The following is a 135,530-nucleotide window of genomic DNA, read 5'->3' on the forward strand; positions in this document are numbered from 1 at the left end:
AGTCCTTGCTCAGCTCTACAAGCAGACTACAAAGTGTCAGGAGGAATAACATATAGCTTGCAGTCCATCATCTGCATTCCCTTTGCATTAGGTGTAACACTGGCATGAAAATCAGAGCCCCTGCTCCAATTTTTCCAGCTGTCTCTGTCTCCCTGTGATCTTTTTGTACAAATTTTCTGGCAAGTCTATGAATATGCACGCTTATATCTCTTTCTTGGGCATACATACACATTTTGCTATCTCAAAACATGGCTAAAACTGAATAGAATCTTTTTTTTTTCAGTAATTTGAGTGTGTTTACTGATGTAGGCAAACATCAGCAAACAAAACATACATATAAAAAAGTTACAATATCTTCTTTCTTTGTCCCCTTGCTCTCAGATTTCTATGTAAGTTTGTTTTGTTTTCATTCAGAATGTATGAATAAAGAAATATCAGGATCTTTTCACTGCCATCTTCAGGTCTTATTTATACTTTTACAGCTTCAGAAATTGATAACTTTTAGGCAATAAATGTCATCTTACTTCTGAGGTTACATTTGTTTTATTTCCCTCAGTAATATCATTGCTCTAAAACTGTAACATGTTTTCTATTTTGGTATTTTTCTGTTGCCCCCAGGGACTCGAGCTATAACTAGGATTTGCATTGGCCACGGTGCTGTTCTTACTCTGCACATGGTTATGGGTAGACAGGCGAGAGTGCCAGGGCTAAACATGATATTCTATTGGAACAGCTTGTGCCAAGATTTTGGGCTTCAACAATTTGCAGGAGACATGATGTCACTGTCTCCGTAAAGTTAATTTGAACAGGAAAGTTGTACTGTATTTTGGGCATGTGTTTCAACAACAACAATTAAAATAATATCTTGTACGCTTCCTTAATTTCTGTGTTTGCTCTCTGGTTTCACAGCCTTTGCACTGCATTGCTTGTGTCCTAGTGGTATTTCTGTTTCATTACTTTTCAAGCAGAGTTTGATGACACTGATTTAGCAGTTTCTCACAGTTCACTGCTCCAGTTTTCATCAAATTATACTTGTAGTTATACTAGACACTTTCATCATCAATTTCCATATGCCTCAAAGACATGCAGGGGCCAGTTTGCCAACACTGAACTCAAATGCCAGACAATAACTGGAATACAGGATTTCTTTTCCTAGGGTGTCTGAAACAAAGAGTGTAGAATCCCTCAGTTCTTAGCAAGTGTTTTTAGCCTGGATGCATTCAAAATCTAGACAATAACTGCTATGGAATATTGATTTTAAAATGACAAATCAAGGGATAAAAATTAACATTGACCAGAGATGATACCATAGGACCTTTGCCATTTCTTTCCAGAAACCTATCTTACATTAGAGCACTGCCTGTGAATTTAAGGTTTGCTCTTTCCCCACAGAATGGGAGGATTCATAAGCAACACGAGCTGTATTTTCTGTAGCAGAGTGTGATAATGATGATAATTAACACATAGTAAAGATTTTGGCTTCAGGCTCTTAGGTTTATGTGTACCTTCAGATCAGCAGTGTTATTGGGGACATTTAAAGTGACAAGGCTCCTGAGGATGACTGTGAAAGTCTTTTCCTTCATTTAGGGAGTTTTGGTTGCTCAGACTGGAAAGATGTCCACATAGGAACACCTGACACCTTTAAAAGTTTTCTGTTACGCTCATCCTACAATTTTCTATAAAGGCACCACAGTTCTGACCCAAATGGAATCTGGATTCCATAAACTGGAACTAGATGTAGATTTGCTGGAGACCACAGTTCTTTATGTCTGTCAAAAGCATACAGTTGTGTAAGGCATGAAGTGAAGCTCTATTTGTTTAGATATAAAGAGGTTAACTCTGAGCAGTTGTTGACAATAGTCATCATCATCATCAGATGAATTTGCTGGTAAATCTGTAGTCTTCAAAAAAATATCTTCAGTATAGCACAGGAGTAATACTCTCTCTGCTGCACTACTATGTAAAATGCTTTACTTGCACTGAGAGATAAGATCTATTTCAGTTTTGCAATTTGCTTTCTGTGTGGAATTTTGACTGATTTTGAGAATTTCATACATAACTTTCCATTCAATACTGACCTTTTCTCAGGAATAGAGAGAAGAATTTTTCTGTCTGCAGGAATTTCAGTTTGTGGAGTTTGACATTTGAAAAATGCACTCAATGTGATAGAAAACCACTCCACTGAATCTTCTGCCTAAAGTCAGAAGGACATGGGTAGAGTTAGAGTGTAGACAGGAGGCCATCAGGTATCACTGTGACTCCTCAGACTCATGGGGACACAGTTCATGTTACATCAGGAGCAGGAACAGTGTGTGACCAGCGTCTGCCACAGGATGAGATAATCTATGTGATGAAGAGGGAAGGGAGTTAAGTAAGTTAAAGGTCAAGGAGAGGAGAGGTTTGTAATACACTCTACTGTAGTATGAATGCCTGCTTTCTGACAGACCATCAAGTTTTGGAATTATTTGGTACAATGGGCTTTGAGTTCTTGAACTGCAGGTGAATTAAACTGAAGCTTTTCTCATGAATTGGCTTTGACTCAGTGCATTATAAACTAATTAAATGATAAAATGATCACTTGGGGAAAAAGGCATCCACCTTCTTCTAAACAGGTAAATTATTATGCAATAAATAGGATGTTAAAACACCTCACAGTACTCCCACAGTTGTGTATTCCCTGCCACAGCTCATTGACCAGAGTGTGACCTCCCAAAACCTTTCCTCGTAGTGTGCCCTGAGCCCTCAGCATCTGGGAGTTCCTGCAGTGATGCCTCTGCAGTAACTGCTCTCCATCAAACAACACTTGGATCGTTATGTACGTACAAAACTGAAGTCACTGCCTGCTCTTGTATGAAGAAATAAATCACCCATGTATCCTTCTTAATTCTGAAAAAAGAATGTTCAGTGGAAAGTTCAGAAAAAAAAAAAAAAAGGAATGAATTCTTCTCCAGGTAAGTTGACTATCAGTTACATGGGGAGTTTTTAGAAGGACAAACAATCCACCTCAAGCTGGGTTTTTTGCATCACTTTATTTCTACAGAGGGCAAGTAGGAAAATTCCAATAAAATATTTAATTTAATTTAATTTAAAGGGGCAGGGCAGCAGACAAGCATTAACCTGTGACAAAATTCTGGTCCATCAAATATGAAAAGACTGCCCAGAGGGCCACTAGTGATATTTCCTTCAGTAATCTTACCTGATGGTCTATCAGCAGAAAAATGACGTGCTCTTCTATGTCTGCAGATTCTGACAGAAGGCTCAAATTTCATTTCCTTTCGGCAATTGTCATTTTCCTCCAAAAGCTGGCGTGTTTCTGTGGAAAGGCTGTGGATTCTTTCTGAAGATGTAGTGTTTGCTGGAGTGTTGAACAGGTTACTGTATGGGACCCTGTTTGTGAGGGAAGAAGTTAGATAAAAATTCATAATGGGACAGGTTATGAAAATCCAAAGCCATGAGGTTTGGGTTTTTTTCAGCTTTTAGGATTCAATTAGCTACTAGTTCCAGTCTGCAACTTTGTTAAGAAGCTCTAAGAGCTAAAAAACCCAATTTGCAAAATTGGAATCCTGTTGTTTTGGATTTTTTTCTGTTTCTTTGTTGTTTATAAGTAAACAACCTTTTTTCCCGTTTGTTCGTTGTTTATAAGTAAACAACCTTTTTTCCCGGTTTTCTGTTGTTTTCATGTTGTTGGCCAGCATGCCAATGTTCTGCGACTTATGGCCTACAAGTGAAAGAAGAGAGCAATGGAGAACTTCAAATCTATCCAACTACATTCAGCAAATTTGGAATGCTGAGGGGCATGAAGCCTAAACGAATGCAGTTTTCTTCTGTAGTCTTCTGTTCCACAGTTAGGGAAGAATTTCTGCTTTAATGAGGGGAACAAGCCTGTTAAGATACAGTTTTTGGCAGAACTGCACTGGTCTGTGCTGACATATGGTGAATCCAGTGACTTTTACTGTAGATTGCTACCAGTGGCCATCCACTGGATCAAACTCTACTTTTGTAAAATCTTAAGAAATTAAAATATGCATTGTCTAGTACTGTTCCAGAATGTCCCAGTCTCTGCAGGCTGAAAGTGCAGTGAAAATGAGAATCCTTGGTGCTCTTGTCTTAAAACAGCTAAAAAATCCAGGATATTTGAACAACCCAAGCCCCCCTGATACTGTGTCCAGCAGAAAGGATAGTGTGAAACAGTGGCCTAACTCTTTCAGGAGCTGTAGCACACCCTGTGCCAGCCTCGGTCCTGCACTGCAGACTGGGGCACTGTATTGTGCCAGCACAAGCATTCACAACAGTGCTAGACTGGGGAACTGGTCTGCCTCAAAACCCCTTCTGACCTTTTGGAAGGAGCCTTTTTAAAAGCTGAATTTGTTCTTCATGTGTGGTTTGCATGTGTTTGAAAGGGTTTGTTGTTTTGGTTTGGTTTTAATTCCTTTCTGTGTAAAAGATCTCTCAAAAATCCTATTATTTAAGGAATGAGTGCTCAGAGGTGGACTTTAAATTATACTTTCTTGTACTGCTTTACAGATACTTAAGAAAGATTTTTCCTGAAGAGCAAAATTAGGTAGGTGTCTGTGGTTCAATGTGTCTGAACTACCCTGTGTGTGTCTCATAAGCTGTTAGCTCTGTCCTGTGCTTGGCAGAAACTGGAGGCAGAGATACCTATGAAATGTATTAAAGATGACATAATAGATTGTGAGGAATGTGTGTGCTTTTCTTGATACTACAGTGTTTTATAATTTTTGACATGCATCTCCTGAATCTGTACATTTGATGATGCTCACTTTGGATTTGTAAAAATGAAAAAATAAAATCCAGTGCCAGCTCTGAACATGACTAAATTTTCATGTATAACATATGCTTTTAGTGTTATAATAGGAAGTATTAAGGTAAAGAAAAAGTATTTGTTCACTGTTTTGAATTTCATCCAGCTAGAAAAATCAGTCCTGTGACACTCAAAATAAACATCTCAATTACTTTTTAGGTTTCTGAATTTATCTCTGAAATTCGCTTGTCAAGTGTGTATTAATAAATACATGTTCCAGCCATAATATAGATATTTTATTTTTGTGTACTTGCATTTTGATGCTGCTCTTGTGAATTAGAGAAGAAAGTCAACAGAATTCAACTCCTTTCCTCAGAAAACCCTTTAATCAATTTCAGTAAAATATTTTTTCCTTCTTCTAGCAGCTCTGGGGCGCGCACATTTCTAAAGTGAGTACCTCTTCGGAAAACATACTGAAAACACGTAGTTTGTAAAAGGGAAAAGTTCTGTTGTGTGCCCTTAACAGAAAATGTTTCAAATTTGTCAAGTCATATATTAACAACTATGCTCCTGATGACTGTATTACAGCTTGGTGTTGTTGCTGAGCAGGTAGTATTGTGGAAAAGATGTGACCTTAGAAGCAGGTTCCACTCTGGATTCATATAAGCAAAACCCCAGTACCACTAACTTTCAGGCCCCACGGCTTGCTGTGTACAAGGACTGGTGAGGCAGGTAAATGCTCATTTCAGTACCAGGGCACTGAGACACCAGGGTAATGTCTGATCTCTCACCAGCTACCAGAGAGAAGGTCTGTGATCTTCCTAATTCCCCGGCCAATCCCTTACGCAGGCTTCTACCCTGTTTCTCCCTCTGTGCTAGAAGCTCCTTTTTGTAGTGCCAGGGGCTCCAGATGTATAAGGACACAACTACAGGACAAGTCCTTCTGCTGTGATTGTGGAGAAGGGATGCAGCAAGTTCAGGGTCCAGCCTGCTTCCCCTCACCTCCCCCTCCATGTTTCTGGACTGAGGCTGGCTCTGGTACCAGGGATGCTATCCTGTTCTCCTTCTGCCCTCAGCTGCTCATCTCCCTCCCTGTCTAGTGCCAGCAGGAGAATTTGTGCAGTTGTGAAGTGGATTGGATGAGGAGACTGACCCACACCAAACCAGAATGTGTTTCCGTGGTGCTGAATGGATCGGTTTCCCAGGTGGGGTTCCCTGTTCTCACAAGAAGGCGAGTGCAGGGACTCAAGAGGGGGGAGTAGGCTGGATGCTGGATTGCTTATTTTACAGCTGTGTCAGAGTAAGTCAGCTAAAAATATTTGTGAAACTACGGCCTCAGACTCCATTCCAGGAAAAGTTTCCCTGGAAATGTTGCTTTGATTTGGTCAGGAGGACGACTCATCTGTGGGCCATTTTGTCTGAAACAGGAATCTTCCCTTGGTGGTTCATAGTCTTACTTCTATCAAAAGGGATAATGACAATACTAAAAAATCAGACTGAAAGGGTGAATTTGGAAAAAAAAGTCTTATGCCATTTAGTCTTTTTCAGATTGATTTTTCTTATTTTGCCATGTTGCTAAACAGGACAATCCATCCCAGTGGATTTCTGCCTGGCAATACAGGGGACCCTTCTCTTGGCTTTCAGCAACAAAGAAAAAACTGCCTACTTGCCATGCATATCTGAAGGTTGGCTAGAGTCAAAAGTACTTACTTAAAATATATAGATCACTAACTTACTATTAGAAGCCTGCTATTTATTTTCTGTCTGCTCGATTATTCAAAAATATTTGGGTTTTTTTTTCCTTTTCTCCTTTATTCCTTATTTATTTATTTATTATTTTATTTTTCTCCTCATTGTAATATGTTTTTGGAAGCCTCCCCTTCCATTTGCTGTCTTGAAAGTGAAAGAACAAACACGTCTAATCTTTACTTTGTTACTGTTGTGGCTGTTGACACAATTGCTGTGGATTTGGGGGGAGGGGGGAAAAAAAAGGGGAGGAAAAAAAAGACAACAGCCACGTCCCTGATTCTATCTTTCCATGGAAAAGCCCCAGTTACCCTAAGAAAGTGTTCGGCCTCAAAGGCGAACCCTGGTGTTTCTGGTCGCTGAGGTGAGTTTACCTACAAAGGAGCAGGGCACCGCATTAACACCCAGTGACGAAAGGTGCGGCAGAAGATGCGAAAACCTGTTTCGAGGATTTGGGGTTTTTAATTGTTGCTGTTGTTACTTATTTATTTTGTTATCTCTGTGGGCAGTGGACGAGCCGATCGGGGATGCGTGGTGTCTGGGGGAGCGAGCCGGGCGCTGCCCCTCGGCGGGGAGGGGGTCCCGGTGGGCTCCGGCTCTGCCCTGCCGCTCCCCGGCCGTGGCCGCCGGCACCCGCCGTGACCCGGGCAGAGCCGCGCTCCTGCCGGCCGCTCCAGCCGCCTCGGCGTGGGGAGGCTGTGCCACACTTGGGAAATGCAGCAGCGATCGCTCCCTTCCCTCCCTCCCTGCCCGGGGGGGTGAAGTGCGAGGCAGCGGGAGGAGCCGTGCGTGTGTGTGTGTGTGTGTGTGTGTGTGTGTGCGTGTGCGAGCAGCGCGCCGTGGCCGCCGTGTTTCCTGGTGCCTGCTCCCTGACCCCAGTGGCAGCCCCGATCACTGCACCGCGCCCGCCCTCGCCGCCGCCCCGCTGCCGCTCCCGCACCCGGAGCCAGAGCCGGACCCGGAGCCGGACCCAGGGCCGCCGCCGCCGCCGGGCGCCGCCGCGGGGTCGGGCGCAGGCTCTGCCCCGGCCGCGCCCCCGCAGCCCCATGGAGCGGCCCCGCTGCCCGCGCTGAAGGCATCCCCGACCCGCCCGCAGCGGCAGCCGGCGGAGGGAAGGTGAGCGGCCCCGGGCCGGTGTCGGGAGCAGCGGGGCACGGCGGGGGCAGCCGCGCACAAAGCGGCGGGTTAGAGGTGCCGTGTCATGGGCGAGAGCGGGCGGGGGGGGGGGGGGGGGGGGGGCGGGCAGGAGCTCCGGCGGAGGCGCCGGGTCCAGCCTCCCGCAAACAATAATGAGGATAAACCCGGCGGCCCGCGCTCCCGCCGCGACCGCCCGAGCCCGCCGGGTCGGGTCGGGTCGTGCCGGTGCGGCGGCAGCGGCGCTTCCCCGCAGCCGAGGCGGCGATGTCGGCGGCGCGGAGCGAGGCTGCCCTGCCCTGCTCCCCAGGCCGTGCCCCCGCTGCCCTCCGCCGCTGCCCGGCCGGGCGCAGGGGCGGCGGGGGGCTGGCGGCGCCGGGGGCGGCCTGGGGGCGGGGGCGGTGTGCGGGGCCGGCGCGGGGTCGGGGCGGGGGGCGCGGCGGCGGGGCCGGGAGGGTAGGCCGGGGAGCATTGTGCTGGCTGGGGCCAGCGGGCGGGCGGCAGCCGGCGGGCGCAGCGCCGAGCAGCCCGGCGGGCGCGGGGACGGGGCTGCCGGCGCGGAGGGACCGGGGGGATGTGGGCGAGGGGGGGGACACGCTGCAAAAGTAGGGAGGGAAAGGCGGGTTGGTTTGGCGTTCCCCGGCAGAGTTGCCCCTCGCCCTTTCGCCGGCAGAGAAGCCGCTCTGAAACCCTGATCCCGGAGGCCTCAGACACTTGGAACATTTGGAGGGGTTGGGGGCGCGGTGCGGGGGTCGGCACCGCCGGAATAAAAAGCAGCGGGCATCACCCCCCCCCCCCTCCCCCCCGCCCGGCCTCGCCGCGCTCGCCCGCGGCTGCTGTGGAGTTCATCGCATCCCTCCCTCCAGCATCCTCCCCCCCACAGCCATTTCGGTCCGTGGCAACTACGGGGACGGGGGCGGTGTGAACTTTGTGCGGCGCGGCACGTACGGCGCAGACAGGGCAGAAATGCCCCCCGGTGCCGCGGGGCGGGGGCAGGGCAGGGCAGGGGGCGCGGGGCGGGGGCTGCGGCACACGCCGGGACGGGGCCGCGCCGGAGCCATTGGCCACCCGGAGCCATCAATCACCGGGGGGCGAGCCCGGCGCCCCGCGGGGCCGCGGCCGGGGCGGCCCGGGAGCCGGCGGCGGGCGGAGGTGGGGAGCGGCCGGGAGCCCAGGTACCGGGGGTCGGCGGCGGGGAAACGGGACGGGGGAGTGTCGGGGTCCGGCCCCCCGCTGCCTCCGCCGCACTCGATGGGTAGCTGGAGCCCGGAGTTGTCCGCAAACTGCAGCGCAGCATCTCGGGGACTGTGGGGCCGCTGCCGAATCCCCGCGGGGCGCGGGGAGTGCACCGTGAGTGCCGAGGGCTCCGGGGGCTGAGGAGCCGGGCGGGTGCAGCGTGCCGTGTCGCTGTAACAGCGCCGGGATAGTGGATGTATCAACAGAAGGTGTTGACACGGGGTTAACCCTTCCCAGCTCCTGCCTTTCAGCGTTTTCTGCTACAGCCGGAGCCCAGCCAGAGGCAAATTTTTGAAATTCAGATGAGGAAGGCGTAAATATTTTATTTGGGGAAATGGGTTTCTCGCGTGCCTGCGTGTGCATGTCCGTACGCAGAGCTCGTGTGAGTGCGATGTAACGTTACATTTAAAATTACTTACCTGTACAGATTCCGTGGCAGTTTTTTGTCAGGGCAGCAGTGTACAGATTTACAATTAGCTGCACCTAAGTTTGGGTCAGCCCTGTTCCGAAAAAGTGCCGGTTTATACCTGTAACACGAGCAGATGTGTACAATGGCACATCTCCTGGCTTGCTGCCGGTACAAATCCACGCTGGAAAAGGATAACAGCCTGTATCGGGGAAAACCCAACATGCTGAAAAATCATCAGTTAGGTTTTTAATATAGTCATTCTTACTTAAAACTGCCTCGAAAGGTGTGGAGGATATTACACGTTGTTTTACTTGATAGATGGGAAAAGAATGCAACTTTTATTTTTTTGTACCCATCTCCTGTGTGTAACCTTCAAGTAGTGCTCGTAGTTGGAGAAAGAAGAATGGTAGTGATTCGAAGAAGTCTTCTTTAATTTCTTTTTTTAATCTTGGGACTAAAATACATTTGTTTTAAAGTTTTGAAATGTTCAGCTTCTTCTATTTTCTTCAGAGACGTTCACAGTAAAGAAGGTAATAATTAGATACTTGTGATAGTTGAGCTGTAGTACTCTATGGAGTACTAAATGGAAAGTAAGAGAATTGTCACAGAAGCCGGCTTCAAATTCTACTTTTTTTTTTTTTACCCCCAGTCTGGCATTTGCTGTTGAATTTCATTTTAAAAGGATGGTTTGTTCAGCTTTGTCTTAATTTGAGATTTATTTTTAAGATTAAAGATTAGAACAATGGGAAGCAATTGCAGCTTACACACTTATAGTCTTACTGAGAGTCAACTTAAGAGTATTTAATACAGCTGTTTAAGTATTCTCTTGTCATTTGTTTTATGCCAGTTAGTTGTAATTTCTTTCTGTAACATGGACTGTTATAAACATTGTAAAAAATGCTTATTATCTTTATGTATAATTCATTCTTATGAACAAATTAGATTTTTCTTCCATGAGTGAACTATAATATGAAATTTAATGTTCTGACCTTTCTTATGCTGGGTCGCTGAAAACAGTGTCATTTAGTTTTCCTGAAATCCCAAGCATATTTTTGTTGTTTTCTTAATGCATTGTTTTATGTTGTTGCTGTTAATTGCAGAAAAAAATAACATTACACATATAATTTTCACACTACTTCTTAATAGATACAGGCTCTAAAGTTCTTGCAGTGTAAAAGAAAAACTCTTAGGTTTTTTTTTTTCAGGAGCTCTGATGGCCAGCATTTTCGTTAATGACAGTCATTTCTTTGGCAGGAAGATGTTTTCATTTGTATTTACTTTTCAGTACAGGGCAATTATGCTGCTCTGTGTTGGGCACTCTTCGTAGTTTCTATCTCAAAAGAATTGCAGTGCTTGGAACAGGACTGCAGTTTGAAGCAGGTGTTGTGTTTTACTGTTATGCAAAATAACACTAAAATATAATTGTAAAGGAAATTCAGGAAACAGCTGCAAACTTGGTGTGATAACCACTACATTATGTGAGCAGTTGTTGCAGCATCTTACATCGCATCTAACACAGCAAAGACTTGTTTCAGCAAAGCTCACCGTTGCTTTTTTTTGGTGCTGAAACCTTGTTCTCACAAGAGAGGTCTGCTAGGTCTTACAGGGGAAGATCAGACCATAACCACAGTTACAATGCTGTAACCAACTAGTGAGTTTTTAAATTGGTGCTTTACATTTCATCTTCTTCTTTTTTTTTTTTTTTTAAGTATACTTTTTTCCTTCCAATGCTACAGAAGATGAAGGATAGAATCCAGTTACTGGAATGCAGGTTGCAGAATGTCTTAACCCAACTAACATATGGAAGCCTACATAGGCCTGAGGTGGTAAAATAGTAAAATAAATGGCCTATAGCAGGCCATCTGCCATTTGCAGAGCATTTTCATCATGCTTCATGCCAAACTGGAAATTAGTCTTTGTATTAAAAATATATTTTGAATACAAATCAAAGATTTCGAATGTTTAATGTTACACATGGCAAGCACATTTCTATCTGGGAGCTAGAGAAGTCCAGGAAAATTGCGCTGGAAAAATACTGCTTAGTCTGATGCTCAGGGCTCAAGTCATTTTCTTCTCTTTCCCATCTCTTTGTCTTCCCAGTAAGCACTGATTTACTTTTGTAAAACCTACTCCAGATATGAAAAGTCCACTCTTATATGTGGCAACTAAAGGGAGGAATATCGATGGATTCCGAGTGTCATGATTTCATGTAAGTCCTTGCAGCTAGCATAGCGTGTCCCAGCTGAGGAGGTGCCTCATAAATGGGGCTTTTAAAAAGTTGCTCATCTTGAAAGTATTCTTCGAACATCAGCTGATCAATTTTCACAGAGTCCCTCTGAAAGGAAGGCAGCTGAGGTATCCTCAGTTTATTGACTGAAGAAATCGAAGCTCAGATTTTGTGCAAGAAACTCAATGGAGCGTGTTTGGGAGATTTCTGGCTATTGGGTTATGCTAATATTACAGTACGCATCCAGTCCTAAAGCAAAATATGTTTAAGAGCACTCTGAAGAAGTGAAAGATAGGGAAGCATAGAGAGGGAAGAGCCTATTTCTTTCATCTTATGCAGAAGTATTTATGCGTAAAATCATGCTTAAGTCTGTCAGATAAATCATTACTGTCTGGTAACAGTGAATCCAAGCCAGTTTCAATGCTAGTGAGCTATAATATGGATATTTTGTTAACATTGCCTAGATACTTGCCTTTCTTTGGACAAATAAATACTTTGATTCAGAGGTATTTGGGTGTACCTTTTGCTATGCAATTGTAACATGTTCTTTACATCAGTTTCTTGTAAATCTCTCCGTTGTTACTCGGTGTTCTAAAGCTACAACAGCACCTTGAAAACAAGTGTGCATATTTGTGGAAAGTCATTTGTCCTTCAGGAAACTGGGTCCACTTGTGAATTTTTGTGGTTGCAATTAATATAAGATTTTTTAAAAATAAAGGATATGAAATGGGGAGTATTTAACTGGAGCATTCAACAGAGATATTTTATTCCCCCTTCCCCCATCCCCTGAAGATAAAGTGTTACTTTAAGCATTCATCTTTGGATGTGTCTAATGATGATGGAGTTGGATGATGAGGTCATTAAAAAAAAAAAAAGTGAATTGTAATGCTTAGAGAAGGTGATGGGTACATCAAGAATACAGAAAAGATCTCAGATCTGAATGGAAATCAGGACAGCGTAGAGTAATAGGTCTGTGTATGTTTACATCTCATGGCTTATAGCAGCATGTGCTGTCTTTCTCTCCTGGCAGAGGTCACAGAGTTGATGCGGAGCTGCTGGGAATCAGGAGCGGCCCGGACCACAATGCCCTACCCTGCTCCTGGCCTTGGGAAGTTGTGAGCTGCTCATGTCCATAAGGAGGAAGGATGGCTCATGGAATTCCTTCACAAGGCAAAGTTACCATAACGGTGGATGAATACAGCTCCAACCCAACGCAGGCGTTTACACACTACAACATCAATCAGAGCCGGTTCCAGCCTCCACATGTGCATATGTGAGTATTCCCGACCTGTGTGCCTGCCTGCGTGCCTGCTGTGTGCCTGCCTGTGCTGAGACAGAGGACTGCTGCTCAAGGAGTGGGTTGAAAGCTGAGACATTTGGTTAGTTAGTCATTGAAGCTAAAAGGCAAAATGGTTATCGGGTCTCTTACTCGGTGTGTCTGAGGACTGAGAAGCTGCTTCATCCTCTCCTGGAGGTGGCCGTGGCTGGGGCTCGGTGCCACCACCTCGGTGGAACTCGCCCCATGTTCTCAAGCTTGTCACTTTACTGATCTCCCTTTAACTCGCCTGAGGGACCCATTGCTTTAAAATTTAAGCTCCCTTCCCCCAGCGCTTACACTCAGCTGCGAAATAGGCCTAATTGGGACTAATTGTCCCCCCTGATCAGTGAATCCTTTGTCCTCCTGGTTGCGAGTGGAACGTGTGCCGCATTCCACATTCCATTCGCAACCTGCCGCACAAAGGAGTCGGGGGCTGCCCTCTAGTTTCTCCGAAGAACTACAAATACTCTCTTTAAACAACAGCCCTGGTCCGAACCAACAAAACCATGGGAAGTGGGGAGCTGGAGGTTCCTTCCCTCACCTTGTTATTCCTGGTATTGTGGCACCCAGGGTCGCTGTGCCCGCAGCACCTAGGCACAATGGGCTGCTTGCTTAGCAAAGAGCTAACTACCAGTTTCAACTCTGAATTTCCTTCCCATTGTATAGTTGGGTTTGATCTTTATCGGTTATTTATGTGAAGGTTCTTTTTCTTTTAGCATTAATAGACTGAAAAGCACGTGAAGCTAAAACAAAGCCGACATCTCTTGACATCCTGAGAGCCATTGTTAGGCAGGATTTTGAACCATGTCACACTATTGAATTTAATAAGGATTTTGCATAATAAGGGGGGAAAGTTGTATGGTACTTCATTGCATTTTTGTTATGTAGAAGCCTGCCGGAAGAGTCACAATGTAGGAGTTCAGCACCTTCTAATAGGATTTCATGTGGTTACAATGTTCCTAAAGGCAACTTCAGGAAGGATGCTGAAGAGTGTCTGTCGTGCATGTGACTGACTTTTCAAGGTGAAAAACTTTCCATTAATTACATTTGATTTGATTTATTACTACCACGATGATGTAACTTTGATTTTAGAAACATTTCCATGTCTTGATGCACTTTTCAGACCTTCCGTCAGCAAATTTCTGTTGCATGTTTTGCACTCCAGGCTGTGCTTCTGACTGACATTAAGTACAAATCTTATTTAGAGAATGAATTCAAAGCAAACAAAAGAAAATCAGAAAGCAGTTTTAAATAACCCCTTCCTATTGACACTGACTTCAATGGGAGCTGAATTTAGGACTAAGTATGGTGTTCAATGCTGTAAAAATTGTTCATGTTTTGTTTAAAAATCTCACAAACATTTATATAGGCACTCCTCTAAGGGACAGTGTATCTCTTAAATGATACTAACTTGATGGATGTCTTGAAAGACACTTTTCTTCTTTCAAAAAATTGTGTAGTTGAGATAAAAACTGAAACATCAAAGTACAGTACAGTGACAGTATTTTAAATAATTTTTAACTTAAATTCTGCAACTTTCTTAAAATTAGAAATTTTGTTTTAGCAGAGGCTGTGGCACATGAAAGGGAGATCAACATTTAGAAAAATTGGAAATTAATTAGTCTCAGATTCACAGAGGAAGCAGAGACAGCAATGCTCAAGTGCAGGAGGCGAGTTCAGGTATAGTCTGGATAGCAAATGATGGGTTTTAGAAAACCTGTTGAGAAAGAAAAGACAGGATCCTACCAGGTGGGTAGAGGAAAGCAAGGAAGTGAAGATATGGGTATGCTGAGGGTTTGTGTGATGTAAGAACAGTGACATTGTTTCTGGAAAGGGGAGACTGGATTATGTGGTAGCTTCAGATGGAGTCTGTATTTGTCTTTTCAATGTATTGTAATGGAAGTTTTGTGTGTTTTTCTGAAAGAGGTTGTCATCAAGTGAGAAATCTGAACAGAAAATTGGTAAAAGCAGTATTAACAAAGAAACCATGATCTCTTTACCTTGTTATATCTCTGTTAGTGCCACGTTGCTGCTGCCGCCAGGATTGATTTGATTTGGTTTTACAGTCTGCTTTTCTTTGTTGCTGTCTTCTAAAGTAATGCATGTGTCTGGTTTGCTGGTTTCTTTTTCTGTTTTGTGGTTTGCCTGTTTTTTTTTTTTTTCCTAAGAGGGAATTTGAAGAGGCTTTATTCCCTAGTGAAAAATTTATTTTAAAAATCATGGGATGAAGAGAAATGAGTAAAGCAACATGGGAACTGAATTTTGTGACATGTGTGTGAATAGCAGGGCAATTATTGCTGCAGGACCCTGCTGCATGCCATAAATCAGTAGCTGGGTGCAGCTTAAGGACAGTGTTCTTTGCTAAAGAAAATACTGGTTTTAGAAGTAATTTCTTTATGGTTATGCATCTTCATGTGCAAAGGTGAGAACTGGGTTCTTGGCCTACACTGACCCATTTACAAGTTCTCATATCCTTTGGGCCTAACTCTGATTTCACACAGAGTAAAGGAGAGTCCATGCAATATCACCAGCATAAATCTGGTGAGTAAGGCACTACTGCCAGTACTCTGCTTGTTCATGGGCTTTTTCTCCCACTTTCATTTTGTGCCTTTCATGTGACAGTGTCGTGTAGTTCAATCAGCTGCGATACAGTTATCTTTATACATATTTTTATACCAGCACTCCTTAGTCAATTTGTTTAAGTGTACTGTCAGGTAAACAGCAGTTTATTTATTACAGCTCCTTTTGCTTGGGCTGGCAGCAACAGCAGTTTTGCCAGTATAACTTTTGAATCAGTTTGTCCAGCCTTTTTATTTTATTTCTTGACTAATTAATGTCTGAACAGGTATTCTAAAGACAATTTTTGCTGCACAGTTGTTTTGCATAAAGGGATGTAATTTTAAATATTATTTTGTCATCTTGAAGCAATGTTCCCACCCACAGGTTTCACTTGCTTTCTGAATGTTATAAAGCGTTTGTATTTGAGTGCTTTGTCCAATTAATGTTTACTTTCACTTAGTTTTAATTAACTGCATCACCTTAGTTCCCTGCTTTCAAGGACAGCTGCAAAATAATAAATAACAACTATAATATGCTCCCCTGTGCTTCATGTTGATTATTATTCTTCTGAAAGTTTTCATACTTTCAATTTTTTTTTTTTTCAAGAATTGTGACTTAAAGAAGTCACAATTCTTGAAGTGCTTCTTGCTCCTTAGGTGTATAAGCGTGTGTTTCAGGGGCTTTTTTTTGCGGGGGGGGGGGGGTGGGGGGGGTGGGGTGTGTTTGTTTGTTTGTTTTTTAAAACCAAACCAGCTTTTAAACCTGTTTAGACTTTTGAGATATTCTGTATGAGGCTGCTAGCAGTGGTACCAACAATACCAGTGAGCAGCAGTAGGATGCAGCCTGGGGACAAATTCAAACGAAAAACTACTTACTTACGTTTCAACCAGACAGAAGAATCTTCCTGTTTAGGAACAACACCCCATTTACTTGCAGAGGGAAAAAAAAGGGAAGAGTGTAATAAACCTTGTGTATCTGTTAGGCCTGTCCAAAGGGGCATTTTCCATATCTGGTGAGGATGAGGGAGTTTTGTGAAGATAAAACAGCTGTAGCCTGAGCTGCTGCAGGCTGAGCCTGTTAGAGGAGTTCATTAGGTTTCCTCTGGTCTCACCAACATGGCTTGGTGGCTTGTTTTTAGGGTAGTTTGAATGCATGTTAAAACTCTGTTGTGGTTTAAATTCAGTAGTAGGGGAGTAGAAAGATAGAGGCTTCTGTGCCAGAGCAAAAGTCTTCTAAATAAGTTTATTCATACCTGGAGATACATTTTTCAATCTGTAACTATATAATTTTACTGCCTTTTCTGTACTAGAGCAATCCCCCATGTGAATATTCTTATTTTAAAACACAGAGTATAAGCAGAGCTTTATATTGGTAGAAATATATGTATGGTTGAACAAAGTACGTAAATGTCTGTGTGTAAATGTGTATATATAATAATAGTAGTAAAATAAAAACACAGCTATTTGATCATAGAAGAAAAAACTTTCAACTGTGATGAAGCCTTACCTTGTTAAAACCCAGAGATCTTATTAGACTACTAACCTTGAGAGGGAGGAGGATCTTGCTTTCTTTTTTTTCTTGGGGAAACCATCCTGCATTTAATGGGCTTTATAAACTCCCACTGAGATTAGTGGGAAATCATGCATTTGATTTGCAATATTCTCGATTTTTGTTTCATGTAAGGTGTGTAATATTTAGGGGGAGGGGAAAAGAGTTGTCATTAGCAGTATATGAACTCATTTGACATTTACAGAAAAGTGGAGTTGGTATATGTAATATTACTGGTTGAGATAATAAGAGATTCAGTCTTACACCAGTCAGCTGTGCCTCGTGTGACTGGGCAGGATGTTTCAGCTGATGCTGATGTGACAGAGTTGTGGTTTTGCTGGAAATTGTTGCTCTGGCCATTAATAACACTTTTTTTTTTTTTTTTTTTTTTTTTTTTTTTTTTTTTTTACAAAAGCATACACAGTCCATGACCACCCAGGTTTCTTTTCACTACTTATTTTTCCAAATAAATAAATAAACCAGTACTCTCTGAAACAATCAAGTGACATTAATGCTCCGGCTGTGAAAACAGGAATACTTTGAATGAGTGTGCTTAAAACTCGAGCGTTACTTTCTGACACAGGGATTTTTTTCCTGGGGTCACAGCTCACAATCAGCTTACCTTGGTGCAGGTTTAGTCTCCTTTCCCTGGCTGGTCCCTCACTGACTGCAGCAGTTCCCAGCCCGGTGTGTGAAGGAAAACAAACCTGTTTTTCTTTAGCCAAGAGCAGGAGCCTTTCAGCAGCTGCCCCGAGGCAGCTGAGCTCTCCCTGCAGTGCCTGGTGGGGATTCCAGCTGAATACGGGCAGGGAGACAGTGGAGGTGAAAACCCTTACAACTGTCCCGAAATAAACAGTCCCCCACTCCAGAAGAGGGCCAGGAACTGGTGGTGTTTTGTGGTCTTTCTGCCACAGAACAACGGAAGCCGTGTGGCAAGGATGCCAATTTTAATTGTCATTAAGAAAACTCTCTTACTGGTGCCTGTGCATGTCTGTGTGAGTGAGGATCTCTACCACCTCACTGATTTTACATTGTTCAAAGTTATTTGTGCAAAAATCTAAGCATCACATAAGTTCTTAACTTAAATTTTACATGTAAAATGAAAATAACTTTTTAAAGAAGCTACGCTTAGAGCCTTTTGGGATGCTGGAGGGTGGAGCATACTCAAAGTGTCCATACAGTGGTGATGTAAGGCTCAGGAACTACAGTTTTGTAATTAAAATTCAAATTTAGGCCCCTTGTATTGTGTTTATACAGTGCAGTCATAATATGCTAAGCACTCTTGAAAAATTGATTAAATTTCTGACCTTTCTTTTTGTCATTGTAAAAAGGAATAATACCAAGCTACCTTTAAAAAAATGGTCCGACGTCCCTGGAAGGCTAATGCTGTAAAAGTGCCAATATTATTATTGTTATAAATGTAGGATAGGTTTAAAATAATTTTTTGCCACCATTGCCCTATTATTACTGTCTTTCCACATTGCCCTGCCCTGAGATGGAAGCCAGGTCTGGTTTCAATTGGTGATAAACCCTTTACCTCTTGTGTTGGTGGGATCAGGCTGCCAGAGCAGTCTCTGCCTATCAAAATCAATCCATCAGTCCCTCAGTGTGAGGTATCAGCCTTCTGCAGCTCCCACGTGTTGTCTGAATGAGAAAAGCTGTGCCTGGAGGTTGCTCACAGGGCTGGAAGGGGGGAAGATCCCTGAGATAAAGAAAGGCTTCAGCGCTGAACCTGCTGCTCCCCAGCTGCTCCTTCCTGCCCCTGTGCCACACGCTCTGCCACCTCCCCAGGAGCGCTGGCAGAGCCTTTTGGAGGCTGCTGTATGGACTGTGACGCTGGAACAGTCCAGGTTAGAAATGTCCATGTAGTCGTGTGGGGTTTTTGGTTGGTTGTGGGGGGTTTTTTTGGTTTGTTGGGTTTTTTTTTTTCTAATGAGCTACTTGCAGTGATCTGTCTTGGTGTAGCCTCACCAGTAGAGGGTCACAGAGGTGGCCAGCACAGGGAGCTGGCACTATGCTTACTGGTCCACCAGTGGGCAAGGATAGAAGGAGGGGGATATTTGTTCACCTTTCTTGCAGAAATAAGACTACATGAAGATTTTCATTGTGAAAATGTGCTGTTAAAACATCTTGTAGAGTCAGTCTGGCTGCTGTTGGTAAACCCTGAGAGGGAGAAAAAGAAAAAGGTTTTTGTGTTCATGTGTGTTGGTGTTCTTTTGAGCTGTATTAATCATGCAGAGGAGTCTTTGGGTGACAAACACTCTATCTGTAAGGCCCCATCTCAGTAGCTGAGGACTATAAAAGAAAATTTTCATTACACGGTCTGATTCTACACCATAGTGTTACCTGTATGGTTCATTTAGTGGTCAGCCATACTGAGACACAGTTGATCTGCATTTTCATGTTTATGTGCAACACACGGTGTATTCTTACCTTGTGGGAGATGTGTGATGGGATCTGACCAGGAATGCTTTTTGCAGCAGTGGCTCCTGCCACAGTACCTTGTGCTGGAGGGAGGCTGCTCACCAAGGAAGCTCTTTGCTGTGAAGTAGTTAGACAAAAAAGATGGATATATGTTGCAATCAGGATGTTGTACTGTCACTGGAAACTTGTTAATTTCTTTTTTTAAAATATCAGGGCGGTAGGGATATTGTTGTGGAAGCAGCAGATTCTTGCTTTTATTTAGTGCTTGAAGGGTGAGAATACAATCTGTCCTGTGAAACAACTTCTAGAGCATAGATTTCCAAACAGAGAGTTAATAACTAAATTTGCAGGTCCCACGCTGCTATCCATTGGAGAATTTTTGGCTCATGGTTTTCTCCTAGTGGCAGGATGAGGCCGGTCTCCCCTGACAGCAGTGATGAGGGAGCCTGTTCCTTTTCCCTGTAACACATGGCTATTCCAAGGAAAGTGCTGCAGCTACCTATCACACATCTTATTCTTTTCTTTTACAAACCCTTGCTAGAATTTTTTGTTAGACAAATAAGCAAAAGAAAAGCCCTATAAACAATGTGAGTTTAGATGTCTATGTTATGTGTTAAATTATTATATGCAGCTAGCTTATGTTTGATGCAAGACTATTTCAGAAGTGATCAAGTGTTGGTCATGGACATTGATTTTTGTACTCAATGTTGGCATGTTAATTTCTTGAGTTTACATTTCTGATCTTGAGCTCCCAGAGGTGGAAGTCAGTAATTTCAGAGTCAGTGGCCTAACATGTATCCATGGAAAAATTCAGAAATGGAGGGCTAGTGTGTCTCCTCCCTAAAGGAACACTGGAACAGTTTCGTTTTGAATTCTGTACAATGCCATGATGTAACTTGAGAAAATAAATGCTTCTAGGCATAGCAGAAGTACAGTAAGGCAGGGAGATGCCTTTAAAAGTTGCATCTCTGAACAGTGGCCTTGTAAAGTTACTGCTGGGAAGGCACAGCCCAGTCTGCTGCTGGGGTTACCTGCATCCCCTCCAGTGATATGTGCCGGCAGGGAGAGGGGAGTGCCAGTGCTGGGTAGGAAGTGCCCTCGGTCTTGCATGGGAAAATCATTCACTTCATAACTCACACCAGGTTTTCCCGAGTCCCTAGAGTGGATTTTCCAGCAAGTTGTGAGTTTTGGTCCTTGGAGCAATGACTTCTTGTTTCCAGTGGTTTGAATCATACTTGGCACATGCAGCTGTAGTTTTATGGACTTCATCGAGGTTGTTTCTGCTTGCAGAGGGCCTGATACGGCTCTCAGGTCTTCTCTGCACCGTGAATGTGCAGAGCAGCACAAAAGAGAGGAAGGAGCTAAGGCTGTGTGTGTATATACACACACATACTTCACAGCAGATATTTCAGAAGATGCAAACAGCTTGTTTGATGGGATTTGGAAGTTCAAGTCTTACCCATTTACTTTCGGTTTTGATGTGGGCCATTAAGGTTGCAATTTTTAGATTGTGTATTGTAGAGGGCAAGTTTTGTGTTACTGTGTGGTTGTTTTTAATTATGAGGAAGCTGTGGCTGAATTATGGACTTGTTTAAGTTGAATTATCAACTCCAGCTATTAATCTAGCACTGCCAAATCCACCACAATATAAGCCAATATATTAACTGCTAAAGAAATTTTTAAAAAACCCAGCAAATTAAGATCACATAAAATAAAACAGCAAACGTGTGCATTTAAAACACTGAAGTCAAACCAATTCTGTCCTGTAGTAAATGTGACTAGACTTCATTTAATGGTTTTGATTTTGCTGCCTTTTTCAAAGAAAAAGTTAGGGTAGGATAATCTTGCACCCAGTAACATTCCGGGAGTAGTACCAAGTGGTTGGAGCAGAAAACGGGCAAGTCTGGATTCCAAACAATAAAGTTTAGATACCTGGCATTGCAGTCATTTTATTTATCTCCTGAAGAGTTGACCATAAAGCTTGGTCATAACCTCGATAAACCTGGAGATTTCTCCCAGCACACGAGCTGTATGTATCCTGCAGGATCTGCTGCTCTTGGCTGTCACTAAGTGCTGGTGGATGAGCAGTGCTGCTGCTGCTGCTGAAGCCTTTGGAGTGGGGCAGAGAGGATGGCTGGAGAGCAGGTCAGCTCATAATCCCCAAATACACGTGTCCACTTCATAACTGATGGATAAGACCCATTTTATTTCTGCTATCAACAGAGTTCACCTGTGTACTCTCCACTGATAGGGAGATGCTTGCCCCTATTTTTATATGTCCTATTTTATAATGGGCCTATTTTCTAAATTTAAATTGTTATGTTGAGGGGAGTAACAAAATCTAACTGTCTCCTGTTTTTACCAAAAGTTTATTTAAATTACTGGGCTTTGTCTTGCAGGACTTGTTTTTGTCACAGGTTGTGGATTTCATATTCCCAGCCCCTCTGTTCCTTTCATCCTGCCTGACATTAGGGCTGCAGAGATTCTGCTGGACAGGGAAAAAACAGCACCAGAGGCTTCCTTGCAGCAAAGTCTCCACTTACTGTACTGGGCATTAGCTTATATCCAGCACATTAGACTTAAAAGCACAGAGCCATTAAGTGTAGCGCTCCCTTCCCAGGAGGGCAGCAGATGGAGAGAGGATGGGGGAGGGAAGGAGAAAGGAGCGTGATAGAGGGACTTGATCTGATGTATTTGTAAGCTAGGAAACTTGCTATTTACCACGTTTACAATTTCTCTGGTAAAAGGAATTGAGTGTAGTGACTGTGAACAGGAAGGTCAGCACATTACTCCTAAATGTTTAGCTATTGCATCAGTTTATGGGAAGGAAAAGGTGCTAGTCCAGTATATCTTCCCTCCTGTTCCTTTTATATAGGGAGCACAAAGAAAAAAGTCATTACTTTTTAATTACTCTAGGCTTCTTTGTTTCTTAAGGCACATTCGCTTCTGGCCAGCAGTGAGCATTAACAATGGGTTATTTGCTTTCCTGTGAAGGGTGAAGTAGTAGTTTTGGGGAAAATTATGTTCAGAATTAGAATTTCATGTAGTCCAGCATATTTAATACATAGGAGCCTTGTCCTATACTTATAAAATGCAGGGATTAGTGACATCATTGTTGCTTCCAATGGGACAGGACCTGTCACTTAAAAATGCCAGGTTAAGTGGCTCCCTCGGTTTTAAGCAATGATCCTTTCAAAGACTTCCTTTCTCTGGTTGTTAGCAATGTACATATAAGATTATGATAATTGACAGATATTAAGGAAGAGGGAAATTTCTTCTGTGTGATGTGTTTATTTTGTAAGTTTAAAGTCATCCAGGCATTCACTTTTCCTCTTGGAAGGGAGTGAATAAATTAAAACTAAATAAATACATGATTATACATGAAAAAAATTATATATAGCCCAGGTGTAATCTTTCAATTACTTGAAAGTTTTTATATATAATTGTTTCATTTTGATTATATCTCTCTTGACATTAGTTTGATTTTCCATCATCTTGTTTGTTAAACAGGGATGTTTGCAGCTTTGACAGGAAGGCATGTTTGCAAGAAGAATTAATTTTGTTCTGCTCTCATTGCTATTCTCTACCTTGAAAGTTTCCACTTACGTACCCTCTTTGGGTTTTTGAGAGAGTTATGATTCATATTGTAACTTCTTTTGGAGGTTATTTTAATTGTTTGCATAAAGTTCTTAAGACAGTTTTTCTCCTAGAAATATATAATGAGACTGCACAGATCAAATGCTGTAATAGGAGTTTCAAACACCCTCTGAGAATTAAAATGCTGATGGTAATCCTTGGGGTGGTATATGATTTTTTTCCCCTCCTTATTTTATCTCCACTGTGACCTTTGGTGGTGTTCTGCTCAGCTACTCTGCATGGCTGCTTTCTGAGGGCGCTGCTGTGTTAATGGAAGGATCACACACACTACTCCTCTCAGAACCTGATACATCATCTTGGCAGCAAAACAGAGACCTTTAATGTGTGGGGTTTTCATTTGTTGTTAGTTATCTATCACCATGAGTTCTATGCCTGCAAGAAGACAGGTTGGTTTAAAAATGTATAAATGTAGAATGGAGACTTCATTTTCTTTGAGTGAGAATAGAAAGGAAATCCCTGGTCTCAAGGAATTAAAATGGTCTGTATTTAGGGGGATTTTGTTTTGTGTTCTGGCTCATTCATTTTAGATATCATTATTACAGAGCATATTTTCCTGAAAAGAATCCTTGCATCCAGTCTAGATTGTCAAGAGAAATATCAATTGAAGTTGAAACTTAATTTTGGATCACCTGGCTTCCTTGATAGTCAGTTCATGCCATCATTTCATACTGTCACTATTTTCAGTCAGTGTTCCTCTCAGAAGCTTTTTAAGATGCTATTCTACAGAATGAGAAAGACCTCTTGTGAATCATCTCATTCAGTGAAGAGTTAAAACACTGTTTTATGAAACACATAGAGCCAGGAGGTTGGTAGAGTTTTTTTATTAATTAGTTCCAATTAAATGGGGTCCTATAGAAGATTTGGAATAAGATGTGGCAATTTTCTGTATATCTGTCTGTAAAGAGACAGCGCCAGGTCCAGACAATTATACAATAAAATGCAGGAGGAATGTACTGGAGATGACCAACACAGAATAAATGGAAGCTGAGAAATGTATAAATGATCTCAAATCCCCAGAAATAACCGGACTGAAGATGTTGGCTTGAGGTGTGCTGGGACACAGCACGCCTTGCACCCGCAGCCGTATTTACTTTGTTACGGTTTTACTGCTGCATATGTGTTTAAAGACGTTCCTGCCCTAGCGTGAAGCGCAGCAGTGTGATACATATCGCAGTATTGCTGTGGTGGCAGTGTTGGAATCTGTCTTTTGTGTTTGCATGTGTCTTACTATTTACCTAACAAAAAGGTTTTTTAGATTTTGAACTTCCAGACTTGTGCCTTGTAGTTGTTTGCACGGAAGCGTGGCCATGCTTGTTGTTTATAGGAATTAAAGCACAATTCTTTCTGGTATTTTGTTGTTTTATGGGGGTGTTTTGTTTTGTTTTGTTTTTTTAAGGCACCAAACAGCTGTCAGTGGGGTAGAATTTCTATTTGTTTAGTGTGTTATTAGATAATGAGCTCTAAATGAAAAATCAGGCATCCTGCTATTTGTCCTCTGAGTCATCTAATCTTAAACAACATGCTCTGCAGTCATACAGCATGGACAGTGCTGACAGGTATGTTCAAAGAATTTATGGGGTTTTTTTTCCCCCCCTCTCTATCTTCCAAACAGGAAAAGACAGAAAATTAAGAGTTAAAATGTTCATTCTTTGATGGTATAACTAAAGTAATATGTTTCAGCTACATGGGGAGCTGCTGGAGTGGCCAACCTTCTGATTTTAGCACCCTCCCAAAAGTTGTTCTCCTGCAGAAGAAACAGTTGAATGGAGCATGAAAAAGTTTCTTGAACTGCCTCAGTTTGTCCTTAGTTTACTTGAATACTTTGACCTGCAGCAGTGATAATCAAGAACCATGGTATATGGATGGCTATATCTGGGAGAAGTATAGAAGAGAGAGTAAAATCTAGGCTGTCCTTATTTGATTTGTTGCCAAGTGTGTGTCAGTGCCCTGGCCCAAAGTGGGCAATGACACTTGCTAGCAGCACTGCTCCGGGGACTCACCTACCAAAGGTACGTCAGGCAGCATTTAAACAAATGTTCTTAAATGTTTATCCAGCTTTTGCAGTCATTTTTGGTCCAGTACTGTAGAAGGGTTGTGTCATTACGGATGTGGTGCCTCGTGTTCTGTGAGCGTGACAGGGTTAAGGTCTGTTCCCTGTGAACATTGTGTTTCCCCCACTGCCAGGTTTTGATAGCTGTACCACAGCATGTTGTAGTTGTAGGAGGTGTTGTGGCTACTGCATTAGTTACAACTTGAGATTTTAGTGATGTTGGTTCAATGGTTCTTGCAGATCTCTTAACTGAAAGGGCTTTTGAGAACAGGTGGGTGTAGTCTTAAAGCTACACAGGGCACAGCAAAAATCTTTTCCTATTTGCCTTACTTATGCTGCTGCCTGTATTTTTGAAATCCATTGCAGAGCTACACTTGTATTTTCTCTGGGGAGCCTTATGACTGTGGTTTGGATGTGTCTTCCTCAGTGTGTGATACGGCTGCCAATTGACCTGGCAGCTCTAATCAAGTTAGGAGGTCAACTGTACAAAGGAAAAAGGAACCACATTCATTAACCCCCATGTATCTTTTGGTATTTAGTAAAGGTGGAATGGGTAATTACAGAAAATACTTGAAACTAAATTGAGGCGTTTTGGTAGGTACTTCCCCCACTGTGAGAATCTGACTTTGCGATGGCACGGGAGGACACCAGTCCACATGTGCAATTTAAATAGGTCTGGATTTTGCATCATAAATATGCACCGGATGCAGGGGAGAAAACCAGCACGTTCTCTCAGGATGCTGTTAGGGCCAAGCAGAATCTCATTAGGGACAACTTCAAAGATCAGTTCCTCATGTCCATAAAAACAAGCGTAAATTATCTTCTCTGAGCCTGCTGTTAGCAGTTGCACTGTTACATTATGCATGTAGCCTAGACTGCACATGGTATCAACAAACTGCTCTAGGTTTCCTTAGGGTTTCATTTTTATGCAGGGCATGGCAACTTTGCTGTTTATTGTTGTAGTTTTGGCTAATACAGTATTTGACTTAAAATTTCCTGTTATATTAGCTGTTAGTAGTGACACGGTGTCTGAAAAGGACTTTTAATGTTCCACAGTGCCCGTGTTTTTATAGAGGAATGGCATACAGACAATTCCCTGTATTGACAGCTTTACTTGCTTTCTCATTCTTCTGCTTCCTGCACTTAGTGAGAAGGTGGCTGATCCCGACTCTCTTGGAATGAAACTTGAAGGAGCTTTCAGTGAGGCTGCTCTGCAGCATGTGACTTAAATGTTTATGAAAATGATAAAGAGGGTAGAACTTCAATAATGTGTGCTTTCACTGGGCCACACGCCCCATCATATGCATTTGAAAGGCCAGTTTGTAATTGTTCCTGGGGAAATGTTTTGACGTGGTGAAATGCAGCATCTGTGCATGGAAGTTTTGTGACAAGTTTCTGTGGGATCAAGATTTTTGAGATTGCCTTCACTGTCCTTGCAGAAACAGTGAGATGCCATGAAATATTCTCCTGAACTGAACTATATTGCTAAAAAGGGTAAAATATTTAATATTTCTTTTCCTGTGGTATTTTTGTCTGTTTTGTATGGCTTAATCATTGATGAAAGAAAGCTTTCACTTGCACACCTAGTCAAGGCTTGCCACTGCCTTCAGATGTGGTGTTAAACTCCTGACTGGGCCAGCAATCTGATTTGCACAGTGGTGTCGCAAAGACCTGCAACTTGGGGCTGCTTTAGGCTGCTCAAACTAACTTCTGTTGTAACATCCCATGTGGCTGGTTCAATCCGCTGTTGTTGAATTCATAATGCCAAGGAGCGTGTGAAGCAATGGTTTTACGAGAGCTCTTTGGCCCTGCTTGTTTGGGGTGGTGGTGCTGCTAACTGGAGCAGCCCTCGCTCCTTTGCAGTGCTGCTCTGTTTGCCCAAGTGTCTTTGTCATATGTGTAGCATAATTGGGAATTCAGAGTAATCCCTGGAGTATGATGCCCAGTTCAGCTCTCCAGTCCTGTTCACTGTCTGTCCCTGTACAGTTGTACTGGCACAACAGCCTGAAGCAGGAACCAGGCACAGCAAGAGGGGACTGGGAGCTGCAGAGGTTGGCACTTGCTGAAAGGTGAGGTTATCGATCTGTATCCCTGCACAGATTAGTAATGGCCCTGTGTTTAACGTGTGGCTGAGAGCAGTTTGTTTGCAAAGGTACTTCATGAGACACAGCTATGAAATGGCTGGTTTATGTGTCTTGTGGTGTCAGATGGCTTAGAGTTCACTGTGTAGGTGAAGTGCAAGTGTAGAATGAACCCACCTGAGACTTTTGTGTAATTTCCAAACAAAACATAAACAATTTCCCAACATTGTTCAAGGTTACAAGAATAATATGAGATAATTTCTACATCCTGAAGGGCCTGAGTGCACCTGTGGGGATCAGTGGGAATTTGACTTTCTGCAGGGCCAGAGTAGTGCTTTGAAGTGTGAAGAGTGCTGAGCTGCCAGCTGTCGACTGGTGTTGTCACAGTGGTGATGATGCAAGGCACTGGCTGGTGCAGGAATGCAAAAGTACCGCCCCATTTTGCACTGTAGGACAGGGTCTATAGAAGCCCAGAAGGGGCTGATGTGCATCTCAAATACCCATAGTCAGATGGCTGTGGAGCAAACTAAGGGTTTCTGGTAATAACAGCCAAGGATGGCTGGTAATAACATATTGTGAGAAGGAACAGGATGTGGCTGGAGAAGGGGGCTGTGTGGTGGTAGGCAGCACTTTCCTGGGACAAACGTCCTTGTCCTAGTTCCTGGAGATAAGCACAACAGAAATGCAGGAATGAGACTGAGAATGGGCGTGGGCTGTAGGGTGGGAACAAGACCACCAAGCACCCCCAAAGTCCTCCAGCCAGAAAGGTCTGGAAGAACAGACTGTGCATGATAACTAATTTGCATAGAAAGTGAAAAACTTATCTCCAGGCTGGAGAAATCAATATAAATCTATAATCTATATAATCTATAAGAATAAACCCAGAGTGTGTGCTTGTTCTGCTCATGTGTTGCAGGGCCCTGGACACTGCAGGATCAATGACGGGGCCAGGACTGAGTGATTCCCTTCCTCCTTCTCCCTCCCTCCTTGCTTCTCCCTCTCCCACCTTCCTCGCTCCACTCTACCCCTTTATTCAAAACCCACTGCCATGTGCTTCTACAAGGAGGTCAGGGACTAACATACCAACTTCCATGCCTAGTGTTTAATTACTAATAAATCTTTCTATGACCTTTGTTGTTCCTTTCAACCACGAGCTACAAATCTTGCGTGCTCCCTTCTCTTCAAGGGTGGGACCCCGCAGTGACTGTGGAGCTTCCCCAGGCTGCAGCCTTGGTGGAGCTGTGGGCATGGTCCCACTGCAGATGGAATGAGGGGGGCCTTGGACAGGACAGGATGTCTTCCATCCTTGAAAACCCTAAATCCCCATTTAGAACTTCTACCTGCGGCTCCCTGGAAGAAAGGGCAGTTAATCTGAATAGAGGCCAAATGTGCACTTCAGTGCAGCTAGTGTGCTTCTAATGTTAATCATGTTAACAGATCTGCCGAAGAATGACACAGATTGTGATGGTAAAGCTTATCTTCTTGATAGGAAGTATCCTGATAAAGAAAAAGTATGGAGCCAAAAGTCTTGCTACTTCCTAGGTTTAAGTTTTTTGTTTTGTTTCATATGTATTGGATTTTTACTCTTATAAAACCATTGAAAAACTTACTCTCTCTTAACAAGCATCAAATTCTAGTGCAGAGTTGTCTGAATTTTAATGGAATTAGAAAATACTGAGTTCTTTGCTCTGGAAAAGTTGCTGCCACTTCAGATGTGTTTTAAAATCTAATGAGATAAAAAGCCTCCTCTAATTTTATTTTTTTTTAACAGAAAAGAATTTGACTGAGCTTCCCCCCCCCCCCCCCCCCCCGTGTTTAAAAAACAAAGGAATCAAAACATCCCGATGGTGTATATTTGTTATTTGTTTTTACATGTGTCTGTGTATGTACGTGTACATATAGCTGGTGGTTACCTGATGCCCAGAGAGAATTTTGCATGCAGTGAGAGCTTTGCTGTTTCTTGGGAGCCTGCTTCCTATTTACATTCTCTTGACTTGGATTTTAAAGCTTTTAAACCCCCAACACGGTTTGTTATCTTGCTGAGGAGTGATCAGTTTCATCAGAAGTTCAAGACTGTGTTGGGAGGAAGTCTTCATTTAACATCATTGTTTAGGTCTGGCTCGTTGTCTGCCCCTCGCAGACAATGTTTGAACAGGCGATAAGATAAAAAGTGGCAGTGATAGCCATGCTGCAGGGTTACTGGAAGGGCATGAAACAGCCTGGCCAGGGGACTTTAGAGGTCTGATTCTTAGTTATAATGGGTGATTGAAATGTTCTTCTCATGGGGTTGGCAGTTAATGTGGCATTCATGTCAGCCTGTCCCTCAGGAAAAAATGAAATGGTTGTAGGAAAACAAAGAAAAAGCAGTCTGTAAAACCGGGTAGAGCATAGTTTGGTTTTTTGTGTATAGTGTGGTCACTTGGTGTTTTTACTGTTTAAGTACCTACATGAGACCATGTGAGGATACAGTTTTGTTCAAGAAAGATAAAAAAAAAAAAGTAGTAACAAAGAAGTGTGGATGGTTAGGCCTGAGATGCTGTCACCGGAAGGTGCAAAGGTTGTCAAATACACCCTGTAGCACAATTAAGAAACTGCAGCCAGGGCTCTTATTATCTAAATATATTAAAGATATTTGCTTTCCCTTTTTTCTTTCTTCATTCATTTTGTTTGCCTTTAATTTGCCTGTTTAGAAGTCTGTTTCCCATCCAAGCCTAATACCACCTCTAACAGAAGGAGTCATCTGGAAGTCGAACATGCAATGCAAGATCAAACTGTGTCTGCAAATAGAGAAAACTCTCATTAGACCAAAGGGGTTCTTATTTTTGCCTTAATAGGAAAAAACCCACCCTACTTAACACTTGAAAAAATGGCTGTGTTGATCCGGTGTGTAGCTTCTGCAGGAAGGAGGCAGCCATGCCCCAGTGCTCCTGTTGCTTCACTTGTGCTCATACTCAGTGCCCATCTGGTGAGCTGAATCCACTCGTGGAGGGGCCTTGCAGCTTCCAGGACTAGTCCAAGTCAGCAGCCACACCATGAGAAGGGGCAGGAGGAACACAGGAGAACAGAGATCTAGGCCTAGGTCTGCATGGCTGTTGTGTGAGTCCTCCTTTCTAGGCTGTGATGTCTGAAGTCTTGACTCGCAGTGCTGGCTCAAGGCAGTTGTTAGAGCAGCTGCTCTGTGAATGGGGCTGGGAGGAGGTTTGGCTGAGCACATGGCTGCTAATGGATGGTTGGGAGGGTGTGAGCAGCCACCTGTTTATAGGCTCCAGATACAGGTTCTGGGTTAGTGGGAGAGGAAATAATAGTGGCCTTTACCAGATCTGTGAATGGACTGGATGGTAAAGACAATGGCCTTGATAGGCTTCCTGATATGTTATCTCCCGTGAGTCAGGGTTTGGTGGGACACTCATAAAAGAGAGAATCACATGCTGAGAATGATCAGGGAAAATCCAGGACACAACAGGTCTTCATGGTTAATATTTTTGTCTGTTTTGCTTAGCAGTGTGAAAAATGACAGCATAGTTTGTGAGTCAGCAGCACTTTCCATACTTACTTTGAACTGTAAAAGTGGCTGTATGCTGTAGTAGCCTCAGAGTGCAGCTCTGACATCTGTTAAACTGGTGGCAGGCCAGATGTAACATCCCAGGGCTGAATTCCCTTTGTACCACACTGTACTTGTCCCTCCATATATAAGCGTGTTCCCATCACGCTTGGACTGGAATTCCATTTTTGCCATCCGGCTGGGAGCTGAAAGAGTGAGTGACACATGCCACAGGTCAGAGACCTTGTTAAATTCCTGTGAGGTTAGATTCCCTTCAGACAGTTGGCTTGTCTGGGTTGAGCACAGCAAGGCAAACCGCTGCTTACTGATGTCTTGGGGCTGTTGGTGCATACACCTGGCAAGTTGCCTCAAACTGAGACATAGTTCAAATGCAAGTCTGTAATTCAGGCTAGTCTCTAGGCCTGGTTACTTAGCAAAGGTCAAGGGCAGAGCAGCTTACTGGATCATGTTTTGGGGGAGGGTGTATGTGCACAGAGTGGCTTATAAGGACAGGTATTGTGACACAGTGAATGTCAGCGATCTAAGTAAAGTGATTTTGCTGTTTTGCAAAAAATACGCACCTGTGCTTGTTAAGCTAAGTTGTATTTGCTGCTCTCTTGATGACACACTGTGAAGGGTATGCAGCTATCAAGTCATAGTAACAGCAAAGTATTACTTTGGTGAGAAATGGTCTTTGGGGAGATCGTGATGTTTCAGACAAGAAAATGTCATTTGTGTGGGCGAGATGAGCATCGCTTTTGGAACTGCATGGTATTCTGTTCATCAGTTGAAGGTGATCATTATTTAAAAAATCTATCATGTTATTTGACAAGGAGAGGAATAGATGTGGTTCTTGTTACTGTAGGTAATACCAGTGGAAAAAAGCAAGTGCTAGAGATGGTTTCTTAGGCAAAAGTCGTCGCTACTGGAAAGCCTCTGAGCATGTCACCATTCAGTTTCTACAGCATCATGCAGACAAAGCCCTTTGAGAGGAAAGATTTAGAGCAGTTGATTTTCCAGAAGATAGATAGACCAGAGCTTTTTAATTCTAGAAAGAGATGATTTTGCCCTTTAGGAGTATAGTTAGTCTCAAGTCTTCACAGTCTGCAGAAGATAAAGGAGCTTAAGATTTTATAGGCTGGAGTAAACCAGTAGAGCAGAGCTAGATGGAATAATGAATTGCAGAGGGGATTTCTGGAGCAGACTGGAGTATCTTGCCAGTTTCGCCCTTAAGGGCTGTATTCGTTATGAAACAGTCTGTAAGTCTGTTCTTGATTGCCAAAATGTTTGGAGGGAGGAAGGAGGAGAAAGGTTGCAGGAAATTAGTCACTTCAGTCAAAGAACTGAGAATCTTAACTGCTAATTTCATATAATATAGGTGACTGTAACAGTATTGATGTGAACAAAGTAGTTTCACTTAGCTCACATTCCTGTCCTATTATGGTCACTGTGAACTTTGACTTTATTGACTTCAGTAAGCACCAGCACAAGCAGCCCTGGTGCTGTGCAACTGGAAATTTCACTGGCAACGCCAGAATGCAGAAATGTAAAGAAAAATAACAGCCCAATGGATCCAGATGTAAAGAAAGAAATGGCTAAGACAGCTGTTCCCAGGCTTTAACAGTTGCACACTTTTTTCTTTTTTGTCTCTTTAAGCAACCTAGTGAATTAGCCTGCTTCCTTACAAACTACCCTAATCCTTATATCTTTTACAGAATGTTTAGTAATGATTTTTTTTGCTGCAAACTCATAGAAACATTTTTTTCTTTTTTCCTTTGCACTTCCCCATAGCCTTGCAGAGCTGTGGAATTCTGTTGTAGTTTGTCCCTGGAAGGTATCTTTTCCTGCTCCATAATGGGTAAAGGGAGAAGAGCTTGCATTTCATTTACATGCTGAGAAATATTACTGTGGGTGGGTAGGTGGGTGCAATTTTGCATGTATTCTTAGTCAAAGCAAAAGTGGTTTTGATTGTTAAACAAAAAGCAACACACCCAAGTTAGTATAGCTGAGTGCCCTGATATTCCATCTATATGTGTATTTTGGTTTCATCAGTTTCAGTTTTATTGCTAATTTTCAAGAAGCTGAAGCTTTTCTGAAGTTTTTATTATGGGAATACCTATTAAAAACATTTATTTTTTTTCTCCTTTTAAGTACTAAGAGGAGTATGAAGATGAAAATCAGTACTGTGTATCCATTTAGGGGAACTGATTCAAGATAGTTCCTACAGAAAAAGGCTGTTCTGCAGCTGTTACTCGAAAATTCCTCTTGGTGTGGACAGTCATATTCTCTAGGAAAAGTGCTTAAGCTAAATCAGAAAACAGGCCTGTGCCTAATAAATAGACTCCCCAGGGAGCCATATAGGGAAAGCAATGGTACTCTTAATTCACACAGCCTGACTTACTTCAGAGTAACCTCCTATTCTCAAGCTTCAAGGAACCAGAAGATAAATAAAAGCTGAAACAGACTCTTGTATTAAAAATCGGTGTGCAGTTTTGGGGTGTTTTTTTGGTGGTGTTCTGTTTTGTTGGGGGGGACAACTGGTTTTTTTTTTGGTTAGTTTTATTGTTGTTTGGGGGTTATTTTACCTCATGTCGTGGTGCTTCTGAGGTACCTTCTCACTCATTTATGACAAATTTGGTGGAATTAATCTCTGAGCATGAGTCGGTATGTACCACAGACTGTGTGAGCTTAAATGCTGCACAATTCAGTTTATGCCTCCCCAACACCCACCACAACAGAATGCATTTCACCCACCTTGGTTATTCCCATCTAAATGTGAAATGATGGTTTCTATTTGTTCTGCTGCAGATAGGAGTTTTGTGATTTTTGCATGTCTAATTGCACTGGCTGAAGCAATGAAATTCCCTCTTTAGTTTTGGAGCGTAATCAGTGAGATTGCATTTGCATTGCTTATAAAATGAATCACGTAAGTGAAATTACATTGCCCACATCTCATTTTGTATCGTAAAATGTTATGTGGTGCAGCTTGCAGCTTGTTTTCCTCCTTCCTGGGGCTTCTGGTTGTGATGTTCTTTCTCTAAATTTCAAACAGCAACTATTTGCCTTTTGTATTTGACATAGAAATTACTTTCTGCAGTGTGCTCCTACATCTGTCATGCCAACTAAAATTTTGGTAGTGCGCAACATACGGATTTGGAAGCAGCGAGTTTTCAAAGCTTTCAAGGGCAACATTGAAAACAATATTCTGTTGCATATTAAGTATTATTCAGTAGGTCTGTACAATTAGCAACAACCTCCAGGTCATAGGTGACAATGCCTTACTACCATTCACATATAGAAGCTGTATATTGAGAGGTTTCAGCTTGTTTGGCTTTGGAATTGTCTTGTAGATAACACTGAAAGCAAAATGATTCTGTTGTTCTTCCCTCTTTTCCCCCGCCTTTGTTACTGGCACAAAGGCAAAAGTAAATGCATTTTTAAATTGAGTTTTCTAAAAGTATCCCTGAGGTAAATTTCTGTCTTGACTATAATTCATTTTTGGATTTATTTGATTTTTGGGGATACATCTTTGGAAATAAATGGTTTAATGCAATAAGAATAATTGCTTACTGCAGAAGCCACTAACGATTCTGATAAATATGAATGTCCTAGATATTCCCACTGAAGACTTTGAAGTCATTAATTTTTATTATAGAAGTATAAGCAAAACACAAATGTTCTTAGGTAACCTGTAGCACTGTGGCTGCCCACAAACACGCTGCCTATTAACTACATTTTTGATAAAACCTCCTGATCGTATTTGCAGCACTGCTTCTCGTAATATTGTATAAATGTGATGTGTGTCAAATAAATGCCACAGTCAAGTTAAAGTGATGGTGCAACTGAAATAGTCAGTGCTGGTTTTTATCTGTGAGATATTTTGTATTTTCTAGAAGAAGATGGTGGTCCTGAGTTCAGCAGCCTCTGTCATATATAAGTACTCATGGAAAATGAATGAGAATGCTGAATGATAAGAGAGATTTGAAAAAAAATAGAAAGGAGGAGAAAGCAAATCAGAATGAATTGTGCATTTCCAAGGAGTATCTCCAGCTGGAGTTGCCTTCATGCAGCTTTCTGCTAGTGCAGACAGGAGATTTTTTTTCTGCCCCACCTGCTACAGCTTTATCTACCAAGATTTTTCTCACTTGAACTAATGTTTGAAATATTGTGGAATGTGTACTATTTGACCTGAGGTTTCCTTGTCATAAGTTATTTAATACTGGAGAGGGAGAAAAGATGGAGAGAGCTATCTGGTAGAATCTTCTTAGCTGGGAATGCATTTGGCACAGTGTTTTACAAATAAAAGAACCTGCTTTCAGTATCTACGGTACAGCGCACTGCAGCCCTCTCCAATCCAGTCACCAAGGAATTGTGGCGTTCTGTTCATTGAATCCAGTTCTGTCTGGGACTGGATTTCATGGTAGATGTGTGTCAGGGAGACGCTCTTAGCTGTAATGAAGACAATTGCACTGGAAAGATAAAGGATAGAAAGATTAAAGTGCTAAATTCTCTCCAGCAGAATTTTAAGCCCAAAGTTGTCTTCTACGTTTCTGTGTCTCCAGCAAAGTTTCTGTGAAAGGTTGGGAGTGTATCTTAAGAGCAGAAATTGTTTTTTGGCAGTTAGGTGGGGTTTTTTTTCTGTTTTTGTTTGGTTTGGTTGGGGTTTTTGTCTTTCCTCCTGTGCAACAAAGAAAATTATATGAGATAAATGTATATTTTTCTATACACCCTGGGACTGATTCATATCTCTCACTAGTCTAGATCTAGAGTTCAAGTTGAGCTTTAGACAACTGGTGTCAAAATTTGTTGTGATGGAATTTCTAGGAATACGCAGTTATTAGGCCAGCTGTGTGACTACAGAACATGAAAGCTTACCTAATTCCAATTAACCATTTTAATGTGGTGCTGAGTTTTTTGTTAACCTGGATGCTGAGTAGAGACCTGTATTTTGGTGTTGGCAGAAGGCAGTCAATAATCTCCTCTCTGTTCCTAGTAGACTCTAGGCCTTAACTTTAGAAGGAGAGCTAAATGGTGTCTGTATATTATCATCTTCCCTGTACAAAGCTTCTTAAACCTTAGGAGGTAACAAATGAAAAGAAACCTTTGACAAGGGCTGAAGTAGTTCGTATACATGAGGCCGAGTGGTAGAGGGCCTTTTAAGACAGCATGGCTATTGTGAAGGGTTTTATTTAGCAGGAACACAGCGTTAGATGCTTGGATTTTGATGGGAAGCATTTTATGAGTAATACCTTCGAGAAGTTTGTTAGAACTCAGATGCAGGAGAGACTGTACATCCTAACAGAGACAGGTTTTTGTACTGGTTCACATACTCAAATTCATTTTGCAGTTAACATACGATGTCTGCCAATTTACTTCTTTAAAATAGTATGTCATGCTGCATGACTGCTAGAAATTTCTTTTTGAGTTATATGTTCCAGTCTGTTTGTTCGCCGATCTCCTACTAACATCAGTGGCAATTCCACAGGCATGCTGATGGCATTCTATGCCTTTAGTAACTCAAAAATGGGAACTGGTGGTGTTTGCCCAGCGTGAATTGTTTCTCCTGTGAAGAGGCTTTTTTTGACTTGGTTCCATCACCTCTGTGGAAGTCAAACCATAAGGGAGAGCAGCATAGAGGCTCGTGATTAGCAGTCTGTTTAGGAGAGGGCTAGCCCTTTGCTTGCATGGAGATTGAATTGTGTCTCCTCCCTTGGAGAGGGTGATACCTGCAGGTCAGAAAGCAAAATGACTGAGAAGACTAAAGGCAGAGTTTCTGACTTGCACTGTATACTTAAGCTGGGGCTTAAAGAAGAGCACTTGTATTTCTTGATCTGAAAGTCAGCGAAATTTCAAGTAGCCACTATACCTTAGACCAAATACGTGTTGGGGGGAAAAGAAACAGGACCAGCCTCAAGTGAGTCTTTGCAAACACTCTGGGCTTAATCTAGTGGGTATCTAAACATTGAGTATTTGTTTCTGAAACATGAAGATAGATTTTAGATTTAATAGCAAATTCTAAAGAGAATGAGTTCTCAAAATTTTATGCACCTTCAGGTCCAGTTGCCCAGCTTCCATATTATGTAAGAGTTATTGTCTATTTGATGAATTTATCATCTCTAATAAAAAAATTACAAATTATGCTTATGAATTCTGTACATGTTATGACATTCCAGATTTGATTCTTAATATAAATGGGCATCATAAATGGAATACATGCTGCAGTACATGCTTGTACAATTCTGTTTTGACAGAACCTTGTGACTTTGATCCCTCTGATCAGAATTGTCCTAATTTCTGAGGAAGATGGCACGTCAAGTTAGAGCAAAACCACTTAAATGTAATCTATCCTGGAGAACTGCTTCTGCTTGTTTTGGGGTGCATTTTTTTCCATTACATTTTGGAAAAACTGTTTTACTGGTGAAACAAGGGCTAAAGCCTTCTCTGTGGTTTCTGTCCTAGAAGTAAATCCAGCCCATTTTATGATTCCTGCAGTGGAAATGATTGGAGGGATACCACGCTTTAATTTAGCCTCACTCTTGCTAAAGATATCAAAATGTGTGTTTTTCAAACCTCATTGTCCTTAAATTAAAATTGGATCTAAACTTGGGATGCCAGATTGTACTTTCTGAGTATATTTCATGAGTTGGTGTTTGTATAGCTTCTATTTTACTGTCGTTTATTTAACTTGTATATTATTTGTAGGGAAATAAAAATCGTTGAGTGTAGAGAGCTTAACTTTCCCTCCTAGGATGTGCAGGGGTGGGAGGAAGACATAATTTATAGCAGTCCCCCAACAACAGCAGCAAAGAATGGGGGAAAAGCACTTCTTAATGAATTTTAATTGGAACCATATCAGCATAAGAATGGTAGTTTACTATTTTATTTAAAGGAAACTTTTGTCTGGGCATTAGAGTGATGCTGATACTGGTATTGATACTTTTTTTCAGTTCTGTTTTGCTTCTCTAAGCTTTGGAAAGCCACTGATAGCTAAATTTTAGAAGGTATTTTTTTTGACTAAGAAGAATTTTTTTCTGCAAAGTGATGATTAATAGGATTTTCAAAAGTGCTCAAGCAATTTCATTTCTGAATTCCCATTAATATCAAAGGCAGAGGTTAGGTACTTCAGAAAAGACCAGTTGACTATTTGCCCCTCAAAGAACACCATGGAAAATCTGGATTTTAGCTCTTTCTGGTTTTATTACTGACCAGAATCTGGGATTAGCAGAGTTTGGACTCTTAATTAGTTGAGGTTTAAATCAGGCTGAGAAGATGTATTATTATAAATTCCTTATAAAGGAGAGTTTTCTTAAATTTGCCCAAATGATGACACTGGGTAATATAGGTCCTTTCTGTTTAATCTCATAAATCTCACTGGAAGTAAAACAGCTCCAGAACCTGTAATAAAAAGATCCATCATTTCCCTGCAGCTATAATTGTTGGAAGCGTTAGCAGTAAGCTGCTGAGCAGTGCATTGAATCCTCCTGTGAGGTTGTAAATGTAATTTATTTTTTTTCCACATTGCACCAAGACACAATTAATGCCATTTCTGTAATAAATATCAGACCTCTGTTTTACAGTTTCCAGAACCCTCTAAGGCTTTGGTGGGTGACACATGTACAGGGAGGTTTCCAGAAGAGGTGGGACTTTCTAGCCGATTTGGGGTAGTCTGTTCTTACGTATGTGTGCTTGTACAAATAAAATCTGCCAGTGAGAGTGTTGAAAGGTATTTGCATCCCTTTGTTTTTAGTCAGAGAAGAAACCAGATGTTGGCTTGGTGTTTGACTATACTGGAAGACAGAGTCAAGTTAACAAAAGCATTAATATGTATAATTTAAACAATTTAAACAATAGCTGACAGTGGCCAACTAAAGTAATACTATATTTTGGCATTAATTTTGTTTATTGAGAGGAAATTAGTATTTGGCTTTGTGTCTTCAGCATGTGTTGTATCACAAAATCAGCTCTGTGTGTATGGGCATGTAAATGTTTTTCTGACAGGGGAACTTAAATGACACTGCATTTATGTTCATGTTTTGAAGATTAGTAAATTAAGATACTAAACTTTTGGTTCAAAATGTAGACACATTTACAGTCTGATATAGTCCTTCTAGTCTGTGGCATTAAAAACTCAGTCAAGACTTACGAAGTTGGCCTAATAGTCCTGAGGTTTGGTTTGTTTGTTTGTTTTATTAAATAAGAACAATTACACTTCTTTTACTTTCATTACATTTCTTGGGTGCTGCCGGGCATGCAGGTGCATTTCATGCTTTTTTTCTTCAGCTGAGAGACATATTGATAAATTTTGACAAAATTAATTAAGCCTCAGGTTTCACATGATTGCCCTATTCCAGGACTTGGGACTGGCTCTAAGAGCAGTAACAAATATCATAACGTAACAAAGCTGTGAGACTTGGATACAGAAACAAATACATTAAGCACTGTAGCAAGCAGTTTTCACAGGAAATCCCATTCTTTTCTCCTGAATTTTCCATGCCAGAGGGAGCGTGTAAAGAGACAGAGGTATGAATTCAAAGAAAGAAAAACCTGAAGATATAGAAAATATATTGCTTTTGTTTTCCCATTTCAAAAAAATTGTCTTTCATTGCCTTAGCTGAGGACAGGGAACTAACAGCCCTAAGAAACAAGCTTTTAAAAGTGTTTTTGCAGAAAATATTTGTATTTTAATCCTAAAATAAATGTACCAAGCTAATTGACTCTTTGAAGAAGTATTTGGTTTGCAAATTTTGAAAATAGGAGTAACAAGAAGAGTATGAAATTTTACAAGAGGAAGCTAAACTGTAAATAAATACGATGACTATTCACAGGAAGTATGAGAAGGATGCTTTTTAAAAGCTAGTTCTATAGATATGTTTTAAATATGGAGTAGTTACTAGATAGGATGTCTCCAAGTGACTCCCAAAGCAGAGTAAGTGCAACAACACACATGGATTTTATGTGGCACACAGACTTGAAGTCTGTGCTTAAATGGATGTATAATGAATACTAATTTAGATGTCATAAAAAATAAACCCACAAATTCAGTCATGGATATACCCAGTGGAGTAATTATTGAGATGAAAAGCCAGCATATGATGTGACACAGTCTAGGGAGGACATGGGCCCGTATGTCATGGGACTATTCATGCATCTGGAGAGCCTGGGAAGAGTAAAATTATGTGGTTTTCTGTGCTGCCTGCTGACTTGTTCACCTGTAGCAATGCCAGCAGAACCAGCTTGCAGAGTGGTGGGTTGTAAGCAGGAATAATGCTGATTTGAGTTGTGGGGAGTGGGGCTGGAGGAGGGATTTTCAGCATCTGTTAATGTTTTGTCCAGCATAGGTGCTGCATTCATCTGAGTGATTTAGGATGTTAGGAACTGGAAATTTTTCCTGGCTTAATGTTTAAGATTTTTATTCCATCTTCATGGATGAATTGGTTTCTTGGGAATCCCTCTCTAAGAGGGGATTTGGAGTCTACATATCTCAAAACCCGAGAGAGCAGGGCAGTGAACACGCTGTGGGGTTTGGCTCTCCAACCACCGGCGTTCCCAGGGACCATCTAACCCAACTCAAGACCTTTGTTTTCAGGCTTTGAACTCACCCATGCAGAATTATCCTTTACAACCAAAACTTACTCCTCTCAGAAAAATGGTGCTTTAATATTTTCTGAATTTTTTTGAAGCAGGGTCCCAGTGTGGCTGTGCCTGCAGCTGTGTCTGTAGGAGGGCTGCACTGCCCTGCCTGTCTCAGAGGAGCTTTCTAACGCTGCTGATTTATAAGACATCGTTATGAGTAACTGGTGTAGGCTTGGGCTGAAATACACAGTTAACATGTCTGTTCCATAGCATGACATCCTAAATCAAGTCCTTTGCCTCTGTGCATGTGAAAGGCCCAAGCTGCTCCTTTTCTGTGAGTTCCTGAATTCAACTACCCCACTACCTTGCTGTTCAAACCCCCTCAGTATCATCTGTGTTGCTCATTCTTGCTTATGTAATCTCCTGCTTTTAAAGCCATGGTGAAATTTGCTGTCTGATGGGTGAGGACAGAGTACAACCCCAAGACGGAGCAGTCCCTGGGAGCAGCACTGGGCTGCTGTGTGCACAGCTGGCAGGGCAAGGGGCAGCTCTCACCCCCTGAGTTACCCACTGTCTTGGAAGTGCCGTGGTAACTGTGGGTTTGGAGGAAGGGACTGCTGAGTGATACCTGAGCGAGCCAAATCAGAGCCTGGATAATGCTGTTGTTTCATGCAGCTGCAGCAGTGTGTGAGGAACTGTAAATTTGAGGTTTGTACCTGAAGGACTCTTACTCTAAATGAGAACCACTGGTGGTAAGGGCAGTTTAGTAAAGCCAAGTATTTATCTGATAAACAAGGTTCTTATAGAAGTGTATGAAGGTTACATTGTCCCTTCTGATTCCTGAACCCTTGTCATAAATGCATTAAATGTGACAGATCTTACATTACTGTCATGATCTCACAAAGCAGTCATTGCTCAAACGCCTTACAGGATTTTGTTCTGAGTCTTACATAAACTTTTGAAAAAACAGCCAAGTGCCTGATTTTCTAAGATGTAACATATCTTATGTTGTTTTCTATTTCCTGCTTACTGTATTAATCCTAATATATGAACATTTAAATTATTCTGAAATACTGCATCTTTCCATGAGCACGCTGTTCCAAATGCAGTATTCAAATAATTTGTGAAGCATTTCAGTCTGCCAGATCAAGAAGACTGAAAAAAATAAAGTGTTGGTGGTGATGGAGAGTGTCAAGGTTAGCTGGATGCACTATGTTTGGAGCAAAGGTAAAGAATGAGTTGCATTTCTTAGGTACATGCTTTGATTCAGCAGAATGGTGGTGGACAGGGCTGAAATAATTATTTTATCTGCTCTTGAACTGCAGTAAGGCTCAGATGCGTCACTATCACAGAGGTTTTAGAAATGCCAGGGTGTAATGCCCAGCTGCTGGTTTGTGAGGTGATCAGAGCACAGGAAGAATGGGTGATGTTCACAGCCCAGAACCTGCTGGTGGGCAGTGTGTCACCAGAAGCTGAGAAAGGGCAGTGCCTCACCTTCAGAGCCCAATCCTCTGGGGATGCAGTGGAAAAGGAAACTCTCCTATTACTGTTTGCCATGCTGTAGCTGTGGATGAAAAGAAAACTTGAGCCTTTAGGACTGGCAATAACACCACTTTTATTAAGTTTCTATTGAAGCACTATTTTGAGTAAGATAAATTGATGGACTGAACACAATAACCTTCAGTATCTCACTTTCAAATACTTAGTAAGCAAGCACTACTGAATAAGAGAAGGAAGCTAAGATGTAAAAAAAATGTTACTTGGCAACATCATAGTGTTTGTAAAGAAGAGAAAGAAGAGTCAGGGACTTAATGAATTTTGATTATAGAATTTCCTAAGTAAGTCATTGCATGAATAGAAAAATCCTGAACCAGATTTCGGTGTCATACACTAATAGGGGTTGCCTCAAGCAGAACAGGGTTTGTTTGGCTGCGAACTGCAGAGAACAGCAAAAGCATAGCTGCTGTCTACAAACAAAACTGGACTCCCCAAGGCTGGCAGTGCTGGTCATAGCTCAAGCAGAGAGCATCTGAACAAGTTACGTGGTGGTGGTGAAAGCTGGTGTTCATTTTTGTGTTGACTGGAGTAAACACGCTTCAAAGTAGGGCAATGTTGATTTGGAGAGTTCCATATTTTGGAAGGAAGACACCATGTAGGAAAGCACTACAGCCTCTGATTGCAGTTCTGCCCAGCTTGCCAGTGCAATTTCAATGGGTAGATTATTTTTTCTCTGGAATAATAACCTTACGAATTTCAGACCCTTGCTGAGAAGAGAAATCCATTGATTGTTGGAGTTAGACTTTTGTCATGGGTTTCTGAAGTGGCAACCAGTTGCATGGCTCAGGTCATTGTACGTGGTGCTTTGGGTGGAATAGGAGGTACAACAGCAACTATCTACCAAACTGTCTCTTCCCTCCAGTCCAGCTGGCAATAGAAGCTGTTTTCAAAGTGAACATCATGTTGGAGAGCCTTTTGCAAATTAATGCAGTGGCCCACGTCAATGAGGTATGGTACTTTTATGGTACACACGGCTTGATTGGAAGGACCTAGTTATGGTACCTCAGAAAATGCAGTCTAATAAATATCTCCCCCTACTGCTTCCCCCACTAATATTTTAGCTGTTAATATTCTAACAAATATAATAAATAATTAATATAATATAATTATCAAATTCCAACAAAGTTAAATTCTAACTCAGTAAAATCTTATTAGTAAGTACATTCACAGGGACATTTTTCCACCAGAGACCAGGACATATCCATACGGAGTTTGATTTCTGGAACCACTCTAAAACTCCCCAGAGCAGAGAACTCATTTGCACCCTGGGGCATGCTTCTGGTCTTTCTCCCCTATATAGGGAGCTGAAGTTCAAGGCACTGGTAGAAGTTTTCACACAGTTCAGTGTATATTAAAAACGAAATGCTAATTTAGTTTACAGTTCAGTAAACTTACATAATACTTCAAAAGTTAGTATTTTCTTAAGGTTTGTGCTTTATTTTCTGTTACTGATCATGCATCTCATTAGAAATGTGGGGATTTAGGGCAAACAAATTCACAGTGATGTGTACTGGTTTTTCTTTTTAGTGTGGAGAGCAAAACTAAGAAGACCTGTTTAATTTTATTTTTACTTTCAGGCACTGATTTTTGAATGCCTGTTGTGCCGGTTTGTCCAAATAAGTCTTAGAACAGCATTATTTTGGATGCTTTAAAGTAGTTAGAGCTTGGTTTCACTAGTCTGATAATTTGAGACATTAAGTGGACTATTATTCTGACATAACTCCTAAATACCTCAAAATTTCTAGCTGAAGCTAAGCTCTAGCCATGATCAAAGTGGCACATCAATGGAATGAGTTGAAGTTTTGTGGAATTGGGATGGGATTTTCTGTGGCACTAATCCAGATGCTGTGCTATTCAAATGTTGAGCAAATCAAATTATGGTAACTCTGCAGAGAAATAATTGCTATTCCAAAGTAGGCAATAGGTTGCCTTTTGTATTTAAGATATTCTGTTGCAAATTAAAGCTTCTAACCACTAAGTATGCATAAAGCATTTATCTTACCTATTATTTTTCTCTATTCTGCTTAAATAATAAAAAAAATCTCCAAAAGCAAATGACCAAACTTCCGTGATGAGTCACATGTAGTTGATAAGATCAAATTACCAAATATAGCTTGCAAATAACCAATTGAACTAAAATATTAACATTGTTGGCTAGAGAAAAAAATGCTTTATATGTGGTTGCTTAGTGTGATAGCACATTAGTTCCTGACTTGACAGATTTTGGGAAGATGAGCTCAGGACTTTGTATGAGTTTAGGAAGCTGTCACTAGGCTCAGTTCTGCGGTTTCTAGCCTTCATCAAAGCACTCCTGAATGTATTGTGTGCAAACAAATACTCTGTGCTGGAATCTGTGGGAGTACCTATGCCCTTGAACAAAATCAGCTGCTAAGCTGCTCAGCTCAGGTGAGAGCCAGTTCCTGGCCCACCTGTGGGACCTGTTATTTCATGGCCCCTGTACCTGTTCATGTATATGGCGCACAATGTAAAACATCTGAATTCAAAGTCTCCTAAATCCATTTTTCCAATGTTTAACTAAATTTTAGTATCAGAAAATGGCCATATCTTGTGTACATTTTAATCTTCCTTTCTTACCAGGTAAGTTTTTAAGCAGCACTGTGGTCCCTCCTGGATTTTTGGCAGTGTTGTGGCAGAGCATGGAGTGTGTCAATGGATGCGTGTGTGTCTGTGTGTGTGTGCATGCTTTTCTGGAGAGAGATGTGTGTTGATATCTGAAATAATAGATGTGAGGGTTTTAACCTTGTAACTGTTACGAGATCTTTGTGTCTGCTTTAGGGTCGACCCTATCCCATATGACACTCCAAAACCAGCGGGCCACACGCGATTTGTCTGCGTCTCAGACACACACTCCAGAACAGATGGCATCCAGATGCCTTATGGGGACATCCTTCTTCACACGGGCGATTTCACCGAGCTGGGACTGCCCTCAGAGGTTAAGAAGTTTAATGACTGGTTAGGTAAGGAATTACTGCGTTTTGGTGACCCCAATTAACCTCTCCTGTCCAAGTGTCAGTCACTGCCTCCTAATTGAATTAGGGCACTTGAAAATCTCCCCCACCCTTACTTCACTTGTCCTCATGTGATGTGCTGTTTCGAGCCTCAGTATAATTCTGTTAATTAAGACAAATTTAGAGACTTTGCTGTATTTCTGCATTACCTTCTGTCATTGCACAACAAGAACGGTGTAGCCCTATGGGAGTGCAGAGGAGGTGGTGGCACCTCATACAAAGGATACAGTGTCCCATTAGTTGAGGATGAGGGGTTTTATATCCACAGCCAAAACTGCTGCTCACTGTATTTTGGGTTTACTATAACTTAAGGCAGTGCTAGCAGTTACAACATACTTGGAAATGATGAAAGTCCTCCTTCCCACAATACAGCATGGCAGAATCAATAATACTGTTTGGAAGAGGAGAATTTTTTTGGGGGTGATATTCACGTGCTTGCCCCTTTGAGTTGGAGTACTGGCATTTTGACTTTGATCACGGGCAGCCAGCATCTCTTTGGTAGAATACCTTTCATATTTTGCTGTATTTTACAGCAGTGCCCTGACAGCATAGTGCTAGAATTGAGGGCAATTAAATAGCAACAGCAGAAAACCAAAATGAAGGAGGGGAACTTGTGCGGGATGCTCCTGTTAAAATGCCACTGGTAGGCTGGTTGGGCACTGTCATGTCACCTCTTGGTCTAGAAATACCCAGAGCTGAAGGTGACTTGAGCAGCTGATTTTCAAAAAGCATTAGAATGAATTTACAGCATTATATAAAAAATATTTCAAAGCATAGCTTTGTCATCAGGATTTACTGCTCTCTCTCTTGTGTGCTGTGTGATGGCAGCATCTCTGTGTGCCTTTAACAGAATCATTTTATTGCATTGGAGTTCCTTGGCTGACCCTTCAAGAGATATGTAAGGAACATTTGGATTTACAAAAGGAATTTTAAATAGAAGAACTTCTACATTGTCTCTCTTGTCATCCTTCTTTGCATTTTCTTCATACTCTTCTTTTTACCTGACCTCCTTTGATTTCCACAACCCTATTTTAATTAGTGTTTTTCATTCTTTTTATTGCTGTGCATGTGGGAGGGGGGCTTTCTAATCATATCACTGTAACTTAGTTTTATTGTTCTTATTTCTAGAAAGTGATACTAGATTTGATAAGGTCAAAACTATCCTTTTTCTGGGCATGTAATTGCAGGAATGGGAAGCTAGAAGAAGTAGGAGAAGTAGGTAGATATGTTATGGGGTGAGGGAAGAGACACAGTAGGAATCATCTTCCTCAGCTTTTGAGTGTTCTGTGGGATCCCGTGCAAATGTTGGTGTTGTACAGGAGGAGGACAAGCAGGTGAGGAGTAGCCAAGGGGAAGGCTCTGGGAATCTCAGCTTCCCTGCAGTGAGGGGTGGGTCGCACTGAGCTTCGTTCCTCACAGAAGCTGGGGAGCACTGCTGCTCAGCGGGGTTCAGTTGTTGCAGATGCCAGGCAGCCCCAGAAGAGGAATTGCCTTTTGGAGAGCACAGACCTCCACAGGCTACCCTGAGTGCATTGCTAAGAGCAGTGTCTGGCCACCTGAATTCCTCTTTGGCCCTTGAGTAATTTCACAAATGCTGTTTTGATTCAGCCAGAGCCTGTGTCCAGTGCTTGGCATTTGAAAACACTCAGTGCTGCAGAAAGCCAAACCAAATAATCTGCCAGGATGCTTTCACCCTTCTGTGGGGGATCTTGTTGGCAGCCACTTGACATTCCTTGTATCTAACAGGTGTTTCATGATGATGTTATTTTAACACATAGGTCCTTGGCTTAACATTCCCAACAGAAGAATTACAATCCTTTGAGTAGGTTGTGTTCCAGTCTCAGTAGTTTACCAGGGGGCTTTCTTAGCATGTATGCATAGTTCTTGTAGAAGACAGTATAGTATTTATCTGAGAAAGCAGATTTTGCAGCCATTTTCACTGAAACTGGAATCTTTGACTGTGTAAGGGCCTACTGGCTTTGGCCTCAGGCTTTCATATTTCAGATACAGAGAAAAATTTTTTTACATGCACAGAGTCCACTTGCATTTTCTCATATATATATATATATATATATGATAATACCAGTTATTAGCTTCCTGGCACAGGGCAAGACAGAAAATTGATTCATCTGTGGGAATGTTGGTGAATACTTGCTTCAGTGCATCCTCACCAGGAATCACAACACTGAAGTCAGGCATGTCCTTTTGCCACTTTTTTCAGACTCCTGTCTGCAAAATGTGTTGTGTTTTACCATTTACTCTTTTATTATTTACTGTGTGTGTTGTGAAGATTTTATACATTCAAAGATGTGAGGTGATGATGTGCAATAGTTAAAAAAATACATACCAGTGGCAGGCAGGATCAAGCAGGATTCCTTTTGCTGCCTCAGTGTGGTGGGAGGCATCTTTTTTCACCATAGTTGGTAGGAACCTTATTCCAAAGCTATACACTGAGAACTGCCATCAAATACAAGGTTGTCCGTATAGAAAAATGTTTTCCTGCCTTTCTTGGGTGTGGTTTTCTCCACTGGCAATTGTGTTGTGAAGCTGTAATGAAGACAAGGCATCTGTATCATTTATGCCATGAGGGAGAGAAGCCAGATCAAAGCTGGGTTTCATTCTGCAGCTTATCTTACCTACTCTGTGGTAAAAAACAGGGTCTTGCCTCCATTAGAATTATATCATGGGGTAACTAAGACACAATAACTGTCCATAATTTTTTTCTGGCAGTAAAACTAAGGGGAAGGTTAAAAGATTATTATTCTGAGCTCCTGCCTTGCTTGTACTTCACAGGGCATTACATATGCCACAGTTATACAGGGATGAGAGCACTGCTGTCAGCTCTGCAGTTTTATATTTTTTGAGCCTTGAATTGCTTTGCAACAATTTGGGTCTTTCACCTGGGAAAAATGTTTGGCATCTTGTCTGTCCATTTAATTTACACTCATCCTTCTTCCTTGTCTCGACAGCCAAGTCATGGAACTTGCTTTCTGCACACTCTTTCCCATTCTTCCAAGTTCTCAGCCCTTCCTGCAACTTTTGCTAGTTAAATGCTTTTTCTCTTTGGCTGTTACATTTTCATTATTGGTTTTGCATGGAAGTCATCTGGGCTTATACACTGAATAACCTCTGTGGTCACTTAGTGATTACATACACTGGCTGAGGTAATTTATTCACTTTGTTTTGGTGTGAACATGTCCCTTGGGTCTTGTAACTGCTGTAATCACTTGACCTTAGGGACTGTTAAATGCTTTAAACACAGTTATTTTAAATTTATAATAGTTTTCATTAAAAGTCTCTTATAGTAACTTAAATAATTTTGCAGTAAACACAGCATTATGTGCTGAGGAAGAATTGAGATGTTATTCTGTGCCCAATGTATTTTCTACTGGATGTTTCAACTTACTATTATTATCTCTGTTCATATTTTTTCCATCCATTCTCATTCAGTCATATATGTGAAATGAAATAGAAGAATATCTAATTATAGCTCTGTCTTCATAGTGCAATATTTCCTTTTCTGGGTGATGGAAAGAGATTGAATAACTCATAAGAATTGAAGAGAAAGCAAAGATAAATTCAGGCAGATAGATCTTTAATGAGTTGATTTGTTTGTTTTGCTCAGTTACTATGGGCCTGACTGTGCATATCCTTACTTGTGTGAATAATTTGAATTCAGATAAAAATTTTCCTCAGATAGCCTATTTTGTACTTTTTTGTTCAGTGGTTATATCGTACTGTGTTCATTTTTTGGTTCTGGTTTGTTTGTTTTTCCCCCCATGCAAGGTTTCTATTATAAAGAATATTACTGCATCGGCAAGGCAAAATCTTGCAGTGGTAGACTTGGATAAATTCAGTAAGTGAACTTACTGCTGGTTGTTGTCTGTGGAGCTGAAAGTTGAATTTAGCTAGGTTTTTCCTGAGTTCTAGGATTTAGCAACTTGACTGTTTCATGTTTTTTAAGTCACGCTTTTGTTTTGAAAGTTTATTTCCTTTTATTTTTTTTGGGGTAATGACTGTAGAAACTTTGTGAATGGTTTAGTGGCAAAATATGTATGCATTTGTACTGGAACAAATATTTCTTTACCTGTAACATATGTTTGCCTTTAGTATAAACATTGTTGCTAGAGCTAAAAAAAAACAGCTTTTTTTTTTTTTTTTTCTGTGCTGTAGTTCCTGATCATGTTACTTAAAAAGAATGATTGTATAATTTTAATGCAGAGGTTTTCTTGTTACACTCTGCATATGCAGATGTGGTCCTCAGCAAAGTATTGTCAATTATTTTAAAGTTTATTTTTGTGTGAATATTAGTTATTGGAAATAGCAGCATCACCTTGGAATTGCTGCTGGAATTGTTACATGGAATAGATGACAAAATGGAAATGTGGTGTTGCTCTCAGAACTATGGACAGACACTTGGTTCCAGTCTACACTTAAATTTATGCATTAGTGCTGTGGAAATTTGAAATCTTATTCAAAACTGTTAAGCCAGGCACCTGCCAGAATGTGTTTCATATTGAAGATAGCATAATTCAATTTGAAAAAAAATGAACTGTTCCAGAATAGTATAATAGTAAGATCAAGCTCTTTTCTTATCACTGTTTAAAAATGCAGGGTCACATTCCACTTTTATCCTTTCTCAATCTCTCTGGTCTGGCTTAGTTATCTGGCTTCATCTCCTCTCCAGGCATGGCTCATTTAGGGTTTAGAGTAAGTGTGTTCCTTTTACTAATGTACATTGAGAACAGTTTCAGTGTGATGAAGTGTTTATTCTTGAGGGCTTTTGCTCTGTAAAAGTATATTTCTGATGTGAATTATTTTGGCATCTGACATCACACTATTTTTATAAAAAAAACCAAACTAGTAAGTTCTAAATTTCTTCAGATTCAGAGGGATATTAGCTCAAAGTATGCTGGGGTAATTTAGAACCAGAAGGAAGCTTGTGAATATTTTAAAGTAAAATTATGGTAATAAAAACAAATCTCTTCCTTTTTTATAAATTGATTTATTTCTGATTTGTGTTTTTACCATCTGGAGCATATTTTGAACTCTATATTGCTCTACTTGTTATAGCTAGAATGAATAATTGACTAAACATAAAATACCATTTTGATAAACAAAACTCTTAGCACTTGAAAAAAAATTGCATTCATTGCAAGTGAAAGAAAATGCTGAGGTAGCTTTAATCCTGTAAGTATGTGTGAGTTTTGCACAGCTGTTCTGGGAGAGGGGGAAGCAACTCCCAGGAAAATCCTTTAGTCTAATTTGGAAACAACTCTGTCTTCTGTGATGGCTCTGGTGAGAGCCTTCCTGAGGCTTCAGACGGTGGGATGGGATGGAGATATCTTGATAAGAGGTTGAGCTGGTGCTGAGGACAGGTGACTCTTCTGCTGGAGATGGCATGCTCTGTCCCTTTGATACCATCAAGGGTTTGTGTAGATAGGCTGCCTTGTCTGAGCTGGAGAGTGCCAGAGACCTGAAGGTGCATGGCACACCCAGATTTGGTGTGTCTGCATGCTCAGTAGTTCTAGATGCTGAATATTATGAATTTAGAGCACGTTGATGCAGTTTCATTCAAAAAAAACCCAGATTTAATAACATGAAATCTAGAATCTTCAGAGTTCTGTGGGTTTTTTATTTATTTAGTAGTTCTCTGGGTTATGTATCTCACTCTGTCTTTACCATAAAGTTTTAAAAAACTTCTTCCTAGATTATTTAGGTTTTATTGCCGTATTACTACTTAAAAATATTTCCTTTGCTTTTGTTCTGACTCAAACTGTGTTTAACGTCATGGTTAAATTCCCATTTGTACTTAGTTTTCAATTCCTATATGGTTTGACTGAATTAATCATCAGTGCTCAGCTTTTATTTGCATATACCTTTTTATGATATACTATTACTAATTTTATCTTTGATTTTTCTTCTCAGAGGAATACAAAAATAGTTTGAATGTTTCATTTTATTATATTTATAAGATAGTGGGAAAATACAACCATGTTAATTTTTGGTAATAGGCTGAATAATTTTTATTGATGTAGCAACCTATAGTGCAACGTGAAAACAAAATTAGGAAAAAGTACAAGATTCTCCTTTTGTGCCATGGTTATAATAGCTGCTTTTTCTTATTTATCCTCTGCTCTGGGCCAGATATTAGTTGCTTTGTGGGAAACAGAACCCCAGAAGTATAACTTAGTAGGTAAAATAGAAACAATTGGATAAAATGAATGTTGAGGCAGTAAAATTTCCACTGACTAGAATGGAATTCATGCCTGAGGAGCTGTGTAAGTTCATTCATATCTGATCAGTTCTTTCTTGTTCTGCTCTTGTTATTCCTGGCAATTCTTCATAAAGAGACTTCACAAAAATCTATTTTTGCTATCTCCTAATGGTCTATAGAAAAATGGAGGGTTTTTAAGCTGTGTTTGCTTCTAAAGTGTAAAATTCTCTTTACAAATGGCCATGCTCAGTCAAACCAAATATAAAGGTGTTATTTGACAGCCATTAGAAAAGTTGGCTCAGGTAAAATGGGCTTTCAGAGAGAATAATGTTGTGGAGTGAGTGGCTCTTTGTAAGTTTAAACTAATATATTCATTTGGTAATTTTCAATGAAAGAAAGGAGCCAGTGAGCACTGCAAAGTATTGCACAATTCTTGAATGGATTTTCAATCACAATAATTGCTTGGTCATTTCTTGGATCTGCTTCCCTGGGCTGCTAATGTTGTTTCTGAAGGGGGAGGGGATGATCAGGTTTCTTATAACAAGCTATAGCGAACCCAAATTTATAAAAAACCCCAAATCCTTCCTTTCAATTCCTCCTTTCCCGCGAATCCACTTTGAAAGAGAAAAGAGATTTATGGTTGTTGTATTGACCAGGCATGAAACAACGAACGCCACTCAAGTAGAAACTTTTATAGATGTTTTCATCAGATTCTTCCTCCAGTATTGCTGCCACAGCCACATATCATAATGAGAATGATTTCAGTGGAGAGCAGTCGAAGGATGGATTCTTTGTACACCATCAGTTTATTTCTTCACTTGCAAATTTAATGTTGCATCAAAAATACAAAATGCAAAAATACTTCTCTCCTAAATTTTCACACCGTGCACACCATATTAACAATAGCTAATTAAAGTCAGTCTTTCTGTTAGTAGAGCATCACATTCCAGGCTAGAAAGAACAATGGTTTCAGGGTGGAGGAGTTGCTTTGAGCGGAGAGGGGTTGGGGCTGGGGAGAAAGCACTGTGGATTTTAGTATAATGTGTAGTGTTCAAAGAAATTTTATTTCATCATAAAGATTAGCAGGCTGTGTAATTCAATTTAAAGCTGGTTGGCAGTGTTCTGTCTATTACAAAGCCTCTTTCTTTTTTTTTATTGCCACCATTTTTTTATGTTGTATGTGACTACAAAACCTAGTAGACAGCAGGAATGATCTTTGGGTTTTGTACTTCCCACCCGCCTTCCTCTTTTCAGTTCTGCATATTAGGAAATATGTGAGATTAAACTGAGCTACAAAACACTGTGAAATACCATCCTGGATTTTTTGGGCTTGTATAAAATGATTATTTTTCTTGTGGCCAAACAGCCACTGAGAGTGAAGATCTGCTAAAGTGTTTGATCGAGGGGGTTGAATCAAGCTTAAAACTCAAATGTTAGCATTTATTCACACTGGTTGTGGACATTACTGTGCTATAGAAAAGCAACGTGCAGCAATTTATGGTAATGCAAGACTGGCAGACCTTTATCTTACAGTAATTGCCTATACTAGGGGGTTAATAAATGTTCCAAGAATTACTGACTTCTTTTTTTCTTAAAGAAAAATAGAGAGCTGCTTATTGCTGGCTATAACCAGCCTGCATAGCTTGTTAATTAACCTTCTTGTTGCACCGAGCTGAAGCTGAGTATTTGAGCTTGGGCAAATCCTGCATTGGAAGGATGTGTCTGGGCACAAAAGGGCTGTGAAAGAAAGACCTGTGCAGCTCCACCTGTCCCATCCACCCCTGTCACGCCTGCTAGGAGAGCTTGAAATCTTAATTGCCTGTATTTAGGGAGTATATTGGTTTGGAGGACCTAAATTCAGGAGGGTGTTGTATTTGTGGGCACTCTGGTAGTGGGGAGAAAAAGAAGAAGAGAACCCCTTTTCCCAGAGCTAAAGGAGCTTTTGTTTTGTTCGTCCTTCTCTGTCATCCTGGGCATGACAGTGAATAATGGCACCTGCTCTGTGAGGTGGCTACAAGACCCACGGGCAGCCCCTTCTCCTGGTCAGCCGTGGTACAAGGGTGGGAGGACCCATGCTGCTGCCTTGCCCCGTGACACCAGGCTGGGCTCAGCGTTGGGCTCACAGGAGGGCTGGATTGCGGTGGCCCTTCCACAGCTCTGGGAACGGAGTTTCTCGGGACTTGTGATGGCTTTGAGGCTCAGGTCACTTCAGTGCCTCACTTCACTGAGCTGCTCTGCTCTCTTTTCTCCTCCTGCACCCCAGCTGAGAGGTGACAGTCACCAAACCCTCACTGGCTCCTGATGGTACCTTTAGTGGAGAAGGAACAAAGCAGCACACCAGGGGACAGCAGTGTGGAGAGAGGCAAGATGGAAAACCAACACAGGGGAGAGCAAAATAACATCAAACCGGGGGCAGGATGGAGACTACAAAGAAGAGGGAGACAAATGAGAGGACAGGGATATAAAGTACTGGACCTGCTTTTTTTCACCTGCTTTTTCCAGAGCCACATCTCTTCTCAAGTTAATATAATTAAGAAATGAGAGCTCAGTAACACTCTGTACTTTGGATTTCTGTAATTTTTGGTGAGTGAACCATAAAGACCTCAGAATTATGTGCATCTTTTCTAATGAACCAGAAGCTTTCACATTACAGGACAGGCTGGGTATCAGAGTGCAGTAGCTCCTTTTCTCTTGAATGTTGCCATTACCATTTTTTTGGTGTAACCAGCCAACACAAAGGGTTCTAGTTTAAAACAGAGCTGCAAATGATAAAAAATTACCCACATGTCCTTACTTTCCCCTGAGCTGCTCTCCCCCATATGTTGCTCTGAAGGCTCCCTGCTCCCTCAGCAGCACTTGGCATTTGCCTTCATTCAAGAGATGAACAGAAAAGCTGCAAGGCAGACACGAAGTTTGCTGCGGTTTTGTGCAGATGTCTCCTGAGCATGGTGGGGAAGGAATTTGTTCCTTCTGCTCTCCTCTGTCCCTGCTGCAAGTTTCAGTGGTCGCTGGGAATAAGATAATGTAGCTGCAGCCATACTTGTGGTCCTGAGAGTAAAGGTCCTGGACTGATATCCCCTTATAAAACTCCGTGCGAAGTAATCCACACTGTATGGAAAGCCACTCATCATTTGCTATCTCCTTGCTGTAAATTGCAATCCTGTGCCATTAGCTGTAGTGGGAAAGGCAGGAGGGGATGCCCTGCAGTGCTGGCCATCCAGGCTGCACAGGGACAGGGGAGGGAAAAGCCTCTGCTCTGGTGTTAGAAGGGGTCTGGCATTGGAGTGAGTTACCAGAGTGTGTACAGTTTGAGTGGAAGCAATACAGCAATTCATAAACAACTGCTTCCGTGAAGCCAGCTGTGAAAACAATGATGCTTGCCTGTGAGGTGAGAGGGCAAAACCTTAGCAGAAAGGAGTATAAATAAGGAATAAATTGTTACCTTTGTCTAAGGGACTGAAATAGCTGCTCTCTGAGTGCTTTGTCTTAATGACTGGCTTTGACTAACTGTAGTTGTTGCTCTATTCAGCAAAACTTTGTCTGCATATCATGCCTTATTATAGCAGGTTTCTCATCCCATTTTTTTGTTTAAAAGGCTAGAAAAGATGGCTAAAATGGATAAGTCAAGAGAGGCCCTACTCTGCAGAAAGCACACTAGATGAAAAATCGCATGCTCCAACAATTAACCATAACATTTAATTACAGAGAAATAATTATTAGTGGACCAGAATTCTCACTGTCCTTCTCTGCACTAAAGTACAGATGCTGCATCACACAGATTTTCAAGCACCTTGTGAAAAAGTTACTGTAAGTTCAAATGCACAACGATAAGTACCATAAGTCTCACACATTCATTTAACTTGATTTTAAAATATTTCACTCCTAGGTTAGTGGCTTACAATTATCCTTATTGAAGAGCAAGAGATAGCAGCAGCAGAGGGCCTTGTAACACGAGCAGGAAAGATCAAGAGTTTTGCCTGAATTTTGTCACAAATAAAAGCATGCAAACTCTATTGCAGAATGGAGTTTACATTACATGCACTGTTCTTCATTCTTCTGTTTTGTCCTGCCTTTGGAAGGACAGTTAGGAAGTATTCCAGCACATAGTTTTCTCCACTGAAATTCAAAGACTTGGATTCTTAACACTTCAGTCTGAACTTGAACTATCTGTTGTGAGGTCCTAGGATGCTGTAACGCAAATGACAACCAGCAATAAGCTGGTAATTGAAATTCTGCAAAGCCAGCAGAAACAGAGGTGGCAAGAACCACTAGCAGGGATGAGACAGGGAACTCAGGTAATAGCACTGGCACCAATGTCCATAGTTACCGCTCTAAACCTTTATCAGGCTTCAAGCTTCCTTCTCTCTTTCCTTTTGGTGTTCAGTGTTTGTCCCTGTGCTTAAACTCACAAGGAAGGTATCTGGGGCTGTGTGCCCTTCTGCTCAGGGAATTCTAGATGGCCAGGAAAGAAACCTGCATAAGAGGAATTTGGTTCCTTGTAATAACATGATACAGCTGGAGTGATTTGGTTGTCTCTCTTAGTAGCTAAGAAACCTCTCTGTGAGTTGGGTTATTAAAAGGAATTTCCTTACGGGGCTCAGGAGATTCCTGGTATCCAAGTTCATCTTGAAAGACTGTAATGGAATGTTTAACTTTATTTAGAATAATAAATTTAAACATGGGGTTCAGAAAATAATACTGGAGGTTCCTAAAGACCTGCCTGAATATTTTAGTTGACTGTAATTTGTGTTTGCATTCTCTGTGAGGTTTCTCTCTGTGTTTTACCCTCCATAAACATTTCAGAAAAGGACTATGGAGGTGGTTCTGGAACACAGTGCTATCCATGTTGTCACATGGATATTGGACTCCAGAAGTGGAGTTTAGCTTAAGCTTTAGATTTCTGCTCTTCCAACTTAGAAAAGGAAGAAATAATTCCCAACAAGCACCAGCATTACCACGTGAAAATATGTTTAGAACTACCTTTGAATATCAAACTTGCTCTTATGCTTTAATGTTTACAAATAAAAGCACAAGCCTTGATCACAGGGTAAAATCTCAAAAGTAGCTAATTGCTTTAGCACACTGGAGAATGTTACATTCTCAGAGTTATTAAAAAGCTGTTGCCCTGCTTTTAGGCAGTAGTTCATGCTTTTAAAGCCTTTGGGATATTTAATAAACATTTTATCTTATTTCTTCTCTTTGAGTTTATTTGCCTTGTGATTATTCTTGCTATCCCTGCTTTTTGTCTTTCTCCTTATCATTACAGGTATTTATCCACATTACACTAGTACTGATAGTTGGTAAATTATGAACCTCAGTATGTTTTGTAGCTTACCAACAATGTACTCAAAAATCATAATTTGAAAGGAAGGATTTCAGTTCCATGTATAAAATCAAGAAGTGATGTAGAAGATAATGTATCATAGAAGGAACATAACTTTTAGAAGTTTCTTGTATATTTTGAGATTTTTCTCTTCATAAGAAATGCTCTAAATACCTTCCTGGAATACAGAAAAAATAGATGTTTGGAGGGGTTTTTTTCAGAAATACTGTCTGGGCTCTACCAGGCTGTGAGACAGAGGAAGGTGATTTCCTACTGCTTTGTGCATTTGTAAGTCTCAGAGACTTTCTTCTGAAAATGAGAAAACAAATAATGGGAACAAGCTCAAAGACTTGGGAAACAGGAAGATGTTTTGGTGGTCATATGTTTCCCTGGCTGGTGTATTTATTTGTTCATATTAAGATAGGTGGGTAGATACTGGAAGGATCCTGATAGGGGTGTATGGGCAGAAAAGGAAGTTCTGCTGCTTGTTTAAATGTCCCTGTCAACAAGGAAGAAGAATTTGGGGCAGAATCTATATCTGGGTCCTGCATTCATAATTCTCATTTCCTTCACTAAGAATTGATATCAAGCATTGTTTATCTTTTAAATAAAGATTTCACTTTTTCTGGAAAATCTTGTCCTTAGCTTTCCCTGGCCTTTTGCAGTGTGAAAATACATGTACATTAAAATACGAAGACATTGTCTGTGATAATTATGATTAGCTTAATTACTTTCCGTATAATTGGTTCTCAATATGACCTCCTTTTTGGTGGCTTTTATTAATTTATTTTAGGGGGGAAAAAAGGCTTAATTGGAATTGTAGGTTACAGAGACAAAGGGTATGTTATGGGAAATAGGTCCAGATCTGTTTGTGTCAGGCAGTGGAAGTTGCTTTTTATATTCTTAAGATTCATGGAGAAAAATAATTTAAATTGATACAGTATGTGTGTGCACAAGGTAATATCAACAACCAATATATTATTTCAAAATCTGGTGAATTTCTTTATGGAGGATTAGTTTATATAGTGTGGGGGACTCAGAAAAGAAAATAGAATTGTGTATTGATGCCTTTAGAAATATTATTTGAGGGCAATAAAATGTTCTCCGAAATTCCCACCTGAGTGGAGAAAATGGAGTTTGTTTGCAGTAATTGCATTTTCTAGCATTTGCTTTCGCACTTTCCAATATGAGTTAAGCCAATTGGAACCTGTGATTTTGTTTTGCTTATTGACAAAAGTACCATGTAAATTGATCTGTGATGCATTTATAGAAAATGCTTTGAAAATTTTGAAAGAGAGATGGCTTTCTCTTATTAGATTTAGATAGTATTAGGGTTCATTTTTATATTTTGGCCTAATGTAATAGTAACCAAAAATGTCCCTTTTCAATTAAGTCTAAATTAAGTCCAAGAAGGACATTTCTACTTAGCCCTACTGGTACTATGAAGGCAAAGCTTAGGTTCCTGTTCTCAGCATTAGTATTTGTAGTTCAAGGTCGCAGCCATTTGAAACCACAAAATGTGCTGACATTGGTCTAAAATATGTCAGCCCTGGTACATTAAAATCTTGATTGCAAGAGAAAATCTAGAGTTCTGTTGGACAAAACAGAATGCATTTCTCTATATTTACAGTACACACGCACCATAGACCCTGAACTGCTGGGGGTTGATGCAAGCGTCGCTGTAGCTGTAAATATGGGGTAATTCTGTTTGGGGAAACACCCTTCAGCTCTGCCAGACAAAAAATGTTCTCGCCTCAAAAACTCTTGTAATTTTCAAAGTGAGCACCATTTCTGTTAAAGGATCCCTTAGAGGGGGCACATGGCACCAGCACAGCCATGGGATTGTTTTGCCCTGGGAAAGAGGACAGGAGCAGGAACTACCACTAACGCAAGAAGCACTTGAAAAAAGGAAAGGGACAAACAAGGCTGTTGCAATTTCCAGGTAGGGTGTTGTGTCAGAATTTGCTAAATTTAACAGCTGCCAGCTCCTTTGAATTTGAGTTACGTGATTTTTTTTTTTTTTCCCTCTTGAAAGCTCTATCTTTTAGGTTGCATAATTAAAAGCCTGAGAAGAAAGCCTTTCCAGGGACTAGCAAGCAATCTGTGCTGCTTGTGTTTCAGATTTCATAATTTTAAAGTCAATTTGGGGGGACTTTTTACACCTAAAGTTGGCAGTGCTGTGAGCTGCAAAATCTGGAGGCTTTTTTTTTTTGCTTTTGAGGTTAGACTGAACAAAAACTTCAGATTCTGTTTCAAAACAGAGAAATATCATATATTAATTGTTAAAAGTTTAATGAAGCTTTCCAGTTTCAAAAAAAAATAAAGGTATTTCAATAACAGTAGCCCAGTGAAGTTCAAAACAAGCTGGAGATCAAAGCCCAGGACAAGTTATGTCAGAATAATGCTAAGGAAGCTGTGGAACACTGAAGGAAAACAAAAGCTTGTTGCTTATGTAGTGCTACATTTTTCATTTTAACAGACGGGAGGAAGATATTAATCACAAACAGTTACATTAGAATAATGTTATGGTTGAGACATAAAAACATAAAAGCAAGGAATTGTCACCAATGTTGGAGTGTGGTTAAATCAGACCTGTAGTTGAGTAGGTTCTGCAGTGCACCTGGCCCTGTCACAGGGTTCATGCTGCACGTGGGAATGTTTTGGCCCAGTGTTGTGCAAAAGTCACTACATTTACTTGTGGAAGAGAGAATGAGTGGAAACACTTGGTATTAGGCACCACCAATGCTGCAGCATCAGACTGCTCTGCAGTGCCTGTCCAGGTGGAGCAGCACCTGTACCTGTGGTCCTGGGACAGGGCCCTGTGTCCTGGAGCACCTTGGCACTGCTCATCTCAGTTACAGGTGCTCAGGCGAGATTTGCTCAGTGCTTCCTTGCTTTCATGGGTTTATGACTCACCCTTGGCATTATTGTAACGTAGTTTTTTGTGTTTAATGTTTCTTAGACTTGGTTTTCCATTGCCAGCATGGAAGAAATCCTAATGCATGAGTTTCAGAGGAGAAGGTAGCAGACTCTGAACCTGCTGTGTGGCTCGATCCGCAAGTGTGAGTATTAACGCTAGAGCTGTCAGGTCTTGTGAAAATTAATGAAGCCTGACGGTTACAGAGGGAAAGGTCAGAGGCAGAGCTTGCACTTACCTAACATTTCTGTTTTGTTGTGTCTAACAGTGTTTTCAACAAAGGGGAGCTTTAATGTACAAGCTTTGGATTTATCACAGGAATTCAAGGGTCTCAGCCTTTGCTTCTCCCTGTGCTGCGATCTGATGTTTTCTTTGCATAAAGGCAAAACAGTTAAGTTTTCATTCATCCTCTCCTCTTGCTGTGTTGCCCATGTGAGTTTTGCCTTTATTTTTTCTTCTCCAAAACTGGAGGGAAAGGAAAAAAAAAAAGAGGCATCTGAACTGATGGTGGAATACTTTTCACTGGGAAGATTTTGAGAGATCTTGTACTTCAGTTCTTTGTACCGTTTTAGAAGCATGTTCTGTCTTTGTGCATGTTCTGTTTCTTATTTGCTGCTTTTTTTTTTGGTTTTTAATTGTTTCATTGTGTAGGTTTCTACAGACACAGGGAGCTAAACTGCACAGAAATTCATGGGCTATGTTTTCAGCCAGTGTGTTGCTTGATACCAGTTTGAGCTGTTCCATTGAGGACTTTTGTGAAGGCTGATTTGATTAAAACAGCCAAAATATTTTCATAGTCAGTTGGTCAGTCTCGTCTTAGAAAAGATGTTTTTCTTACCCAGTTTTGGATCTCAGTACCTGAAGTGGGTTGTTGGTGGGATAGGTCCAGCTTATCCTGTGGAAGCTCGAGTCTGTATAACTGTATTTATGCAGCCTAACTTACTTGTTGCTGCTGAAGGAGAAATTGGAGTCTGTGAGATATTCCGTCTTTGTTTTAAAAAGCTGAAAGGAGCCTCTGTGTGTTACGATTGTGCTGTAAATGCTGGGAATAGAGAGTACCATGGCCCTGCAGTGCCAAGGGCTTTCCATGAGAAACCAGTCTAGGAAGAGCTGCATGACTGCTGAGCAGTGGTGGGCTGTGCTGGTTGCCCTCAGCAGCTGCAGCTGTGGGGACTGGAAGTCTGTAGGAGCAACACAAAATCTTCTCGTTCCATGTTTATCCCTGGACGTGTATGGGGTTGGTTATAGGTAAATGCTCCATGATCAGTTTTGCACTTTTGAGGCATATACAGTATACCATAAATTTGAGATGATTCACTTGCACACACATCTCTCTCTTGTACAGTTTTCCCTTTTTTTGAGGGGGCTAAAATTTATACTTCAAGGTTTCTCAGCCTATTTCTCAGGATATGGCCAAAGGGTTTATGAGGCTATGAAACAGGCATGAAAAAAGCTTAATGTTTCATGGAAGTGTTGTGTGGTTTGAATAGTTAATACATGCATATATGCATATTCAGAGCTTTACATCAAAAGCACTTTCATATAATTTGTGTGTAAATACAGGTTTCTACCACTATATAGACAGCTAGTATCACATTATTTCTTATTCCCATACTTCCCTGTGAGGTTTACAGGTAACAGTAGTTGAAAAATAGTGTGATTTTCTGTTTTTATAGGGACTCAGCAGTTAACATTCACTGCCAGGCAGACTCCTTTTCATGTCTGGCAGCTCTACAGAACTTGGGTTGTGTGACTAAACTGTACTCATATGAAGCATGCTATTAAAATGGGAGTGGTTGTTCAACAGATTAAGGCTTTCTAAGGTCCAAGCGCTTAAGGTGAACTTAAAGAAACCCACTGAAATGACTACTTACATAGATTAAAAAAACCCACACAACCCCCTGTCCCCCAAGCTTCCCCCCTTGTCCCATGTAATAGGTATATTTAAAGTCAGTCTGTTGTTCAGCTGACACTTGGAGTGGTGTAAGAGTGGTTGCAGCCAGTGATAGAAGTTCTGCCTTAGCAGCATTCACAGACCCCCACTCCTTTTTGCTACATCAGTTTTCATCTGGATCAGTTTCCTGATCCACTCTGCTCTGTGCCCACCAAGTCTTTGTGTTGGCAGGAAGGTGTCATGGCACAGGAGTAAAGATGAGCCATTGGGAGGGGACAAAGATACTTGGGACTGTAGCTTGAGGTTGATTTGTTACACCAGAAGTCACAGAAATTTTCTGAGACTCCCTGATTAATGTATTTACTGTAAACAGTTCCATTTTTACAAGTCATTCAGAGTTAACCATTGTTGCCTTTAGTTGAGCAAGAGCGATATTGACCTTTTGGTCTCCAGAAAAGAACAACTTGTCTAATTGCAGTATTTTCTTGATCAGTGGTTACGTTGGGCCCTTGTTTGTACTGTTGAGAGCAGATGTTTAAAAACGTCTTAACCAAAATAATAGATATATTTTGAAGATGCACATATGCACACCCTGTTGTGTGTGTGTATATACACATAAATATGGGTTTCAAATACTCCAGTATAAGTGCCTCTATTTCACAGACTTAGTGGCCTGGTCATTTTTGGTCGTGTCAGTTTTAGCCTTTTGATCTCACCTGTTATGCATTTAAGTGTTTTAAATAAACTCAGTTATTATGCTGGAAGTTAATAATTGGGGTTTCTGAAGTGCTTGGCTCAGTAAACAGATCACACTTTTTCTAGTTTGGAAAAGGATTCTTCTAATTGTCTTCCACAGTCACAGTATGAATTAGAATGAATAATATTACTAATGCATGATGGAAGATTTGATAGTTAGGAAATCAGACTTATAAAGACCAAATGTAGCTCACAAAGATTTAGTGAAGGAAAATGAGGAGAAATCAGACTTATAAAGACCAAATGTAGCTCACAAAGATTTAGTGAAGGAAAATGAGGAAATGCCTTTCAACCTGTGTGTTGTGCTGTACAGGCAGCACTGATGCAGATACACAGAGATTAATCTGGTCAAGATAAAACTAAATTACCATGGAGTAGGAGGTTTTTGAAGATGACTATTTATGCTTCCATATTAAACACAAGGTCAACAGATTATAGACAAAGGGCAGGTCTGCCAAAAGAAAACATGCCAAAATATTTCAGAAATATTATCAGAGAGAGTGGATGTTGTGCAATGCCACAGGGCCTTTCAAGAAGGAAAAACTGGAATGTGATGAACAAATAGCTAATCTGATTGCAGGTAATTTATTACTGTGATTAGTGCTATATAGTCTTTCCTCAGGGAAGAGACAAGAATTGAATGAGACTTCCTCTTGCTGCTGCCCTGCCTTTGCATGGTCCTGGCTTTTGATGTGTTTGCCTTTTGAGGGGTGGTGTTGCTCATTGGGAGCTCCTGGGCCAACACCAGAGAAAGAGAAGCAAATGTGACTGGTGGTGGCCTGGGGACGTGGGTGGGGAGCAAGGCCAGGCCTCGGTGCCCTTCCTGTGGCAAACATTGCAGTAGGCACAAATCCAGAGCGCAGCACATCTGGTCTGGCTGCTGCAGGATGGGGAGCCTGGGTTGGTGGCCGTCACACCTGCAGCCAGCACTGGTTTCTCCCCAGCTCCCGGGCAGTGGGATGCAGCACCACTGAGCCAGAGCTCAAGGGTGGGTGCTGATGAAATTGGGTGCCTGTGGGGGCTCTCCTTCAGGGCCTGTTTTGCCTCATTCCTTGGTCCTGGTGTCGGTCCTTAGTTTTTGTTGGTGGAGCCATGTCCTGGGTTCCCTGGCAGAAGTGGAGAGAGGCTGTTCCCTGCCAGTGCCCCCCAGCTCCCCAGTGCCTCCTCTCAAGAAATGACCAAGTGGACCATCTCCTTAGTCCAAAAAATATCAACAGCTGTCTTCACATAATTGCAAGAAACACTGTCTGTGTTTCCCCTACTGATTTCAGGTGCTTATATAATATGTATAATGTTACATTTATATGTTTTAAATTACTGATGTCACCATTAGTTTGCCTTTGCATGTCCTGTGTGTCTTCAAAGTAAGCCCTTATTTTTAAAATGTCAAGATAAAAAAATGTTTACTTTGAGCAAAAATGCTGCAGGCTTAATTGGGCGTAATATCAGCAAAATGTGCTGGTTTTCAAGTCTACCAAAATAAATGAAAGTGTAAAAGCTTGGACGTCTATCCAGTAAGATGAAGAGTTTTCTCTGTTAAAACAGGCAGATGTTGACAACTTCATAGAAACCTGAGTTTAACTTCTCCATCCTACTTCTCTGAAAATATTATCATACCTAGCTTGTTTTGGGGGATTGATGGTTACGACAAGTGTCTCAAATTTCATGCTGGTGGTATCTTTTATGTTTCCTGGGAGAAGAGAAAATAGCAATTTTATCTTGTGCCCAGGAGTCACAGAGAGCAGGAATTGTAGGTACCTGCCACACAGAGTTTTTAAATAAAAATGAATTGCAGAGCAGCATGTAGCAGAGATGGGGAAGGGGAGGAAAGTGGGAAAGGAGTGAGTCAAAACCTGTAGAGGAGCATTTATTGCATCTCCCCAGCTTTTATTCTAATGCAGCACCACAGAGAGTTATGAATATGTACAAGCTGTATTTTGTTCAGACGTGAGGTGTCTATGAAAAACATAGTCTGCTTGGTTTTTCCGGGGATTTGTAGCTTTTTGGTTTTCTATCCAGAATTAACTAATTTTGCAAAGATGATGTTTGCACACATAGCTTGTGTAATTCCTGTTTCTGTGCTGTAAATACTGAAAAGCAGAGGATCTTGACTGGTTCCCCTGTAATTCTTACTTGGGGGAAAGTTAATCTTGTATATACTTACGGCTTTACTTTGAAACTTACTTTAAAAAAGAACACAAACCCAAACAGTTTCAGAAGTTGAAAGACAAGTTTTAAACTAGCAAAGCCACTTCTGTTTAGGAGAGCTGTTCTCACAAGGAATGTGTAACATCTGATTCTGTCTTCCCTGGGACAGATGTTGTCAGTTCCAGAACTGGAAGATGAACCCATAGATTTCTACATATATTTTGCTGCGTTTATGAAAAAAAACAAACAAATACAAACTGCATAAACACCCCCATAACAAACCCAGCCATTTCTAAATGATTATTCGTAATAAACACCAAAATGAAGGATAAGGTATGAGACTAAGAAATCAGTCTTATTGTGAAGGCAGTAGCAGTTAGCTTTGATGCAATCTTACGTGTGATTTTTGGCAAGTCACAGTGGGACAGATTTTGTAAAAGAGCCTAACTTCTGTGAAGACACGACAGTGTGGAACTGTATTTTTAAGGGAGCTCAGCACCCAGTATGTTTATTTGGAAAATCTGGCACTGATTGCTGGTACCAAGTGCTTGAAAATCTGTTCTGAACTCCAAAAATCTGGCTCAGTGAGCATGATCCATGCCTCCTTCCAAACAATGGTATTAGCTCCCCTGAATTGAGGGGAGCAAACATGTAATTCTTTACCTCTGACTCTGATGGTAAATGAATTAACCACATTTCCTTTTTCCTAGTTTGTCTTACTTGGCTGAGTTTCATGGTTGCTTCTACTTGTGTACTTTTTACAGAGATGAGATACTGCCATAAACATAATGACAAAAAAAAAATAATATAAAAGGACATTGCAAATGAATTGAAGCTTTCGAGAATAGACTAAGTCTTGATAAATGTCACTGGAATACAAATTAATCCAAATAATGCCGTAATTTAAAAACCAACAGCACCAGGACACAGTTGGGAGGCATCCTGCAGTCTCTGGTCACCTACCTGCTCGGACACCCAGGTACCTCAGTGCAGGTCACTCTGACCTGGCTAAGGCCTCATGGTCACATTCAGGTGAATAGTTCAGCAGTGGTGGCTTATGCCACCTTTGGAGCTGGTTTGTTTCCTGCCAGCTTGTTTTGTTGAACTCTGCAGTACAGGCCCTTTGTTATGGCATTGCTTTGTGTGCTGTTCCTGTACATTTTGACACCGTTCACTGAGTGCAGGAGATGCAGCATCAGTACCTTGTGCCCAGCATGGAGATGCACACGGGCCTCGGGTGCTTCACTCTGTCACTGCTAGCTGTCTGCTTATTGTGCCGGCGTCGCTGGTGTGGGAGGAAATGTGCTAATTAAGTCCTCTTTTTTGTTATTTCAGGAAACCTACCATATGAATATAAAATAGTGATTGCTGGGAATCATGAACTGACATTTGATAAGGAATTCATGGCAGACCTTGTTAAACAAGATTACTACCGCTTTCCCTCTGTGTCCAAATTGAAACCAGAGGACTTTGACAATGTTCAGTCACTCCTGACAAATAGTATTTACTTACAAGATTCAGAGGTAACAGTTAAAGGATTCCGAATATATGGTGCCCCGTGGTAAGTCTCAATTTAAACTTTTTTTGCTGTTTATTACTTGAACCACAGCAGGAATCATTCCTGTTGAACGTGCATGAAGCTGCTTTGTTGCATTGCCCTGCAGAACAGTATCAGCTTAGCTGTAAACCATCCTGAAACAGTTCCTTTTCTTTTTTCCTTTTTTTTTTTTTTGTTTTGGATACTCTCTATTTAGCCATGTGTGTGAAATGAAACAAAAGGAATTGTAACTATTTCTATTCTGCCTGGTGAATGCACTTGAACTGTGGAGTCAGTGCCGACTCTGTGCTTGTGGATTAACTGTGGTGGCATTTTAGGATGTATTAGGGAAATTCTGTTACGTTGTATACTGGCGAGGTATTTGTATCTGCTGTGCTAATAGATTAGTGTGGTGGCATTTAACACCCACACAGCATAAGGGTACAAGGCAGCAGGTGCTTTAAGCCTTATTTTTTATCAGTTCTAGGCATTGTTTTCTTTTGCTTGTAAAGTTGTGATAACAAAATTTCAAACCAGCTTTGGTCTCATTCCACCCATGTGTCAAGTATGTCATGCAGGAAAGATTGCTGCCCAGTTTTGTGCTAAGGAGGTTCTTCCTTGTTTTTTCTACATGTCATTTAATTGTGATGCCTGACATCTTTCTGTGGAGTCTTGAGTAGTGCTCGTGCTAAATTCTCATGCTAAGAGCAGCCACAGTCCTTTCAGGCTTTAGCAGAGACCTGAACTTGAGTGATGGTGATAATCATTCTGCTGCTTGGCATTCTCAATTGTCAGCAGAGGCACCGAGATGCTAATTTATGCACACCTAGAAGAAGGGTTTATTACAAGCTTATAACTTATTTTTGATGTCAGATTTGCTTTAAAGGTGAAAGTAGGAGAGGAAGGAGGAATGACAGGAGTTGAAACAAGAAATGGGACAAACCCATACATGTATTAGAAATTTTCCCCTTCATCTCATCTTTGTTGACTTGGCCTGCAGACCTTGGTGATAAGTGTGATACCACACACATTGATGCTTCTGACAATGCTTTTTCCTGCTCATATTGTATGCATTAGTGCTGGCTAGAAACTGTGATCTAGCTCTGTATCTCACATTCTTGACTTGAACTACTAATCTTTTAATTTAAGTCATAGCCTTTAGCTACTAGTTTAAATCAGCCTGACATTGCTTAGCTAAAAAAAAAGTAATGCTCTAAATCCTGCAATATCAGCAAATTGGGAAAGATGATCTTAATTCAGGTTAGGAATCATCTCCTCGAGACATTTCAAAGTAATTTTTTTGTAATGGCAGCAGAGAAGGCAGGGCACATAAGGCCTTGGGTAGTGAGGTGGGCTGCAGGGTGAGGAGCTGAGGTTTGCTGCTAAGGTTGTGTTCAGCTGCTTTTGTGTGTATGTCTCAGACTTGGAGGGCCTCTGCAGGTACCCAGTGATTAGAAAGCGTAGGCATCTTTCCAAATTTATTTGGATCAGATTTACCTGAACTCAGCTTCCTTACAGCACTGCTGCAGAGACCTGGAGAACACAGAATCCAAGTCTGGAGGCGAGAGAGTTTGGTATTCTGAAATGGAGAACTGTGTCAATACACCGTTACATTTACATTTATATGTACTGGCAATATATTGTGTTCTTTTTTCTCCTCTTTTGCTTCCCAAATCTATAATGGAAATCTGTCATCCTTTTGTCTTCAGCTGCATTTATAAGTTCTTTCAATTTGCAGGTGTACACATGGATTTAGAATGTTTGTTCTGGAATATTAAGGGACACCACATCAAGGCACTGAGTTGTCTTAGCCATAAAAAGTGAATGGCACATGTATTCTGACCTAGTCATGGAAGGCAAACCTGAATTAATCTTTCCCATAATCCATTGATAACTGGATTTTTCTGTTTAGTGGTGCATGATAAATGAAGCTAGATTGTTAGAAATTGACACTGAGCTCCAGCCAAGTGTGGACTTCTCTCTCTTGAGCGATGCTTCATTTGTGTTTAGCTGCGAAAAACTGTTGTCAAATCATGTTTTGAGCAACTGTTGATGTGGAGTTGAGGCTACCATTTTCAATGCAGCTTTTTAGATCAATCTGCCAGTCTGTGTTGAGGTCAGAAATGTGGTATTGTCTATGCATTTTCTCTCTTCCCCGCCCTCTTTTTTTTTTTTTTTTTTTTTTTTTTTAATAATGACGGTTTCTAGAAAATGTGAAAATTAACAAGTTTTTTGTCTTTTAGCTGGTCTTTCAGAGGAAGGAAAAGTCCCATCAGATATTAAAAAAATCTGCTCTAAATCTATTCTGTGCCTGGAAACTGACACAGAATGGTCAGACAAGCATTTTAGCACTTCTTAAATTTTTTTACTCTCTCCCCTCCAATCACACCTTGTTCTATTACTATAAATCTTCAGATTACCCCAAAGGAAGAGAACTGTGGGGTTTTGTATGTATTTATGTCCTCCTTACCCCAATTAGTTCTGTCACAGAAATGGAACACTGGTCATTAACCCAGAATATATGCCAACCCTAACATGAGATGAGTTGGCATGTTCAATTTATGTGCAGTTTTTTAAGTATTTCCAGAGGGGAAAAAAAATTCTCATTTGCTGATAAAGCTACTGGTTTTAATTTAAAAAAGAGGGATCAAACCAAGAATAACAGATGTGATTCTGGAGGTTTCAGCCTGTCAGGAGTTTCTAAGAAATAATTGCCAGAGTACTGGGAAGGCTGGCTATAAGTCATCTATCTAGAAAATGTAAATTGCCAACTCAGGGTAAATACAGAAAAGAAACACCAGTTCATATTCATTACATGTTATTACTCATGGTAGATCTAAAAGCTTTCTAAAGACCTAAGAGAATTCAAGTAGTGCCTCCTAACTTACAATTTAGCAGAATTTGTGAGTAAAAAATAACTTACAATACATGGGAGCATTCATGTGTATTTGCAATTGGAATGTGCGGTGGTGCATAACAACAGCCTCTAAGGAGCAGAAAATTTGAATTTAGCCTGATGGTTCTGAGAGTATTAAATGGCATTAGCTGGAGGGAAGTTGAAGAGTATCAGCCCCTAAAAGAGAAAAGTGCAAGGGTGGGACATAAATCACATTCAGAGCTCTGCTCATTTTCTGAGGTGAAGAATGTAACTGACATTTTCACACCTTAAATAGGAGATTCTTTGATGTATCTTGAAGGAACAAAATGGCTGAAGATTTTCCATTTGGTCTATAGATAACAATCCACAAAAACATTCCCCTCCTTTCTCTTTCTTCTGACTTTGCCCTATGAACCTGGCTTGTTTGGTGGGAAAATAATTGATAGTTTATGCAGTAAAAAATTCTGTAAGATTCCAGTGGAAACATTTTCTCCTTGGGAAATTTGAGATTGAGGCTACTTATTAAACAGGACAGAAAATAAAACCAGTGATGGATTTATGAATTTTTAAATCTTAAAACTCCCTCTGTGAAGTAAACATAAGCATAACTCATACTGATGTATGTGTGAAAGGGTAAGGCAAGACAGTCTGTTTTTACTGCAGCTTTGGGTGCTGAATATGCATAAGTGAATTAGTGTAAGTTTTACTTAAATTCAAATGTTATTTTAAAATATGTGTTGTTTTTTAAATTATATCTGAAATTGTTCATCCATGCTAAGGGATGAATTTACTATAGTATGCTGTAGACATTTGGATACAAATATTCTCACTATGTGTGTTTTCTAATGAAGCTTTAAAAGCATTCAAACCACCAGAGAACTGCAGCTGACTGGAACCAGAATTTGTTTAAACCACATTTTGACAGAAACAATTGTTCAGGGAGAATATTTTTTGCTGTTTTATTTTGTTCTGCTGATCAGCTCTATAGGTAACTGGTTTTTTTGCTTGTTTGAAAGAGAAAAATAGTTGAAATGAAAAAGTATTCTGATGTACTTTATTTTGTGTGCATTGAAATTTGTGGTCCTTAGTTTTATGAATAATGAGGCAATAGGCTTATTTATGGATTTAAAGTTCTGTTCTGCATAAAAATTTCACAAAAAATGTCGAAAGCTATAAGTATAAAATAATCTAACAAAGCAATTCTTTACATCATTTTTAGCTATGAAAGTATGTGAGCAAATTCCACTCATATCTAACAGAATGAGAAGTAAAGCTGAAGATCTGGAACTTTCAGCCTATATATTTGTTTAGATAACTGGAGATATATGCATCTTTTTGAAGGAAAAAGTGTGTAGTGTAAAAGCTAATTCAGTATAAATCAATTAATGTTTAACAGAATCAACTTTTTGGGGATAACTGAAAAGAACCACAAACGTAAAAGATGACAATCAATTATTTAAATAATGACTGAAATCTGTGATTTGCATCATTGTGATGAAAATTAATTCATCCTGAATGAAGCTGGGAATAAAGCTCTTCCCTCCTGACAGGAACAGCAGCATTGTTCAGCGATATCCTGCGCGTTTGTCAAGCTGTAGCTTGTTCGGGTCTCAAGAACAGAAGCACAAAGCTGGCCTCCCAGTTGCTTTTAATGAATACTAGTGGGTTTTTCCTATGTCCAAGAATTTGATCTGTAGGGTGATCCAGAGGTCAAGAACAAACGGCTCACTATCACTCACGTCTGCGGAGCCAAGGCTTTCATTTGCTTTTTTTAGTAACTCTAGAGGAAGTGCCTTAACTCTTTTTCAGAAGCAAATTTTAATTGGCATAGATAATGCAACCTTAAGAAGCAGAGAGAGGTTCAGCCATCTCCTTTAAAAATAATGTTTTGTGCAATCTTTTCCTTTTCTTTTTAGCCCAGTGCAAAATTTGGGGTTTCATCAAATGATTTTACATCAGTTTAAAATTATTTCTCTAACTCAGTTTCTTTCTCTGCTTCATTTGCAATGATATTTTAGTACAAGCAGCTCTAAGTTAGTACTTCTGCCTTGTTCTGATCAGTGTTTTCAGACTCTCTGTTTATCCTGTCAGAAAAGTGTCAGAGGGTTTTTTTTTTCTTTCCAATTATAAGTTTTGTAATGCATCATGGATTTTGCTGACAGTCTTCAAGTTCTTGAAATAGCAAGCAAATTAACAGCAGATATTGAGCGTGAGGACTGGAAAACCAATTGGCAACTCACATGATGGGATTCACATACACTGATGGGTTGGAATGGATCTCATTTCTTTTATTTTCATAGTCTTAGTTGGCAATTAGCTTGTGTCTAAAAAAAGGAGGGATAGAAATTGGACTATTCAGCAATAAAGTTCTTCTTTGCTATTTAGTGGTGAGGAAACCAGGGGAGACTGGACAAAACTGTGTGTGTTGCACCAGTTTTTCAGGAATTCTGGTGTTTATGCAGTAGAAGTCAGCAACTGAGAAAATTATTGGCAAAGACTGAAGTCTCCTGTCTGTATGTTAAACAAACACACCACCACTGCAGCATGGCTGTGTTTAAAGGTGCAGGCTTCTGTTTCATTTTTCTTGGCATTTGTCCACCAGGTCTCTCCGTTTAGAATCAAAGAATGAATTCCCCCTGGTCTAGAATTGCGGCGGTTTGTTTACATTTTTTGCCTTGTTGGGAATGTAGCTGATTTTTTCTTTGGTCTCCTTGATACCAGATTCACTTTCAAGTAAAAAATTGTCCCATTTACTTTTAAAAGCTTTCTTTCTTTTTTTCTTCCTCTTTTTTTGTTTAAATAAAGAGTGGGATGTTTGTCATTTTAAATACACTCTCTCATAAGTAATTTTTAATACTGTGCTGCAAACCTGTCCTATTTAATTCTTTGGACAGCTCTACATCCTGGCACTGGGGCAGGTCATGAAGTCTTGATTTTTTCTTCAGGTTTGACTTCAGCAGGAATAAGCACATTAGAGTATTCATTACTAGTGTTAACACTAAACTGTGCCTATTTGTGGCTGGAATTCTAGCCTATTAAACCAGACATAAAATAGTAGCTCTCCTAGCTCTTTTGAGTCTTTCCTGTTGTGGAAACAGGAATTTGAATTCCTCCACAGCAGTACAAGCAAATGGTTGTGGAAATCTGCTCTGAGTCTCTAATTCTTGCTCCATTTTCCTGGAGTTCAGTTTTTTGCCATGCAAAAAAGCAGCCAGAATGAGCGTGAGCTGTGTTGTTGGGGGCCTGATTATTTATGGTGGCCTCCTTATTTGTAGGTTGAAGTATGATTTGCTCAACAAGAAGGACATTCTGATAGACAAGTTGTGCTTATACTTGTAGTTTGGCTGGTGTGTTTTTACTTGCCAGGGACAAGCAGTTTGCTTTCCTTTAGCTGAAGACTGAAATAACCCAGTGATCACTGTGGCATTTGTGTGCAAGGAGCAGGCTGAAAGCATTCACACCCAGTGAGGACTTACCAATAGTTGGAAGCAGAATGCTACAAAACTCCTGACATTTTTAGCTGTGTAGCATTAGACTTGGTCTTGGAAGAAGGGGGTCTGAAGCCCCTTAAAGAATGGGAGCTGGGAAAGAGGAGGGAAGGCAAAAGTTATGCCAAATCTGGAGATAGGCTGTTCTGTTCAGGGCTGGACTCCTTGCAGTGTGTTGGTGCTTGCTTGAATAAATTCTCCCATGCAGCTTCTGCACTTCAGGACTCCTACTTTTCCATTTCCTTTCACCTGCACATGCGCCACACCTCTTTGTGGTGGTCCAGTGCAGAAGGGAAGAAGGACAAAGCTGAAAATATCATGCTGTTAAGGTTAACTGAAAAATTACTTCACTCTAGGACAGCCACCTTCACGGCAGGAGAGTGGAGAAGTAAGAGAGGGGCTTCAGCTTTGACAGGCTGATATCAGAATGGATTTTACATTGCGTGGTGCTCTTCAAGCCTCATTACTTTCATTGCTTCATTTCCCCTATGCCCTAAGCAAGAAGAATTAGGGAGCAGGTGGATGCATTGAGTGACAGGCAGAGAAGCCTGTTGGAGGGTGTGTGGGTGAGTGCAATCAGGGCCTGGATGCTTGGAGCACAGGGCAGGAGGGTTCAGGGCTCTCTGATGGAGCTGGTGAGCCAGAGGAGCCAGGACTCCACTGAGGAACTGGGTGGGATACCAAGACTTTGCTGTAGGGTTGACACATTAGGCTAGGGCTGTATCCTGGAAGGGCAAGGCCCATCCAGTTTGTGTTGGGTCTGGCTGAGCTGGAGCTTGTTTCCTCACAGCACCCTCCCAGTGCTGTGCTTGGCCTTGGAAGTTGGAAAGGTGTTGATAATACACCCGTGTTTTGGCTACTGTCGGGCAGGGCTGGCACAGCATCAGCACTGTTTCCTCCAGCATCCCTCCCATCCATCAGTAGGTTGGGCAAGATTTTGGAAGGGGACAGAGCTGGGATAGCTGACCCAAACTGACCAAAGGAATATGCCATACCATATGACATCAGCTCAGATATAAAAGCTAAGAAAAGTGGGGGGATGACATTTGATATTTACAATGTTTTCCTTCTGGAGCAACCACTCCATTTGATGAAACCCTGCTTCCTGGGAAGTGGCTGGACATCACTTGCTGAAGGGAAGTTGGGAATAAATTTTTTTCCTCTGTGCTTGTGTGTGCACATGCTTTTGCTTTAGTAAACTGCCTTATCTCAACCTACATGTCATTTTCCATCTTATTTTCTCTCCACTCTCCAGCTGGGAAGGGGAGTGATAGAGCATCTTGGTGGGTACCTGGCCTCCAGCCAAGGCCCACCCTCCACACAGGACCATGTGTATGAATGTGTGTGTGTGTTTCCAGAGGGATATTGAGAGCACACGACACATCAGTGCATTTTTCAGGGAGTTACCAGCAGTGCTGCCAGTTTAAAAGCTCTGTATGCATGGATCATTTCTAAGTCAGGAGTTGTGACCCTGAGTGAGAACAGACTACACAGGCTGAGACCTTCACAGTGCCAGAATATCAACTCACACTGGGAAAATGTAGTGAAACTTCCCCACTTTGGCACCTAAATGTGCCACCTTTATTACTTAAGTATTTCACTGGCTCAATAAGCTTTAATTAAATACATAATTATCAGTTACATACAGATATACATATTATCAGCTTTGCTGAGTTACTTGGAAAAATAAGGATGCTTTCAAGTGCCTTTACAAGGTGCAGTGAAATGAATGAAATTAGGCTGGAGGAGGTGACAGGGAGGAAGGTGGTTGGGTATGTGAAACAGATGTAATCTACAAGTGGTTTGTTTCACAGTTCATCTATTGAGGACAGACAGGAAAAAATGTGGAAGAATTTACATTGCAGGTAGGGTTGACAATAAAGCTCACATGATGATAAAATGTGGTGATAAAATGCAATAGAAATGGAGAAACAATTATTTTTTATTTTATTTAAATCCAGAAGTAAGTCAGACAGTAAGTGACTAGATTTTGTTAGCTCCCAGTGAAGAGTAAGATTTCTCATGACTGTCTTCCAGGTGATTTGGGTCATATTTATCTAAAACGAATTGATCAGAATGCTATCTTTACCCTGATGTGTATAAAATGCTTAAAGTAATTCTATGAAATAAAGCAAAAATTGCACGTGCACTTTAAATAAGAGACCACTGATGGTGAATCTGAGCATAGACATAAAGGTCAAGAGTGACAACTACATTCATCAGATTTTCATGAGAATCTGTTCAGTAGAATAGATCTGGCACCTTATTTCAGAAGTGGTCAACACTCGTGGATTCATTTGAAAATCAATGAGACGTGTGGGTATTTATAACCACCTCTAAAACATTTAGGTGCTGGTCTATGTTATGGTTTGTGTACATGTAAAATCTGAGGACTGCTGACATTTCGGGTAGCTAAATATCAAAATCTCAGTGTGGCTGAGAGCCATGTTTGTGATGTGCACACAGAGAAGGCTTAGGCAGTGGTTTACAAGCAGGAAGATTCCAACAGCTTATCCTTGTTCCTTCCCAGATGTGCCTGAGTTGCACAGGCCCTTACTGAGTTCAGGAGGTCTCACAAGCCACACCCCCTTTGCTGCTTCCCCAGTTAATATTGCATGGACAAGGACATCATTTTGCAGTCTGTGTGCACAGTGTGGCTGGGAGAAAGCACTGGGAGTTACTCCGTTCTGTGTTCCTCTTTAGCATTTCAGATAAGCACTAAACAGAATATTCCTTAACAGACGTGCTTAGCTGTTTGCCTTCAATACTGACCCGTGGGGCTGCTTTGGCAAAGGAAATAATGCTTCCTGGGAAGTGATCTCGCGATGATTTGAAATCATCTGACAACTGTGCCATCGTATTTACTTTGCAAGTAGTGCTAGTACTTGAGTTTTGTATCTGCAGATCTGCCGGCCTGTTTGTCCTTTGCTTCTGAAGAACTCTCACCTTCAGTTTTGCTGCTTTGGCAGCATTTGCAGGATGGGTAGAGCTGACAAGAAGGTTGTGGGGCCTGGTTCTTGAGAAAGCCTGTTTATTTCTGTTCATATGTGAATCAGTGTGTCTTACTGAAAAAAGCTGGTATTTGCAGCTGCTAACTGTATTAATCTCTTGAGTCAGGTTTATTGGTTTATACCTTGGGAATATACATATGATTGTGTATCGCCTCCAATTTTATATAAGTAAGCTTTATGTAAGAAGGAAGGCTGTCTTTCAGTCTCCTTTTCCTGCCACAGATTTTAATGCATCTTGTTTTCAAAACTGGGAACGTAACAAATTTCAAGAAAGGTGTTCTCTTTAACACTTCTCTTGGTGTTCCATCTGGGCTGCTTGGGACACTTCCATGGCCTGCACTGCAAGAAGACGGAGGAGAAAGGTAACCTGAGTTGCTAGTCTGAAAGCTGTAGTCCTGAAGTGTTCCCATTTTTAATATGGGATGCCCTAAACCACTGTAATCTTGAGTTATGGGTACCTGCATTTGGTTTTTCAGTTTTTAGTAAGTTTGGTTCTTCTGTTTATGAATATAACATAAGTTTTGTGTTTCTTGAGAAACCTGCAAAGTGCCATTTTAAGGAAGATTGTCTTCCACTGCCTAACCTGCAGATCTTTTTTTATAAACTCCTGGATTTATTTGGTTCAAGAGCTTATATTGCTGCACGTATAGAGGTGGTACATTGGGAGAGGTGGAAGGTTTGGGAAATCTTAGAAAATGACGGAGTAAAGCAAGTACAGATCACTCTGCACAGCTCCTTGCAGGGTCAGATGGGGCACATGGCATCTCTGCTGAGTTGCAGCATCTGGTCCCATATTACAGGGTTTGAGTAGCAGTCAATTCCTTACATGCTGGTACACATGTGTGTAGTTGAAAAGAATAGTTGCTGCAAACTTCAGAATCACCTAATATCAACCTAGAAATTCAAGTGACAAAGAGTGAGATGAAGGTGTGATTTGTTTCAGAGAAGTATTTTGTTGTTGTTTTGTGGGTTTTAGAGATGGAATATTCAGAGATACATAGACTGATGGGTCCATCTGGAAATTAGCTGTTCCAGCACACAACAGTGAGACCTCACTGTAAGGATGTGCCTTTAGCTGATAATTACTAGCAGTCAATCTGCCTAGAATGTACACCTTTTCTTATTTATATTCCAGTCCTGTACCTTCCCTATTCTCTTGTGCCTTTGTTCTATTAATCTACAAAACAGGGCTTGACTTGTGATTAGTCCTTAGAGGTTGTTTCTATTAATCAGGCTGCAAAACAGGTCTACTTGGATGTTCTGTTGCAAGTGCTTAATGTGCTTTCCTCATCAGCCCACAGCACAGAGCTCCTGGGGCTGTCTTAAATGGCAGTGAAATCAGTGAGGTGTCTGCTGCACTTTTTGTGTTTACATCTTGATTTTGTTGCTGTAGGATGGGGAAAAGAGAGGAAAATAATTGCAGTCCTATAGAAAAATGCATAAGTAAGTGACGCTTGTGGCTACATGTTGCAGGACAGGTCCTGTCACAGCAGAACTACTAGTTACCTGTGTTTTAAAGGTGGAGAACCTGCCCAGTTAGAAGTGTGAGGATTAAAATTCAAGCTTTGCTCACAGATGGAACTAAGTTCTATACTCTACATAGAATTTTAGGGATAAGTTTATCCCCATAACATTCAGAGGGTCATTTAAGAGAGTGCGTATTTCTCTGCAATAGGTAGAAAGCCAGAGAGATTTTTGGTGGAAAAAAAAAAAAAGTATATATATATATAACACAAAAGAATAGTCTGAGAATTGGTTTAATAGAAAACAAAAAAACCCCAAACTGAACTGTTTGTAACAGTTCAATTATTAGAACTTACCATAAAATTTGAGCAATAAACAGCATGTGTAGTGAGAAACTAATCTAGTTTCATTGTAGAAGAAACTACTAAGTATAAAAATGTAATGATTTATTCTTCTAATTAAATGCAGTATTTCTTGCCTGTAGGAGGAAAGTACATATTTTAAAATGTATCAAAAGAAACAAACCAGACCCCTAGTTATTTTTTCCTATATTGTTCCTTTGGCTTTATTTTTTTTTTTTTTTTTTTTAAGTTTTTGTTGTGTTGATGACGTATCCCTTTGCCAGCTCAATAAAGTCTGTCACTGAACTAAAGAACTGCTGTCTGTCTGGAGAAAACACTGGCCCCAAGGCAGCAGGGTTTGTCTCAGCTGCTTTGCTTGCCTCTCACTGTGCTTGTGCCCATTTTTTCTCTATTCCCATGGCACATGCATCAATTTCTCCAGTGCACAAGCTGAAATTACCAGCCTTTGCAAAATTGGCCCAGTCTTGATGTCCAGTGACATCTGCACGTGAATTCTTGTGGGCTTCGCTGAGAAGTGGTCCCTTACGGCTTCGTGCCATCATCTAGCTGCTAATGTGAAAGGCTTTGTGCTGCCTGCCCCCAGCTACAAGCTGCTTGCTTAGGCTGTGGTTTGTCCACGCTGACCTTTTGTGGCCTAAGGAGCGGATTTAAGTGCTGGGGTGACACCTCCCTCCCTGGGTGATGCAGCGGTGTGGGGACACACTGGTGATCAAGTGGCCAAGCGAGCACCTTGTGCACACCCGAGTGTCCCATTTCACAGCAGGGCAGGACAGCGGGTTCCCAAACGAGTTGTGCCGTAAGTTCATCGTGCCCAGTCTTCACTGTGTGGGTGGAGCTGGGATTTTGGTGTGCCACCACCTTCTCCCTGTGGCAAACCCGAGGTGTTGCAGAGGGCTGACCACCAGAAGGGGACAGAGAGTAAAGCCGTTTTTCGGATGTTTTAGTCACCTAAACTAGTAACAGTTTGTACTGTCCAAGGTGACTTATCCCAATTCTAGCCATAGTTAGAAAGCACTTTTTTCAAAGCCACCACTGTGAAATTTTACATGTATTGTTCTTACTGAGAATAGAGAAGAAATAGGTGCTCTAACATGGTTTTCTCTAGTCAAATTTCTTTTGGTAATTTCATTTTCACCAGCAATTTCTATTTCCTCCTTACTTCTTTTTTCCTCTGTCCGTACCATTTTCCCAATTATCAGAGAAATCAGTCTTCCTGCATTGATTCATTTTGACCAGAGTCTGGAAGGCACGGGGAATCAAATTAACTAATATTTTACTTTTGCATGTGATTAATGCTAATGCTTACAGAGAAGAAAATACTTTGCTGTGATTTAATTTCATTCTCCAGTTGAATCCCAGTGATTTAATTTTGCAGAGGGCTGTCTCTCTGCTTATTGTCTCTTAAGGAATCATAGAAGTTTGAGATGGAAAAGACCTATTAAATCATTCTGCTATTGCAGGATTGTCTCCTACACTATATTTTTGAATATTATGCCCAGCTTTAATGAATGAAGAAAAGCAGTTTCAGTTAATTCTTTTTGAGACTGTACCTAAGCGTAGTGTAGATGTTACTAGCGGGAACTAATACTCTGCTTATATGCTTCCAGTGTTTATTTTATTTAAAAAAAAATCTAAATTGTGCCCTGTTTGATGAGATGAGCCTAAAGATTTCTTGTACCCTGCATGATGTTTGTTGTCGTACTTTTCTGGCCGTGTGTTGGTTATTTTATACTCTCAGTCTTTGTAATCCTCTCAGATTGTTCTCTTTTCCTCTTTGCTACTTCTTCTGATTTGTTTTATAATCTTGAGTATTGGTTTTTGGTTGGTTGATTGTCCGGGTTGTTTTTCTTTTTTCAATTTTCACAAGTGGCTTAGAACCAAACTGCAGAATTCTGTCATGCTGTGTGTTGAGGGGAGATCCTTGGCTGCTTGAAACACTGATACAGGATGGTGACTCTGTTTCACTGTTTCTGCAGGAAGTCCAGGCTTGCGTCACGCTGTAATGTCGTGATATAACCATGTGTGTAGCCCAGATCATTCTATTCATGTTGCAAATTCATGCATAATTTGCTGTCAGCTGCTGCCCCTGGGTCTTTTATTTTAGCTTAGCAGGGTTGGGTTTCTTCCTCTCACTGATTATTTGTGGTTTTCAATTCTCTTCAGATGTATTAGCCTGCATTTTTTTTTAGAGGGAATCCCCTTTTCTTACTTATTTCAGTGTTTCTAAGCTCCTTTGGCATAATTTCTTTCCCCACTGTCATGTTTATAACACTTCTCACTATATTGAAATCTGTGAATTTAATTAATGCACTGTTTACCCATTCTTCCAGATCATTAATAAAGATGTTAAATAAAACTGATCCTAATACCAATCCCTGTGGCAATCTGCTAGCACCTCTCTTGTGCTGCTGCAATCTATTTATTTATAGCCCTTTAGCCACTCTTCAGCCGTGTGATAGTCCTCATAAGCAAGCCAATTTTAGGGTTTTGAAAAGGGATTGTGTCACATTTTGCCGAAGTCTGGGTTGATACAATCTACTATATTATTTTAATGTACTGACTTGGCTGAATTTAATATATGTACAAAAATTAAATGTGATGAAATAGAGCTGTGGTTTTGGAGCACTTTGAGATCTTGGCAGCTGAGTAGCTATAATTCTCCTTTCTTAGAGCAATTACACCTCCTCCACCCCCACCCACCCCCCACCCCAGTTACACCATAATTTTATTCTGTGCTGCATTTAGACTTACTAGGAGAGGATTCTCAGTATTGCTCCATAATTCACAGTGTACTGATCAGTGCCATGTTCCTCATTGCTTCTCCAGGATTTGATTTTAAATGCAAAACTACTATAGATGGAATTGGTCTGTTAGTATTTCAGCTTTTGAATTGTCTACTGATTGTTTCTCTGTTGTCATTTTGTTATATTGTAATATTTATTTTTATATATAATGTAAGTATACGTACACCTATTTGAAATTTTATTTACCTGTTTGCAAAAGCAATCGTAAACTCTTGCATTAAAATTAAGTGCACACTTTCATCCTTGTGAAATTTGTAAGATTTATCTGTTTGCATAAGCTCAATGTGGGTTAAGTGTTTTCTTGCTGTGCAGCTGGGGGGTATGTATGATTTGGTTAATAGTACACTGAATTTGTATTTCATTCCAATTCAAGCTATTTTAAAGTGGAACATGAAAAATTTTGTGCTTCACAATTTTTCCGTTTACATCATGTGCATCAATATGAACTTGAATAACAAGCTGCACCATCAGCAATTGAAATGAAACCAATCTTGGGAGATTTCACTTTCTCTTACTATGTTTGGCTTGATTTTACAAGCTCTGTGCAAAACCCCATTTTTACTCTATAAATTGTAGTGTGGAGAATTTGTTTATTCCACCTTGGTTGGAATGGCATGCTCTGCAAATCACCACTGAAGCATCATATCTGGGATAAGAAAAGGTGTTAAAATATGGCTCACAGGTCTGATTTAGGTCTGTGCTAATCCAGAGCTCCATAGTAAAACAGAACCAGAGCACTTGTTACTGCCTCTTGGCTGGTTAGGGCTGGGCAGCTCTGCAGTCTGAACAAAATCACTGTGGTGCTGTGCTCAGACATCACTGGCCACTTGGAGCCAGGATTTCTTCCTTTTCCCTAAGCAGTGAGATGCTGCATTAAATGTCTTTAAACACAGTGGTTTTGATGTCACCCTGCAAACATTTAAACACCACCGGAAGTGGGGAGAGGAAGGTAGTTTGGAACACAGCTTAATCTCAGTTCCACAACCAGTCATGCTGAGTCTGAGCTCTGCCATATTACCTCTTAACACAGACTGCCTCCAAGTCAGCTGGGTTTCTATTTCATTCCCCAGAGTACAATTAGGAAGTGTGTGCTCCAAATTTTGAACTGGGCAAGTTTGTACTGGGTAAATGCTTTGCATCCTGTTGCTGCGGTGCTTTGGTTCGGGGTGCAGGGGCTTGATAGAGTTCTGATCTAGTGTTAGGTACACCAAAATAGGATTTACTGTCTTGTTGAATGATGACTTCAGAACAGAATTAGTACGTCAGTTAGAAATGCTAATGATGAATAGTGAGTGATGGCCTTTGGAGTGTAGTGCAACATTGGCACAGGTTACCCAGAGAGGTGGCAGATGCCCTAGCTCTGCAAATATTCAAAGCCAGGTTGGATGGGGCCCTGAGCAACCTGTTGAAGGTGTCCCTGCTCATTGCAGGGGGGTTGGACTAGTTTTAGTATATGATGTACATTACTTGGTGCAGAGTGTAGCAAGAGGTGGAACTGAATTTTTAAAGTTTGTTTGCAGACTGCTAGGCAGCTGCTGTGCATGCTGACTGTGCCTTCAGTTAGGAGAAACATGTGGGTGCCAGAAGGGTGGAGCATGTGGGTGAGGGAACCGGGCAGGGGAGTCCCAGCTCTGACACTGTCTCACTGTACAAGGTGCAGGAAATAACTGGCTTCTTTCCTTTAGTTTCTCCATCTACAAACTATATCTAGTAACAGTTATAGGATTGCCATTTAGAGAGTCGTTTCAGCACATGAAACACTTTGAAAGTGCCAAGTATTATTCTTAACTTATTTTTACCGAGGTGATCCAGCAAAGTCCTGAGCAAATGCAAGCCTTTCTTCCTTGAATGATTTCAAAGGAGCCAGAGGGAGTGTTTGCCCCCTTGAAGTTTGTGTACTTGCTGGGGTACTTGGCTGGATCATTGCTCTGGAAAGCTAAGTAGGTGTCTATTTTTTGCAGGATAAGAAGGGGCGTATTTGAGATACTGTTGAAGTGGAATAGATAGCTGTGTTACTTGAAGTGGGAGCTGATAACGTGTGATTTCAGGACACTTGAAGCCCTCTTCTCCAAAAGAGGAAGGTTAATAAAAACTGTGCTCTGAGTTTACTTCCTGAAATTTCTGTTTTGAGGTGGTAAATACATCACTCATTAAGAATTATTTTATTAAGAAAGATTGAAAGAATGCAGGCTTCAGAAAGATACAGCCTTTGGTCTGTACTGCAGTAGAGTCAGAGAAAACTGTCTGGGACTGTTTGCTAGAAATACTGAGCTCTCCTTTTGCTGTCCAACCCCAGCAATGGTGGGCTCGTGTGCCCTTCCTGCAGAAACTGTTCCCCAGGCTAAGCCCGTGCCTGATTGACTGCTGAAAACTTCTCCCAAGGCAGAGAAGAGTTGACAACGACATGGACAATCCCAGCCTTCCTCTCCCCACCCCAAGCTCCAAGTCCAGCCCATTTGTTTTCCACGCAGCTGTTATGATGCTGTGTATTTTTAAAATACACCCACCTTGGCACTGATTATCTGTGGGGAAGATATTGAGACTTCAGAGGAATTTAGGGTGGGCCACACGTGAGCACCTGTGGGAAGAAATGCACCTTTGTACCTCACAAAATAAAACAAATATTCATTCCTACCTACTAATAACCACCTCCTGCTCTTTATTTAAAGTCAGACTAAGAGTAGAAGATTCAATCTTCAATGAAAGGCGCTTCCCAGGTATTTGAGCAAGGAGTCCTGCAGCCCGGGCGGTGAAAACCGACACTGCTTCTTACCTTCTATCAAAAGCCGTGTTGAAATGTAGGGACTGTTATTGTATATTTATTCAGGCATCAATCACAATCAAGCCTCCTGCCAGTTCATCTGTAAGGGCATTGTAATCCTATTTTTATCAGCTCCTTCCTGTACAGCAGACAGTTAAAATAGCATGAGTAGGGGTCACAAATATCTTAATGGGTTTGGTTCCCAGAGATATCGGTGACCAGAGGAAGAGTTTTGCCGAAATTTCTTCCTGAGCTGATAAGGTGGATAAACAGGGCTGAGGTGCAGAGCGAGGGCACGCTGTGGGAAGTGCAGCCTTGGATGGCACCTCAGAGGAGCTGCACAAAGACTAGGCAGACAGCATTACTTAGAGAAAAACCTCAGGAGCAGATGGAAATTAACGTTACTGTTTGGAAAAGAGGTTTTTTCTTTTTTACTGGGTGGGCTGGGTCAAGTCTAAGTGATTTTTGTAATTAATTTTACTCCTATTTTTGCTATTTTACTTGTTAAAATCTACAAGCGATTATTTATTTGAAGAAAATTGAGTGTCAATAACTGGCAACATTTCATGTTTTTAAACTTGGGACAGTATGCTGCTGACTCTTATTTAAGTAACAGAATAAAAATGTAATACATTAATATTTTTGCACTTATTTTTGTATATAAAGTTAAATATTTTCTTATTATAAAGTGATGAATAATGTTTTTTAATCTCATTTTTCATGAATTCCAGCTCTTTTGATGCAAATTATTAGAATTAATTTATAAGTGAAAACAGAGAATGGTTTAAAATGCATTCTCTTACCAGAATGTAACTAGCTTAGGACTTCTAAATGCATAAGGAAAAAGTTCATTACAGCAAATTTTATCTTATAAAACAAAATATTACCTTTGTCTCAGCATTTTAAACTAATCTATTGTTCCTGATCAAGCCAGTCTTTCAAGATTACAGAGATAATGGACATAGTGGTTTATACTTTGTTTTTATTCACAAATTGCAAGTGGTACTTTTCTTTTTTTGATTCCCATTTTTTGGGGGGATTTTTCTTTTTCATTTTAATCAAGCATTAGTATGTGCTACTTATATGGACTGAAATAAAAAATACATTATCTCCTAGAAAAGCAGAAATGAATCCTGTAAAAATTTTTCCTGCAAACTGTAATTCTAAGAGATATTTATTTGGAGACTTCTCTCAGTTAAGTGGCTTGATTTTAACTTTAGGAACAAGTAAGTATTGCTTATTTTTTTGGATATTAATGATTTTATTATATTATTGTAAGTGTAGGCTTCGTGTGGGTAGTTCCGTCTTTAGGGTAAATGGTAAAAATAATTAACTGTCCAAAACAGTACTAATGTACTTTATACAAACTAGAACTTGTTATGTAAAAACTCAAAAATCCACATTAATTAAATCAGCAGTGTAAGTTTGTCTTGCTACCACCATTTGTATTTTGAATCTTTATTTCTTCTGCAAGTCTGGCAAGAGAAGCCACATGTCAAGCTACTCTTCTACTTACTGTGGAGTCTTTTTTCCCCCTATTGTACTAGGGGTGGCAGCTGCTTGTGACACTTGGGTTTATGTTTAGCTACACAACGTGAGAAGGTTGCAGCAACAATGTGCTGAAGATTTTGAACGGTGCTCCACCTTATTTTCTCATTTTAGTTGTTAATTATTCTAACTGTGTATTCCAAAATGTCCTTTTCCATGGAAACTTATTTAAATTAATTTGTGCAAGAAAGCAACCAATCAGTAAAGTCTAAAATATTTTTGGAGACTGAATGCCTTTTGCAAGCAATAAAAGAGTAGAGGCGTCAGCATTCTTCCCTCATGAATAGTGAAAACTTGTAACAGATAATAATGAGCCATTGCACTCACTGCAAACAAACCCTGCATACACAGTCAGCTACACTTCAGTATTCCTCTGCTTCTGGAGCTCTGTGATGCTTTCTAGAACACAGCTAATGCAAACAGAGATCAACACTGTGGACTTGTGGCCGGGGCAACTTCTGGAAAGCTGCAGTGCTCTTGACAGTCAGAGGGAGCTCCTGGACATGGATGGTGCTGGTGCTGATGAATTCAGTCCATGGGGGCTGATAGGAAGCAGGCACTGCAGTTCAGTCTTCCCCAGGCATTTCTCACAGATTTTCTTGTTTGCCTCTTTTATTTCTGCAATGGAAGGTCCCTGTGTTTTTCAGCCCACGTTAAGCTGTACCAGAGGACGTTTAGGCTGGGTATTAGGAAGCATTTCTTCACTGAAAGAGTGATTGGGCTCTGGAATGGGCTGCCCAGGGAGACTCACCATCCCTGGAGGTGTTGGAGAAAAGACTGGATGTGGCACTCAGTGCCATGATCTGGTTGACAAGGTGGTGTCAGTCATAGCTTGGACTCAATGAGCTCAAAGGTCTTTTCCAAACTAGTTAATTCTGTGATTCTGTCACAGGCACTGGCCTTCCATACAGAAGCATCATGCTGAATTGTGCATTGAAAACCTTAGATAATCAGAATTTTGTAGCAGCTGACCTTACAACATGGGCAATTAAATCTTTCTGTCTGAGGTTAGTTCAAGAAGAAATTCTGCCCATTTACAGTAATCTAGGTTTTTCTTTTGTTGCTGTTCTTAACTATCCTTTCAAGAAGTATTAATCATTTCTGGAGGTGTGGTATGTAAGTTAATTTAAAAGTTGGTCTGACTTTTTTTTCTCTTCAAGTGACAAGAAGGTGAATATCGGCGTGAGCAAAGGTGTTATTCTAGTTGGAATAAATACTGGGGGTGGAGGGGATTGTGACTTTCATATCACAGCTTTCACTTCGGTCCTAATAATATTGCACTTTCTTCTCACCTCACTCTGGTGCTTATATTTCAGGTGAATTCATTTTTACTTCAGCACAAGCTGACAAGAAAGGGCAAAATTTGTGAAGGAACAGAAACTGCTCATTTTGATATTCTGGCCCAGCAACTAGATTTTTTCATTAGTGTGGTGATTCCTTAAAACAGCTGCCTTCAAGGTAGCAGAGCAGCACAGGGAGCTCCCTGGGCTCTGAGCACAAGATCCGTGTTGTGCTGCTGCTCCGTGGCTCCTGGCCAGACACACTGCATTTGGGGAGCTGTGCAGGGTGGAAAGAAAGGCAGATGTTAAAACTCAAAGTAAAGTTTGTACACTGTGGTTTCTACACTTGATTTCTCAAATATGCAATAGGGTTGCTGAAAGTAGGCAGATGAGTCCATCCTGCAAATTGTGGTGTGAAAAATTTCACTTGTTACAAGCAGCTCCCCTGAATGAGTGTCAGTAATTGTGTGTTTGTGCAAACATGATCTTGGGTCTCTTCCCGCTCCCTTGCTGTGTTTTCACCATCCACATCTACTCTTTTACATTTATTCTATGGGCATTTTATGTAAATGATAAGTAACATGTCACTAATCCTTTGTGTAAAATTTTAGCTCTAAAGAAGGTGTTGCTTTGTGAGCAAAGTGGGGTCCAGAGCTTATTTCCATCTTTCCATTGACTCCCATGAACATTTTGTCTAGTCTTTCTGATTCCACCTTTATGGATTTCCAATGTTTTAGTATCATTGTCTTTAATGAAATGTGTTTTGCAATAACTCTGCAGTAAATGTCTTGCCAATATTCACCTCAATTAAACCTTGATCCGCTTTAAATCGTTGGGCAGACCTCTCATCCTTTCAGTGGAAGATGAAGTCTCAGTCTCTGTAAATGACTGTCAGATCTGGGATGAGAAGACAGAGGAACGTTGTTCCCCCCCAAGATAAACAGGGACTCTGTTTTGATATATTTTGCAGTGAAGCAGAAGTTACTGTATAAACCTTGCTTTGTGTGCCTGGTGTTCTCCAGCTAAAGAAAGCCATTGTGCTTGCAGAGGTTTTGGTAAACACGTGCTTAAAGGTTAAATGGTAGATTATAAAACATGGAGAATGGCAAAGTGTATTTACCCACGTGCACAGCATACATAGCTCTTGTAAGACAGCACGCTGACCCAGGAGGCTCTGGGCAAGGGAATTGATTGCAGTAGCTGTGCAATATTGATACTGGAAAGAGAAGTGCACCTGGATCTGAACGGGACTGGACTAGCAGGCTGCAGTGATTTTTCACTCTGGTAGTGCCAAAGGAGATCTTTCTGGCTATGAAGCAGTGCCTGATTTTGGTATCATGCTATGAAACAGGGTACTTATTATAAATAAATGTACTGTTCATCATAATGAACTATCAAATAATTACCCTATGTGAACTGCTTTCCATAATTTAGTATCTTTAAATATGCTAAAAAGTATATCTGCTCCCATGAATAGTGTGAGCAGAAGCCCCTGATAATTAAGTCATTTTCTCTTTGGGAAGAATAGAATTGCCATCTAAAATATTTATAGGAAATATTTCAATGACCCTACCAAGTTCACTTTGAAATCACCGTTTCCTATAGCTTGAGTTCAACAGCAGTTAAAATAGCTTTGCATAACACTAGAAGAAGTTAAAAGTGTTATTGGTCTCTATTTTATCATAAGTTCTATTGTCAAGGATAAAATTCCCAAATGTACCAAATAGAGAAGAGGGGGGAAGGAGAGCAAAAAAGACACACTAGATTTTTGAATAAAGAAAATGTCTGATTAGTAAAGTTTGGGATTGAAATGTAGAAAAGTTGAGATAAAAACTAAGATGACCAGAAGTTTTGGTGCTGAGCTACAAAATTGGCCAAGAATTCACTAGATGCATTTTCCAGCCCTAGATAACTTTCTGACTGTGGTCCTCTGAGTCTCATCCAAAACGCACTGAAGCCAATAGGATTTTCCCACTGATCTCAGTAGGCTTTAAATCATGTGTTTGATCCTGAAGTTCTTAGACAACAGATGAGAAAAATTTAAATACTGTACTTGGAATTCTGCCTGACTCAGGACTGCAGATTTACATCATGAAATACAGCATGCAGGCTCAATCATGTCTCCGTCTTGATGCCAGCTTGGGCATCGAAATAGCTTAGAAAAATATATTGGATTCTCCCAAGCCTGCAAGAATTTGAAAAAGGCTTTTTCTTTATGCCTGCAAAGGGTCCTTCATTGCAGCTATAGTCTGAAAAGTTGTGTGAATGCTGTGTTTTCCACAGCATCGATGTTTTTCAGTATTTCAGTGTATTATTTTAAGAACTTCCTTACACTGAGCTGGTTATAGGTTCATTATACAGATGAAAAATAAAAGATTAGGGGTGAAAGCTCCCTCTGAAATCAGTGGCATTTGCTCCTCAGTTCTGTAAAGACAGGATGTAATTTCAAAAGTTAGGTTAGAAGACAAATTCTTCCCGATAAAGGCAGGGGCAATAAAGTTTCATACTTGAGGACTAAATTAATAGAGGACCCTTTTAATTCTGACTGCTTTTCAGCCATGCAGATTGGAGATGTAACATATTATTTGAAACAGTACGTGAAATTCCTCTGAATTTCTTAAAAACTATCAAAACTTTGAATAAATAATTTTAATTCTAAAAAGAAAATGGTTTTCAATTTTTGCTTGTGTTTGTGGTGCAGCCCAATACAATCATGCTTTAGGGGAAGGCAAGTGGGAAGGGTAAGGGAGGCATCTAATCCACACGCCACCTTTATAATAAACCTATTTATAATGTGGGTTGAAGAAGAGAGCTTTTCAAGTTAAATAGTGTGGACTTGAAAGCATCAATGCTGAATATTTTATGTGAAGCTTGTCAAGGGCCCTTACTAAAATAGCTTAAAAACAGTATCACAGTTGCCTTCTTATAAGCATTGCACACAAGAAACATGCTGAAGGGTTTTCAATATTGCCAGAAGTTGATATACATATTTTTTTAGGTGTCAGATTTTATATGCTGTATATATACGTGCATGCTCATGTGAACAAACACCTATCTCACCACATTTTTGCAGAAGCTATATTTTATGTAATGTATGATGTCCCTTAAGGTACAGTAAATTCTTGGTTTTGGGGTTGGAGGTTTGCTTTTTGGGTTTTTTTTTTGTTTAAACGTTACAAGTTGAAACTAAGCAAGAGCTCCTCAGCTCGCTATTTTCATTAAAGGAGACTGAAAGCAGCACCTGCAATCCATCCCAGATGCTTTACACATTAGCCTGTGAACTAACTGTACCCTGTGCCAAAGGGCTTGTCTCTCTCCATTGCCCATAGCGGAGCCTTGGACCAAACATTTGACTTCTGAACGGCTGAATTTAGCTGCAGTATTAATAGACTTGCATGCACTGTAGCTGATGGAAACAGGTCATATTTGCTTCTGATGCATTGTAAGAAATAAAACTACCTCTGTAAGGATATCGTGACAGTGGTTGAAGCACTGCAAAGTGTTGAACACTGTGGAAAACTCATTCCTGATGACAGCCAGCCATTGCCTGTATTTCAAATACTGCGTTATTTCATCTGGCCAAATACAAGTTGCAATTAAGCGACTAGGCAAAGACAGAGCAGTAAATACTGTTCTCCCTTTTATAAATTCATATTAGCAGGTGGAAGTTGAGCCGCTTTAACAATTTGATGAAAAAAGTTTGGTAGGGCTTGTATGTTTTGATAGGCAAGCGTGTCAAACAACATGCCAGATCATCCTGCTGATGTCATTGCTTGGTTGCAACTGCACAGCATGTAATGTAGCCGCCTGTCTATGTATGTATATAGGTAGATATGAAAGAATATGTGGACTGTGGTGCATATATGTGTGTTTCTGCATGCATAGAGGTACTGACCTTGTATGTAGATGTTGAGACTGTTCCTCTAGGCTTTTGTTTGGTTTTTGAAGAGTACTTCATTCATACCTCATAAATGAGAACTTTCTGAGGAAGTTTTTTTAACCACTGGAGTATTGTATAAATTGAAGTCACCATCCCAGCAGTCTTCCCTTCGCCTTTTTTCTCTCAGCTGGAGCAAGGGAATGGTAAGCTAAAGAAATGGCTCTGGCTATGGGTGTCCTGGGGGCAGATGTAATCTCCTGCATCCCTGGAAGAGAAAGATTTCAGATGGATCCCACTATGCTCTGACAATATATCCCCAAAATATGGTATAACTCATTTGTATCATCACAGTCATGGAAAATTCTGTCTATCTGGGACCTGGTTTTATACTTTTAAAGAAAAGAGTTGTATAGATTAACTTCTTCAGGGGAATGTAGCCAAAATATGGTGCAAAACTTGATTTTTACCCTACTTCTACTAAAAAGTTTATTTCCTAATGCTTATAAAAGAGATAATGGTGACCTCTGGGTTTTATCGTGCTAGTCAATATGATTTCTTCTGATGATAAAGGCAGGAGAAGGTTGAGTAACAGCTTGTATTAGAGAATGGAAAGCAGCAGGGCCTTGTAAAGAGGGTAGCATGCGAAGTTTTAAAGTGGATGTTGCTAATAGAAATGCAGCTTTTCATATCTTCTGTGCTCTCAGAACCAAAGCAATATCAAAGAGCAGGACAGCAAGAGATGACTTATTGAAAAATAAATCATGGGTGAAATTTCAAGCACTGACTTCAGTGAGAGCAGCATTTCACACACCCTGATCCCAGCGCGGGGTGTTCCTGGGGGGAGGTTGCTGCATACAAATGCTCCCTGCTCCGTTTTAGCAGCACACAGAAGGAGTCACTGCAGGGAGTGGCAGCTCTGCCTGTCTCACTGAGGTGAGGCAAACAGGAGTGTTAGAGTGAGCACTGACTCAAATGGGAGAGAGTAAGCAATATCCTGGTGTTAATTGCTAATATATAACCCCATTTATTTTTCTTCTGTTGGTTGTCAGCTGTATGACATGAGCAAGCCTATATAAAGGAGTTGCCTTTTAGAGGCAGAAGATTATTATTTCACTACAGCAGGAAAAACGGATTTAGCAAAGAGAAACCCTAGTTCACAGTTTGAAGTTGTCCTTAGAACAATTCATTCTTGTTGATAGAAATACGTAAGTTATGGCAGTGAGAAATGTTACTGTGGTCTCCTCCCCACTGTCACTGTAGGGATGTCTGTAGCTTCTGAAATCCCTGTGAGCATGAGGCATTGTCTCTTACAAAAATGTTTTCTGAAGGATGTTTAGTTTTTTGCCACTACCGTCTAAGCCTCAGTCTATTAATCCACATAAAATATGTATTATGGCCACATGACTTAATCTTCTGTATCCCAGGGTGTTTATTGCTGTCAGTAGTATGTTATAACCTGTGGTAATAAAGTAAAAATATTTGCAAGATTTGACCCTTAGTGATGATTTTTAATAACGTGGGTATGTACATACATAAGTACAAAGTTTTCTTAACTCATACGCTGTATTTCAACCTGCGTGAAGTCACATTACAGAGCTTCCCCTGTTACCATCAATACCTGGGGGTGGGCCAGGAGCCAGGGGCAAAAGTGAATTTTCACATTTGCCAGGCATGGTTCATTGGAGAAAGCAGCTCCGTTGCTTTCTTGTGCCTTTGCTCATCTGTCATTGTGGCAATGCATAGTGACATTTCAAACTGCTAGCATGGAAATAAGATAAAAAGTGTTTGGGACAACTGGGAAATTTCATTTAGACAGAATGTCAGACCCTAGTCTCCAGTGAAAATACCGTAGGTTTACTATGTCCAGCTTTGAGATATCATTTGATGTGAAATTAAATCAGAGGCCAGCCATGAACAGGAACGCATTTGAGCCTGTTCAGTTTTAGTTTGTTGTACAATTCTGGTACTCCTAATCTCTGTGCCTTGCAGGAGTAAGTTACAGTGGATAACCATTTTTAGAGGTGTTTTGAAAGCATGATTCCCACAGAAATGTCTTTTAATTCCTTGCCTTGCCTTGAAGTTTGAAAAGTTTGTTAAATCTCCAAAAACCTTATTGTGGCCCTCATTGTTCTCATGGACGGAGTCGATGCCGGCTCACAGTGCTGTTGCTTTGCACAGTAACCTAACACTGATATTTCAGGACAAATAGGCACCAGCGTGGCTCCTGAATGGGTGAGTTACATGTATTCATAAGCTGTTCCATTCATTTCTCTGACATGGAAAAAAGGGTAGGGCTGCTTTCATCTGGCTGCCAACCCTTTTATCTCTAAAGAATCAAATTTCAGGAAACCTTTCTGCCTAGGTCAGAATTTCAAAGGATCCTGTAATATTTTAAAAGTTTAACATCTTAATTCTCATAATTTTTTAAGAGAATGTTTCTTTTCCCACTGAGAAGGCAAAACAAAGCAGCCCCCCAAAACAAAAGAGAAACCAATGAAAAAACCTAAAACAAAATACAGGAGACGTGGGGCTTAGTAAAAATGTGTTTAGTGTTACTTCATTTCCTACTATTCAGGACAGTGCATTGTTAGAGCTGATGCAGTGTTTATACACATTGTGGTTATGGCTGTAGTCGGGGCTATTGTTGAAGGATGTTATACAGACATTTATCATGGTATGTCAGTAAACCCATTGTAAAAATGTCCTAGTAGTTAAATGAGGCTTAGATTTAATGAGGCTGTAAGAAAGGACCATTTTTTAATCATACTGTAAATAAGGTTCCTGTAGCAATGTCATTGGGATTAACGTGCAGGTTTTCTTTTGTTTCAAAATAAGAGCAATATCTCCATGAAGTTAGGCAGGCATTTTAGGAATACACTCTTGCAAAGCCTTTGAAGCAGGAGGTTTGTGGTTGTACTTTGACTACACAGTGTTTGTAAATGAAAGTGTGACACTACAAAAGATTCAGACCTCCCCTCCAACAAGCTAAGAGTACAATATAGGTAATAAAACCCTAACACTAACAGAATACCGTGGCAATGGCTGAGTAATACACTGTCAACACCAGAAAACCCTCTTTGGTACTCTTTTAAAAGATGCTCAACATAGTCCCAAATTTCTGTACTATTCCATTTGCTAATAGTGAACTGACTTTAATGTTTTTATCACCACTGCCATTGAGAAATATAAAAATGCAGCTCATAACCATTAAGATTTTACGCATCAACATTTATTTTTCTTGTAGCTGTGAAAGCAGCCATCTAAAGCTCTAAAAGGTAGTTATTTTAACTACATTTTAGCCTTCTGCATATATTTTCAATCTAATGTATTTTCTGTGAAGTATAGGGGGTGTGCCTTATGTTTAAATTAGAAAGTATGAAAGTGTAAGGGAAAATATAATTTTAACCATTCAAAAGGGCATTGTCAACAGCAGAAGATTAGGACAGGAAGAGTGTCTTTATTCTTCCTTCATATATTTCTTTTACAGCAGGAGTGCATTGTTCTCTTTAAAGCTGTAGTTTGATGGTAAAGCTGTGAGTTTTGCTGTCAGAGAAGCAGTTCCTGCCCTGAACAACCACTCCTGAGCCCAGTGCTATCATTCTCCCATCCCATATTTGGGCTGCTTGAAGATTTGAACCCTGTAAAACCAAATAGCCCAAAAGATCTTCCAGTTTCTATAGACAAGGGTGTTGTCAGTGATCTCATCTCAGGCTCATCAGTACCACCAGAAGAGAGCAGTGCCTGTGGCAGGGAGGAACAGGGGAGGCTCAGGAGAGAAGCAGGAGGCTTTCTAAGTTGTTTTGCTAACAAAGAAGAATACCTTTCCACCAGCATCTCTCTGTAGCCTCTGTAGATGGAATTGTGCTTGTCCACTTGATGGGACAGCTGTTCCCAGCAGAGAAGGCAGAGCCACCCTGGGCTCCTGCCTCTCCCACAGCCTGCTGAGAGCTCTGAGACAGAGCACAGCAGCCCGGGAGGCTGAGTCACCCCAGTCAGAGGACAGAACTTGGTTCTGAATCATTTAATTCCAATTCTAGTACTGCTGGCTTTAAGAGGAAGACCCAGACAATGGAGAAAAGAAGAAGATGATTCAGGATGAGGATATTTGGATCCATGGCAGCAGCCAAAACCACAATAGCTTTCCTTTTCCACCAAGAAAAATTTTAACTCAGCTGGGGACTTGCATGCCCTGTTAGTGTCTGAGGTTTTCCTTTGGCAACATATTTCCTTTCAGCTGCTTAAACCTTTCTGGGGGCATTGCTAGGGCTGTAATTCCAAGTGCTTTATCCTACAAGAGTAGATTCCTGCAGCTCTCTATTTAGAAGGCTATTTAATGTTAGCTCTCTATTCATTTGGAAATAATGGTGTTGGGGAAAAAAAATAATTAAAATGGCTTCAGAAAGTAGTTAATTATAAAGCCTACCATGGCCTGAAGTATAAAATACGTTGCAGACTGAGAAATCATGTAGGGGTGCATTACTAAAATAATTAATTTAAAATTTTATATATATCACCCACACAGCAAATGCCTTGGCTGCTGCTAAAATGAGTCCAGTGCCCTTCAAAAACTGAGCAGCTCTTATATCTCCCACTCTCTCCCTCCCTTTTAGATATCCTTGTTTTCTTCTTTACTCTGGGCATGTGTTTTGTGTTAAGAACATCAGTTTTGGAGACAGGCTTTGGGCAAGAAATTAAATCTTCACTGTGTTTATTTTAGCATTATCACTGTGTTTTGTGGAGCCGAGGTTGAACTCATTGAGTGCCTGATCTGGCACAGGCAGGAGGTGCACAGACCTGACTCCTGCCAGTGCTGTGCTTCCTTCATCCTGCGTGGATCTGCTCAGGTAGTGTCAGCTCTTGTGCTGCTCTTGGACCATTTACAATCCTGACAACTCCCAGAGGGAATCAGAGATGTCTCTCAGAGGGTATCAGCAGTGTGCTGGCCTTGCACCACCACAGCCTCCCATCAAGGCAATCCTTTAAGTTCAGCACTCTTGTACCAAATTTAGGGTTTTTTCTGTGCCACTGTGCTTGCCTAGTAGGCAAGCCAGACAGGCATTAAATATTGCAAAGCCTCACCTCTAAGTGCAGGAAAATAGCTGGTGGGTTTTGGTATTTGAGAGCAAGGGGTTGTTGGGTTTGGGGATTTTTTTTTAATTTACTTTTGAAGAAACGAGAACGTGTCCTGCGCAGGGTTCTCTGTTCACGCCCAACCCCTACCTGTGCTCAGTAGCTGTCATCAGTATGTGGTGATTCCTGCCTCTTGTCAGTCTAATTTCTGGCTGGTGCAGGTTCTTGACATCCAGTGCTTTATCAAACATAGGCTGCTTGGCACCTATTACTACTGATCTCAGCATTGCTAATAAACAGCAACATCAAGGCCATATTTTCTGGTTCCTGTCAGACCACTGCTTTCCTGGGTGAAATAAAAGTCCCATTAACATGCTCCTCCTCATCGGCTCTGACAGTTTGATTAATTAGGCCCCCTCTTTAGATGACCTCTGCACTGACACGACAAGGAGGTGAATATAAAATGAATAGTTTGCCCACATAATGGCCTGCTGCAAGTTTCAGATTTTTATCAGATCACACTGAAGTCCAGGGCCTGTATTAAAACCCCCAGTGTACAGCAATATATGGCTGTGGGTTATGAACCACAGGCTTTACAGCATGCTTAAAGAATTAAAACCAAACCAATCCTAGCCATCCTGATATATTGACTTCTTCTCTAAGAATTAATCTTTCCTTTACTCTCTTGGCCATACAATACAAATCTAATTCATTTACATTATCAAATAAAATGACCTTTTGTTTTCAAAGGATTTTTTATTGCCAGAAAATACAGTATGTTAACTCTGTGGTTATTCAGCCTCTCATAAAATACTAATGTAAAGCCATTATTCTAGTGCCACTCTATTTAAATGTCAGTCTGCCTTTCTATTATAAACCACCACTTCATAGGCTGGTAACTCATCAGTAAAAAATTTACTTCAGCTGAGAACTTGTAATATGAGCTCACAACTTTTCTTTGAATGCATCTTTTTTAAAAATATGCGTATATAATATCCCAAGGGGTGAATATGTAACTGTGAAACTACAGCATGGCGGGAGCACCTCTCCTATGGAGACAGGCTGAGAGAATTGAGGCTGTTTACCATGGAGAAGAGAAGGCTCCAGGGCAACCTTCCAGCTTTCCAGTGCCTAGCATGGCCACAAGAGAGCTGGAGAGGGACTTTTACAAGGGCATGTAGTGACAGGACAAGGGGGAGTGGTTTCAAACGACAGAAGGTAGATTTGAATTTGATACAGGGAAGAAATTCTTTACTGTGAGGGTGGTGATGCCCTGGCACAGGCAGCCCAGAGAAGCTGTGGCTGCCCCACCCCTGGAAGTGTTCAAGGCCAGGCTGGATGGAGCTCTGAGCAGCCTGGTCCTGTGGAAGGTGTCCCTGCCCAGTGCAGAGAGTTGGAACTAGATGGATTTTAAGCTCCCTTCCAACCCAAACCATTTTATGATTCTATGGTTTGTAGCCGCAGAAACAGCAGTTGTTGCCCACTGCATGGTGCCTCAGACTGGAGCTGCTGCTTTATGGTTGCAGAAAAGCAGTTTCATCAGCTTTTTGAACTACATTGCAACCTACTAGGAGGCAACTCGGGCTTTTCATAAAATCTGCAATTTTGACTGGTGGCCACTGAGAAAGACATCTTTCCTACATCATAGTTCTGCTGTTTGCTTCTAGTTAATTATGTTCCATTAACACTCTCTTGAGAGGAATTAGGTGTTGAATGTGTCCCCAGAGAGATGTGGGGGTCAAATCCTCTCTCCCTCAAGGTGAGAACTGGGTCAAGCACGAATAATATTTTGTTTATCAAGTGATGTAACTGACACAGATGCAGAAGTTCTGATACATTGGTTTCTAATCATTCTATTATTAGAAATATTATTCTATTATTATTAGATTTTTCACCAGAAGAGTCAAATTAATTCTCCTCCAGTCTGTGGTAATCTGCATCTCCCACAAACCACATTGAAAGGACAACGTGAAGGTGGGAGAGCTTAAAATGAAGTGTTGTGTAAATGACCCAGCTGTAATCAGAGTTCCTTGTTTAATCTTGAAGGCAACAAAAACAAGTGACCCATTGCTTAAACAGATCCTTTTCAATTAAAATAATGCTCTGTTCACCTCTGTGATGCTGAATGCTCTCTCCAGTCTTTTCAACTGCTTCTTTTTTCGTGACCCTTATGTTTTTCCCTCAATCTATTCTATCATTTTTTTCCCTTTGTGTTCATCTGTTGATCAAGTAACTGCATTACTTTAATTGATTTGCTGAATTGGCTCATACATAAGACAGCTCCTCCAGGTAATAACCTGAAAATGTTCGCTCACATTGCTGTGGCCATGCTTGAGTGCTGCAGCACTTGAAGTTCTCATTGGTTTGGGAGTGCATTGTACCATTTCTGCAAGTTGTTTGTCAGTTTCCCTGATACAAGCAGAGCAGCAAGGAATTAATGTGTTTTTATACTGTGTATATATATATATACACACACAAGTGCACATGTTGTATGCATCAGGTGTACATCAGGTATAGAATTTTCTGTTTGTGTGAACTTCACTTGCATTCAAGTCTCCTGAGTCTTCCTGAGCTGAGAAGGAGGTGTGATATGCATTTTGAGATCCACGATCATCTCTTTCCCCAGATGACTTTACAGAAGAAGTTTCTTGGTAGACAGAATTTGGCAAATAAGGTAGCAGTATTTTTTGATTAAGACTGGTCAGGAGCTGGTAACTTTCCCCTCCTGCAGGCTCCAAAGTTGGATCATGGTTTTCAGCAAAGGTGAAATTTCAAGTATGCCAGATGTTAAATTTCTGCATGAAGCAAGGCCTGTAATAAATGAAGAGAATGAACCAAATCTGCATAGCTTTTAAATAAAAGACACTTCCTAAAACTTATAATTAAACAGTAAACCAGTATGATGGCTTAAGATCCAGCCGTGATATTTTATACTGTACCTAAATGCCAACTAAGCATGTATTGTGACACTGGAAACTCAGTTTTCATCTGGTTAGTGAGGGTAAGCAACTTTACATCCAGCTTCAAGAATAAGCTGGAATGGAAGGTAGCCCAGATTTCAGACATACAAGAAATGCTGGGAGTATCCTGTGAGCTAATTATAACTAACTGTTTCCATTCTTTTCTGTAAATATTCAGAAGATTACATTACAAGTTCCTACAATTAAATATTGTGGGCTGTGTGTGTCTGGAAGACTTAATACATGTGAACCTTGTTTGGTTTTCCTACCAGGCATTCTGGAAAGTTTCAGTTTCTTATTGAGGAATGCTAACCAGCATTTTGAGCAAAACATAAATAAAAATAGTGACGGTATTTATAGATAAACAGCACCATCTGGCAATAAGCAATCTCAGTGTCTTATTTTAAGTCATCGGAGTAGTTAAGAATAATTGACTTATTGGTAAAGACTAATAGTGAAAATCATGGAGGGCAGAATTCTGTATCCGCCATCTGATTCACTTTATGCAAGTATATTTTCTGGCAAATTTATTCTTGGGTTAGCCAACCTAGTTCTTCTCAGTACTTCTATAAACAGTACTCTGTCTAGACTGTTCTGAGCCCAAATTATTTAGTACTTATAAAGCACTTGAAAGAGTTTTAGAAAGCCTTCAAGTTCCTGTGATGGTGATGTAGGTTTGTGCTTAGTGTGTTTCTTTGGGTTGGTTTTGGTTTATTTATTTTTCAGAAACAACAAACTGGTTTGATAACTCTGGAAATTAGAACAGGAAAAGCATGGGCAACCAAGACATCCAGAACATAAAGGCACAAAGACTCAAACCCTTTTCTTCTTGATGTTATGTGGTAGAGCACATAGCACATAGTGTGTTATATGGAAAGCTCTAAAGCAATGCAAGAACAAAAGCAAAATTTGTCTCTTATTGAAGTGCACTCTTTGAGAGACTTTGTAACTTGAAATCTTTCTAGGTGTGTACTAACCACAGTTTTACTGTGAGCGTTTGGGTTCTGGTGATGGGTGGCATTCTTAAGGTGGCCCTAAGCAGAGGTGGTATTTAGTAGGTATTCCTGAAGCATAAAACTGCAAGTCTCTTATTTTCAGAGGGTTATCTTTAGAAGACAGCAGAGTGAGAAAAGTGACTTCTTTTCAGGTAGCCCCGCTACTGCTTTTACTCCATTATCTGAGGCTGGGGTTTGTGCCGTGGCCTGTGGAAGTAGTGACATCACCTAGGGTTTCTCCCTGGTTTTTTAGTCAGGATTCAAATGGATAGGGCTTGCAAGAGCTGGAGCTGGTGCATGAACCAACTGTATGAAGTTCAACAAAGGCAAGTGCCAGTTTCTGCACCTGGGACAGGGCAGCCCTGGTTGTGTGTATGGACTGGGGAAGGAGAGGCTGGAGAGCAATGCTGTGGGAAGGGACCGGGGGGTCCTGGTCCATGGCAAGCTGAATGTGAGTCAACAGTGCCCTGGCAGCCAGGAGGGACAACCCTGTCCTGGGGAGCATCAGGCACAGCATCGCCAGCCAGGCAAGGGAGGGGATTGTCCTGCTCTGCTCTGAGCTGGGGCAGCCTCACCTCGAGTGCTGGGGGCAGATTTGGCTGCCTCAACATAAGAAAGATATAAACCTGTTAGAGAGTGTCCAAAGGAGGCCATGAGGAAGGTGAAGGGCCTTGAGGGGAAGCTGTATGAGGAGTGGCTGAGGGCACTTGGTCTGTTCAGCCTGGAGGAGAGGAGACTGAGGTCAGACCTCATCATGGTTTTCAGCATCCTCATGAGGGGAAGAGGAGGGGCAGGCACTGATCCCTGCTCTCTGGTAGCCACTGACAGGACCCAAGGGAATATCCTGAAGCTGAGTCAGGGGAGGTTTAGGTTGGATATCAGGAAGAGGTTCTTCACCCAGGGAGTGGTTGGGCACTGGAACAGGCTGCCCAGGGAAGTGGTCCCAGCACCAAGCCTGGCAGAGTTCAGGAATGCTCTCAGACACATGATGGTATTCTTGGGGTGTCCTGTACCAGGCCAAGAGCTGGATTTTGATGATCCTTGTGAGTCCGTTCCAACTCAAGATACTGTGTGACTGGTGCATGGGGGGTGGTGGCCCTCTGAGTACCAATGAATTGGTGCATTTGTTTGGTGGCTCTTAGGGAGTCCCTGGCCAAAATTCATCCTCACGGGAAGGACACACCTTTCCTGTAGGTCTCATTAAAGGTTTACATATATTAGGAGCAGTACAGGCTGCAGATATATAACCATATATAAGGGTGCTGAAACACTACATAAAAATATGTATCTGGAATTCCTCTGGTCTGTGGCATTAATTAATGAACAAGCTATCACATCTGCTGACCCTCACAGCCTTTTGGAGGAACTACAAAGACTTATCAATGCTAAAGAATTCTGTTTTAAGGAGCATTCCAAATAATTAAATATCTAGAGGCTGTTTCTTAGGAGCAAGAACCAATTTCATTAATAGGGCAGGTTGACATAACTACTTTGGAGTGTTTTATTTGCTATACTGACTTATATCTGGAAACATTTCTTTCATAATTCACTGAAATGTAGCTTACTTGTTTTAAAAGCAGACATGTTTCTGTTAATATTTTCCAAATGCTGCTTTTACAAATACATAAAATATTCAACAGAAACTACTGGGTGTAATTAGACCTGTTCAGATTTTGTTTTTTTACATGTCAAACACACAGACTACTCCAGTGGATTGAAAATATGCACTATTAAGTGTGTATTGGGGGAGAGGTCTCTACTTTTTTTTTTTTTTTTGCTCAACTTTAATGTGTGTTGTCATCACAGAAGCTAGTAAAAGCCTCTCCCAGACTGACCTGGGGTGGAAGCTTTGTCAATTTACATTTCCTGCACAGATAGTAAGAGGAATGTAGAAAATTAATTTAAGATGTGGTATAACTAGCCTATTATGATCATGCTTACTATAAGAAATGAAGCATCCAAGCATCATTCTTTAACATGCACAGTTGTTGAGCAAAATTGAGTCGATATTTCAGACAGCTGCTGTTTTTTTATTTTGTTTCCTCTTTCCCCTGGCATGTCCCTTGGAACAGACACTCAATTTATGTTGTGGTGAGCTTCAGGACCAGAGAGCTCCTCCTTTAGACAGATATTTTAAGATTCTTTGTGTTTTTATGAAGACCACAAAATTTTACCATAAGAACTTGAGTCATTTAAGTTCTTTTCAGTACTGCAGCGTCCTTTTACGCTTCAAGGGCACATGTACCCTGCACAGGGGTGCAGTATGGGAATGAAGGGGTAAATGTGCTCTCTCTAGAATGAGAAGCAATTCTACAAGTCAGTCCAGGATGGTACTCCATAGGTCTGAGCTGCTGCCACAGTGCAACACCACTGCCACGTGGGGAAACACAGTTGCTTAATGTATGGATCCATTTGAGGCTGGTCCTAACTTAAACCAGGTCTATCCTTCAAGCCATCCCCAACTATACGCAGCACAGAAATATGTAAGGTCTAATTCTTGCTTCTATTAGTAGGCCTTTGTAATTCTGTTCTTCTTAAAAGTAGAATGAAATTAGCCCTTGAGTCAAGTTTGAATTATTTTCATATTTTTGGGAGATTAAAATATCTCCCAGATCTCATTAAGTAAAGCCCTAAATAAAATAATTACAATGCAGTTAGGGATTGGAAAGCCTCAGAAGGTTTAGAGGAAATTTCCTCTTTGATGAGCAATTCAGATACTTAAGCAAAGTCTGGATGATAAATTTGAGAAATTCATCTACTCCCTTCCTCTCCTTTCTAGTACCCACTGGCTTCCTGGAGGTGCCCACTCCTCTGCTTCATTGTGTGTTCTTTACCACTGTCCTCTGGGAGTCCCATGCTCTGTGTCCTGCTGTCCTCAGTGTCTTGTGATGCTCTGCAACATTACTGGTGTTTCAACCTCCTGCTTGTCTGCTCCTTTGCTCTCAAGTTTCTTAAACCCTGGTGTATTTTTATGTGTTTCTTTACTCAATTTCTTTTGGTTTTCTTTTTATTAAAACACATCTTCCCCACAGATGAATTTTCCTAAATACTGTCTGTAGTGTTCTGGTGTTGTTAACACAAAACATGTGAACTGAATGGACAATCCTCTGCCAAGAAGGATCACTAACCATTCCAGACACAGGGTAGAAGATGTTAGTGGCTGGTGTGGACCATCAGTGAAGAGAAATAAGTGAAAGGTATCCACAGTGGTAACAGGCTTTAGATTTGGGAACCAGAGCTCAGTTACCTGTCAATAACAGCTGGGGCAGCTTGGAGGCAGCAAGGGCAGAGATGTGCAAACACTGAGAGAGGAAAGATGCAGGAGGGAATTCTTTTCATATACCACTTTCCAGCTGTATGGATGGCTAAAGCTGCACTTGCTCCTGTCCTGTTTTATGTGATAATCTGGTCTGGATCAGCACATCCATGGAACATGACGTATGGCAGCAGTAAAGGTCCTGGATTTTTCTTTCCTTTCATAGCTCTCACAGATCCAGGCATGAATCTCTATCTGACAGAAGTTTAAACTAAAACCTGCACTGACCAGTTTGTACAGTCTGAGGTAGAAATTGAGAATGACTTGGTGCAAGGAGTATGCCAGGTCACGCTGGCTGGTGAGGTGATTCTGCAGCTTCTTGTTGTGAAGGACTGCTTCCTAGGGAAAAGGCACTGCATGGGCTCTTTCCCTCCAAACATGGTGGAAGATGGGGGTTGTGCTTCTCAAATGCTTTGCCATTTAGATAACCAGCATTTAGAGGTTATAGACTGTAAGGTAGAAGAGAGAGAGAAAAACTGCAAAACAAAACCAATCAAAACAACCAGCAGCTGTTGAGGTGTGAGATTTTTCTAACATTGTGAAAATAGCAGAACTATGTTTTATAGACTTCCTGACTTAAGTGCAGGTTGGTAATAAGGAGGTACATATAGTAACATGGCTAGCATATTTGCAGTACTGATAATTCACTTTTGTGAGAGCTTCAGCTGTTTAAAGATGCAGGGTAAGCACAATCCCAAGGAACCAGGCTCCGTGATGCTTCTTTCGATTCTGTATTATTATTCTCACTTTCTAAATGGGACACTGAGACACAGCAGGTAAGTGCTAGTGGGAATGACATTCAGCTCGAGCCCGCAGGCTGTGCCTCTTACTACTGATGTCACAACACTGCATATAATGAGCACATTTAGGAAACAATTTAGCCTTTACCATTTCCTGGTGGTTGTTACATTATGAAAAAGCATTTGAATCTTCACTATAAAAAGGAGCTTAGCCAAAAAAGTACTTTTGTGGCACCTAAGGCAAGTTTCAAAGCCTTTACAGAAGCTCTTGTAAAATGGGCTTCCTCAATCCATTGTGCACTTGCCCCGCTCAGTCTTTTGTCTGGCTGATTACACAGGCTCTCCTCCCTGCCCTTGTCCCTGTTTGTGTATTCCTGGTGGGCTCCGTGCATGGGGTGAGTGGCAGCGGGCGCGTGTGCGCGGTTGGCCCTGGCAAACCCCTTTGTGCCTTTGAGGCCAGGGAGGGCACTGAGAGCCTCTCCTTCTCCCTGCACAAAGGGCACTGTCTGTGGCTGTTTTGTCACTCTGCAGTCTGGTCTCTGCTGCTCCACTGCAAGGCTGCAGCTTTTGCCCAGGACAGGAACAGATGCTTTGGGGATGTGTTTGTAGGACAGTCCTGCACTAAGCCAGTCTAGGAGTGCACATCCATGTCCTGTCCCACCATTTTCGTTCTGCTGCTGGAACTGCCTCCCTCCCTCGTAAGCCAGGTCCGTGTGTTCAGTTTGAATGCTGATAAGAATAGAGAGCATGTTGTTGTTGTTACTGATTGTGTGGAAATGCTTCCCACTGTGATGCCTTTTAGATGCTCCCTCAGCTGCTATCCTGTGGCAAGAGACAGACTGAGATTTTTGCCTCCTGTGCACTTTACTCATTGGATTAAGGATAAAATTGAAGCTTTCCTAAGAGACTGGGTAGCCTTAAAAATGAATGAATATTTGGGATTAAAGACCCATGAGATAATTTATTTTTTCTAATCCTGTTTAGAAGTAACTATTGAAATAAATGGATTTACTGGTGGAGTTAAGAGGAAAATCTGAATCTAGAAGGTCTCATTGTACATTTACCTTTTGAGTTGTTGAACTCGGAGGATCAGGTAATTAAATTCATGAGTCAGAGAAGAGATGAAAGTAGGTTGTAGGAGTTACCATCCTTTAAAAGTTTTAAAGTTCCAGAAGGAGCTGATATTTCTGTGTTACCTGGATGAATTTGCTGTGGCTTTGTGTCTCCTTTCCTCATGCGATAGTGTTGCTTCTGAGGTGGATGCACCAAGGAGCAGTTGTGATTTTTTGTGTCTTGAAATGATGCTCCATCACTGTGCTTTTGTTGTGGGTTGGTTTGGGTCTGTTTTGGGTTTTTTTTAATGTATTAGTAAAATAATAGAGCCATACAGTGCTTACTTGGGAGAAGGAAGATCTGATCACCTGCTGAAGCTGCAGCTCTCTGCTGTTAAAAGCAGATGGATTTGTGTGTCCTGTCCGGGGGTTCTCCCAATGCACCTGTAAAAGGAGGATGAGTCTTGTTGGGAAGCTTAACATTCCCTCCTTCCTGGAATTATGTCAAGTAATGTCTGCATCTCTTGCAGCAAAAGGTGTGAAGATAATTTGCAGCCTCCTGCATAAGCATTCTTTTAATTGCAGAAAATATAGCTTCCAAAATGCCAGGTGGAGGGGGATCTCTGGGAATTCCTGTGTAGAAATGAAGAACTGAGGAGAGTAAGGATGGGCCAGGTGTCTGCCTTTCATAAGGATATTCCCTGTGTCACATCTGGTGCCAGCATAGCTGCTCTCCCTAAATGATAAGGAAGCTCTGCAGCCAGGCGAGGGCTGAGCTGTCAGGTGGGCCGGGATGGGGAATTACTGTGACGGTTTGATGGCATGTGAGGGATGCTGTGAAGTGTGGCATGGCTCTGACGAGCAGAGGCTCAATTAGGTTCTCCTGCACACGGGCTGACACGCCAGCCATCGGGTATGAGGACGTGTTCTGGTCCATCAAACGTAAAATGACAAAATCATTTGTAATCTCTCATTACCAGGCCCTGTGGGTTTTCCATCTATGCCTCCCTTGTGGCATTATTCAACAGCCAATAGCTTTCTGCTCTTGCCAGCTATACTCAAAAATGAAGTTTTAGGAATTAACTGATATCTTTTACTTAGAGATCCATAGGAAAAGGAATTAGGTCAGATCTGAAATATTGCTACTAATGACTAAGTAGCCTTTATTAATTATTTGCACTTGATTGCAATTTACCATGAGTGGGTGTAAGAGGTTTCACCCTTCTGATTCTCTGTCCCACCCTACAGGAGGTAATGAACAAAGGGCTGTGTGGTGCTTGGTTGCCAACTGGAATAAAACCATGACAGTGCAGCCAAAGTTCATTATCTACATTTCTTCCTAGATAGGAAGTGGTTTCTCACAGTATATCATCAGCTTGAAAATATGTTGCAGAAGGCACCTAACTCTTTGCACAACTTTTTTCTTCTAAATTATTTAGAAATTGACAGTGACTCTATTTAACCCTTATGTATGCAAAAAAGGGCACTAACAGGAGTAAAATACCCCTCTCTGATACCCCGTGATAGGACGCTGCCTACCCACCTACAGAGCAGGCTTTGTCTTCCTTGCAGGTATTTCAAGTTTGCTGGGATAACCAGCTGTTCACTGTCTGCTCACGGGATTCACAGCACATCAACCCCATCTCATCTTCAGTGCAGCACAGCAAACATCAGGTCACCTTCCTTGTGATCTCACCTAAACCTGAGCCCGTGCCACACAGCTGTTGGCTTCTTGGTGGTGTTCTGAACACATGCTTGGCTTTTTGGCAAGGCCTGAACCCCCTCTGAAAGGCAGGGACCCTCAGTTTGCCTGGCCAGGGTGCAGAGAATATGCACTGTTTCATGTTTTAAATGTCTGCAGCCTAAATCTGTAATCCAGGTGTGCCTGCTCTTTTCTTTGATTTATCCATTTTGTATGAAAATCTTCAGTATATTAAATAAGTACTTGACCATCTTTTTTTGTGCACATGCTGCATAATGAGGAAGGTTTCTCAAAAGTTTTCTTGCAAGTGCATTCCCATGTGGCGGCTGTTAGTCACAGCTAATTACAGAGGTTGGTGAATGAGGAATATATCTGAGCTCAGGTTCCCCTCCTCCTCTTTCCAGAGTGCTTCAGAAGAAAATAAAATAAAAATCCTGTAGACAAATCCAGGTTTTCTGTGGTTGTAGTCTCCAAAGAGCTCCAGAGAAATCACAGATGTGGTTTCATGTTTCAGGTTTAACTATGTTGTAATAACTACAGTCTTATCTGCAGGAGAAATGCAAGTGGGGAAAGAATCATTAATTGACAGTGAAAAGTTTGACCCAAGCTCTGTGTTTGTTTGTTTTAAGCAGCTGAATGTTTAGCCAAATGATATTTTAACTTCTGACTACAGCCCTGAAGGTTACAATAATCTTGATAGGTTAAAACCTAGGAATGTTATAGGAAAGGAAATTTAGATACATGTTTCAGGAAGGCCAATCCTAGAAAAGCAGAAATTCTTGTGGTTTAGTTAAAGCCAAGACACAACCTTCAGTTTTAATTCAGCTGCTTACAAGCCTCCCGTGAGGTGCACCGACCTTACTTTACAACACAGGAAGGTTTTTGGGTGCTTCAGTGGGTGCAGAGCAAGGCAGCTGTGAGAGGTGAAGCTTCATGGCTGAGCACAGGAGGAACCCATAGCTCACATAAAATGTTTGACTACATCTAATTTTCCTATCTTTTGTTAGTGTTCATTCAGGAAGTTTGCTGGCTTGAATGAGTTCCTGTGTGTGTGTAGTATAAGTATTATTCAGCAGGACAACATGGGATATGTCTATTATTTGTTACAAAGGCACCAGTGACCTTCCTGCCCCTATATTAGCAGCGCCTGCTGTTTTTCCATACTGCCGATTGTCAGGAATGCAGATCATCCATATAACTGGGTGTAATCCTCATTGGTCAAATTATTGTCTCAGGAAAACAAAATGCTTTAATTATAAAAAAATAAAAATTAGAGATGTAATCTCAGCAGGACATTCCCACTTAAATGCATATTTGAGGCTGGGCAAATGAATAATTTAGTGGGTAGAGGAGGCAGATTGCATAATGAAATTACATAGGACTCTAACAGTCTCTGTTTTTAACAGGTATGGGCTTTTTAAAGGTTGGATTGTGCTTGGTTTTTGCCCCCAGTTTTTGTTTTCTGTTTTTCAGAACTGCAGTATACAGAAGACTTCAGGAGTAGCTTGAAGTTTCAGAAATATGACTAGGGCTAGGACAGGATTACCCTACCTAGAAAAGAAAGTACAACTGTTGCCTGAGCTTTAGGAAACACGCACATGGATGAAAACTCTTAAACTTAGTACAATACTAAGAGCTGTATAAAACATTATTAGTAACAAATGTAAACATTCCAGTATTTCTTCAGAACAATTGCTTTGTGTACTTATTTGATAAGGAAAGGCTTTATCATGATATACCTGTATCAAAATTATAAAGGTTATATGTTGAAAAAGTACACCTAGAAATTGTACTTGTCATTGCTACATGCTTGGGTTGGTGGATAAACCAGTGTCTCAGAACAGCTCTACACCATGGTAGAGAACACTGAGGGTATCAGTTTTCCTTAAGAAATACTAAGTGAATTTTAAATTATAAGGTCTCTTTTAAAAGTCATTGGAAGGCTAAACACTGTGTGGTGGAGATCTGTAGGAGGCTCAGGGGTTCAAAACCAAGTTGGGTGACAGTGTTCCAGTACTGAAAGTGCTAAAAGGAGAAAGTCTGAGTTTAGTGAAATGCCGTAGCACAGATGGTGCTTATAGCTGCCACATCATGTATCTTGTTGAACTGTGACTGCTGCCCTGTGCTGGGAGAAATTGATTTTTTTGCCTCCAAAAATTTTTTTTTGTTGTTTTGGTAGTTAGCATAGGGAAGGAGTTCTTATGTTTGAACATCCCCAAACTTTGATAAAAAGCTTTAGATTTAGACTTTTTTATTTTAACGTTTTTTCCTTTCTCTCTAGTGAGTAAATGTCCCCAGGGCTGAATACTCTTGAAGAACCAAAATAACATCAGACATTAAACTAAATTCAAATGTATACTTTAGCATATGTATGTATTTGAATCAATGTGTTTTAAGGCATCCCCTTCAAAAAAACTGTCTGCAAGTAATCTCTGAAGCACAGAAATTTTTTTAATTCAGAAAAATATTGGAGAAGGGAAGAGATTTTTATTTTACACTGATGCAGTTTGTCTTATTTTCCCCAAAGGACACCATGGTTTAATGGATGGGGCTTTAATCTACCCAGAGGTCAGTCTTTGCTAGACAAGTGGAACCTTATTCCTGAGGGAATTGATATACTAATGACACATGGACCTCCCCTTGGTAAGTGAAACAAAAGTTCTGTGTGACTTTTTGCATGAGAATTTTACTTTCAAAATAAGCAAAGTTAATAATGCTATGAGATACTGTAATTGCACCCCAACTCAAAACTATGGATTAAAAACCTTTTTGAAAGAAGTGGAAAATGATGATTAGGCTTAGCTGATTTGTTGAGTTTCCATAAAAAAAAACCTTGAATTTTTTTATTAAATTCAAGCTAGGTAAGATCAACTACCTGACTCTATAACCATTATAGTTTGACATTTTATTTAAGAATACTATTCATCTGACAACCAGTTTCCAATCCCATATGATTTTTTAGAGATTGACTAAAACTTTTGAAACCTTTTCTCACTACAGTGTCATGTTATTTTAAGGTTTGAGAGTAGCAGTCAAGAGTTTAGAACTATGTAGTCACGTATTCTCCTTGATAATGTCCTTGTAAACTTGGAATATATAAGAATAGTTTTAAAGGTATTAATTGGCTTATAAAAAATTTGGGAAGGAATGAAATTATGTTCTTAGATAATTGTTCCTTACTTGATCTAATGACAGGTGAGCACCAGTCTATGAATGCATAATTTGTTTCTTCATTAGATAGCTAAAGTTTCTCATTTAGTTGAATTTTGCTTGTCTTGTCAATATGAGTCATTCACTGATCTCCGTTTTAACTCTTAAGATCTAAACTAAGCTCTGATAGTCTCAGAAAGACACCAGGATACTCATTCAGCAGGGGCAGGGGTACTCAGTTTTGGCATATCTGAAGTTGTTAAAGCCCACACTAAAACTGTTTGGAAAGCCCCACTATCCTTTCTCCATCCTGCTACCCACAAGGTAGCATCACATCTTATTTACTGCTTTTCTTTAAGACACATGTGGCAAGCAGTCTGGGGCTGTATTTTAAGTATTTCAGTTGGGTTTACAACAACTGAGCCTTTTATAAATATGACTTACCAGGATGAGGAAGTGTGGCGGTCTCCTCATTACCCTTACTGTGAGAAGAGTGATTTGGTCAGGGTTTGGTAAGCTCTTGCAATCCAAGGGGTCAGATCACACAATCACAGGAAGTCACTGAATCACAGTCACGTACTATATTCATGATAGTGAATACAGAAAAATCTCCTCAGAATTGCAAGGTGCCATTATAAACCAGCACTTTAAGTGCTTCCAGGCTGGCTCAGTGTTCTCATAGAGCTTCTTGGTGACCGTGGAGTCAGGAATTGATGCATGCTTCTGTTTTTTACCACAATTAAGTTAAGAGTCAGCAATCTGAGCAAAGCTAAGGTGAAAAAACGTCCAGAAAGTTTTTGACCAATGTACTTACTGATCCTTTTATATTCTGGTTAGTTTTTTAATACCACTTAGAGAATGTTGTAAGATGATCAGCAAATTCCCTTTAACCTTCCTGGAGCTCCCAGCGTGCTGCTGTGTTAAAGCAGTGACACAGCATCCCCTGACAGTGGAGCCACCGGATATTGCAAACCAGGGCCTTGAATAGCGCTCTCTTAATCGCTTAATTTGCCCAAAGAAGCAAAAAAAGCCCTGCAAGTGTGTTTATAATGTTTCATGGGTGCTGTTTTAAATGGGTTGTTCATCCATCTGCTCTGAATTGGGTTCATACAGAAATACTGTGACGCTGCAGACACTAATGAGTGCTTTAATTGAATAAGCGTGCTTAAATTTTATGTTTGAAGGAGATAATGAAGTTCAATTTCAAAAGGTTGGCACTGTATCTTAACTACAGACGCAGATTAGGTGTCAGTACTGTGCCTAAAATGAGGGGCTCTAGGTCTCAGCCTGCATGGTAATATTGACAAAATACTGCTTTTTAAATAAATGTTTACTTGTTTACTTATTAAGTAAATATTAAGGGAGGTAGAGCTGTAACTGGACTCCTTGGTCACTCTAAAATTTAGCCAAGTTGATGTCCCAGCATGTCTTTACTACCTGGAATTAGCTTAGCACAGGCTGTAATTATGCTGAAGTCAGTAGCATGTGCTACAGTTGGATGTGGCTCCTGATTTCCCTTTTACTCCTCCTCGTTCACCTTGCCCTGCTGATCCTTTTCTGTGCTAGTCCAGGCAGCAGACTCCTGTAAGGACTAATGTCAGGTTTTGTACACGTTTCTGTATTATCTGTAGGACCAAGTGGCAATATAGTCAATTAGCACTGGCTTGTTGGAAGCTGTTTTGCTGCATTGCTTGGGGTCGGTGACAAGGGCTCAGAAGTAACCTGATGCTTGCAGACCATGGTCCTCTGGAAGTTGCAGGAGTCTGTATTTTAAGTCTTTGGGGTGGCAGCTGTATTGTGTCATAGCTCAGCTCGTCTTCCTGAGCTGTTTCATTTCTGGAGTGACCACATAGTTAGAAGCTGACTCCTCTAAGAGCTGGGGAAAGGGAAGAAAAATCTGCAGCAGTGCCAGGAATAAATGTCCCGGGGTTTCAAGGTGGAAGATGAGTTTAAACCTATAGTTTAAAAAACCAAATCACATCCAGAAAAATATTAATGCAGATGGAGGGAGGAAATCTTAAGGAAGACAAAGTGACAGTGAAACATTTCTTAAAAGCCATTGTGTGCTTTAATGGAGAGGTTATGACTAGAGATAATGTAATAAACCCTGTGTGAATTATGACTTCCTGAAAGACTATGTGAAACCTTACCTGAATAAAGAAAATTAACAGTATTGATTGCATTGTGCCTTCAGGTTTTCGAGACTGGGTTCCGAAGGAGCTGCAGAGAGTGGGTTGTGTGGAGCTGTTGAACACAGTGCAGAGGCGAGTAAGGCCCAAACTCCATGTCTTTGGTGGGATTCATGAAGGTAAGGAGCAGTACTATTCCCTGTTTCATCTCAGATTTCAAGAAGCACATTTTGATGGGGTATTGCAAAGGATAATGGTATATTGGATTAAAGTAGGGAAGGAGTTCAGGGAAGTGGTTGCATGCACAGCACTTTGTAAATTTATTCCAGAATTAAAACAGACTGTTTCAGGAATGTGTGCTACATTTAGCCACCTACATCTTTCACTGTGCAAAGGTTGTTCTATACAGGTTATTTGAAAGCAATTCAAATCTTGACAAACTTGGTTAGAGAAACAGATGAGATTCCCCACACTTGCAAGCCAAAATGAAAATTATCCCCATTACTCCAAGTACAGGAGCTAAGAAAGGTGCTAGAGAAAAAACGAACGCGAAGACAACTTGCTGTTTCTGCTCACCTCCTTCAGGGTATAAGGAGAAGCAGAAAGGAGGGCATCTTGACTCAGGCACCAGGAGGAGACACTGCCAGAAGTCACGGTGCATACATTTCTAAAAGCACCCTGTAATACAGTCTGTGCTCTGTGTTACCCTCCAGGAGTCTCATGTTTTAGAAGAGATATTACCCCTCTGTTAGTGCCAGGACAGGCAGAGTGTGAAGCTTCAGAAACAATGAGCTCAGTTTGTGGCAGTGGAAAAGACTGAGAGATTAAATACGTTCTGGAGATACTTAAATATTTAATACGATTTTGTAGCTTTCATGTGGCTGAGAGACAAACACTAGGAGTTCTGCCTGAGAGAGAGTGTAAGACTTCATGACCCTAGAACTCAAAATTACACATTAAATGTTTTATATTCTCCCCCCTGGAGGTTTCTCCATTGTCTCTAACTAGGTTCTCCATAGGCCTAAAGATTTCAAGGACTCCATAAAAGAAAAATAAAAAAAAGGACAGCTTTCTCTGCTAGTGGTGTCGGTTTTTCTGAAGCCCTTGTGACTTCATACAATGATTTCCATGCCTGGCATCTGTAAATAAAGAGTTTATACTGGGAATACTGACATGACCTTCTGCATAGAGGCATAAATAACAGCCCTTTAATGCACCCAGGAAAAGATTGGGTACTTTGTACAAATATTAGTCTGTGAATATTAAAAATAAATGAATATAGCAAGACTTCCAGCTAAAATGTGTAAATTGTCTACAGCCTTTGTAGGCACATTAGGTGGTGAAACTTCTGGTTGTAATAGTGCTAAGGGTGGGAGAGGAGGGTGTCTGGATGTACAAGACCATTATTATGAGAAAGCACCAAGGAACCACATGCAGCACCCTACATTTAAATCCTGAGGAAAGGTGGCAGCACATATTAAAAGTGAACATTCAAATAAATTCTTATAAGAATACCAACAAAAACTTAAAATCCTTTCCAGTACTTACACAGAAGACATAAGAATGCCTTGTTTCAGTACAGGAAGAAATAGCAAAGTGTTAAGAGCATTATCTTATAGTGCAATTAATTTTTATCCAACTCCAGCTGAGATGAACAGGCGCCGCATTCCCGTGAACCAACAGAGGCTATTCACACATTTTGGTGATGTAGGTTTTTTCCCCCTGGTTGATAAGCAAAACAACCACAAGCAAGGTTTTCCCCACCATGAGATGATCTAAATCAAAATTGCCAGTCTAAATAAATAAAGTAATACAGGTGGACAGTGCAGCAATTCAGAAGTGATTATTCTTTCTGATAGGCACTGTGGGTAGCTGTATTTATCTTGGTTTTCAGACAGCAGTGATCTGTACTGTATCATAATGGTTTAAAAGAAAAACATTTTTCCTCTGTAGGTTTGCAGTAGGAAGCTCTCTTCATCCATGAAACTCTGGAGTTTTTTTTTTTCAATTATTTTTTTTTAAGTACATTTAGGGCCAAATACTTCCTAGATGTTTTCAAGCTTCTTTGTTAGCTTTTTGTGGATGTCAGCTGAAAATGCTCACACTTCTATAAAAAAATTTTTAAGTATTTATATATATATATATATATATATATATATATATATATATATATAAATTAAATAATGGAGTCATAGAATAGTTTGGGTTGGAAGGGACCTTAAGGATCATCTCATTCCAAACCCTCTGCCATGGGCAGGGACACCTTCTACTAGACCAGGTTGCTCCGAGCCCTGTCCAGCCTGGCTTTGAACACTTCATGAATGGGGCAGACACAGCTCCTCTGGGCAGCATCTGAGTATGTGCATGTGCATATTTTTAACCTGCTGATGAGTTCCTGAGGTCTCAGAAGCCAGTGTGAGCATCAGCTCGGCAGTGCTAGGATGAGGAACTGGGTGATAAGGGCTAGCATGTGAGAGATGACAGAGCTCAGGTCATTGCCCAGAGAGGGGGTGTTTAGGATAAACCAAAGTTACTTCTAAATCTTTTGCTTCTGAATTGTCTTTTACTTCTGACAGACATGACAGGCATGCAAACTATAGCTCACTAATTAAGTAATTAGAAAAAGAACATGTGTGGTTTGAGTTTCTGCCATACCCAGTTGCAACAGAGGATTTTCCGGGAGTGGGAGAAATAGTTGTACGTAAACCAGAAGCATCCGTTCTTACTTCAAACACAGTACTGTGTATTTCTTTCAGTCAAGCTTTTGTGGCAGCTCTCAAGAGCTGGTATCACTTTGAAGGGGTTAATTTGCTTTCATTGCAAAGCATGGATCCCCCAGCAGCGTTGGGGTGCGGCTGCCCCGTGTGTCCCTGGCAGTGAGCGTGCCCCGTTGTCCCCACAGGTTATGGCATCATGACCGACGGCTACACCACCTACATCAACGCCTCCACGTGCACAGTCAGCTTCCAGCCCACCAACCCTCCCATCATATTTGACCTTCCAACCCCTCAAGGATCCTGAAGCACTACTGCACATTTGGAACTGGGGAAGGTCTATAAACTGCCATTTTCTAATTACGAAACTTACATTCAGTTACATGTTTATTTCAAAATAGGGGCTAGGGGGGATTTTGGGGGAACAACGGGGGTTTTTGTTTTGGGGTGGGGTTTGGGGTTTTTTTTTTTATTTGTAAATTGCTGGTGCAAAAGAAACAAGAAGAAAAGTTAGAGGTTGTGCTTTTTGGAAATGCAGCATTCATTTTAAATTGATAAAGCATTGTGAATTTGTAAAATGAATTTTGTTTTTCAATAAATTTGCCATTGTAAATTGTTATAGTGTTCTCAAAAGGACAGCCAAGCTTTCTTTTAATAAGTGAGAGACCTTATTTTAATATTATATTATAAGCTAAAAAATAGGCAGCATTTAAAAACACCCAAATTTGCACAACTTATGTTATTGTCGGGGTTTTTTTAAGTGTCTTCTTTTTCCCTAGGTTTAAATGTTAGCTTTTTATCTCCATTTATATCAATTTTTTTTAGTAGCACAAACAATGATTTGGGGTCCATTTACCTCTTGATATGTGTGCATGTACTTAAATTTGTTTCTATCCATGGTAGAATGCAGCAAGGGGAGAATAGACTTCTCAGTTGTTTGTCTCTACCTGCTTTATAAAGACTGATCTAGATAGCCACAGCCTGTATGTGATATCTACCTTCTATTGTTTCTTTTTTAAATTATTTTAGCTTTAAAAGACTGGGGGTGAAAGCTGCAAAGAGCAGGTATTTCATGCAGTAAAAAAAAAAATTGTAAATGCGGACTCCTTTTAAATATGAATTTATATATATATGTATTTTTTGTGCATTATAACTAAGCTAGGATTTAATATTGCCAGTATAGCATCTGCAAAATTATGCTGTACAGCACATCTAAATTATGAAGGATGTGACACATTTTTCCAAGTGCTCAAGGCCTTTAAGAGCCTGAGTTAAATCTTTGTTGTAGTTCAGGCATGTATAGAGTCAAATGGATACAATCAAGCCTAAATAAAATAAGGCTTAGTTGTCCTTTATATTTAAATATTCTTCTTGTCTTTTTTATTTCCTTTTTCTTATTTTGCACTGTGTGTAAATGCAATCTCACTAGCACAAAATATTGTTGCAGATAGTTATTTCTGTTCCACCACTGTAAATGCTATTGAGCTTTGTTCTGTTTTATGTTACCTTGTTAATGGAATTTAGAAAAGCAGTTGTTTCTTTAAATTTATTGTGATATTATATCTAGCGGCCTTTATATGCAAATAAAATTGCAAGATTTTTAAATACGTGGTTCAAGGGAATTACGTGTTTTTTTGTGGAATGAACAATTTTGGGGAGTGATGATAAGGGTAAGTAAAAAGTTTTCTATTTCTCAATAAATTTATATTGCAGACCATTCATCAGATGTCAGTTGGGTCGATAAAGCACTCAGAGTTTCCCTTCTGTTTCTCTTCCATCCATCTCTCCATTCCTTTCGGACAGAAGGGATTTTGTCTTTAGGTGCTGCAGTTCAGTGTGACCAAGTTTGTGCCATTAAGCCTTGTAGGACACTATTCCAAATGACACGAGGAAGAAATGATCAGGCAGTAACCTTTGTACTTCCTCACTTGGTCATTAGCACCGAGCTGCAGGTGTCTTATGCTCATCCACTCTGGGTTAAAAAATGAATAGTCAATAGGTGAAATACATCACTTTTTATGTGGATCTCTTGTCAGTTTTGTGGCTACAGTGGGATCCACCACTGGCAGGGGAATCGCAGGGGAGTGTGGTTCTGTGTATGCCAGTGGAATGACAAACACTGCAGGGCCTGCTGGTGTTGCTGCATACAGTTATATAGATAATAACAGTCTTGTTCCAAAACAGAAGGTATGGCTGCAAAAACCCAGTTTCAAACACGAGAAAATAAGGCACAGTTTTCATGAATCTGCATCCGCAGTACCGTTCACAAGACCTGGAGAGAGACAGAGTATCCCCATTTATCTTAGCAGGTTGTTAACTTTTGTCATTATTTTGATACAACGTTTATAGACAAACAAATCCAAGAGTACAACTTAGAGGGCCACTGTATTTTGATGCAACATGCATGACCCATATCTGTGGAGTTGGCTGAAATCTTCAGATTTATAAGGCTACTATACTAAAGTCTTTTTTGGGGAAGAAGCTGCTGTACCTCTTAAATCTAGTTCTTGTTCTGTATGCGGAATTTATTGTCAGGTTTCCTTATGAAATAGATAGGTACTTTCACTCTTTAATGATATCTGCCTCTCTTTGCTTGCAGTGCTGGTTATTTTGTCCATTGAGCCAAAGGAAGAAAGGTCATCCAATATTAGTCCTTACTTTTGGATGTAGATGCAGGATCTATCTTGTGGACTTTTTTCAGCTAGCAGTGAGAAGACTAGGAAATGGGTTTTGACTACCACAGCTGTTTACTGGCAGAGAACTTTTGAGATGGCTGTTCTTCCTTGGAGAAAGCAATTCTTGGAGCACATAGAATTCGTGTATGTGGCACGCCTTTGATTATTCTGTTTCACTGATCCGTTGCTTGTTGTCACTGCATATGGAGGAAACACCCACAGCCTCAGATGCTTTGTAGTGCCATGAACTTTCAGATGAACAGAGAATAGCCACTGTATCTGTGTTGCTCTCCAGCCTTGTGGAGGACCTGGCATCTCTTCACTAGCTACAGCAGGTACAGTCCATGGCACCAGTCTATCATGTCTCTGCCTCTTAACAAAAATTGGGTTATTCCAAAAGCAAAAATTCCAAGCCAACGGGTTTGTTCCAGGATTTGAGCAGACTTCAGGCAGCAAAGTGAGTGGATGGTAGTGGAAGTGCATCCAGGAGTCTGCCTTAGGTAAGACTGGTAGTGAGAAAAGACCAGAAGCAATGCTGTGAAGAAGCAGCCTCTGCAATAATCTCTAAACTGGTACCTGTAGCCATAGATGTCCTAAAGGTGTGAATCTTGGTTTCAGCTCTCTGCCATGTGGCTTTTTGGCTGCGTGCTGCAGCAGGTGTGTAACTAAGTGGTTCTGCAAGGCCTGCATTTGTAACCACAGGCTAAGACTTCCTCCTTCCATTTAGATGCATCAAGGATTGTCACTTCTTTGTCATCAGTTGGTGTTGGTGCTAAATGTGGCTGTAAACTTACAGAAGTAAGTCTTCAGGGGCACTGTCTAACCCTGGGTTTTATCTTGGTATTTTTATCTCTCTCAGGCTCTGTCAGCTTCAGCTTGCTGGTGGTTCAGCACTGAGCTTCTCTCCTCCATGCCAGAGTATTTTAAATTTTATTCCCTCAGTTTTCTTTTGTCCTTTCAGAAATTGATCTAGTTTTCCTCTTCTGAGGAAGCTCTCATTTTGGTTAGCAGCAGTTACAAAAAGGCTGGGAAAATATTAGCAGTTTGGCTTTTTTTCTTTTTGTACTCCTTAGAGATTTTGAAATGTATAGGTGTCTGTCTGTGCTGTCACAGGCAGGTAATTTTCCTTTGCTGGATGTCAGCCATCTCTGACAATCAGGGTAACTGGGACACAGTATGGTTTGAAGAAGGTTGATTTCACAGGGAGGCAAAAGTGTGTGATGAATCTGCTTCTTTTCAAGGATGTTTCTCTACTAAAAGTAGCTCAATACATGTATGCAGAATAAAGCTTGGGTAATAAGTCTTTCTCTGGGGTCTGGTCCAAGCCCACTGAACTCACCAGGAGTCTTTCTATTGACTTCAACTGGCTCTGGATCAGACACCTGGCATCTCTCTGGATTGTGTTTCTGTCTATTACTCATCCTTCAAGCTGGAGGAGATGGTCCTTGGTTAACATGCAAGAACCTCTTGGCAGGAAGAGGGGCCTACCTATTGTAAGTGCTGAATCCTTCCAAGTGATTGATTAACAGCAGTGTAGTCGATTAACCTTTCTTCTTGTGAGAGCAGCTTCCATCTCGTCATCTCGATAAGGCTGAAAGCAGTCAAGGCCTTTAGCAGGGGAGGGCTGGGGAACAGGATGTTCCCCAGAGGTGATTGGTTCCCAATTCTCTCTGCATAGTGAATTTAGTGAATTCAGCAGACCTTGGGGTCAAGCATTTATTAGGCTAAGAGACTGTCGAATCAATCTGGTCTACTCCAGGCAAGTTCTACCAGGAGAATGGGTCTTGCCAAGACTCTGTCTAAGAAATAGATTGATGGCTGACTCCCGGTTGAAGCTGCCTTTCTCTTTTCCATTTTCCGTGAATCAGAGTTTTTCCCCTCACTGACACCAATATTTTCTCCTTAGACAAATTTTATTAAGGAAGCTTTTGGAAACTATCTGTAAATTAAGTCACAGGAAGAGTTCCAAACTCTGTAGTCCTTCCATTCTGTGTTATACTGACCCAAGGGCCTTCTTTGCGGCCTTGCTTTTTGACTACATGTGTTTCAATTACATTTCTGGAATTTTCTTTTCACCCCTTCTCTCCCTTCCTCCCCCTTCTTTTTTCAATTTGATATTCTCTAGCTGTTATAGGCAGGCAGGGATTCTGATTTTTCTTTGCCTAACATCATAGCTTCTTACTGGAAAGAGAAATGCACTGTAAAAGCAAGTGTCTTTTCTTTCCTTTATTCTAATCCTCACTTCCTTGCAGATTCCTCATTTGCAGTAACCAGGCTCTTGTGCACTATCATCAGCTAATTTACTTTAGCTACTCAAATAAAATCATGTTATGATCAGGCTCGATGATAAGGATGTCAGCTGCCAGAGGACAGCCTCTGCACCCCTGTGGGCGGGTTCCAGCTGTCAGAGCTCTGCCTGACCTGCAGAAATGCAGGGAAAGGAACTCTAGCACAAGAGTGCAGCCTAAGTGCAGCATGGAAGGCTAAAGTCAGGTTTTAACATTTTCATCTTCAGTTCCTGCCAGCCTAACCAAGAGAAAATGCAAGAAAAGTCTGAGTGAGCTTAGTGCTCTAAATCAGTTTTCAGTCATCCATATTGATTTGTTTCTTCCCCATCTAGTAATCACTTTCCATGCCTCCACCCCTGGCAGGAGCCAGCCAGTGTTGTAATGATTCTATTAGGATGTGGCTATAAGGATACATCTCATTTTGGTTTAGCTCTTGTTTTCCTCAGGCTCCATTTACTTTTTGTTGATTATAGAGTAGAATCAGAGGAGTCCTTCATTTCTTCTGGGCAGCATTTTCTGCAGTTCTTACTACACGGTTCAGTCACTTACTTTGTAAAGGTTTCAAGGTGAAAGGGGGTGTGACAAAAACCTGTACCTGAGTTCAGGGTAACTGAATGAACAGCCTACATTCATCTCTTCCTCAAACAGTGGGTAGTACTTCTCTAGGTAGATGGCAGTGGTACCATAGGGCTTGTCATTTTTATGAACTGAGGAGCTGGGACTGCAAAAGTCCTAGGAGTTTAGATAAACAGCAACATATTCCAAAAAACAGACTAGAAAGCATAGACTTAAAAGTACAAAATAGAAGACTTAGTCTTCCTCAAATTGCAATAAGATCTATTTTTGTGTTACCATTATATTGAAGTGGCATAGTAGTGTCAGTCTGTTCCCAAGGGCCCTCAGTTACTAAAGGAACAGCACCACAAGTATAAGGGTTTTGCATGCTCTGCTCAAGCATTTTCAACATTCACTGTTGTGTGAGGACTTCAGGAAAATATTTTCTCTCTTCTGGTGAGTTGCTGCAATTGGAGGAAGAATGTAAACTTTCTTTTTTTATGAGCACTATTGTAGATTCTTTAAGAGGTCTGAAGCAGGTACAAAGTCTGCATTATTGTGAGATACAAACTGCAGCTTTGTCAGTAACACCACACTGTTATTGGATTTGTGTTAGGAGGTATCTAGAGAATTTTGGAGACTGTGTTTGAGCATCCTATTGACACTACAAAGCTCAAGCCCAACTCTGGCTGGGAGAGGGGCAGTTCCTAAGAGGAGCTAAATTGTATTGATTACGGTCTCCTAATCAACAGAACAGCTTCTTGCACAAAGTGCTGTTGAATTTTCTGCAGACTTGAAACTGTAAAATACATAGGCTTATTCATAATCAATTAATACTCGATATAAAACTTTGAAATCCAAGAGCTATATCAGTTTAGAATGAAATTCAGGTGGTTTGTTTTTATTTGTGATTTGTGTTTCTATTATCAAATTGAGACCAGATTTTCAGATATGTTTAGGTTGCCAGTAATGTGTTAAGTCTTGAACACCCCATCACTTGTAGCTGGAAGTACGTTGAAAGAATTCCAGTTTTGTGGCATGTCTTATAAAAAAAAATCTTACCTGTTGTTCTAAGATTTTTCTAGAGCTACTGTAGGTACCAGTTAGACTTAAACACAGTGGATAGTCACAGATAAAATTTACTCTTCTTAGTATAATGCTCTAGAGCAAACTGTCAGCTATGTGAATAAAAGCTGGAGCTCTCAGCTACACCAGGAACACAAAGACTTTCCTGACTCAGTGTTCCTTGTCCACCATGGTCAGAGTGTCCCTTTACTGTGAAGCCTGAGTCAAACAAGAATCAGGGAAAGCAAAAAGCCAATAACTGCTATTTACTGTTAGAGCAGCTGTGGGACAAAAATCAAGCTGATCAGCTACAGTTAAACCAATGGCCTATAGCCAAGCTAAGGATGGAATCCTTATTTTCTGATCTGCCCTTTTGCTGCTGTTCGGTTCCTCACAGCATTTTATTTAGAAAGATCATACCATGAGAACGAACCAGCTTTCTAATCCTAACTTGGAGAAACAAAATAATTTAAAAGCCCACAAAAGATTTCACATTAAAACTGTAATTTGAACCAATGATAACCAATAGATAACTGAAAGGCCATTTGAGAGACAAACTGGATTTCCAGGCTAAAATACACAGGCTATAGTTTTGGCAAATGTTAGACAAACAGTATTTTATGGCTTGTTTACTGTAATCTTCCTTCTTAAGGGTGTGTGCCAAAATGCCAGGGCAGGAACAATTCCAAGACCATCCCAGCCCAGATTTTTCTTTTGTTTGGAGAGGGGAGGTGGAGTGTTGGAGGAGGGTTTTTTGTGAGTGTGAAGTAGTTCCCAAGGCCTCTATTCCTTAGTAGGAAGTGCTCTTTGCTGAAGTCTTAATCCCAGTTTAGTTTTGTTCAGACCAGCCAGTTGGACTTGTACATGTCACACAGTAAATTTTTTTCTGAAACCGCATTTTGATAGATTTTGTTCCCAGCTTAAAGCCAAGCTCGAACAATGGGGGCAGGTACATGGCGTGGTTGCACTGATGATTTAGAGTTTGCTGGCTTTTATATGGAACAAGAGGAAAGCTGGTCTGGTGTCAGCAGTCATTACCTTCTGTCTGTGATGTGCTTTCCCGACACAGTGGCACTTGAGAGGCTGCTTTGTAACCACGTTACTATGAAAACAGACTTTTCCAAGGAACAAATCATCTATCCAGAGTGCAGTAACCATATGCAGACAACCCCAGCTGTAGCTCTGGCTTCCACTAGTATCATTATAGATCTGAATATCTGTATAAATGCCAATTAAGCTGTGGTAGCACTGTTTGTCACAAAAAGCTTGGCCATAAAATAAAAATACCTCCGTTTCTGTTGCCAGACAATTCGAAGAGGACTTCTGCTGCAGTAGATCAGCCTTGCATGATTACAGAATTGTAGGAGGTAGTTTCGCCATTTCTGGGGATCTGATTTTGTGAAGTTGGTGATACTGCTTGTGTGTGTTAGGGATGCAGGGCTGGCTGCTGTGAAACCATCTACAAAACACGAGACCTGACAAGTTATAGGAAAAGCACTTCTATTGGACAGAAGAATCCTAAAGCCCAAGAATAGGGCAATGGAAGAAATACTGGGAATGTGTGTAGTAGATAACACACAGTTTACTCCCTCCTCCAAGCATGCATTCAAACAAGAACATCTTGCCTGAAGTTTGACCCTCAGCAATTACAGCTGATTTTAGAAATTACTGTGAAGCGCAGTGCACGTGCCTATGAATCATCTGAATCATCCTGCATATTGACTTGTGTGTTTAGTTCCTGAAATAGCTGTGTGAACTTCCCTGGCCTCTAAAAAGCAGTCTGTATCTATGCTGTTGTGTATTTGTTACTCCGCACACAGGCCAACAGCGTGCCGATAATTTGATGCACATCTGCAGTACGAGTGCCTGACCTGCCATCCAGCTCAGCTGGTTCTTCTTCCTTTGAGACAAGATAGTAGCCCTTCATAGCAAATGGAGCCTCTCTAATCTTCAACCATTGTCCATTTACACCTGAGTAAAGAGGTTAAACTGTTCATAAAATGATAGAATCATATGAGGAGTAATACAAAGTGGCAGTAGCAAAACTGAAAAGCAGCCCATTATATTTTGCTCTGGGTTGTACCTGCCAATGTTCTGAAGACTAAGCACAGTTTTTAATAACAATCACATTAATGGGTAAGGGGAAATATGGTTGTTCAGAGAAGTTTACTCTTTTTCCTCCTACCAGGGGACACAAATGCTCTCAGGATGGCCCTCCTGAGCTCAGTGCAGCCATTCACTGCTTTCCTGCAAGGACCCTGCCCCAGTGACAATGGCCAAAAGGAGGTAAAATGTGCTCAACACACTAGAATTGTGTCTCTGCAATTGAGAGGGCACTGAGTTTCATTCTATTAGTTTTCATTTTCCTGCCTACTTCTTTGTGGTCTGGCTGGCCCAGTATCCTTCCGATCACCCAGCTCATTTCCTCCTCTGCAGCAGCACCTTTGAAGGTTGGTGCTGCTGGGCAACTCCACAGGTTCCCCCTGCCAGCACCCATCCCCCCATGGGATTTCCCTCCAGCAGTGGGAATGGGTCCCTGAAACAGGCAGGAGAGAGAATAAGCAGTAGTAATATGTTTTAGTGTGTTTGCATGCACAGCAGCGCAGCTTTCCTCTAGCATACAAATAAAGAATACCAATATTACAGGGATGATTACCTGAGCTAGGCAGTTTCCCAAGGCCTTCATCATCCCTTACCCTCTAGAAAGTTCCTATGATCCTACAATGATCACTGGACATTATTTTTTCATTTGGATAGTTTGTCCAATATAATTCAGCCCTTATGGACTTGCAGCTCATCCCTGTTGTAATAGGTCACCATATGCTTCGCATCTGGTCCTACAAAAGAAGCCATATTACACATACGATGACAACTGTTTTAGGGGACGGTCTCCAGAGGCTGGTAACTGTGACTAGCAGTCTTGACAATTTAGCAGTTTCATTAATCAGCATTAAAATCTCATTTTACTATTACAGGCATAATTACTACTAATCCAAATGATGACTGAAATAAGCAATTTCATGAGTTTTATTTAGCAAGCTGATACAGACAATTTTTTCTAAAATGTAGGCATTTAGTAAAAAGCCAACAGCAAGTCCACCACTGTGTCTCATCAAAAATTATTGGACCAAACTGATCTCATCAGTGATGATAGAGCAGAAGTGTATTTAATCAGAAAACAAGCAAAGGATGTAGACTCCATATATGATGTTTTTCAGAATTCAGATCTTTCATTTGTCACAGGAGAAAGTGCTGCTTTAGAATTGCCTGGAATATCTGAATATTTGCTGTCAGGTGAATATTTCAGTTTACAGTTGGGATGTAACTCTGGCTTTTATTGGTGAGGGGGAGGGAAAAGAAAAAGGAGCCAATTTGCAGACAACTGTATGCAGGGAAATTGTCTCCTCTTGCCTCACACAACACATCCTGGAACCCACTGGTATTTGAAGTTTGAAACACTTATTTTCTGTATGTTTGCTATAGGGGATTGAAACTTGATTCTTTACTTGAAATACTTGAAGTCTTCCAAAGAGATAAAACACAGGAGCCTGGATTACTCACTGACTGCCGTGTACAGTTCCATGCATGTGTTTGTGGTTCTTCTCCAATGTCCTGAGAGCCTTTTACTGACGTACCATCCACTAAAACATGAACAAGGGGAGGCTATGCCACGTGGACAGGTACATTCTAACTTTCAAGAGTTCATATTGTGAGACAACTGCCTGCAGGAAGTCAGCCTGGAAAACTGAGAAAAATGTCTTTAAAAAGAGCCAGAGAGAAACAATTTGGTTCTCTTCTTCATTACTCATCAAATCGAAATCCATCCTGTGTATGCCACCACAGTGTGGGCTAGAAAAAGGAAACTGCATTCTCTTCAAGTAAAACACTTTCTTCTTCCCTGTTGAAGGAAGAGTTACTTTCTGTCAGATTTACTGAAAATTTGCACCCCAGATTCAGCGTAGCGGCAAGGTACATGCACCTCTTTAAACTTTGGCAGGATCAGGGCTAATTTGCAGTGGTTTGTTTTAACAGGAAATGCTCTAAAAGTACTCTGGAATCTGCTCTGTGTATGTCCTGTGGGCACCTCTTCGAGAACAAACAATTCCTACAGCACTGGCAGCTGAAATTTCCCCTTTTCCTGCTGAGGGGCAGAGAGTTGTTTCATTCTCCCAACACAAGGGTGACTAAATGCAGTTTTGATGAAGGGCTTTCAGGTACTATTTGTTGCCAGGTACAATGAACCCATTTTAAATGAAGTATATTACAGCTACAAAGCAAGGCAAGACATTTATCCCAGGCACTGCAATTAAATTTGGTTTTCTCTAAATCCCAGTTTTAAATAAGGCAGCTATTGGGGTAAATGAGCACGGATGCTGGCCTGGAGCTATCCCATGAGGTTCCCTTAAAGGCCACCTGCTGTCTTTCCTGGCTGACTCCCTGCCAGGTTAGGCACTGGAGCAGGAGGCACTGGAAATCCCTTGAAAACTGTCACTTTTTCCAGCTGCCAAGAGCTGTGGTGCTCATCAAGGAAAATACAGGCGATGTACTGGATTCCTCACATGAGCAGGGCTCCAGAGTTGAAATTTATTTTAAGCTTTGCTTATTTTTAGAGAGCAGCTTGCTGTTGTTGTCAAACCTATGTTAAAGCAATTACTGTCTGCGAGGGTCACCTGGAGTTCAGTATCACCGAAAAACTTGGAGCAGGGCAGTGAATGGCATGAACTGCTCAGCAGAGGGGCTGACACAGACTCCCTCCCTTAAAGAAATATAGCAGCTCCCTTCTTGCCTCCCTGCCTCCTTTCTTTATTTTTTTTCAAATGAGAAGCAGGTTTAAGCCCTTTTCTTTGATTGCATCAAGCCATGCTGCCCAAAACCCCTCCCCTGCTCCAAGTAGCTAACTCCCCCCCCAAATGCAAACCCTGACATGGACTGGGAGGCAGCTCCAGCCTCCTTTTGCCTGGCCCCTCAGGGGTATTGAACAAGCCAAGGCATCATTAGGTTTCAGAGCAATCCACTGAGACGAGATCTGTTTTGACACACAGTCTAAAAGGGATGAACAGAGATGTGACAAAGAGCAAATGAAAGCCAAGACAAGAAATAAACATGGCCATCTAAGGGAACTCCTCAAATGTGCTTTTTCCCCTTGATCAGCTGCTCCTTCCCCGTCCAGCTGAAGTGGTGGGCATGGAATTGGGCTGCTGTCACTGCTGTGTTAGCATGAGTGCTGCCACAGGGAACCTCTGCTGCCTCCCTGCAGCTTCATTTCCATTCTCACGTTTTCTAACTTTTCTTCAGTAACATCATTTTTACATTTAGATGACTTAAGAGACTGATTTTTCTACTCAGTCCCTTGGCTGGAGAATTACCATGTAATGCAAGGCAGCTGTTCCTGCATCTGAACGCTCTAATACCAAGAACTTGCATAGAGAGAGAGAAAAACCTGCTCTGGGGAGGAATGGGACAGACACAGCAGGGATCCCGGGCTGGCTGCTCAAAGGAACAAGGTCCATTTTATGAGTCTGTGTCAGAGCCCTATCGCCATCCTCTCCACCAAAGGAGGACTCCCTAACCCAGGTGAGTGCTACATTCCTGGTGAGAAAGCCATATTCATTGCTTTTCTCCCTGCCATAAAAAAAGCAGCATTCATGTAGGGCTGTCCCAAAATGTATTCTATTTTGATAGTTATGTTCCAGAGAAAAGTAGGATGGGTGTAGCTGTTGTCTGAGGGGAGGGGAGGAAAGTTAAAAAAAAAAAAATTAATCAGAAAATTGCTTCTCTCCTTAATTACCTGGTGCCCTTTTCACTTTTATGGGGGCTGAGGAGTTACACTGCTCCATTTATAGGAGCTGCAGGTGGAGGGCTACTTCACACGTGTATTTTTATATGTGTGTATAAATACATCTTGTTTTCACTTTCATGTGTGTGTTTGTGTGTATACACACCACAGATGAAAACCTGCTGATTTTTTGTGCACTGACAAACATCCTCAGGTGTTAGGACAGCTGGTTTTGTGGGATACCCACAAACACACACACGGACCTTGAGGACTCTTTTCGTTATACCCAGCCATGAGGGTTTTTAATAGCAGAACTCAAGAAGTTGCAAGAGATTTATTTTCAGCCTCTCTGTCCCTCATGAAAATACCTGCTCACAGATAAACCTGTTTATTAACTCAGAGTGGTGATTATAGGCAATCCTTGGGACAGACCTCTTAGACAGCACAAAAATGCTGCAATTTTCATCACAAATTGATTTGATAAGTCCTGTGCAAATGATGAAATGAGCAGAGAGAGCCCTGATCCTGTACCCAGGAGAGCCAAATATTCTGCTGGTAACCTCCAGACTGCAGGTGAGCTGCTGGTGCTCGTCAGGCATGTGGGTTTTATTCGGTAACTGAGAACAGAACCAAAATCAGAGTGTTGATACCACTTTTGGTGGAAATATAATACATTTCATTCTCTGATCATTATTCTTGTATTTAATAATGAGAAGTAAGTGTATCAGGTAAGCACAGCAGGATTAAAATAATTCCCTGATGGAGAGACAGAGGCCTTCAGGAAAGGGCCAGGCTTTATTGTCTGTGAAAGTGCTGTCAGCATAAATAATTATCATGAACTTCAACTTCAAGCAATCAAACTTCATCGTATTGAAGGGGCCCCATTAAATGCTCAGATTGTTCTTAATTTGATCTAGTGCAGTCAGTTCCTGAGGGGAGGAGAGCCTGCAAAAATCAATATGGCATCGCTAAGGAAGCCAGGGTGTGCTGGTCATGTCTGCCAGAGGAACTGGAACCGCCTCACGAGGGAGGTTGTCTCATCCTGCTGGGACACCAGGGCCACAGAGTTGGTGAAATGGTCAGGAGCCCTTGAATCGCTTGAACCAGACAAGGAGTTTCAAAGACAACTGAGCTGAGGGAAACCAGGCTCAAAACTGTTTCTTCTAAAGCTTGGCTGAGCTGCTATTCAGCTCCTCTCTTAGGTTCAGTGTTCCCAAGCCCTTACCCAGGCAGGTTGATCTGCTCTGCCATGACGATGCTTTTCCAGCACTCACTCAGTGCAGCTGGGGTGCTTGCTGCTGCCTCGGCTCTGACTTCTGCTGTCTTCAGAGACATGCAGAGAGTGGTGCAGGTTTCAGTGCACCTTCTCTTCCCTCTCTGTTTATAGTTGTTCAAGTCAAAATACACTGCTGGTTTCAATTTCCTGATTTTTATGTCTCCACTCACACTTTCTTCAGAGGAGATAATGAAATGCTGGACATTAAACGGGAAAGATCCTGAATTTGTGGGCAAAGCTAAGAACAGAAATCAGTAGGCTGAGCTTTAATATTCATAATATATAGACTTGGTTAACTCTACTGCCTGGACCTGCCCTGTCATAGTTTAACCCCAGCCAGCAACTGAGCCCATGCAGCCACTCACTCCCTCCCTCCCTCCATGTTGGGATAGGAGAGAGAATGAGAAGCATAAAGGTGATAAAAACCCTGGGTTGAGATAAAGATAGTTTAATAGGGAGAGCAAAAACCATACATGCAAGCAAAGCAAAACAAGGCATTCCTTCCCCACCTCCCAGGGGCAGGCAGGTGCTCAGCCATCCCCAGGAGAGCAGGGCTCCACCACATGTAAGGGTTACTTGGGAAGACAAACATCATCACCTGCCTTCCCTCCTCCTTGCCCCAGCTCTAGATGCGAGTATGATGTCATATGGTCTGGAATATCCCTTGGGTCAGCTGTCCTGTCTGTGTCCTCTCCCAGCTCCTTGTGCACCCCAAGCTAATTACTGCTGGGGTGGGGTGAGGGACAGAAAGGGCCAAGACTGTGTAAGTGCTGCTCAGCAGGAAGGAGAACATCCCTGTATTGTCAACATTGTTTCCAAAACACAGCCCGGCACCAGCTACCATGGAGAAAATTAACTCTATTCCAGCCGAACCAGCACATTTATAAACACCCCCTCCCTAAATCAGCCCCTTTCACCATGAGCTTCTGTTACACTTCTTGTAAAAAATATTGTTGGAGAGCACAGAAAAGCTGAAACAAGTGGCACAAAATTTTTTTAGAACCACTTTTATGTCTCATGATTTAAAAATCACCCTGTCACTTCATAGTTATTCTATTAATCAATGTTCGTATGAAATATTTCTAAATAAAAGAAAATTTTTTGGTAAGCAGATTGTTTTTCCCTCATATTTTGATCACAGGACTGTGGAAAAAAATATAACTTAAAAAGTACCCTGGAAAATAAATAAGGGCAAGGCCATTCATAAAGTAAAAAATGCTTTTTCATTTGAAAGCTCTCTTTTCCTCCCCATTTACAAGCGTGGGTCTTGCGTGTGTGCATTGAGCTTTGTGGATCCAATTGTTTCACCAAAAGGAGAATATGAGATGCTTCTTCTGAGTTCTGCCTCAGATAATTAAATGTGTTTTATGTCAGAAATGCTCCAAAGGACACAGATAACGGTTTTACAAACAGATTTCACGGGTTTTCCCTTTCTAATTGCTGGTTGAATATTGGGAAACTTGACCTAATTCAGAGTGGGAATAACATGCTCTACTCTTTCAAGTGGGCTTCAGTGGACAAAGAAGCCTTGCTCCAACCCTTGGAGGTAAAGAAAGCAGGCTTTCATATCCTGTTAGCCTTTCCCCCATGGCAGGTTCAGAGTGCACACTTAAATCTGCAAAGGGAGTGTGCCTAGCTTTCCCTGGCCTTTTCAAAATAAACCAACAAAACTTTTAGCTTGCTGATCCCACACAGCCACCTTTTTGTGTGGCAGGAGGTGGCTTGTGGCTGACTGACGTGGCAGGTGCTGCAGGAGCCAAGACAATTCTGCATTTCAACTGATTGTTGTCACTACCAAAGCCTATTATCTAGGGTAATAAAGTTTAAGATTAAGGGGATTCTGCATGTTTGTGCTATTCTCCACAAAGCTTATCTTCTAATAGACCAGCTGCTTTATTACGCTTCGCCCACCCCTTCCCATTGTGTAGGGAAGCCACATGCACGAATGGGAAGGCACTGAGGCAGGCTGTGGCCACCAGCTGGGAATATCAGATCGCCCCCCGGCCTCCAGCTGGGAGTACTCCGTTACCAGCAGTTGCCAGCTGGGAACGTCGCATCCTCCACCTTGCCCAGCAAAGCACATCGTGTTAATGGCAGCGTTCTGCCATAACCCCGTTGTGCTCCCACTCCGCTTCCTCCTGACTTGGGTGCTCCATGTGCAACTGCTCTGGCTTTGCTGGCCATGGTGTCCATGCCCTAGGGATGCAAGTGCTCAGCTGGAACCACCTCCCCATTCTGTTCTCTGGCATTGGCCCTGTGTGCTGGTTTTGGCTGGGGTCGACTTGCTCCCTCGTGGCTGCTATGGACTGTTTTGGACTCGTGCTGGAAGCGCTGTCAATAACACAGGGATGTTTAGCTCGTGCTGAGCAGGGCTTACACACAACCAAGGCCTTTTCTCCTCTCACCCCACCAGTGAGGGGCTCAGGGGGCACAAGATGTCAGGAGGGGACGGAGCCAGGACAGCTGACCCCAGCTTACCCAAGGGATATCCCAGGCCATATGGCCTCGTGTTCAGCATATAAAGCTGGGGAAGAGGAAGGAGAGGGGAGATTCAGTGACAGCATTTGTCTTTCCAAGATACCATTATGGGAGCTGGACCCTGGCTTTCCTGGGGATTGCTGAGCACTTGCCTGCCCATGGGAAGTGGGGAGTGAATTCCTTGTTTTGCTTTGCTTGCATGTGTGGCTTTTGCTTTCCCTATAACTGTCTTTGCCTCACCCTGGGAGTTTTCTCACTTTCACCCTTACCCTTCTCTCCCCCATCCCTCCGGGGGGAATGAGTGGCTCTATGGGGCTTTGTTGCCAGTTGGGGTTAAACCTCGACACCTTGGAAAAAATGTTAAACATCTGTAGCAGAAAGTACTCAAATGAAACTGCCAACCATTCATCACAGAGAATTTATGAATGTCTTCCCTTCACATCTTAAACCTTGCATTCACTGAAGGCCACAACATCCAGATATTATTGCCACATATCTTATACAAACAGGGACTCAACTAACCTGGGGTCAGGGGAGTGGGGGAGCATGGAGATACTGTCACCATGTCCCCCTCCCATTTTTTTTCCTCTGGATGTATCCTAGATGCATTTTAATAAGCAGGAGCTGTCAGTATAACATCTTGCCTTCCTCAAATCATATGTGGGAACAATAAAATAACATTAGCATTTCATTTTTGGTCCAAAGATCTTTGAGTGTTTCGAGGGACAGGAGCAGACTGGAGGAACAAGCCAATGGGAACCTGACAAAATTCAGCAAGGACTAACACAACTCCTGCACTGTGGAGGGACTAACCCTGTGGCACAGCACTGGGAAGCAGCCATGCTGGGAAAAATCAGTGGGAGAGGCAGTGAGCTGAACAGCAGTGTCATAGCAGCTGAGGTGGCCAACAGCATCAGGGCTGTGTTGGAGTGAGCACAGCCTGTAGAGGAGGTGATTAGACCCCTGTCCTCAGCATCTCTCAGGCTACATCACAATCAATATGAGATCTGGGGTCCCCCGTGTAAGGAAGGAGAAGAAACTATGAACTGCAGAAACTGTTTTGTCTGACTTCTGCATGACCATCCAATTCTGCAGTAGGAGTGTCCTTAACAGCCATGCTGCAACAGGGAGAGTACAACAGCATGTTAATCCCAAAATCCCTGTCCTTCATTCAAGACCCTTGGGATCAGATCTTGCCATATTTTATAGCTTCAAAGTAAAGATTAGGCTGGCAGTTTTCATCTTTGGGGATGCCATTACCTTTATTAGCAGATAACACTACCCCTAACTGAGAAACTGAGTAGTCTTTGTGACTCACAGAGCAAAGCCAGAATAAACTGTCTTAAGGTTTGAGAACAGCTTCAAATATCACTTATTTCCATCCCCAATTCAGACACTTTGTCTTCAAATTGGCTCAAGAAAGCAAGCACATCAAAAATCAATATACTTCAGGGAGTTTGTGGGAGGAAGGGAAGAAGAGCAATGGTGAGATGATTCCCATATTATTCTGAGGCATATTAATATTTCCTTGGCCACAAAACACAGATCACAGGTGAGATAAACTCCAAAATAAGGTAGGTTTTGCTACAAGATGCATAATACTTGTATGAGCTAGGAGCCCTGCAGGTATCTTTAATGGGTACCAAACATTTATTGGAAAAACAGGAAGAAAGAGTGGTAATTTAGGACCAAAGCAGTTGGCATAGGCTCAGTATATAATGTAACAAATGTGGGCAATAATGTGCATCGTTCTGCACAGTCAGAGCCATAGACTGTAAAGGCCAGGTAAGAATTAACCAAATACCAGCAAAAAACCTAAGGATAACAAAGAAGATATTATCCTCCAGTGATTCATTTTTTGGGAAAGGTCTGACTGTTGTGACTTGGGCTTGAGACCAGGGCACAGAGTGTACACTCACTGTAGTGGCAGTGCCACAGTTCACACTTCTGTAAGCGGCTTTATCATAAGGCAACAGCACTTAATTTTGTTCTTCATAAAAAACGTCAGGAGATTAAGACCAAGCTGAAGATTTCTACTGCCATCCTGGGATTTAGAGGTTATGCTGAAATCATTAATACAACCACTATTTGAACTCTTTTGATCACCAAGTATTAAATTCATCCGTAAGTACATAAATCCTAGGAAGCAGGAAAGCAGAGCTACCAGCATTGCTGGTCCTTATTCATCTGCTTTCCTCATCATTGCCAGTGGTTGTAATGTCCTCAATCATCTCCTGAACTGCATAAAGAACCAATACAGCAGTCCCTCCCCATAAAAAGCTCTCCTAAATTATCTTAGAAGACCCATTTTTTTATTTCAGACTTTCAGAGCATCCATTAAAATCCCAGGTGGCTTTGTTCCCTCCCTGGGGCTCCTGTTCATGATTTGTGCTACCCCAGAGAAGCAGGCTTGGCCCTGCTCCCTGCTCTTTCTAGCAAGCAGGTATTTCTCAAAGCAAAGAGCCTAGATGCATTTGCAGTACCCCCAGTTGTGATAGCCCAGCTGAGGCAGTGCAGCGTGCTGGAAGAGGCACATTTCATGGTGAATAGAGGAATGTATCTTCCCCGGGGAGTTCAGGTATGTTACATATTCCTGCACGGAACATCTGTGTGAGGGGTGACTGTGGCATGGGAGGCTGCCATCATCCTCGCTGAACTCATGGGCAGGAGCAGAGGACTGCTTCAATCATGTGACAGGGCAGCACCCACTTTACTCAGGGTTTTGGAGAATGTCAGTCCTTCTTTTTTCTGCTGTTTTAGCCTTTTCCATGAAGAGTTTATTCTGTATTTTATTATGATGCTGTTGAGTCCATGGCTGAGTACTCATCCTCTGGCAGACCTGTTCTGGCTTCCACATGCCTGGTTGTAGGTCCAGCAACCTTATCCCTGTGCTGTGGTGATAAAGAAGAAAGCCTTTTTTTTTTTTTTTTTTTTTTAGGTAAAACGAGTGACTACTATAAAACCTTCACTCTAAAGCCAGAAGACCTCAAACCATTTATTAAAACAAAATCCGCGTTGCAAATGGATGAGTCAGCACAGTAGTCAGAGAACTCTAATAGCAATTTCTTGTTGTTGTTTTAGAAGTTCTTAACAAATACTTCTAAGTCAGACAAAGGATTATGCTAATGAGCCTGCTGAGCTGACACTGCCTTTCCACAGCTTTTTAAGACAATGGCCACGTTTTCTTCTAAAAGCAACTCTCTCATTAACAGGAAGACTCCAGAACACACGGGTTCTCACAGAGAAACAATTCCTTTAATTGTATTTTCTATTTGACTTCAAGGAGTATTTGAATAAAGCTGTCACTCCAAAATATTAGGGCATTTTTTCATAGTCTTTCTTTTCACATCCTTTTCTACTTTTGAAATGAAGATTCATATGAAACCTCTACTTGCTCTTGCAGCAAACTGTTGTTCTGTTTGTTAGGTTTTTTTTAAGTGCCCCTCACCACAACACGGACAGCTCAGGTGAGATTACAGGATCTTTTAGGAGGTGTAATGTTCTTAGTACTGCTTTAGACTTTCATTACTCAGCCAGAATGTGGAGTCTATCAATTACACCTGCATTGACATGCTGGTGAATTAATTGGTGCGTTTGACAAGGACAGCTATTATCCCGTGTTGTTCTGACAGCTGGGTTTGATATCAGGAATTTGTCAACCTTCCCCTTCACATAAACTGCTGGACGAACAGTTGAGTAGATCAGGTGAGGATATTGCAAGATTTCTTTCCCACCGCTATACAATCTCAACATCTGGTGATAACCTAAACCCTAAATAAAATTATGGACATTCATAACATCAGTAAGCAAGCAGCAATGCCAGACCTGTGCTATAAACAATCTCCTGACTGGGCTGACAAAGCATTCAAGGAGTCAGAAAACGAATTCATTTTCATCAGAAAAGTTAGCACCTTTCAATAATGACTTTCTATGTGTCCTTCTAGTTCAAATGGTAATTATTGGGTGGGAGAATTTCAGGTTTGTCTGAGTTTGGGGACTGGCATTTACAAAACCGTTAATCACTTAAACTTCACCTCACTTAAGACCAGGGGCAAGTTTGAGTTACAATTGGAGGTAAATAGTTCTGGGCATGGAACACTGAGCTGGGAAACTGTGCTGCTCACTGGTTACCACTATCCCATTTTGTGATACTTTCTAGAGTCTCTTACTTTTCTGTGGCTGCTCTCAAGAGCTTTTTCCGGTCTTTTAAGACCAGATTAGAAAATGATGTAGTATTTTATAGGAAGCAACATGCAGGCATGCTCCTCCCCAGAGCTGGCAGAGATTCACTGCCCTTACAGTCTCATAGTCCCCTTCCTCTAGAGGGAAATACCTGAGCTGGTTCTCAGCTTAGTGAGAGATAGTCCCTTTCTCAGTAAAGAGCAAAAGCCAAGCTGTGGCTCTGCCCCCTCTGCTCCCCTCTGCTGGGCACAGAGAGGGAGAAATGCCCTTGCAACCTCCAAGCCTGACAGGAGGGCAATGAAAATAGACTCATCCTCACAGCCCAAAGCAGCTCAGAAGCAAATCCTGAGACATGAAACTCCATTAGTTCTAGAATTGAGCACCAGTCAGGCTTAAAAGTTAGTTTATAAACAATTAGGATACACTAAAGCTGTTAGAAAGTCAAGACTTACAACAACTGTAAAAAGGAAAAAAGAAAGACCTTCCTAACTGCCCAGCTCCACAAACAAGTACCAGCTACGTGGCTTTCCCAAGCCCATGTGGCAAAATGCACATGTACTGGGGAGAGATATGCTTTGGGGCAGCCCTTTAGCCACAAAGCAAGTCTCTTTTTTCCTTAAATAGAATGACAATATTTTTTTAAATCTGGAGGACAGGTTATCAGCATCCATTACCCTAAGAATGTCATGATGGACTGACCTTCAGATGGGCTCTGAAAGGGATTGAATCCACAGGGAGATGGGTCTGGCTGGCTGGCGGCAGTGTGGGAGCAGAGTCCAAGCCTGACATCTGGCTCCTGTGGGCAACTCTCTGGGCAAGCAAAGAGTTGGTCTCCATATAGGTGATCACCCAAAGAGCTGTGGTTCCATTCCCTGAGAAAAAACAGCAAAGAGGAAATGCTGCCCTTCACCCATCAGCCCTGGGTTAATTGTGGGCCTTGAGACCATACTATCATTAGTTCTGGAAATTACTGGTCTTTTAAGGACATAATAATGCAGCCAGGTTTTCATTTATACCTTAGTAGTTTTGCTAGGAAGTGGTACACAGTAAAGTTTTAATCACCCAAAGCTTGGTGAAAACTATTATGGTGCTTATGACTGTTGGGGGAAATAGCTGCGAACAGCTCATTTATTTTCTTTGACCAGGTCTTTTGCAGGCTTGTGGCCAGCAACATCATTTTATCCAGCACATGGACATGTGGTTACCACCAAACTCCTTTAGCAGGTAGCCCAATAAAAGTAAAGTTAAAAAGGTCTTTTACAACACATTCAAAAAGTAGCAGTAAACAATCTGGCAAGCTCAGTCCCACAGATTCTTGTAGGAAAAATTTGCCCTCTGGTAGTCAGTTGTTCTACTTTCATGACCAGGGGCTGCTCATCTGGACAAAGGTTTCCAGGGCTGGAAAAAACTCTATGATGCTTGTTTGCCTTGGCCTCAGACCACAAAAAATGGATCCCTGGACTCTAGTTCTGCCTTTCATCCAAAATAAAATCCCCTAAGATGGGGGAAGAATGCAAGGGGAGCAGCTTTCTTATTGCTTCTACATCTGGCTGCAAAGCTGGTAAGTGATAAATTGCAAAAAACTGGAAATGTGCAATGGACATTGCAGATCTGGTAACATCACCTCTGATTTAAAGGGATGTCTTAAACAGATGATTCAATCAGCAAGCAGAGAAAGTTGCAAAAATTAAATGCGGTTTAATGGTGAAACATATCCAGTTTTGAGGCACTACACTGAATTATGCAGCAGTGCATCAAACTAACTTTCAAGTCAAAGTGACCTTTGGTCAAAGTATATTGAAATAATCTTACTTCATAAAATATTGGTTAGGGGAAAAACCCCCAGCACCTGGCATACATAGATTTTACCATTCCAGAAACTTGTCTTACTAAATGAAAAAATACAGCCTTGTAGGTGTTCATTAGCAGCAGAAGTAGCATGGGGATCCATACATACAGTTAGTGTGATCAAACTGAAGTGTTAAATTACCTAAGCAAGAACTGCAGTGGTAGATTTCTCTTAGAAAAAAAAGGATGGTCAAGTAGACATAGGCAGTAAGATTACCTTTAAAATGTTTTACTGTAAACCCAAAATAGCTACCCAGCTTTGAAAAAGAAAAAGAGAAGGGGAGGGGAGGGGGGAAAGAGAGAGAACATAATTTCCAAACCCTTAGCTTATTTTTAATTTATAGTCCTTGGAAAAAAAATAAGTGGATAGCCCAATCATTTATATGCCTGGGCAAAAGCAATACATCTATATAAAAGTACAGTGATATATTTCTGTTGCT

The 135,530-nt window shown here is 41.1% G+C and overlaps 1 protein-coding gene across 5 annotated transcripts; it reads left to right on the forward strand.

The window, feature by feature from the left end:
- Positions 1 to 7,516: 7,516 nt before the first annotated feature.
- Positions 7,517 to 113,381, forward strand: MPPED2 (metallophosphoesterase domain containing 2). Of its 5 annotated transcripts, none has more exons than XM_048307704.1 (7): positions 7,517 to 7,624; positions 12,545 to 12,787; positions 44,619 to 44,800; positions 65,442 to 65,667; positions 107,482 to 107,597; positions 110,299 to 110,412; positions 113,136 to 113,381. In XM_048307704.1, exons 2-7 carry the CDS (start codon positions 12,660 to 12,662, stop codon positions 113,252 to 113,254), a joined length of 885 nt encoding a protein of 294 aa, XP_048163661.1. In that variant the 5' UTR covers positions 7,517 to 7,624; positions 12,545 to 12,659; the 3' UTR covers positions 113,255 to 113,381. The 5 variants fall into 5 exon arrangements, with proteins under 5 accessions (XP_048163661.1, XP_048163662.1, XP_048163663.1 ...); XM_048307705.1 differs by lacking the exon at positions 7,517 to 7,624 and adding an exon at positions 8,763 to 8,817; XM_048307706.1 differs by lacking the exon at positions 7,517 to 7,624 and adding an exon at positions 8,855 to 8,992.
- Positions 113,382 to 135,530: the final 22,149 nt, after the last annotated feature.

The sequence above is a fragment of the Corvus hawaiiensis genome, chromosome 6 (genome assembly GCF_020740725.1).
Source record: "Corvus hawaiiensis isolate bCorHaw1 chromosome 6, bCorHaw1.pri.cur, whole genome shotgun sequence".
Classification (NCBI taxonomy): domain Eukaryota; kingdom Metazoa; phylum Chordata; class Aves; order Passeriformes; family Corvidae; genus Corvus; species Corvus hawaiiensis.

What these genes read in the sequence shown, in the direction of transcription:
- MPPED2 (XM_048307704.1), top strand. Translation starts at nt 12,660, where the DNA reads ATGGCTCATGGAATTCCTTCACAAGGCAAAGTTACCATAACGGTGGAT. An exon ending in GAAGTTTAATGACTGGTTAG is followed by an intron (nt 44,801 to 65,441) that starts GTAAGGAATTAC and finishes TTGTTATTTCAG; the next exon opens with GAAACCTACCATATGAATAT. An exon ending in GACACATGGACCTCCCCTTG is followed by an intron (nt 107,598 to 110,298) that starts GTAAGTGAAACA and finishes TTGTGCCTTCAG; the next exon opens with GTTTTCGAGACTGGGTTCCG.